Genomic DNA, 124,049 nt, shown 5'->3' with positions numbered 1-124,049 from the left:
CAGTTACTAATTTATTTGAAATATATCTCTAGCAAAACAACTGTGAAATTTCTTCAACAACAGTTACACAAAGCTAATTATTGAAAGGAAAATTCTGACAGATTAAAGTAATACTTTCTGAGTTTTGTCAAGAGAGGCTTGTGTTGCTGATTTTAAAACATGTACAAACAACTACAGTTACTAATTTAACACATCAGACTACAGAACAATTAAGGAAAGTAACAAAAATGTATTGCTGCACATTCTAGCAAGTTTAAAATATAAATACCTCCAACATCATGGATGCATCCTATCTAAAGTATCTGTGCATCTCTAATGATGCAGTCTGTTACACAACAGTCTATTGACATGTTGCTAGGTCGATGTATCTATTTACCACTCAGTTTTATCTCGTTTGATCTTTCCAAATTTTTCACAATGTAAAGAGAGAGGAAAACATAAAGCTAACATAAACTAGGTTTTGTAGAATAAGGAAGGCCATATGAACCACCACCACAAGCTCAGCCTGTTAAAAGGAACACATTATCCATGACCCCCATGCTCGACTTTTTTCGACATGGTTGTCAGTATGGTGAACTGGTTCAATTTAGGAAGAAAATTTGGACAGGATCAGATGCATTACAAAAGTGCGAGTAATCATCAATTCCAACCTCACCCTAAATACTATACAAACAACTGACCACCGGTACACTATAATGGTTTGGTTAGTTTTTTTGTCATCATTGAAAAAAAATCTCTGCGAGCACTATTACCTAAAGTACCTTTTGCCAAACCTCGCCATCATCTGAGCAATGTAAATTTTAAGTTCCTAGCTTGTAAACTTGGTTTAACCAACTCTTTAGGAAATTATACTGGTTGATTTTTCTAATTAAATGATTTATTTACAAATTCTGAATCCAGAGAGGATTAAAAAAACATTTAAATACCCCCTTTGGTGTAACAAGAGTATTTGTGTAATCAAGCGAACAGTACCAGGAGAAGGGCGGACCAGAATATTTTACTTTTCGTCAATATAAAGAGCAAACATTGACTCTTCTGTTTCTTGTGTCAACACCTGGTCTTCTTATTCTTCACCTTCGACCACGAGTTCGAATCAGTCAAAAAATCTGCACTAGCCGAGAAGGGAAGAGCATATGCTGACAAATAGCCAGGACTACGAAATTGAACAAGTCACAAGTCACGAGGCTCAACTAAAATGCATTTGAAAGCTTAAGACTTCAGAAACACACAAGCTGACAGAACCCAACTAAACGGGTAAATTTGACAGCTGAAAGGTAAACTTTTCAATTCCTTATTTACCACCAACCTCGTTTTTCCAAGTTAAAGTTCAAGAGTTTAAGAATTCAGATATCACTTCTAATGTTATTGTAAAGACTTTACTCTTGTCAACGATTGACCAAGTATTCACATACTTAATTAAACTGTTTACATTCAAGCAAAAGATACCTGTGTATTAAAGAAATCCAAGAAGCATTGATTCTGTGTTTTAGGAAGTGTGTAAATAAACTTTTATGCTAGTAACTAAAATTTATATTTATTATATGCTGATAAGTATATTATGCCTGTTTAAAATAGGATTTTTAAACTTATGCCTAAAATTTATATTTATTAATGCTGATAGTAGTATTTATGCCTCCTACTATTTTTTTAACACTTATTGAGACAGCACAATAGCTTCATTGAATGACTTATTTGAATTCCATGTGTTTTACCAAGTTGAACCACTCTTGAGTGGTACCCTAAGCAATGTATAGAAACAAGTTAAATCTAAATAGAGAAGTGTTAAAAAGCAGCAAGACACAATTTCCAACAGACTTACTGAATCAGCGTCAGAAGAATAACAAACAAAGAATCAAGTAGTTGGTGATGAAGCCAAAGCTAAGCTTTTAAAATACCCAGAGCAATTCACAATTTATCAGAAATCCTTTGTGACTGAAAAGCCGCTGTTTAAACAGGAAGTGCTTGAAGCAATGACATCAGTAGTAACAAAAATGACCGATGTTTTGAGTTTGCAAAAGTACACAGGCTAGAGAAATTGTCAGTTCCCACGTGGGGGTGGTGTTAGAAAATCTTACACAACTTAGGAGCACGAATTTCAGTATTGAATAAATAAGTGCAAACAAGACAAAGATTACGATTGCAAAGGCTTCAGAAAGCGCTACCTAAAAACTGTTTTGGTTGGATCAAGTAAGGCAAAATGATTGAGCAGGCGTGGAAAATTCTCAATACCAAATTTGGAGATCAAAGGAAATTAATAAATATGCCCTTAACTGAAATTACAAATCTCCAGCCAGTAAAGTGCAACTCGAAATTGCTTTCTCACAAAGTCAGTCGTTATCCGGCTTATAGCCCTTTGCACACAGGTTAAAAGTCAGCGGTTTTGTTGCCCCTGTTAATGTTCTTGCAGAAAAAGTCCCCCCATGACACAGCTTGGTAGTGACCGGGTGTGCTTCTCACATTTTGCAAGCTTCATTTTTGGTACAGCTTGTAAAGAAGCACTTTCGAACTTCATCGTGAGATCAGCAACTTGCACAGAAAGTGATGTTTGGATGCTACTCACACCTGATGTATTGTCAGTACCGTTTGTTCACGGACATTACCTCTTGATTAGGGACTGTATGTTTGGCTACATGAGCTATCTATCTTATCGAATATCCAGTAAAGTACACCAAAGGTTTGCTGATCGTCGTTCGTAAACACAACCCTACATCAGTGATTGACCTGTAATGAATCATGACCCTGAGACCCTGCTAATCTCATCTAGCGCGAAAGTCATAGAGGACCTGGAGTATGAAAGACCGCTGTATCTGATCCGAATCACGTCAAGTTTCCCATGAGAATTCCACGGACGATGTAGAGTGACATATATGTCCAAGGGAAATAGAAGACGCTACAAGCAACTCCCTGAACAAAACGTTCACAGTACCTTCAAAAAGTAGCTCTGCTCAGTGTAACATCTCGTGGAGAAACAACGCAAGGTATACTAACCGTAACTAGATTTCACGTCTGTATTGTGATGACATCCGGCCTGTTTGACGTTCGTTGGCGAGGTTAACGTTTCTTGCCTATGCTCCGTTTCTCCTACTGGTTTTGAATCGTACTTAAAACTCAACGAGACACCAATTCCACGTCCTTTTGAGAGAATCTTCACACTGTGAAGCCCTTGCCTTCCCTTAACCTTGGACCCTACGTACTCCCACTGTATGGCTACTGGGACAAGTTCTGATTCCAAGTAGTCCGAACTCAAAAAATTGTGTCTCTTCCGTGACTATGGCGTTATGGCCCTTCTCGACTCATAACAGCACGATTGACATCAATCCGCACTTCTGTTGCATTAACACAGCTCCAGCAATTACCCAATTAGAAAAGCTTTGACCTGTTGGGTTTACAAGTCTCTACTCGTGACATTCCCACCATAGTCGTTTTCACAACTCCACGTTTGGAGAGGTTTATGCAAAATCTCAAACCGCGTAACTGACTAAATGTCTTACCTCCAGTAGACAGTCTTTCCTTACGTACAACTTGATTGAGTCTTCTTCGACTGAATCCTATCCTGGTTCCTAGCAACACGAGCTCTTGACGATCCAGGTTATAAGCCTAATTGTTTAAGAATCTCGTCAGAAAAAACGGCTGTCCGGAGTTTCACAAGTTCCGGCCCTCAATACTCCTGTCTAGAGTCCCATGTGTCAAGGGACCTTTGTCACGGTCATAATGAATTCCTGTGACTCTGATGCTTTTCTGGTCCGTTGATTGACTGTGCACCCTACTCCTATCGCAAAGTTCCAACATGTCAATACGTGCCTCGTGAGTTTCTGCACATCTCGGGATACCATGCTGCAATGTTCGTCTTCAGAATCGGATCATCATTCCTAGACTATGTGGCAACTTTCTCCTACCCTGGACTATGGTCTTTCATCCAACACCTTCTTCCCTGTGTGTTGACCTATTCTGTTGCACGACCCATGAGGCGTAGAAACGCGTGCAAGAGACGCTCCACATTTCAGACTTTGCTAGGCGCCACTGCTTAGCTTCCCGTAGAGTTGCCCCTTCAACTTGTTGTGATTAATTGGAAGCACCTCGACTAATTGGCCACATGGCTGTGATTGGACGTCTCGGCCTGGTCTTGCTACCAAGCCCGTCTCCTTGAGTTGCTCTGTTCCTGAGTCCATGTCAAGCGATCGGTAAACCACATCCATGAACCTTCATAGCTGGAATCAGCTTTGTGAGAATAGCGTTCTCTTCTCTCGTTGCACTTGTCTTGGGAGTGGACTTCACATTTGCTACCAACCCACCGTTTACGGGGCTCTCTTTATTACTGAGTGGGTTCTTGATCTTCAACTTTCTGTAGTTCTGAATTCGTCCTCAGTACTGCTCAGGGTATGCCACCCAGTCATTCCTTGACTTGGGATCGAACGTCAAACAAGTTTTAGTCCGGTATTTATTCCAAGCCTCGTGCAATCGTTAATCCTTGTTGGAAATCTTGTGCGGTGTAGCTGAGCAAATACTGACTTCGTTTGCGTCTCCTTAGCCCCGCCGGGGGCTGTAACAGCTTGAAGTTGTTGAGCGGCTTCCCCTGTGACACGCACCCCGATTTTGACCGGTATCCATTGACTTCTCTTTACAGCTCTAGGGCCCCACTGATTCGGTGACTCACACGGAGTCCTTTTGCATACGACGTCGTCAAATTATAGCAGTCCATTTGTGTTTGTTATCAGTCAGGATTATCGTATCAGTTGCATCATTGTATTATCACGCTTCAGTCTTCCATGATTTACCGCGGCCTTATTCACTGTACTCTGCAAAAACTGGATTGTGGAAACGTTGGAATGTCCCCGCTTGGCAACGTTTGTCCCTCCCTGGAATGTCCGAATCAAGATCCAGACACGTTGGCTTTATGCCATATTCTTGATCCCGCAAATTCTATTTGTTATTCTTTACGGCGTGGACTTGAGATAATCTGTTGCAACTTCTTGCCAAGCCCCCGACGGGGGGGGTGCATAGGCATGGCGTCTGTCTTTTACACTTTGAATGGCCCCTCCTTCCCCTGAACCATTGCCTTAGCGTCTTTATTAGGGTCTTCTCATAAAGTGGGTGTCCAGCCTGTGAGTTCCCTTACATTTGCAGGAGATTCCGCTAACAGGTCCTAGTGCGGTTCCCCATGGGTAGATTGCATCCATGTTTCGTTAGCACTGTCCCTCTTGTGCACCTTGCAACTTCAGTGTTTCCTGAGAAATACGTCCCTGTTTTGTTGGCCTCTGTAAAAATGCCATTTCATTTCGCTCCGATTCTCATTTGATCAAACCGCTGAGATATGTTACGCAACTTTTCGTCTGTTCACGGCTTGGCATGCCCAGGTCGTAAGCATCTCTTGGTTACACCACTCTTCGGCTAGCGATACGATTGCAGTGGACTGACACTTAACTTCAATAATTTCAAGGAGTCTTAAACTACACTCCTTTTTAAGGTTGCTGAATTAAAGGTTTGATACGATTAACAAAAAAGGCCTATTGATGACTTGTTTTTGGCACCTCGCACCCTTGAAATCCAGCCGCTTTTGCCAGAAAAAGATGTTTTGTTTGATTTTCAGCATGGACGTTCTTGTGAAATAAAGCCAAAGCTTTTCGAACAACATAAATTTAAGCATGAAATCAAATACTTAGTTACAGCCATCTTCATGTTCAATTCAAAAATTAAAAACAATACATCAAGTCAAATCATGAGCATCGTGTTGGGTTTATGCTCAAAAATGAAGCAAATTCCGTTTCATCGTTTTCTTTGGCACAATTATGTAGAAACAATAAAAAAATGGGAGGAGGGAACCATAGAAGCAAAAGCAAAGGCAACAACAACAACAGCATATTTGCATACAAATGGGAGATTGTGAGTGTAAACCCTGTCAAAAAATTTCTACATCAAAACGACATGTTCACAATCCTCAAGTTACGGACAGGATATTTCCCTTTTCTATGCTTAATATATCGAGGCAAGCGTTTTTGAACAAAGATATCAAGAGTTATTTTTAGACGCAGGGCAAAACGATCATCAGAAAATTATGTCTTAGGAGCATATCCTCAGATTATTTGTGGCATGAACTAAAAAATAGCACTTTTTATCAATGTTTCATCTCTTCTAGGAACAACGGCAGGACGTTCAAAACGTCATGCGGCTCAGACATCCATTTCCAAACTGCGAAGTCATTGTAGTCTGTATTAAACTCTCTTAGCGGTTCCATGAGAGAAGCGGCGAGGCTCCACTTTCTTATGAGTTGTCTTTGCCGGCGGGCACTGTAGAACAACATTTCTTCAGTCTTACTTATTTACCTTTTGTCCTTTTGAATGATAGTCGATAAAAGAAAAGTAAGGGTTGAAAAAAAAAGAAATAAAAGATCTCCTTTCGGCTCCTAGCGACACTCAACCGATTACGAAGGGCTCGGTGGAGGGAGGAAATCTTTCATCCATTACTGGTCATTGGACTCTAATATACTACTCCGCCCAATCGCATCTTGATTTGTGTCCATAATTTGATGAACTATAAACTGGACAGATTTTTGCGAAATAGTTGATGATACCAGAATAAGTTCGAAACGTTTGGCCTCTCGGTACAGGTAAGTCTGCGAAAAATAAAACTTCCCCATGGCCTAGTTTGTCCAAGATCTTGAGGCTCCTAGTTTTAGGACTAAATCACGGCGAAACCAAAAGGATGATACTTCAGAGTTTAGAACAAAGACCACATCAGAAACAAACTTTAATACAAATAAACATTGACTACAATATTCCTATCTTACATCTTAGCCGATGGTAAGGCGACACTACTGCGTTGAATCAATCTACACGGAGAGAGATACCACAACATTTTAAATTGTAGGAGTAGTTTGAATTTTAAACATTTCAGCAAATTACGCAAACAACAGGCACTACATGTATTAAAACATCAACTGTAACCCGATAACTTTCGAAATAGAGTCTATTTTCATTTTCCTCCACTATTTTACCAAGCGCCAAAAGGACACAAGGATGAATCAGTTCAGGCATTTACGAAAACGTGGCATTTAAATGTACCATTGCTCTGATTGACAAGGGACTGTAACAGCTAGAAAATTCTGATTTCGATGATCGATTAATAATGCCGATAATTGTTCGAATCTTTTTAGTCATTTCAAGTCTAAAGCAATGAAGTTCTAGGGAGGGACCGGCCAGGAATGATGGCGTTCGAGTGACCTAACACCTTGCTGTATCTATTGCATAAAAGCCAAGTGGCAATAAGCAAAATTCAGTGACAAATATGACTTTTTTGGGCAAATATTTTACAAATTTGATTAATGAAGCTGGGGACGTGACTAACATTTTAGGAGAAAAACCGTTTTAAATATGCCTGTATGCTGAAGTCTAAGAAATTAAGGATTTGGAGATCCTACATTTCTCTTAAGTAATGTAAAGGCGTTAGTTACTGTATATTGAGCGCTTTTTTTTTTGGCGGAACTGTTTGTCTGACTTTTTTTTCGGACTGAATAGGATGTCATCAAGGTAAACCAAACGTGATGTACGGACTTTATTAGTACGTCAAAATTTGGTTTTATTGCACCAATATGTACCCCATGGCTTTGATACTCTTTTGTCCATTATCTAAACCAATATGGCGTGCCTCGTTTCCGCAAGATCTACGTTTTTATGTTGACTTCCTGTACCAAATCCAATCAAAGAGTTACACGAATAGCAGTCGTTCTGGTCATTGCTAATGATACCAATTCTGACTTTAGAACGATCTCTCCGACCACTAAAGACATTGAATCCTTCCCTGTTACAATTGTGCTGTAAAGAGGCGTTGCTGCCAATCAACGCTTTCCACTCGTCACGACCCAGTGAGGTGTTGCGGTATTGGTCATCAGCGATTAGTGAGTGCAGAGAGTCAGCCAGCCTATGATGACAATGAACTTGTGGTGTTGTTGATCTTCATTCCAAGACAGATCTTAGAGAAGGAGGTGTTCCAGTAGGTAGGTAGCTTTGATTCTTGTTCGTCAAACCCAGTCTCTCCGCCGAAGAGGTTGACTTTATCGTGATTTTTCCAATAATGAGCGTCATAATGGAAGGTGGTCTGAAATAGAGGAGCAAAATTTTTTGTATTTCCTCCAAATTGATGGATATTTGCTGTCGACATCCTGTCGTATATCTGTATTTATTGATTTCGTACTGATTTGTTTTACCGTTGAATTGCCCTCAGCGTTTACGACACCGTGTCGTGAAGACTAACGTCAATCTTTTTTCCAACTCGGACTCAGTGCACGAATATTTGCGAGGAGTCTTGTGTGTTTTCATTCGCACACAATCAAAACTCGTTGAAACAATAATCGTTTGTGAAGTGAATGAAGGATGATAGACTGGTAGGAGGATAAATTCTTAAAAGAATTTCGGATCTCTTTGTGTATGTATGTATGTATATATATATATGTATATATATATATATATATATATATATATATGTATTATATATATATATATATATATTATATATATATAAAGAAACTGTAAACTTCCGTGTCGAATGAAGATACTAAAACCAATGATAAGCATTGATGCATGTGCTGCGGGATTGAACCCTCAGTTCACATCTCTCCGTTTTACATGAGAAATGTTATGGTCATGAGAAAGAACAACGAGCGATTTTTTATTTCGAAATATAAACCAGTTCTTAATGACTTGAAATTACGCTAATTGCTCGCGCGCGCTTCGAATTATAATAGCCATTATATTGTTAATGTGATTACAATTAGATCAGTGACGTAACAAGTCAATAAACACATTTTGCTATGCTTGAAGAGCCGCAACAGCGGTGAAACGCGTAGCGCAAAAGCAAAGTAAAAGTTAAAAGAAGACTTTTGTTTTTCATTGATTTTAGTATATATATATATATATATATATATATATGTATATATATATACACATATTGGTGTTTCATTGTGTCACGATAAAAATAACCTCCCTTAAGACTCTGTAATATCCCTATGATCCATAGTCCCTCCTCATTAGCAAGTTTATGGCACTAAATGTTCTATAGTCTTCCAAGAATCCTCATTTACTATCCACCTCCTCCTCGCTGTTCAGGGGGATGAGCAATGACAACTCTTTAAATCATGTTGATATCTACAAATTCCTTAAATAGTCTGAAACTTTAACTCAGATAAGATATGTTCTTTGTTCTAAACAGTTTGTAACCGAAATATGATCTCAATGGTTTGTAGTTCTAAACTAGCTATTATATGATACTAGAGACAAATATGTAAGGGTATATTTACACATTCTTTTTCATTCTTTTTCAATAGTCACTACGCAAAAAGTCTTGAAATTTACGTTGAACGAAGTCTTTTCTTCATGTATTACCTTCTCGATGAAAAACAAAAGGCATACATAAGTAACATGCACGTTTTTAACTCGCAACGTTTTGAAAGAGAGCGGGTTTATATACGAGATGAATTATTTAACAAAAGTATGCACCTTTCTGCCGTCAATCTTCATGACTGGCGTCCATCCTCCATCTCCACACCCAAAATTTCCCATGTGACAGAAAACGGACAATGGTTGGGAGTCAACAAGAAGGGTAACCACACCACTCACATTGGATCTTTTGGATCCAAATAAAAAAAAAAATAAATAAACTTTTAAAGAAAACAGTGATGGTGACGTAAAACTTGAGCTTATAAAAATGATTATCATAGCTACAATGGTGGCAATGATAATAATAATAAAGGGAAAGAAACTAGGGGATGATAATAATGAATCAACAAGTAAGTAATTGAAAAGTTGATCCTTCAGAAGTTAACAACTATGGAATATAAACAACAGCGTCATAGCAACTATTCTTGGTTTTGGCTAGAATTAAACAGGTGTCCGAGTGCAAAGGATATTTTTTCACTTCATCTGTGACGACAGTAATGAAATCCACTGAAATGAATCAAGGTTTGAAAGAGGACTTTCTTTGCCTATGGAATGTGGAAAATTTGGAAATTGGGTACATTTAATGCCGTGATGGGCTTTAAATAATTGCGGGCAAGCGGGATATTTGATGTACTATGAAAATAATATCGAGAATCAGTTGTACTTAAATGACATAAATTTATTTACACGAGGAAGCTCCTAGAAGAAGATAAAAAAAGCCTTTTATCAGAAGAAATTTTGAATTTGTGTTAGCTACATCTTAATCCATTAGTGGGATTAGTAGTAACTATATTGCCTGCAATCTAACTGATTGGCTGAAGACTTTTATTACATTCCAAGCTCTGTTTTTTGGCTAAAGAGTTCTCAGTTTTCATTTACTTTGTTTGGCAGCATGTATGTTTTCTTCAAATACATCATGATAACAAACAGCGCCGGAAGAGGATCGATTGTTGTTATCTTAAAAAGGTAATAGATATTTTTATCCAGTATTCAAAGTTTCTACCTTATTAAAGGCTTACCAAGTTTATTACCAGTTGTGTTTGAAAAATAATTCATTCGAAAAATATCAAAGACCCATGATTGGGCATTTAGTTTCAAATCTGGCTGATAATATTAACAGTATAAGCCGCAGCAAATGCCAGCTCGTATTTTGTGATTTTGGAAGAAGATAAATTTCAAACGCTTAAGAATCATCGATGGATTTGTTTCAGAGGCACTTGCCAATTAAAAAAAAGGAGATGAAGAAAAGCTTTAAGCTAATAAGCAATTACTAGATGAGGTTGAGTAAGATATCTTAAATTATCAAAACTGAGATCTGAGTTGTCTTCTGAAGCCAAAGGATGAGGGAAATCACACAGACACAAAGACAAGGTTTAATGAATAGCAATTTCATGCAAAATCGAATTCAATAATTTTCTCATTACATAGATTTTCAAAAACCTGAGTTAGCAAACGTTTTTAAACACTACACGGAAGAGGAAATTAGAAACTAAAAGAATTTTGAACTAGAAATGATAACTGCAATGTCTGCCGTGGATATTGGGTTATCGTGTCAAGTGCACACGCCATTGTATACCGACTGAATGCTCTCAACCAATCAGATTTTTCTTTGATTAAAGGGAAATGTTAATTTATTTTATCTATATTTAATTAATCATTTGGAAACTATATTGATTGCAGTGTGACTAATTGACCGAAGAATTTATCATTTGCCAAGCTTTTCCAAGCTCTGCTTTGTAGCTGAAAACAGTTCTCAGTTTCTTTCACTTTGTTTGGCAGCACGTATGTTTGCTTTATAGAACAATAAACAATGGGGCTTAGAGATTAAGTAGAATTTGACTCGAAATGATAACTGCAATATCCGCTGCGGACATTGTGTTATCATGTCAACTGTACACGCTGTTCTATATTGATTAAATGCCCCCAACCAATCAGATTTTTGATAATAAATTAATGTATAATATACTAATAGTGGTTTACTTGCACCTCTGGTAGCCTTAAATAATATTATAATGGTAAAAAGATTCTTAAAATTGCGTTGCAATGTTTGCTTTGTAATACCTATTAGTTTCCATCTAGTGTATAGGGGAACCAATGCTCAATAGAAGAACAGTGCTATCGCTAATGTATAAAGATTCTTTTTGGACTTTCATCAACCGATTTTTCTTCTATATTTGACCCCAACGTTTACCTTTACATTCTCGTCCATTTCAGTGAGTCCATGTTTACAGGTACAACTGTATGACCCTTTGGTGTTATTGCAAAAATGCATGAGGACTGCAGGTGTTGTAAAGTGCCAAGACACTCGTTGATATCTCCAAAATAAAACGATAAAAAGAATAGAAAAAAATAGACAGACAAATAGATGAACAATTTAAAAAATAGCAGCAGATATAATTGCAAGACGCTTTGTTGTTTGTTCTGTGCTATTTGGTTTTTCAATCAGAAGGCAGAGGTTTTTGTTTTTGTTTTTTTTATGTCTATGGATGTAGTACTGCTGTATTGGTATTTCACTCTTTATCAGAAAAGTTCGAAATTATAAAATACTCCTTTGCTCAATATTCTCAAAAATAACGCTCACCCTCGCATTCTCTTCCACTCCCAAGGAATCCAGGTTTACAGGTACAGTTGTAAGACCCCTTGGTATTGTTGCAATAGGCATCAGGGCTGCAAGCGTGTGACCCTCCGACACACTCATCGATGTCTATAGAATATAGCCAACAAACAATTGACGAAAATATATAAATGACTGGAAGGTCAGCAACATTACTTGATATTCATATTTGATTTGTACAGCTTTAATGTTTGTTGTTGAGACATCAAACAGGTTTCTGTAGCCATAGGACAGTCTGTACAACAACCAAGGATGAATGAAACTAAGAAAAAGTGATGAGTAGATTGATTTCATTTGGTGAAAAAACACTTTGATGATCAAGAAGAATGTCATTGTGATTTCGTCCATATATTTCCCTGTCGCGTTCACTTTCACTTTACATTTCGTGCTGAGAGAATCGAGATGTATGTTATCATCCCTTTTGTGGGTAATTTGCAAATGTAACTTTTTTTTTCCTCACATAAATGCTAATGAATGCAACGCCTACCTTTACATTCTCGTCCATTTCCCGTGAATCCATGTTTGCATGTGCAATTGCATGAACCTTTGGTATTGGTGCAGAACGAATCAGAGCTGAATTTTTGTAGCCCGCGAACACATTCGTTGACGTCTGAATTAAAAAAAAAACAACAAATAAATGAAAACAAAATTATCGTACCAAAAAAAACTAAAGCATCAACAACTTTAAAACAACAATCACTTGGGTAGGCCTCCTTCTCATATTGTTCTTAATGTGCTAAGCGTTGTTTCCGTTCTACTTATGACCACAACACGTCATTTTTGGTTTGCATCGAGTGAAAAAATGTAATGAAAATGAATCGACTAACAGCCACCTTGTCAGTCTCATGTAGTATTCTTTTAATCCGGCTATAATTGCTTGTGGTTTATGTATTTTTCTATTGTTCCTTTCCCCTTTCAGTGCAGCGCAGAAGATATGTGAACACGAATATGGAGAAAGGAGATGACGAGAAAAAATGAAGAAAAACAACTATTGCCATTGAGTTGTAGTGGTGAAGGAACCGCAATAAAGACCTCTTGTCCTTCGGTTTTTACTGACTAGTAAGAACGGTTTCAACCACATAAGGACAGAAAAAAGCTCTTTCATTCGTTGAGACCTAATTTACAAGTAGTGCGGTAAAGTTTTTCCTCGTTGTTGTTAAACTGAAGGTCTCAAAATATCAACGTAAAAGTTGTGTTTACCTCTTTCGCAAATCGGACCCTCAAATCCAGCCGGTACACAGACACCGATAACCTTTCTTAGTAAATCCGCTTTGACAAGTAGCATTGTTCTTACAAGGATTTTGAACACAGTTGCTCTGACAGAAGAAACAAACCGTTGTCAATTTCATTGTCATTATCATCCTTACAATCGTTTTCATCATCTAATAGTCAACTGCACCGCTACCATCATCAATATTTCCGTGGTATTCTTGTCATCATAGTTGTCCTCCTATTTCTATGTTTCTCCAATAACTTTAAAATGCTTTGTCTTTGAGGAGATCTTGGTAAAAAGCACAGACACAATATTACTGCTAATGTCTTGAAATAGTGAAAAACAACTCAAGTTCGTAACTGAAAGTGATATGATATAAGAGTTTAAAAAGAAAAAACAAAATACACCAATCTGACTTTCAAATTTAAAGTAATATTTACCTCAGCTGCGTGATAAGAATACATTGCTTGTTCTATCAACTTTTCTTCGTGTCCTTCATGAGTAGCATTGTTCAGTTCACATCTATAGTTTCCATTTCCATCTGCCTGTGTATAAAGATTAATGCTGGACGCAGTAGGGCTCCATGTAACACAAGTTTTCACAGAACCTAGAAACTGTTATTTCTACGGTGCGAATTGTTGTGGTTTACGAGGCGTTTCCCCTTAAATGCCTTCTCAGGTCCAAACTCCAAATTACGACATTGGTCCGCGATGCAGACACCTTTGAAATGGAAATAATAATACATCAAATGCAACGTATTGCTTATGCTGATATGTTGAGGAATTACGGAAAACTTGGTAGGTGATATTTCACTGTCAGTTGTGTTAGACTTGAATTTTTTCTTCGTCTATTTTATTTCTATCTTGCAGAAAGTGTTACAAGAAAAGGGATATTACAAACCCTCGGCCATGTTTCGGGTGTTATTATGAGAGTAGGTAAACACGTACACGGCAATTCTCTATTGTTCTTAATTAAATTGAAAATTATCTCATTCTGTTTCGCTTCTTTGAGGGCTTGTATTAAAGGCACGTATCTTCGGAAAGACGACAATCTCTGGACAGCTTGGGTCAGTGGAGGAATACGACTATGGGGGTTCAAATTCCTCGGCAGAAGTTCTGACATCGATTTTGTAATCGTCTGTGCTTCGCTTTGTAGAATTCTTACTTAATTACAGTATTGTGCAAAAGTAATGCAAACGGAATTCGGCGAATTTGGTTATTTGTTCTGACGATCTTTCGTCGAAAGTTCGAAGCCTATTAGGCGATGTTTCGTTTGAGCGGGAGGAAAGCTTTTTCGTTGAATTTTCGCCACGACGCGAAAATTCTGCGCCGGAAAAGTGTCTTTCGATCATTAGTGTTAGAAACTTCGCTTCAAACTGACAATAGCCTTCCACGAGTGATCAAGTTTGTATATTATGCAACAAAAAATATGTTTTAAACGTATTTCCAACCTTTTGGACAGACAGAGACATTTAATAATTGAGACTAAACACAGTAGACAAAAGGACTAAACATCAAAAAGTTATCACGTCCGACAGACTCTGGGCTCGATCTGTGGATGACAACGAAAATCGGGCAAATTGTACCGAGCGTTCGCGTCTTACGGTAATTCCGACCATGATACATGTACTTAGCTGAAATTATCTCCCTGACGAATCCAGATATTTTGCACATCAACTCCAGCTTCCTGATGTTTAAACAAGCCTAAGCCATGATGATTTTAGAGATATGAAATTCATATATTTGCACTGCGGTGAAGAAATGAACTTAGGAGATCCTCGCAGCTAGGAACACTACTGGAACGAGCAGTTGAAAATAGGAAGTAATTAGTGTTAACAACTGGGTTGAAAACGTAAATTAGCCACCATAAAGGGTAAAAAAGCCGACGTTTCGAGCGTTAGCCCTTCGTCAGAGCGATTAGAGGAATTGTGGGTTGTGTGTGGATTTATATGCAGAAAGTGAGGCTACGCCATTGGTGGGAATATGGTGACGAGAAAACAGGAATAAATTAGTTGAATGAAAAGCGCTCCTTGATTCCGTGGGGATTAAGGGTGCCGATTTGGAATGTAAATTTTTGTTCTAGTGTTTTACGGCTTTCCGAACTGCCTAGATGTAAGGAAAGGCCGCAAACTGCCATATGCTGTTTAGAATGATTAGGAAGATTAAAGTGTCTAGCAACTGGTTTGGATGCGTCCTTGTCATTTCTTTCCACATCGCGAAGGTGTTCTCGGAATCGGTCACCCAGTCGTCTTCCTGTTTCGCCGATTATAACTTATTGCAATAAGTGCAAGTTATGCAGTAAATAACATTGGCGGAGGTTCACGTAAAGTGATCAATGATCTTAATGGATCTTTTAGGTCCCGATATTTTCTCTACGTTGTGAATAAAAGGACAAGTTTTGCATCGTGAGCGAGCGCATTTAAAAGTTCCAGATTGGTCATTGGTTTGAAATGAACTCCTGACTAAAAAGTTGCTTATGTTTTTGTCACGTTTGAATGAAATAAGTGGGGGTTGCGAAAAGATAGTGCCAGTCTCTGAATCGTTTTGGAGTAATTTAAGATTTTTAAGAATGATAGATTTAACTGCGTGGTCGTGAGGGTGAAATGTAAGAGTAAATGGAATGCGGTCAGTGTTTTCCTTCTCGGCCGTTTGTAGTGCTGCCTGTCGATCGATTTGTTGGGCACGGTGGTAGCCCGCTTGAACGACAGAAACAGGATAGCCACGTTTATCGAAAAACTGGCACATTGCCTCTGATTTTTCGGAAAAATCAGAGTCGTCACTGCATAAACGACGAAGTCTGAGAAACTGTGAAAAAGCTATGGAGTTCTTGACGTGTGATGGATGTAAGGATGAATACAACAAGTAACTATGTGAATCTGTAGGTTTGTAGTAAACACTAGTACATAAGCCGTTGCCTTCAATTGAAATTTTGATGTCTAGAAAAGCCAAAGAAGTGTCGGAAATTTCCCAGGTATATTTAAGAGCCGGATGAGAGGAGTTGACGGCGGTTATAAATTGAGTGAGGTCCTCTTTGGTAGAGGAGGTAGCGCCGATGCAATCGTCAATGTAGCGGCCGTAGAGTTCAGGTTTTTGGCCGTGGTATTGGCTAAAAAATTGATGTTCGATAAAAACTACAAGTAGATTGGCGTAGCTGGGTCCCATCTTCTTTTTCTCATTCGAATCAATATCGTCACCAAATTCAGTGCGCCCAAAATTATTTTTTCACGTAATATTATGAGAATCACAATCAGAGCCATGTACCAAAAACGTAACAAACTCACCGAAGAAATTCTACATTGCCGCTCTGAACTTTCCAAAATCTGTCCAGCTGTTTTAGTACAATCCATTCGTGCCAAAATTTTACCCTTTATGGTGGCTAATTTATGTTTTCAACCCAGTTGTTAACACTAATTTCCTCCTATTTTCAACTGCTCGTTTCAGTAGTGTTCCTAGCTAGCCTTTACACTGCGGTGAAGAAATGAAATCAAGAGATACTCGCAGCTACGAACACTACTGAAACGAGTAGTTGAAAATAGGACCTGAAACAAATCAGGCCTATACGGGATTTGAACCCATGACCTCTGCGATACCGGTGCAGCGCTGTACCAACTGAGCTAACAAGCCAACTGGGAGCTGAAATCTAAAATCATCATTCATCGCCTGGATGGTTTATTTGGACCCAACACATTATCCAGCTTTCAGTTGGCTTGTTAGCTCAGTTGGTAGAGCGCTGCACCGGTATCGCAGAGGTCATGGGTTCAAATCCCGTTCGGGCCTGTATTTTTTCAGGTCCTATTTTAACAACTCGTTTCAGTAGTGTTCTTAGCTGCGAGGATCTCTTAATTTCAAGCCTAAACCACCATATCCGATTCAGTGTTCGATCAGTTTACAACAACAAAAGTAAATCGGGATGAAGAGCAATTCCGACCAAGAGACATGTATTTGGTGGAAATAAACTCTCAAATGATTGGAATAGTTTTTAACATTAACTTTAGTACTCCGCTTTTCACCAGAGAGAGCAGAGAACGTGTTTAGAGTGTTTTCAAACGAGAAATGGGTTCCTTGTTTATTCGTTCTCAATACCTGTGCAAATAAACAGTACCTATATCGCTGATTGCAGTATGCTTTCCAGATATCGCAACACCTATGTTTGTTTGGAAATATTTATTCTTCTCAATTTATATATTAAAAAAAACACTAGCTTCAGAGAGCTTACAGTGTTTTAGCATTTAAGCGTCCTTTGTTCGTTTTCATCCTACACAAGCAGACGTTAATGAAAGAGTGTGAAAAAAGGTGTGAAATACTTTACATTTCCCAACAAAACACTGAATACTATTGAGTGAAAGCTGAAACAACTAGTATTTTGGTCACGTTGCCCTATTTTTGCGTAAATTCTGGCACCTTTTGGCAATAATTCTTTTGCACTATTCCCACTTACACTGTTCGCTTCCATAGACAGCTTTTTAGGTCTTCCCGATTGAGGTAAATTTGCCACGGAACCGGTGAGACACAACTTTCTAATGATGCGCGAAACGCTTACTAGTAACCCTTAGCGATTCAACGCTTTTTAATGTTTCAGCTGGGTGGAGGCCTTGCTTGTGGAGGATACTGATTTTTTTTCTAGAATAATTCGAAACTTTTGCTACGATGACTACGAAAAGTAGAGTACGTAAATGATCCCAAATGCATCGACACAATTAATACCCTAAATGTTGCCATGGTTGTAAACGAAATGGGTCGCGCGGAGACTGAAATCGTAGCGGGAAATTCTATGGGAGTTTTACATGGATCAGTAACAAACCACAAATCCAACCAAATCTTTTTGAGAAGAATGAACAATAGCAACGAATTTTCTTTCCGAATATTCCCCACATAGAGCGAATTTTCGCCCGAAATTTCGAGTCGCATTAACACCATCAAGGAATATGTCGCCGAAAGTTCGAGCGGTTCAAAACAATACATGCCTCGGACACGAAAATATCATATTTCTTCAAAGTACTAGCTGTAGGTTGATGACTGAATATTTTAACGACAGCTCTTCAGTTAATATAGGTGGATAAAGCCTTTTTTTTTTTACTTCATGACGATTTCTTATAATTGAACGTTTCCTAAAAAAAACCAATACTCGAACCAAAGGTAAACATGAATTGGATGTAAGTCATACTGAAACTAACCTTGTGATCTGACAGCCCTTTGTATCATAAAGCAGACTTCCAATAAGAGAAGGGAGACAGAAACAGAACGCATGTTACAGAAAAGGATTAGAAAAGTTCTGGCCCATTAAACGTATGTTTAAGAAACAAATTCTTTACTTGATATTACTTATCATGACAGGGGAAGTTTGAAACAATGGAAATTAGGTTATCGGCGGTTAAACCAATGGCAGTCAAATTATTTCGTATGCCACCTGTTCTGCCTTAGGTACTGCCAGTACAAATGTATAATTTGCCCGTCAAGTGTCATAATTAAGTTTTGTCACATCTTTTTGTGGCCTGACATGCTATCATGAAAAATTAATAAATAACAGTTGTAATTATGCAGGCATGTCACACGTCAGTAAATTCACCCCCACGACACCTTTCAAATCCACACGGTCGTCTCATTTTAGAAATGATAAATAAAAATTTGTTAAACACTGATATTTAAACTGTTTGTGCTGAATTAAGATAAATTGGACCTGAAATCATTTTTTTAGGTCACGCAACTTTCCTACAATTTTATATTCATAACAAAATCGGGCAGACGTTTAGACCGGTAAAGCTCGCAAAATTTCTGTGTCATAATGTAATTGACTAAATTAGTTCGTCGTGGAAAATGTGTGCGTTAAAGAAATGGATAGATGTAAATCTAGTTTGTGAAAATGAAGAATTCATTTGATGGTTTCCTAGGTTATCGCTTTTCCATATGCACATCAGGTGGCATTGTGAAACTTTGCCAAATTATCATGCAACCACTGTTTATTTTGGTGGTGGTAAGAACTTCCTGTGTGTCATGATATTCGTGATGGATAAGTTCTGATTATCATGGAGCCTTGTTACAAGGTAAGTCAGCCAATTCACCTCCGCGACACCTTTCATATCCATATTTCTGTGAATATTTCCGTCTTCCCCTTTTTTTCGCTGAAAGATATGTAGAACAGCTGGGATTGTGATGCTTTGTTGAATTACCTTAACAATGTTTATTTTGGTTCTCTGGTAAGAACTTCCTGTGAATCATGTTCCTTCTCCATGATTTACTGCTCTCGTCTGGCAATAATGTCAATTAGAGGTAATGAATCAGCAGAAATTCATTTTCACAAGTTCAAATTAGCTTTGATATCTACACAAGTTTCAAACTTTTCACTTGATATACACTAATACACGGTCTGACTTCTTATCTTCATTATCAAAAACTGGAGTGATGTTGAGGTAGAAATTGCTGACTTTTTCTTGTAATTATTATTATTATTTTTATTATTATTGTGATCATTTTTAGTCTCAGGAGAGAGAAGTCCAACTTCGTAAGCCCTAAGCTTTTTTTATCAATTTAATTATCAAAACAAGCACCTCTTTCGGACTCTACAAGCAAACATTCACTTGTCGATAAGAAGCTCTAGCGAACGAATTTGATGAAGTAAGTCCATTATATTCCGATTTTGTAACGAGTAGGAAGATAAAAAAAAAGAAATAAAAAGTTGGGTTTTCAATTATCATAGAGTGCCATAGGAAATCAAATCTTTTTCCGTTTATGGGAAGTTACTTCAACATCGTGGTGGTGCACACGTTAAAAAATGACCGTATAAAAAATATTGAAGGAATATTTCTCTACAAATGAAATCTTTGAGGAGAATCAGTTGACTTTTCTTTCTATTAGTGGTAGTCTTTTGGCCTACCTTCAATGTATTTACAATACTTTTTTTTCCCTCTAAAAAATATAAATTTTGTCAAAATAATGTTCTCATGTTTCTTAATTTGTTTTGATCACTTTTATAATTAAAGAGGTTATTTATATTGCTTCTGAGTTAAAGGCAAATAGAGCGACAAACCTGTCTCCTTCAACCTGTATTGTTGTTGTTGTTAGAAAAACAAACACAGTTTGATTACAGTTCATTGGGCATTTTTGAACATCGATTTCAATGAAACAAACAGAAAAGTGTCGAAGCTATTATCTGTCGAAAAGAATAGATTTTTTCCAAATAAAGAAACCATTTGAACCTGAACAAAGTTTGAATCCAGAATCATTTGACCCCAACCTCTCGCAACCATCGATTCCCAGTAAAAGGACGATGTTTTTAAGTTCAGGGTAAAACTAATGTCCATAGTCTTTGAAATTCTGGTGCAAATCCTAATTGCCATCCTTGTCCCCAACTTTATTAATATTATTACCTGCTATGAACAAAATCAAGAAATGCGTCAACATTTTGCTAAATAATTTCATATCATAAAGAAACGAATATTTTAGCGATTCGTATATATGTTTTTACCACCAACGAACATTCTGAAATTTTCAAAAATAGTGCTTATCATAAATTTGTTTTACCGTTGTTTCATCATTGTTATTATTACTTTTTTCTATTTATTTATTTATTTATGGAACAATCAGCATTGTAAAATGAAAATATATCAAGTAGGAATCAATAGCATAAACCAGGTAAGAGAAGGGCCTTCACATAGTTTTAAGGGGTACTGTAGGAAGCAGGGAATTGAGGGAATTAAAAAAAATAAATAAATAACAACAAAACGGAAAATGAAGCTACGCTGACGAAGCAGTCCACTATAAGTGTGAAACAGGAGTTTTAAACAATACAGTTCACGAAAAAAATCATCTAAAAGATTCCATTTAGGTTCGATGGTCTGTAACTTTCGAACTTTGGTCGGCCATTTCATTTCACCGATCTGGCTGAAATTTGGCATGGTCTTGTTTTAGGGTCCTAATTAAGAAATTGATACAAAAAAGTTCCGATTATTTTTGCTTACCAAAAAAACTGCAAATCACACTTGGTCTGCCCATACTTTCCCACCAATATGACGGATCGAGGGTGATCTTTGACTTCAACTCGAGTTCTAACGTAAAGATTCCTCGACATTTCGTGATATTCATAAAAATATCTTCCCCTCCTTTTAATACTTATTACGAAAAATATGGCAAATATCTAGTGTTAACACAATTTTATCCTAACGTTGTAAGGTCGTTTCAAGCCGCCTTGAACAATGACAAAATTTACCCCAACTTAATAACTTAATATCTCCAGTGTTGCCTCAATTCAGACGTTACCATTAATTATGATCAATGTTTGTTCATAGGTGAACAGATTTCACTAATAAAAAAATGGAGATAAAGTCTTTGTCGAGGAAAAAATATATCAGCCCGTAATGACCTAGCTATGTTTGGGACCTTGTCCTAAGAGCTCCTAGATCAATTCGCCGATCAAAAGAAAACGGTTTAAATACACGTTTCGTTCAGATCGTTTCCTAGTAATTACAAAATACAAACTTAACGATGTTGAAGCGAAATTGTTGCAACGGGATGATTTTTACTCACTAATCGAATTTAAACAGGGGCTCCTGCTTTAACCAAGACATGCGCAATTACGCTTAGTAGAGTTTATTTTGCCCACCGTTTTGAGAACGAAGGATTTTGTCAAAGAAACATTCTCATCAACTCTGATATACTTTTGCTGATAGCAGGTAGTCATTTATTTGAATTAAATCCTTGCAAGCTTAAGATAAGTGGTACGGTAAATGCAAATTTATGACCTAAGGAATGACCTAAAATGACCCAAAAGAACCTTGAGTGATTTCTAAAATGACCTTAAAAAGCCTAGTATGACCTTCTGAGATGTGAACGATGCGGCGTCGACAAAATCTGGATCGGTCCGGCCGGAGCGGATTGGATTGTTCATTTCGGTTTGCGGATTTTACGTGGTTTAGCATTTGGTTTTCGGTTTTCGTCAAAAATTTAAACGCTTTTTTCCAAAATTTTTTCCGCTTTTTTTTTTTTTCGATCTGAGCGGCAATTAAGTGCCTCCACTGATCTCGATCAGCCGCGAAACGCAAATGTTATTGAGAGGAATACGTGACAAACCAAATGTCGCTTAAATATCAGGTGTGGTTTATTGAGGTTTGCTATATACCATCGCGTCGAGCGAGTGTATATCCTTTTCATGGTGTACTCGAGACATAAAGGCTCAATTACAAGGCTTTAACATAGTTGATGCGAAATTCAATTAATGCCTAGAGCAGGTACTGAGGCTTCTTTTATGCTTATGCGTCGATCAATTCGAAGCTTCAAATTTACTCTCCCCCCCCCCCCCCCCCCCCGGGCATTTGAACTTTTGAAAATTCTCGCCCCGAAAAATAGACAAAATATGGTTTCAACCAAAGTGTAATGGAATCCGATGTATATACCAGACACTGTTATGGTGTTTAAACTCGTGATTAAATCAGCGATCTGCACGGTCAATGGCATGTAACTTTTTTAGTCACGGTCTGGAATATTTTAAAAATTGATGTAATTTACATTTATTTTGTATTTCAAGCTATCTTCAGTTTGATACCGAAAAAGGACGAAATTACAATATGCCCACGTCACCGAGAGGCTTAAGGCACACATTGGGTGTGTAGGAGAAAAAGGTGGTCCATGCCCCCAAAGTGGCCATACAAACAGACTACCACCAAAATGAAACAGAAGGCTTTCTCTAAGGCAAGCCAAAGTTCTTTATCAAGAGTTGACTGTCATTATTTCTATTAGCATCCTTAAGTTTACTCTTGATCTGCCGAGAACTAAATAAATGAAGATTTCGTCGTAATTGGGAGTTAACATGTTTAGTTGATGCTTTTTTTATCGCTGTAGAGGATGCTGTCACGAGGCTAGCAAATATTCAGTTTTTTTCCTTCTGTCTCACCTTGAGAAAATGAGGATGTATATGATAATTTGACAGTGATTCTACAAACACATATTTCTCTTCCTTACTATACAGCTATTTGCAGAGAATGCAGGAAAAGAGTAGGATTGCTACCGAACAGAGGGCGAAGTGAAGAAGAATAATTTGAGAAAGGTGGTGGTCGTACTGATAACGATGACGATGAGATGTTGGTGATGTTAATATCAGTTTTAACGAGTATGATGGCCGTGGTGCTGATAACGACGACGATGGGAGGAGTGCCAAAGATGTTGGCGATCTCAATATCAGTTTTAACGAGGATGATGAGGGCCGTGTTGATAAAGAGGACGATGGGATGTGCCACAGATATTGACGATGTTGATGTCAGTAAAAACGAGAGTGATCGTGGAAATACTGCTAACGATAGGAGCGAAGACGACAAGAACAGTGACTGCGCTTTAGAACCTGACAAATCATAGCAAACAGGACATGTAAGTAAAAACTACCCCTTTGTTTGGTGTCCTTGTTATGATGATCCTTTAAACAAAAGTAATTACAAATCGGGTTAGGTTTTAATGCCAGTAAATCACGGTATACTTAGAGAAGAATTAATCGATCAACATGGTGTTACTTTTAATTTTAAACAAAAAAAAACATGAAGATAAAAGCCAAGAAAGTGTACTGTTCCTCAATCTATGCAATTGATTACTTCTATTCTCGGGTCCCACTTTCTCCTGAGATAGACAGAAGTACCACCGGATGGCATTCCTTTAAAGAACGACAAAGTCTTGCAGCAGATACAGAGAGACATTTTCTCGAGAGCTTCCGGAAACAGGAGTTGAACGAATTCCTCAGTATTTGCGGAGTACCCAGTTACAATGGTGGACACAGGCCTGCAGTCAGCAATGGAGTGAACCAAAAGAAGAAACATCACCGAAGCAAGCGGCGCTATGGTTGCAATTTTGCAGACTTTGTCTCCAAGTTATCACGGTGAGTTATGGGACGAGTTAGGAAGATCCGAAAATTTGTGTGAAGCATTCAACACCGCCAAGACAAACAAGTTTGGGTCATCACAGAGTGTTATTAAGTATCTTCCTTGCAGAAGCGCAGAGCAACGCCAGGTAAAACTGTCAGAAGACAAATTATTTCTATAATGGTGGATGTTTCCACTTATGAAGAAATACGACCTTTCATCCCTGGCCTAACAAAATACACGTTTTGCGAGGTAGGGAAGTACAGCTCAAATCATGGGTGAGGTAAGGTAATTTTCTGAGTTTTCTCACTAGCTCCTCCATCGCGCAAGACTTTCCCTTTAGTGAAAAGGTTCTGAAACTGTTATCCAGGGAAGTAGTGCAGACGCCAAATGTTATCAGGATGTCGGTCAACGAGCGCATTATTAAACAGTATCTACAAAACTGTGAGGAGAGCGGGACAGACTCCCTTAGTAGCAGCACACTTCCAAGAATTTTAACAGCGTGTAAAGCATCAACAACAACATCCCTTCAAGGCCTTGATTTAATTCGTAAGAGTCTCTTTTATATATTTTTTGTTCTCAAAACGGTAAGCAAAATCAATCCCTCCGAGTGTTAATGGCAAATCGATTGTTTACACTCTTCCAAGTAAATGGCAATTTCTTGATTGGGGCACTGGGTAACATTGGAGATATTAGGCTAACAAGTTGGGGTAAAATTTTCACTCTTCAAGACGGCGGAAAACGTCCTTCGAACTTTGAGATAACTTGTCATAAAAATATGTCATTTCCCACATTTTTCCAATAAATGTAAAGAAAAGGGGTAGATTTTTTATCAATTTCAAGAGATGTTAAAAAATCTTTACGACAGGACTCGAGTTGAAGTCGTAAGAACACCTTCGATACGCCATGTTGCCGACCAGGTATGGCAGACTAGGCCGGCTTTATCGATAATTTCCCAAGCAAAAAAAATTGCAACTTTTTAATACCCATTTCGTGGTTAGACGCTGAAATCACCCTTCCGGCCAAATTTCAGCTAAATCGGTGTTGTTGAGAGGTTGCGATTTTTTGAAAAAGCTCGTAATTTACAGACTATTGCTCTTAAAAATCTATTTTTTTTCGACAAAAACAGTTAAATTTTTCCTTTTCTTTGATACCATTTATCTTCAATGTAAATTTAACTCACGCTCTATTTCTTTCTTGTAGCTGGCGAGCTTAAGCGATTTGAAGGGTTTGCTGGAAGGCAAATCTTTTAATAGATACTAGAGCGCTTTCCAAACTATTTTGTGTTTTCCACAATAGCCTATATTTCAATAGATCAATAGTTTTCCTTTGTATGTTTAAGAAAACTAGTAAAATTAATCAAATTTTGCGGAAAAAATTTAAAAAGATTAAAAATATTTTCCTCTGCATCATTAACATTTTCGTAAAAAACTCTGTGTCGGAAATGAGAATAAAGAATCTGCTATGTTCCGAAACTTCACTTTTCATTTAAAGCCCTCTGTTGTGAAAGGCAGTCCGTCTATCTCCGATCGAACCCTTTGATCTACCAGCTCTTTTAGGTATGCAAACTTGGTCACAGATGCAAGGTTTGCTTTATCAATTTCAGCTTAAAATTTTTTTCCAGAACGGCAGCCATGCTTGATACGTCCCATTAAACTTTGTGATCTGTAGTTTCGGTAGCTTTGTTGTCCTGTGTTCACTCTGATCAGCTTTCTCAAAACGTTGCAGTTTTGCCTTGATCTCTTCCAGTTGGCGTTCGAATTCTATCTTCATCTCCATTTGCTCTCTTTCGAATTTGAACTCCACTTCGTGAGCACGGGCTTTCCTCTCTTCTTCGTCCTTTTGTTTTGATATTCGATTTATTCATTCGTCTCCACGAGTCAGTTTTCCAGTCGCGGAACTTCTTCGTCAGCTTCGGCGATCGGTTCTACAATGCTACTGCTCCAACTTCCAACGTCTTCTGCACTTTTTCCGGCCTCGAACATGGTCTGTTCAACCCTTAGTTTAGGCCCGTCGACTTCTTTTACTAATGCTTGTAGGTTGTCGAGATGTCGCACGACCGCCCCTCGGTTTCCCTTTTGCACAATTCCAAGTGTTTTTCCACTCGTGTACAGCAACATTTGCAATTTAGCCTCTGCTTCTTTGGTTAGCTCCTCCATGCTTCGCGAGTTCCGTAGGAGGTGCCACTGTGTCGGAAATGAGACTAAAGAATTTGCTATGTTCCGAAACTTCACGTTTTATTTATAAAATCAACTTGATCTCCTTCTCTCTCACCGTCTCTCGCTCTGGTCTCTCTCCTTTTAAATATATAATATGATCCTATTGTTCAATTATCGGTCACCTATCGCAAAAAATCAACCAAAAATCAATTAACGCTGAATAATCTCTCACGCAGTGTTAGGAGTCAAACATGACAAGATGCAGCGGTAATGTGCAACCACTTAGTCACAAGTTGTCGCAGAAATTCTACGACCACTCAAGCGTTGGATTTAGCAGAAAGTCTGCGATCACCCAGTCACAGGATGTCGCAGAAATCATCAAGGGATGAATACAGCAATTTAGCAATCTTACTAAAACCAGTCGATAACAAATTCCACAACATTTGGTCGGTGATCCTCAATCACTCTATGATATACAATAATATGGTAAAGCTGTCAATTGGCACAAAGCCACACAAATAAATAAGTGGAATCTTCTCAAATTTTGTAGTTACACTCATCTGTTAAGAAAGTAAGAAATACAATATACAGTTCAGGTCACGCCCTTTATTACATGATCAGATAAATGAAATGAAAAAATATAATAAATCAAATGAGTTTAAGTTTTGATATTTAGCAAACAAAAAATTTAGTTCTACTTTAAACGAAAAGTATATAAACTAATATACAGTCAGTCCTTTAAGAGGGTGTGAATGGGTTAACCGACTAGTGACAAAGGGCGTAAAAAATTACTGACTACCGACGAAACGGGGAAAAAATTACCGACTAGCGACAAATAAATTCTAACCGACAACCGACATGGTCAGACGTGATAGGGATGTTTGTATTCAGAAAGAACAGCATTTTGATGATTTCTAGCTCAGAAAATCCTTCTTCACCCGACGTAACCACATTAATTCCAAATTTAGCCGAATTATAGAATTTCTTGTCTTCAAATTACTTTAAATCCACGGGATCCTTCTTTTCGGTGAACAGCGTGGGCTCATTTCTAGAACAGTGGCTCGTAATCGTAAGAAAAATCTTTACAAAGAAGTAGCGAGTAAATCAGTTTATAAGCTTCTTTCTGATTAATTGGTGAATGAACAACAGTGTAGCTTAACATATTAAAGACCCCGTTTATTTATACACGCCCTTAAATTTATTCGTTTCTGAAAACCAGACGTTCAAATAATATTCAATTCTCTCCTCGAGGGAAGCTACGCACGAGAGATTTCGCTCGATGTGCACGTTTTATACATCTTGACGAGCATTTGCTGATAAGAACTGTGTACGTTTCTCAAAAGCCTAATAAAGAGAAAACTTAAAACACACGGTATTTAATATTTTAGTACACATTATCCAAGAGGTCACAAACTGGACCGGAAAGCCAGTAGTGTTGCTGAAGGCGCCGGCTACATCTGATAAAAGCAAGCAGAAGTCAATGAACGACACTGAGAAGAAAGGTGACGAGTCAAAAGTGAGAAGGAAACGGAAATCACGAGAAGAAGCAAAAGAAGATGAAAATCTGGCAAAGAGGATCATGACTGAAGGAGGTGACATCGAGAGAAACGAAAGGCAACAAGGAGACCTTCAAAATTTTCAGGATGGTAGGGCTGAATTAGCACTTGTAGTTCGTTTACTTGATTTTCAAAAGTCATAAATTTCGCTACTTTGGAAATTCTGCGGTATTCCTTGTTTATAAACACTGCCTTGTTTATACAACGAAAAACGCTCACTTGGTGCGTTCGCTATGTAAAGATAGTTTCTTTTAAATTCCAGCTAAAAACTGTATTATTATCACTTTGATGGGCATTGTGGCGCATTTTGCGTGCTAAAATAAAGAATTTGCCGAGCTAAAATGTATGTAGATGGGCAGCAAAGTACTACACGCATGACAATTCCTACTATCCGGTACCTCAATCCGCCATGCCCCTTTCTGCTAGCTACGATGACACCTTTGCCAAGTGAGGACATAACACCAGGGATGGAAGGACAGATCAAAGAGTGGCTAGAGAGTTACAGACCAGTACGCCAACGGACGGTTAGGAGTGAGACCACAAAAGATAAGGCTGGGGCCTTGCCGCCAGCTGTCTACGCCGTTCACCACACCGACGAGTCTGAAGAGAGGCTTCGATATCCTGAAGAAAACACTGTATCGTCAGCAAATGCACAACGCGTTGTCAGCATACAATTTGTGGACAAAGGGGATGTTACTGAGGTGTTTGAGGGTCACAGAGAAGTACAAATCGATGAGTATGAGACAGATTCGGATGATGAGGAATCAGATTTTGAAGAACATCCAGAGGTTGTCAACAGAGCGTGTTACCCGATCCGGCAGGGCTGTTCGTGCATTTGTGCGTCTCGACATGTAAGAGGCACTAACAGTTAAAAAATCCATTTAACGGTGCAGATTGATACGTATGACAACCAAATTTTTAGCAAAAAAAAAAAAGAAAAAAAAGAAACCTCGCAGAAAAGCCACGAGAGCCGTTGAATAATAAGTGTAGTGAGTTTTTGTGGACGTCTCGGAAAAAAGACTTCCGTAGCTTACAAATTAAAATTAGGTATCCCAGGGGCTAGAGTGGGTGTTTCATTCTTTGCAGAATTTACCTCTCTTGCTTTACTTCGATGCCCCGTAGTCGACAGGAAAAAAATTCACATCTATAATAAAAGCTTTGGTGAATTTTATCGGTATACTAGTTTTGCAAACAAAAGTGGGGTAGATGAGCACGTTGCTAAATTAAAAAACAGCGTTAACGAGGTTTAAGTGAAAACAAATACTGAATTATTACAACTATTACACTTCGTCTAGAGTTTAAAGTCTTAAAACTGGGCAAACTGCTTACAAAATGTGAATAATTAACGTGTATTTTTAATTATTAACTGAGATTTACCGACAACCGTCAAAGGTCAAAAATCTTAACCGACAACCGACAAAGTAATGAAATTTTAACCGACAACCGACATTTTGACCCCCCCATTCAGACCCTCCTTTAACTATCTCAAAAAATTATTTAAAAATTATTACTACTAAAAGATATCTCATTTGCATTTGCCCTACGCTGTAATGAAAGCCTATAAGTCCTAATGGATGGAGAGTGAAGTTACAAATGAATCCATCCTTTATTTCAATAGTTTCAATACACGATGGCTTAGGATATTCAACATCAAGGAAAAAAAAATGTTGGTTTCTTGTAAATAGTGTTATTAGAGAAATAATCATATTTCATTAAAAATATGATAAGAACAATTCAGAGGCAACAAAGGACTTAAACTTTCATCTTAAAATTAGCACGTTGTCTCTTCTCTTGTATAAGTAAGCTTTAAAGGGAACACTACCATCTCACTGCAAGCAAGGGAAAACGGTGACCAGCAACGGGAGATAAGGCTCTGAGAATCAGTGGGAGATTTGCAACGAAAGGGTAAACAAAGTGGGAGAGAGGAAAGAGCGTAGAATAGAGGGCATCTATGTAAAACGGGCGATGTGGTGGAGAAACAAGATTAGTTACGGAAGATTGTAACATCTAAGCAGTAAGTTCAAGGTAGTCCTCAGATAGGTGCTCCGCCCGAACTTAGCTGAGCTGATAAGTCCAGAACTGTGCAACTACATCTCACTGAAGGCAACGAAAGATAAAACTGCAACAAACTAGTCTATTTTATTGAAGTATCGTTTCAATTTCATTTAGGCCAGAAAGCATAGCTGTTCCTATACACATAAGAGATTTTGACTCGTCCACCACGTCCTCAAAGGATACACTTTCTGAAATTTCAGGATAATATTGGAAAACATTATTAGGCAATAATAATTTCTACGACAAAGTAAGCGAGTTGGAAACTTCTGTTATCAGAATATTTAAATGCTGTTTGATATGCCGTTTTACATGAAAAAAGTGTTTAACTCGGTATCTGAAATTTACCTATATAGAGTTAATAGAAATAATGGCTAGAGATTGATCCAGAGTAAAACCAAAGTTATACACGGACATAAGTCCCTATCCGGGGGTTGCGCTCGAAACTGGTAAAACTGTACATTGGAGATTAGACTTATTAGATTTTTTGCAAAACATAAGTCATTTTTATTGTACCAAGATGTATCCCATGGCTTTGATGTGACTGTCTCCATTATTTTTTTTAAAAAACGGCCTCATTACCACACGTGTTTGAATTGTTAGGGTAACCCCCTGTGCCAAATCCGATCCTTGAGTCGCACGAGTCACACTTATTCTCGTTGTTGCTAACAATACCAATTCTAGCTTTATAAGTTTGAATGTGACTACAAACGACATTGAACCCTTCTTTGTTGCAATCGTACTGTAATGAGCCTTGCGAACCAATCAACTCTTTCCACTTGTCACGACCCAGTGAGGTCTTGCGATATTGCCCATTAGCGATTAGTGAGTACAGAGAGTCAGCTTGCTTGTGGATGACAATGAACTTGAGCTGTTGGTCGATCTTCATACCGAGAAAGATCTTGGAGAAGGATGTGTTCCAGTAGGTGGGTAGTTTTGATTCCTGTCCGTCGAACCCTCTCTTCTCCTATGGCAAGGTTGAATTCTTTATAATTACTCCAGTAAAGTGGATAGTAGCAAAAAGTGGTCTGAAGAAGATTAAGATAATTCCGTCCTTGTTTCTTTAATATTCATCGCATAGACAAATTCAATAATCCCGAAGTTTTTTCTTACTTTTAAAATGACGTTTTTTCATAGAAGTATTGTCAGTTGATCTTTGATCAACATAATCATCATTATTGTCATCATTGTGTTTATTTAGTTTTGTAAGATTTACGGTGACGAAACGAAATGAACTGGTACTGTAGTTTCCGTCTTTAGAATCACCATCTGAACCTGTGTGTATCTAAAAGTTAGCAGCATCATTTTTTTTTCATTAACCGAATTATGATCTTAATGGTGTGTATTTCTTATCTAGCTGTTACATGATACTAGAGACAAATATGTTAGGATATATTTACACATTCTTTTCCATCCTTTCTCAACAGTCATTACACACAACAGGTCTTGAACGTAGTCTGTTCTTCATTTATTCCCTGCTCGATGAAAGACAACTGAAGAAATACCTATGTAACACGCACGCTTTTAACTTGCAACGTTTTGAAAGAGACCGTGTGTATACAGGAAATTAATTATTGAATAAATTATGCACCTCTCTGGCGTCCATCTACCATCTCCACACCCAAAATTTCCCATGTGACAGAAAACAGACAATGGTTGAGAGTCAACAAGAAGGGTAACCACACCACTCACATTGGATCTTTTGAATAATGAAAAAAAATACAACTAGTAATGAAAAAAATTGGTGAAATAAAAAAACTTGAAATGGTGAAATAAAACTTTTTTTTTTCCAAATAAAGGTCTGTTATGAGATGTGAAAAAAGAATCTGGTTGTTCCAAAAATTTGTTCGTCCAATGATTCATCCTGGCTTGGATCTGCTAAGTATGTCTTAGAATTATGGTGCTTCAAAAATAAAGAATTGAAAAGGAATTGAAAAGGATGGGGTAAATGATGTACAGTTTGTGCATTTAGGATTATTCCACACTTAATTCACAACAACAACAGTACTACCTAATGATTATCATCATTACAATTGTTATCATTGTTATTTCAAATTATTTATAATTAACAATTTGTTACGCGGGTAATCTTTTAGAGGACGGGTAGCTCGGAGACCAAACTGAACTCAGGGTTGTCGGAACAACAAGAAGAAGACTTATTCTAGAAAATGAACGTAGTTTCCACGAAGTAAAACTCCTACTTACTCGGCCTCCGCCAACTGCAGTTAGTCTGGATAAATTCACACGGCCTCTGCCAACTTGAATAAATACTGCTTCGCCACACTTGAATGAACACGCAAAAGTCAAACTCTCTTCGCTTGGGAAAACTGCTAAAAACTTCGCTTGGACTAGCCTACTTATACTCTCACACAATAAAATTCTAGAACTTTCTAAATAGTCTAATTTTAGAAAGATCATAAAATATATCGCTTTAAGAAACGCTTACGCAATACACTAAAATAAACAAACTATGATCTCTCGCGAAGCTTCAAGGACGTCATGTTGCCACGCACTACAATTTTTCGTAACACAATTATACACCAAAGTGGAGGTGATAAGAGGTGGTTATTTATCTTGCCCCTTTGCAACTCAATAAATATCCATCAGCTACAATGTGTAGTCTTTGATGAAAATTTACCATATACCATACAGATATCAAAAAATCAGTATATACTCTATATACTGAAAAAAAGTCATAACTTAGACTAAATAAATGAAAGTGGGGTAGAGTCTACCTTGGCATAAAGTGCTCAATGCTGTGGTAGCAGAGCTAAGTATACATAAGTGAAAGAATTAAAGAGGACGCATCGATTCTCTGTGACTCTGAGTTTCGCGTGAGTTTTAAAGATCGACCACTGACTAGAAATCCAGCCACTTTTTCCCAATAGTTCTTTGAAATCTGTGACATTGCTTGGAGAAACAGATTCTTGTGTTCCGTTTTAGCAATATACCACACTTTCTATTGGTTTAGCATCATAATAACCATGCAGTATTTTGGGAGAACGCATTAAAAATTTGTAAATCACGAGCTGGAGCGAGTTTTAAACTTTTCTGGTGTTCACAACATCCCAATAGGGGTATTAGGGCAGTAAAGCAATAAAAAGTGTGGTCTATTCTTTTTATAAAATAAAGTTAAAACAAACTTCAATTTTCTATGGGTTTTTAACTAGACAGGTGAAATAAATGAAAAGTTTTTGACCAACAAGCTTCGGCTGTTTTTGTATTTAGCAAGTGTTTGCTAACCTGGGTGGTGGCCATGCCGCCAGACGGTTTTTGGATTATATCATCTATGTTACTGATGCAGTTAGCAGTCTTAGTACTCCTTCCAGTCAGGCAGTGACCAACTAGATCACAGACAGAGTGGCCCCAGATTATTGGGTCCCAAATTCTGAAATAACAGTAAGTGAGAAAAAATTTGGCTCAGTTCGCAGTGAACTGTCTCTACACTGCAGTCATACACGATGAAGTCTAGGGCTCAACATGACAGCTTGTGGCTGCCATGGGCACCTTTCAGCAATAAATACAGACAGTTTTTAACGCGACTTAATGATGTATCCTATTTCAACAATCTCTGATACCAGCTGGTAGGATGAGTTAAAACTAAATACATGTAGGAAAATTACAACGAAAATAGCGATGAAGCCAACAAAATACCAAAACTTACAATTGTTGCGATGCTGAAGAAATAGTGCTGAATTACTGCCGAACGGCGAAGAGGCTGCACGTAGTGCGATACGATGAAATATAATTGCAAGAAATATAATATGAAATATGATCGCATGCGGAATTACTGAGTAAAACTAACAACCTCGATGAATAACACCTTAAATACTTGCAACGTTACGTAACGTTACATTGCACAGCGCATGCATAAGTATTTACTGTAATCAGTGTCGTTTGTATAAAAAAAACAATAGACAAAAGAAAAGGACGTTTGTGATCTACACAGCTTATGAAACCCTTTACAGTGGCCAATTTACATTATCAATTCAGGTGATTAAACTAGGTTATCTTGTAATAACCTCCATTGACGCAGTGCCACAGCTTCATTCATTAGAAATTTACCCCCTCTATTCATACGTGCAAAACCTCTCAGTTGGCAGTATCACAGCAGGTTAAATGTCACCATCTGCACTGCATTGAAAATGCAGGATAGTATTACCTTCAGTTTCTTGTAAGCCTATTAGTTTTTTTAGCAGGAGTGTAGTTTTTCTCAACTGTGCTTTGTACTTGCAGACTCCAAATAATTATTTTTGTTATCAACCAAAACCAGGAAATATAACAGCTATTAAATAGTTTCAAGCTTTCCTGAGATTGTCACGCAATAGTAAGCGAGCAAAATTTAAATAGAAAATATTTTTTTGCAAAGTTTACTGTTAAAGTTTACTGAAAAAGATTAGTGACAAACTTTACTCGTGATCCATGACCTAAGAACATAGCAATTTGGTGACTCATTTCCTCGAGAGAGTCCCTTATGTATTACTTCCTGTTTTTCAATGTCACCACCGCGAGATCAGAGTGTCAATTTCTTTGAAACAAAACTGTCTTTCATTTCTCGGAATTCTTTCTCTTTCATAATGTAGAAAGTAGTATAGAGTTGGCGTGTTTGAGCTCATTTTGATGACATGACACCTTTATTATTGACTTAACAAGGAAACTTAAAGCGCAGGCAAAGTTAAACTTCGCCAATTGCCTCAGCCATCCGTCATGTCTGCTGATTTCAAGCGCCATTTCATTTTCTTTATCTTGCCTTCTATTTTCACTGCAGCTAACTGTTCTCCAGGTAAATGTTTTATTATATCCTTTGTCTCATTCAAGCTTTTCTTAGATTTTTTCTTTGTTCCTTTATTACTCCTAGATCCCCTCCGCCCTAGATGAGGGCTTTTCTGCAAATAGAAACGTAAAACCAAAAACGCGCACAACGTTTTTCCATTTGCAGTTTTCCCCTAAACGTTATTACGAAGAGTTATGATATCCATGCTATATCTCAATTTATTCCAAAACAATTACATCTCCAAGCGATTAGATATCTTGTATATAAAACCCATTTTTGTCTTCGCGCAATCACCTATACCGTTTGAATGTAAAGTAAATTTCAATCAGTTTCTGTAATCTTATATAAGTCATATCGCACAAAAATTACACCGAAAAATCTTCGTAGCATTGTGTTTTGGGAAAAACATATTTATAAGTCGTCAAGTCATTTCCGCACACTTTCACGGGTCACCTGTTTTGTACCAAACTTTGTTTGCACTGTTTGCTGAATGTTATTTTTCATCATCATTCTCGTCTTTGTTTCAATTTGTTCAATCCTTTGTTATTCTCGTGATCTCTTTCAATGAGCTATAACTTTTTAGCATAATTATCACTGTCTTCATTCGATCCTTCTCAATTAAGACAAAAAAATGAAACCTTATTAATCTGCGAGCTTATTACAACCAAGAGAAGGCTAGTATAAACCAAACAGAAAAGGAATTTAGAAATAATTAATTTGAGAATTTTTGCATCCAACCATTTTTTTAGCTTGTTTAACTAGGGGTGATGACTCTTTACGGTGAACGTTTGAATTTTTGATAATTTTATGGCTATCAGTCAATTTTGTTCGGCTGCGATTAGAAAAATATTTACGGTTTATCCCTAACGATGAAAGTTTGTTTGTATTTTCGTCTAACGGCTGATTTATTTGGCCTTTTTTTTGTAACGGTTAGCCTCTTTGAGCCCCTCTTACGGAGAACTCTTTCAATTTTCCCTAATGTGCCTCAGAATAAAAGCTATTTAGTGTACCATGTTTATTGATTGTACTGTACAGTCCGCGGAAGCTGAAAAAAAATCGCCTCTCAATATGCAAATACCTAAGCGGTCTTTAAAAGCGTTCATTTCTTGTTTACCTTCAAACACAGAGATGCTGGTTAACAAGCAGAGCGAGTAGGTTCATGCTTTAGATTAAAGCCGCCGCTTGTTAGAGTTGTTTTCCTCAAAATTACATTAATATTTTCTGCGCAGTAGCATAGTTGAAGTGGTGATGAAGTGGACGTGAGGCGATTCTCCTCTTCATCCAAAAGCTGCTGAACTGATTTCAGGCGCCCTTCCAGATAATTCTTACAGTCGGACAGTCGACTTGTTCCCAAATACAGCATCGAGAAAAAAAGTTTTTGATCCTCCCTTTCCCAGATTTCTTAAGTGTTTAATTTGTCTTTACAATTGCGTCGGAAGTGGCTGAAACAACGTAAGCTTGTGGTTTTTCGCACTGCATCATGAAGTGCTTTCTCCCAGTCGGTTATGAAACCTTGTCCTTTTGTACTTAGTACTTACTTACTCAGTGGATAGACGGGAAGCATTAAATTTGTTAATAAACTTAAATTCTTCTGATTAGTTTATAACGTCTGCTATAACGTCACATGAACTGTAGTCGACTTTAATTTTTATCCTGAAAAGATGCACGCACCTCGTCAGGCATCTTGCGCTTTTGCACTTGCTGAGAACTTGACGGGATTCTAATATCTGCAATAAAAACAAGGAACACCTCGCTAAATCATTTTCAAGACTTTCAAAGGAACAACTCGATCCGTGAATGTACTAAAATAGATGACACCCGCAGTTAACTTCAAGCTCTTAAGTTTCTCCGCTTGCACTGGATCGGCGCGGCCGAATGGTTTTTCGACAGCAGCATCATGAACTGCAATAAAAATTTAAAAAATACCCGACCCCGGTGGCTAGTTTCTAAAATTTACATGCGGTTTCCTGTTATACCCTTCTAGACAAAAATTGTCGGTCACCAGGATTATTAAAGTTAACATTAATTACACAACTTTACACACAGGAAATTCACTTACTTGATCGCTGGAAGTGCTCGTCCCATCGTCTGTCACTTTGATGATGAGGTCATCCTTTTTGGAGTCAAAAAAAGTGTCAATGTCAGCGCAAAACAAAATTCATTTATTTTAGCAATTAAATTTGCATATCTAACATAGCGCCTTAGATAATAATTAACCTGTTCAAATATTTTGCGTTGCTAGTTTCTGACATAAACATGCGGTTTCCTCTTATGTCCTTCTAGACAAAAATTGTCGGTGACCAAAATTCTCAGGTTAACCATAATGATACAACTTTACACACAGGATATTCACTTACTTGATCGGTGGAAGTGCTTGTCCCATCATCTGTCACTTCGATGATGAGGTCATCCTTTTTGGAGTCAAAAAAAGTGTCAATGTCAGCGCAAAACAAAATTAATTTAATTTAGCAATTAAGATACATATCTAACATGGCGCCTTAAGTAATAGTTGACCTGTTCCAATATTTTTCGCCGTTTCTCCTCACGAGAAGCAGTTGGAGTACTCAAGATCTACAGCTGGTTTTACAAATTATATGAAATGTTTCATTTTCCATCTTATTATCAACAAGTTGGCGACGCTTCTTGGGCATTTTGAAACACAGATGTACACACCTTTTTGGAAAAACGTCAACCGAATTGGAAAAAGCGCCCTTTTTACGACAAAGCTAAAGTTTAAAAAATAAATTTAAAAAATAAAATTATTTTCTCTCAATTTTTCAAAAAGAAACTGTCGCTCGTCCTGGTCAGTGGCCTTAAGTTGTGGACAAGGATTGAATTAAAGAGCGACGGACTTTTCAAGGACGAGGATAAACTTTGGCACTTCTTACTGGTTTTCGAGTGTTTTCCTGGCCTGACCTGACAAACGACTCGTCTTTTACTCCGTGTGAACGTGTACACGACGTAGATGCATTACCCGGGGTCATGCTCCAGGAGAATAACATCTTGAAGGGACTTAATAATTCATCTGATTTTGGGGTTTTAGGGGGGAAGGGGGGAGGGGTTATGAAGAGTAGCCTTTTTCTCGAGTAAAAATTTAAAAGGGATGCCACTAAAAAAATAATTTTGTTTCAAACAGGGATTGTAGCGAAATAAAACCCCTAAATAACAACGTAACCTTCAAAAATTTTCAAAAACCCGACAGAGTTTGCTATGGTGAAAAGACAGAAAAATATTTTTGATGATAGCTATCAAATAGGTAAAGGTAAGAAAATGATAAATCAACAAAAAATTGCCCCTTTTCTTATCACCAAATTATAAGACATTTCCGAAAAGTGGCGATATTATCAGAGAACATTTCCCCAATTCTAGGGATATACTCAGTAGTAAAAAGCAATAAAACTCCTTTACCACTTCCCAAACATTGGGAAGTGGTGACGAGACACTTCGAACAGTGTTATGAATAGCGTGATAACATTTACCTGATTATCACTGCAAAAGACTGGGCCTCAGATGCTTTAACTCCACTAACTGTCGAACGGTTCCACAATCACTGACACAAAGCGCGGTAGCATTCAAGGGAAATGGATTCATAAACTTTGAGCAGTCCATTTCCATCTCCTACACAAGGTTCCAGACCCGGGTGAGTATCCAGTATGACAATTAACGTGACAGAGATCCAATTAGAAATCAAAAGGGCTCGTAAGTGTAAATCGACAAGAGTGTTTGGCCATTTGCGAGCTCCTGCATTTTCTATTGAAGTTGATCTGTGCTCACCTCAGCCAAAACTCCATCAGCGTATGGCAGCTCTTCTGTAAACTCGAACTCATTCTTTAGATGGTTGAGATCTCTCGTAAGTTTGTTGGCATCCAAGACGGTATACAAGCATGACAAGTCACGAATTTTTTTAATTCTAAGGGATAACTAATGATCATCTCCGTTGCAATCTGAGGTATGTCATTCAAACATGTTCCTAGACTGCTCTTGTTACCAGAGGCACCTAAAATAGCGTCGCATATTTACAATGCAGGGAAAACAAATGCGTTGGTTGCATCGATGGGCACTCCTACGCCAGAAAGGGGGCATGAAGGACTTTCAAGGGATATCCTCGTTACGATTTCATGGTCAATGACATCAATTGTAGTGACTTGGCTTACAGGCAGGTGAGTATTCACACAAAAAGAAGGCACAGTATTTTCCAGCCTGTCAAGAACATCTTCCATGGAACATCTTCCTGTTTGCGTCAAAATCGTTACATTCTTGATGTAGATACAAGATATTTATCCATACTGTAGCATGTTGCATTTAAAGAGCTTGCAGTGCTGCGGACTCTGTCGACGTCGAAATATTTCTCGCAGATTGTCCACAGGTTCTTTCAAAGGGTGCGTGGACATTTCTTGCCTCAACTCCCCTTGGTATGGATATCCCACAGAAGGATTAACGAGGACGAAAAGAATCATTCCATAAGCCCAGCTGTCGGCGGCCTTAAGGGTAGCTTCGTTTGGTCTTAATTCCGGCAGCAAAATTTCAGGTGACATGTATGCGGGAGGGCCTCGATGGAGTTCCTGCGCCCCCGATGAAAAAATGGTTTGATTTTGAATGATGTTTGAACGGCCTTCCCCAAAATCTGCAAGTTTGCATACGACAGGACTGTTTTCCCACATGTACATAAATTTTAATTCATCACCCCACACTGACATGAATGTTATGGTCGTTACTCAAAAGAATGTTCGCCGGTTTCAAGTCCCTGTGTGCTATTTCATTTTCGTGTGGAAAATTCAAGCCAACTGCAACTTCTTTTGCGACATGCTCGAATCCTTTAAATTCGAATTGCAAATCGGCGTGAGAAAAGAAATCTAAGAGGGAGCTAAGAACTCTGTCGTCTTCAAATGGCCGAAAGGAGAATTTGACATACTCAATCATTAGTCAAAATGGACTAACTGATATCGCTATAAACGACACAATGTTTGGATGGCCATTTATGCAGTTCAAATGCCTTGCCTCCTTTGCGAACTCCCTTTTATTACCTCTGATGTCTCGAGGAACTTTAACCACGACCTGTTGACTTTGACCGTCTTGTTGATTGTAATGCCCAACCTTCACTACACCATAGCTGCCATAACCTATTTCCTTTTGATCTTTGAAATATTCCATTTAAATTGCGACATTCGGCCATGCTTTGGTTTCGGCCGCGCTGAGCATACCACAGGACAGGAAATTCAACAAAAAGCGATTGCATTTGTTTGGGGATACTCCATATGTTAATTTACTGAGACACGCCCCATGGACTTACTTGGAATAAAATCGCCATCGCTCATGGGTTTTCAAAGAAATGAGTGGGTTTCGAATAACTGATTCATGGCCGATTGTATTTATAAGGGATAATAAGACCCAAGAATCAATCGTGGTCATACATGCCGCATGTCATTAATATGCAAATATGATTATCTAATCAAAGTTCATGTAACTTAACCCCGTTGACCTTAAGTTTTGTGCGCCACAACAAATGATCTATGACAAGGCGAGAACCGACCTCCATAAAAAGGTATAACTGGACAAACCACAACATATCCAACGTCCCAAAGGTATTGTGGAAAGTTACAAAAGCTTTACCATGCGAAAGAAGATGAACTGAGCTGGTCATGAATTGTTGCCCTTTTAAATTATTACTCCTTGAAAAAAACTACCGGAGGTCACGCACGATAGCCGCGATCGAAAAACTGACCTTAAAAGTTGCGTTTAAAGTTTCCCGAAAATTGAAAACAGGCAACTTGTTCTAGCAGAATGTATCAAAACGGCCTTTCGCTCGAAACGCGCACATCGAAAGCATTATCTGCTGCGCTGACGTAAGTCACTGTTTATTACGCACTCGGTAACTCGACCCCGTCCTCACTAATGAGAAACAGAAAGCTCACTTTTTCTTTCTGAATTAAATAGACGGTGTAAATTTAGAAGTGAAAAGTTTACTTATCTATATTCAACGTTTAATTTTGCAGCTCAATAGCCTGCACGTAAACACGTCAAGTAAAATTTGCGATCTCCCTAGCTGTAGCTCCTCTAGATTGTAAAGATCACTTTGGCCTCTTTTTTCCTTTTAAAATATCCCGTACCCAAAAGTTTTTCGAGGAGTCTTAGGTCTTAGGTCTTAGCTTTTGTGACACCCTTCACCACATGGGTATTGTGACGAAATCTTCGTTCTTTTAGGACGACGATTGGACGATATATCCCCACATACCATCAAATTTCTCTGCGAGTTTAAGCTGCTTGTCCCTTTGACCGTGTATTGCACTCTGAGCGCCAGAAAGTGCCTGGCATGAGATTTAAACCTGCCATTCGGTCGAAGAGTTGAGTGGGAGGCAAGCCCCAGCAGCTCGAGTGATGTTGAAACCGTCTGTGGGACGCTAAGGGCTTGTTTCTTGAATGTGATGATATTATCCAGAATTATAAATACAACTGTGAACAGAAAGACTAAAGGTTTTAGGTAGCATCACTAAACACGTTCGGCCGCAGTTGCATCATATGCCATTCCTTTGCCGACGCAAGCTGTCCACAAAATGCCTCGGCTAAGCCGGTCAAATTGTACTTTTAAAAGATTCTCTTAAGAAGGTCCACAGTTTATATCAGTTAGTAGGCGAAAGAGGAAAGCCAAACTGTCAAATTCAAGCTCGTCCTCTTTCACTTACTTAGTGAGGTGTTAATTTAAAATTATTTTTAGCTGTCTCAAAAACACAACCGTTAGACAGAAGAAAAAAGCGGAACTGTCAAATTCAAGCTCGCCTATTAAATGACATAGTGAGATGTTAATTTAGAATTATAATTAGCTGTCAGAAAAACACATTAGAGGAATGAAATATCTTCCAATCATTATAGTGTTGGTTAATTAACACCTTTTTCAATTGGACTCCCATCTTTTAAGCTGGGTTAACAACACTAGGATAGACTCTCACACAAGTGTTAGTTCGACTGTTATCCTCTTGTAACAGTAGAAAGAGTTAGAAAGAGTTTAGTTGAAGATCGTTTGGTTTAGAGAAAGAAAAATCTTACCATCTCTCATATTTCAATCTACAGTTAGGTTTGTTTATTACACGCGACGTGATCACATGGCATCCTGACCGAGAGAATTTCTAAAACTATAAGATTTCCATACTCTGTTATGAAACACCCTTTAGGATAGTCAACGTAACAATCTTGATAGTCTGTAATTGCTTGCAATCTATTAAAATATTTGCAACCATCTCCCGCGGCCACTACAATATTTTCCTTCCATGAAACAGGCAAACATCTCGAGAGATAAAATATTAGTTAAATGTAAAATTCTTCAAATCATGTTATAACTTTAAATTCTAATTCGTTGCATTAGCTGGTGTTTGGCTTCACTTTTTATACCAACAAACTGATGGAAACAAATTAACATAATCATGTCACGCCATATATCAAGCCGGATATTTTTTTATTAGGTTTTGATGGTCCACGGAAATGTTTAGTATGTAACTGAAGGATGTCGTGGTCCATAACAGTATAAAATAATTAATGATGGAAACAAATTTCCAGAAAGGAGGGCCAGTTCATTGCGTTCCGTGTGCAAATTATCAAAAGAAACTTTAAGAATTCTTTCAGAGTGTATGCGTCTTGTTTTGAAAATAACACCGAAACATAGTTTTGCTTGTTGGTGTGTCCTTGTAAGTAACGTGGAATGTCTGTAAGGACCAGAGTGTCAATTTTTAATTTTTGATCTTCTCCACACTGTGCGTGGCTCATGGCCTGATTCAACGATAATTATTGAGGAGTCGCCATCTAGTCACTTTTGTTTACTTTGTAAGTCAAGGAGCGTTACCACACGGATCATGTTTATGCGACGTTTTAGGACAGCTTGGGATCCATTAGGAAAACCTAAAATCTTCAACATAGAAGATAAACAAACAAATTTTAGATGGTCAAAGTGATATCTTGAACGCAATTAAGCAAACACGCGGATTTGCGTTGTTTTAAAGATGTTATTAGATGAAAGTTAGAGAGATACCTTCGGTTTTGAGGCAATCGGTGACCTCATTGGTGTAAGTACTGTGCACTGATATGCCTTTTTGGCCCGATTTACGCCTGTATTTTTAGAATTCTTTCTTGAAAACAGGGTGGTCTAACCAAAAATAAACTTTGGCTTGTGGCGACACAGCTATTTTTGAAATATGCCTTGAATCCTTTTCATGGGCGAAAAAAAAAAAGAAAAAGATAAAAGAAAAAGAAAACTTTCGACGGGAAGTCAAGAGGACTGCTCTTAGCGAGAGCGGCACTCAATGTATGGTTGTGACTTATATAGCATTCAGTGCGAAAAAATACTAAATCCTATCTACTTAATTAGTTATTTAGTTTTTTTTTCGTCTCTTTCTTTGCGTGTTATCCGCCCTTTGCGCTGCCTCATGCTTGCCTCCGATCGACTAAAAAACGCAAGGAAATACTTCTTTTCTGCAGGTTATAATAGTTGAGACTGGAGCTGGACTCGTGGTGTTAAAGTTTACTAAGTCTCATTAACATAAAAGTGTAGTAGTTTAACTTTCCAAATTTTGAAAGAAAAATGATATTAATTGTGCATCGTTAAAGAGAGAGCGCTTTTTAGGGAAGCGTTTGCAGGAAAGACTGAAAAGATATAATAACATTTATGTACACCCCTGAGATCAAATTCGCATTTAAGAAAAGATGAGGTATTTACTAACTTCTTTAATACGCATTACCCTAGCAGTTTTTGGGAAGAGTTGTGATTGAATAAATAACGGAACAAATTATTTGCTAAATTATAAAAAGGGTACCTTATTAAAAAATTGTAACAGATGTATTTAGCTATTCGCTGAAAATGCTCCATTGACCCGATTATCAGAAAAGAACACTGCGGACCACCGAGTAACAGACGTTAGACGAGGTCTGTTTTCTATAGATGAGTTCCGTTATTTGAATGTGCCTCGAGTTGGAATTTTCTCGGTGCGCGACGACTTGGAATGTACCATGAGATGCCTACAACATCCTTCTTGTATTTCTGTGAACCTGGCCCTCGAAATAAGACTGTGGTGTGAGTTATTGTCATCTGATAAGTACAGCAACCCCAAGGAATTCAGACAAAACGAAAGCTCATATCACTATCACATCGTGGTAAGGACTCTCCTCTGAGTTTTTTCATATTTCAAAGCAGCCTGTCCCGGGAAACACTCTATAATATATTAATTGCAGCCTTAATTAAGGAAACGTCATCAGAAATGAATGATCACTAACTTCTCTTGGGATTAAAACAATCACCCAATTACCTTCTTCCGGAGTGAACGTTTGTCTTCCCCCAAGACTAAATGAGATGTGCTTTTTCCGATTATCATTTCACTCGTTCTCATTTCATTTGTTCATCCCCTCATATTCTTAGATATACCAACCACGACCGAACTCCACAGAAAAAACGATCTTTGAATCGAATGGCCATTGTATAAGTTTCTCTTGAAATATGAATATTGTGAATAATGCAAAAGCAGTTCATGTGTGACTTTTCAACACACTTGCATAGTACGTTGTTTAAGCTAAGTCGTGTCATATTGAGCGTGAAAGTTCTTTTTTTATCTCTCTCTTTCTTTCGCAAGAACATGTGTGCTGACAATCCTTGCGCGAACAACGCCACTTGTCGAAGCAGTTTTACAGACAATCTTTATCAGTGTCTATGTCCTGCTGGATACAAAGGTTCGAGGTGCCAATCAGGTAAACAAAAAAAATTCCTCTATATCGTTCAAGTGAGATCTTCAATTCAGTTATTAAGAACTATTCAAGTCGTAGACTAGCTAAATGAACATGTGAGAGAGAGTGAAAGCGAGAGACACACAGAGGAAAGTAAACTGACATGATATTTTCTTAAATCTGAAACTGGCGTCTAAGATTTGAAAACTCATTCTAATTGTGGGCAATTAAATTAAAATATAACTACAATGAACTTTCATACGAATAAATTTGATTTAGTATTAACGAGATTAAAAAGAATGGCAAATGATTACCAGCGATTCCACGTGACCCACTAATTAATTTGTTTGTTTCTTCGCTTGCTGTTTCTTTTTTTGTCTTCAGACATCGATGAGTGTGCCGAAGGGATTCACAATTGCAGTCCCCATGCCTTTTGCAACAATACCAAAGGGTCTTATTACTGCGCATGCAGGCCCGGATTCACTGGGAATGGCCGAAAATGTAAAGGTACATGCAAGCGTTAACTTTTGTACACATTAAGCTGAGAGGGGTTCCTATGAAATAACTTTCTGATGAAAATGTCAACGCACTGCAGTAAACATAACGCGTAACGCAAAGCACATAGCAAACAGCGCATGAATTCACAAGTACATGAAATCAGACAACTCTTATGATAAGAGAGAAGAGTACTTCGTGGGTTGATACCTTGAAATCTGGGAATGAAAAAGAGTAGAATGATCAGTAATTCTTTAAACACAAATGAATTAGTTACTTGGAGAGCCATCAGTTAATTAGCAACTGTTAAGACTGAATGAAAATGATTGTTATCAATTATCAGTGACACGCTCCTCTTTTAAAGGATTTAAAGTAACATGCATGCATGCTACCCAAGAAAGTCTTTTAGAAAAGAAGATGTTTCAGTTCAACCAGGATGCTGAAATATAATAATAATAATAATAATAATAATAATAATAAAACCACTACAACATTAGAGAGACAATATAATTTTATAATTCTAATCAAAGGCACTTTTAAACTAATTCCAGGATCTACTTCTTGTAAAGAAATTCATGAAAAGGACACGTAAGTAGAATTGATATTCGGATATTATTTATTCAGTACATCAAATATTCCGCTTGCCCGCAATTACTTTAAGCTCATCACGTCACCGAATATATTCCAATTTTCAGGCCACATTCCATACGCGAAGAAAGTCCGTTTAAATTCGATTCACTTTGGTGTTCGATTCACCTTTGCCTCCCCACGCCTGTTCAATTCCAGGTTAAATAACAGAGCATTGTTGCTACGAAGGCTGTTGTTTATATTCTGCAGTTGTTGACGTCGTCTTTTGCTGAGGGATAAATTTTTTACTTGCTTATTTATTGAATCATCATCATTACCACTTATTATCTTTGCCATTATCATTTTCATTGCCACCGATGTAGCTATGATAATTATCTTTAAAAGCTCAAGTTCTATTTCACCATCATTGTTTTCATCGGTCGTTGTATTTCTTTTTTTTTTTATTCAAAAGATCCAATATGAGTGGTGTGGTTACCCTTCTTGTTGACTCCCAACCATTGTCCGTTTTCTGTCACATGGGAAATTTTGGGTGTGGAGATGGTGGATGGACACCAGTCATGAAGATTGACGGCAGAGAGGTGCATAATTTATTAAATAATTCATTTCCAGAGTAAACCCGCTCTCTTTCAAAACGTTGCAAGTTAAAAACGTGCTTGTTAGATATGAATGCCTTCAGTTGTCTTTCATCGAGAAGGTAATACATGAAGAAAAGACTTCGTTCAAGACTTGTTGTGTGTAGTGACTGATGAAAAAGGATGAAAAAGAATGTGTAAATATATCCTAACATATTTGTCTCTAGTATCATGTAACAGCTAGATAAGAAATACGCATCACTAAGATCATAATTCGGTTAATGGGAAAAAAATGATGCTACTAACTTTTAGATAAACACAGGGTCAGATGATTATTCTAAAGACGGGAACGACAGTACCAGTTCATTTCGTTTCGTTACCGTAAATCTTACAAAACTTAATAAACACAATGATAACAAAAATGATGATTATGTTGATCAAAGATCAACTGACAATACTTCTCCTTTGAAAAAACGTCATTTTAAAAGTGAGAAAAAATTTCGGGATTACTGAATTTGTCTATGTGATGAATATTAAAGAAACAATGACGGAAGTATCTTAATCTTCTTTAGACCACTTTTCACTATAATGCACCTTACTGGAGTAATTATAAAGAATTCAACCTTGCCGGAGGAGAAACTGGGTTCGACGGACAGGAATCAAAGCTACCCACCTACTGGAACACATCCTTCTCCAAGATCTGTCTCGGTATGAAGATCGACCAACAGCTCAAGTTCATTGTCATCCACAAGCAAGCTGACTCTCTGTTCTCACTGATCGCTGATGGGCAATACCGCAACACCTCACTGGGTCGTGACAAGTGGAAAGAGTTGATAGGTTTGCAAGGCTCATTACAGGACGACTGCAACAAAGAAGGGTTCAATATCGTTTGTAGTAACATTCAAACTTCTAAAGCCAGAATTGGTATTGTTAGCAACAACGAGAATAAGTGTGACTCGTGCGACTCAAGGATCGGATTTGGCACAGGGGGTTCCCCTAACAATTCAAACACGTGTGGTAACGAGGCCGTTTTTGTAAAAAATAATGGAGACAGTCACATCAATGCCATGGGATACATCTTGGTACAATAAGTACGACTAATGTTTTGCAAAAAATCTAATAAGTCTAATCGCCAATATACAGTTTTCCCTGTTTCAAGCGCAACCCCTCGGATAGGGACTTATGTCCGTGTATAACTTTGGTTTTACTCTGGCTCAATCTTTAGCCACTTATTAACTCTATATAGGTAAATTTCAGATACCAAGTTAAACACTTTTTTTATGTAAAACGGCATATAAAACAGCATTTAAATATTCTGATAACAGAGGTGTCAAACTCGCTTACATTGTCGCAGAAATTATTATTGCCTAATAATGTTTTCCAATATTATCCGGAAATTTCAGAAGGTGTAACCTTTGAGGAAGAGGTGGACGGGTCCAAGTCTCTCCCACTGCGTTTGGGTTGTTATGTGTATCACTATAATCCGTAAAGTAAATGAACAGCTATGCTTTCTGGCATAGCTGAAATTGAAACGATACTTCAATAAATTTCATTGCCTTCAGTGAGACGTAGTTGCACAGTTCTGGACTTATCAGCTAAGTTCGGGTGGGGCACTTATCTGAGAACTACCTTGGACTTACTGCTTAGATGCTACGATTTTCCCTAAGCAATCTTGTTTCTCCATTACATCTCCCGTTTTACACAGATGCCCTCTATTCTACGCTCTTACCTCTTCCACTTTGTTTACCCTTTCGTTGCAAATCTCTCACCTCCCTTTCTTCGTGACAATAAACGAAGCAAAATAAATTTCAAACCCGCAATAATACTTTTTTTAGGAAATGTTTCGGCATGCCTTCATTGGTTCTTTATGTCGTATACGTTTAAAATTAAGCCCAGCTAGAAATATTTTTTAAAACCCAATTAATATCTCAGCAGACGCCGAAAAGTTCAGAGTCTGGTGTACCACCTCACACACACACACACACACACACGCACACACACACATATATATATGTATATATATATATATATATATATATATATGTATATGTATATGTATATGTATATATATATGTATGTATATATATATATGTATGTATATATATATATATATATATATATATATATATGTATGTATGTATGTATGTATGTATGTATGTATATATATATATATATAAGCCAATCCTCCACACCCTTACTCGCTGCCCTTTAGTGTTTCTTGAAAGCATTGGACTGAGTCATTCGCCCGTTTTTTTGTTGTTTTGTTTTTTTTGCTTTCTTGTTGCTGCAGTCTGTATCTAATCTCTGTAGTATCGTCAGACTGTTTCGCTTTGATTGGTTCCAAAACTCGAGGAGCCTCGCGCTTTAGACCAAGAACGTCACCGCAAGTTTTATTTTTCGCCGACTCTTATGGGCATCGAGACTGTCCAAACGTCCCAACCTTTGTGGTATTATTTGTAATTTACCAACAGCATCTGAACACACGTCAATAGCCATTGCTTTTTTTTTTCCTTTAACATAACCCCACGCTAAAAAAATGATGATGAATAATTATGGCTCGGTGAAACATGAACTCGAATAAGGTTACAATAGGTAGAATATTGCATTACAGTCAATTTATATATGATGGTATAGTCTAGATGTGTAAAATCATTGTATTTGAAAACGACTGGATTGGAATAGGCCATTTTACAGTTGTGTACTCAGTTACTAAGCCTTTGATTTGGAGTGAGGGTGAAAGTGACCTTGTTGTCATCGAGACCAGTATCTAGCTAGCATGAGTTACATTTGAAAAGCAGGAAGGTTTGTATCATAACAAGGTCAACCTTAGTCTCACCCGCCTTCAAAGGTTTGGCAACCAAGCACACAGCTGTGAAATGGACTATTGTGAATTTTGCATCTGTGCGTTCCTCGCTGGCTTCTGCCTACGTTGAGTTTACAACTAATTTACCTAAAGTCACAGAGTAGAGTTAAGTTCAGAGTTCTTTTTGCTTTGAGACTTTTCAAAATTCTTCGTCATGAATGCGAACGTTCACATTTTGTTAGAGCCTGTACTAGAGCATATTCGCGACTCAACAAGTTGTGATACACGAATCCAGCCATCTACATTGATTAAATCTTTTATAGATCGAGTCGTATCCACTTACCAATGTCTGTGCGGAAGAGATATTTATTTATGGATCTTTATTTAGCAGTCCTAAAAAGCGATCGGAACGGGGTTGGATCTCAGCAACACGTTCTTAACGCAGACCTCAGCGATCGATCACAAATAATTGTGCAAGTTAGATGTCTTGGGGCCAAAGGACAATCCAAGTGGAGAACAGGAAACCGTTCACGAAGAGTTCAAAGAGAAACTAACCAGGAGTTCAAAAGGCTGGTACGATACGAGCCTGCCTTGGAAAGGGAATCATCCTCCCCTACCGAACAATCACACAGGAAGTTTAAAACGTCTCAAAAATCTTGTGCGGAAGTTAGAGATGCAAGGCGAGCTGGAGAGGTACAACGACATTATCCAGACTCAATTAAGTCAAGGGATCGTAGAACGCGCTGACGAAGTGGTCAAGGACGGAAGAGAGTTCTACATTTCTCATAAAGCGGTCGTGCGCGAGAACGCAGAATCTACAAAGATTCGTATTGTTTATGATGCTTCTGCAAGAGCAAATGCAAGTGTCCCCTCACTTAACGAGTGTCTCGAAATCGGCCCTCCACTACAGAGCCAGCTTTGGAACGTGCTGATACGAAATAGGTTCTATCTCGTTGCAATAGCTGGCGACTTAAACCAAACATTCTTGCAAATTCGCGTCCGAAAAGAAGACCGAGATGCCTTACGCTTTCATTAAATAAAGGATCTGGCAAGCAAACAGGTAGAAACCTTGCGATTCACTCGAGTACTCTTTGGTTTGGCACCGTCTCCATTGCTCTTGGCCGCAGTTATCAAAGAACATCTACATCGATACAAAATGGTGAACCCAGAACTAGTGGAGGAGATAGAGCGCAGTATGTACGTAGATGATTTAATCAGTGGCGGGGAGACAACAAAACAAGCGTTAGAAATAAAGATGACAGCCACAGCAATCCTTGGTGTGGCGACTTTCAAGCTGCACAAGTGGCATTCCAACAATCAGAAGTTAGAAGTTGAAACTTCGACTTCAGATGAAGAAAGTCAGCGTTACGCCAAACAGCAACTGGGAACCAGAAAGGGCGAATCAAAACTGCTAGGAGTACCCTGGGACAAGGAAAAGGACGAAATTCGAGTCAGCTTCCCGATTTCAACCGCTGAGCCGACAAAAAGGGGCATCCTTAGAAAAGTCGCAAAAATCTACGATCCACTCGTTCTGGCTTCACCCGTGACCCTCTCTGGGACTCACGATTCCTCGTTTAAAACTAGTGGCTGGACATATGGCTGCAAACCTAGTACAAAATATGAAAGAAGTCCTGAAGGGTTTTCCCGCAAAAAGTGTTTATGGTTGACTGGATAGCACAGTAGCACTGCATTGGATCCGTGGGAATGGCGACCCAGACAGTTCGTGGGAAATCGAGTGAGGACGATCCAAGAAAAACAAACGTGCGAGAAAGAAAACAGAGAACAACGACGTCTTCGATGAGCTGCTGGAGAAGCACAAGCTGTGGCGTGTGTTGCGAGTGGGTGCCTGAATCGGGAGATTCCTCCACAACATAAGAACCGTCCGTAAACAGAGAGTCGTTGGTCCCCTTATAACTGAAGAAATACAGAAACAGACACTTTATGGATCAAGCGAGGCCAACAACAAGCAAATTCGAGCGAGAAATTTGAAGAAGACCGTTTACAGTTGAATGTGCATGGAAACCAAGAGGGAATTTGAATAGGGGAAGAATTCAAGGCCATCACCCCATCTTTTTGCCAGACTCGTCGCCCTTCACTCGCAAATTAGTTCACCGATCACATGTCGACACCACACGGAGGAGTGGCCCTTACCATGACCAAAGTGCAAGAGCTATTCTGGGTACCGCGTTTAAGAGCACTCGTAGAAAACGTTCTCAAGGCGTGTTCAGGCTGCAAGCGGTTTCAGGCTATGGCACTGGCAAAACTGCCTCCTGGACTCCTATCCACTGACTGCACAGAGGGGAGCACCCCATTTGAGGTTATCGGGATTGATTTTGCAGGGCCCATCAAGTACCGTATCAGAGCCAAAACAGAAGGAAAGGCCTATCTTGCATTGTGTGCATGCAGTCTTACACATGGAATATTCCTGGAAGTACTACCAAACCTGGCGACCAGTGAATTCCTAAATAATAAGTTTACAATGGCTCATCACGCGCCGTGGGCGTCCGGGAAGATATATTCCGACAATGACAAAACCTTTGTTAGCGCCGAGAAGAAGCTCAAACAAGTTATGCATGACGAGAATACACGAGAATACTTAGCACATGAGAACATCAAGTGGCAATTCAAGCTCAGCCGCGCCGCGCCGCACCGCTTTGTTCATCGGACTGGTCAAAACAGCTTTAAACAAGACTATCGGATGCGGAATGTTGACCTGGACAGAGCTGTGTGAAGCGGTACTGGATGTGGAGATTGCTTTGAATAATCACCCTTTATGTTACGTCGAAGACGACATACAGTTACCCGTGCTTACTCCTAACTCACTGCTATTTCTTCGATCAAACCAGCAACCAGAACTGAAACCATACCATCTAAGAGAATTTGATCCGCGCAGAGGAGCTAAATATCTGCAAAGGTGCAAGCAGGCTTTTTGGACCATGTGAACTACCGAATATTTAAAAAGGTTAAAAGAACGACACCGGATGAAACACAAGGGTCAAACCACGCCCTTGGCCAAAGGAGAGGTGGTCATCATCAAGGAGGAGGAACGAAATCGCAATAAATGGACAATTGGATTCGTGGAAGATCTGATTTCGGGACGAAACGGAATCGTTTGAGCTGCCAAACCTCGATCGGGGAAAGGAACACTCGAACGGGCAGTACAACATCTTTACCCACTGGAGCTGTCCTGCGATCGGGAGATTGTATAGACTCCTCCGCAACTCAACCCGAAGCCCCGACATTCAGGCCCAGGAGGGATGCAGCAGTAGCCGCTCCTCATCGCATTCACACATAGATGCTGATTAGAGATATTTAGGAACATTGAACTGATATACTGGACTAACTTTCTATCCCGTTCATTGAATTTCAATTTTTATCGAGTGTGCCATCCGAGTGTTTTTTCTCCGTGAAAAAACAAAAAAACAAAAAAAACAGGGGAGTGTGTGAGAGTGTGAGAGATTATTCAGCGTTAATTGATTTCCGGTTGATTTTTTGCGATAAGTGTCAGATAATTGAGCAACAGGATTATATTGTATCTTTAAAATGAGAGAGACCAGAGCATGAGCCGAGATAGAGGACAGATCAAGTTGATTTTATGAATGAAACGTGAAGTTTCGGCACATAGCAGATTCTTTAGTCTCATTTCCGACACAGAGTTTTTACGAACATGCTTAATTATGAAGAGGAAAATAATATTTTAAATCTTTTTAAATTTTTTCTAATAATTTTTTTTAATAATTTCATTAATTTTGCTAGTTTTCCTAAACATACAAAGTAAAACTATTGATCTATCGAAATATAGGCTATTGTGGAAAACACAAAATAGTTTGGAAAGCGCTCTAGTATCTATTAAAAGATTTGCCTTCCAGCAAACCCTTCAAATCGCTTAAGCTCGCCAGCTACAAGAAAGATGAGAAAGAAATAGAGCGTGAGTTAAATCTACATTGAAGATGAATGGTATCAAAAAAAGGTAAAAATTAAACTGTTTTTCTCGAAAAAAAATAAATTTTTAAGAGCAATAGTCTGTAAATTATGAACTTTTTCGAAAAATCACAGCCACTCAACAACACCAATTTAGCCGAAATTTGGCAGGAAGGGTGATTTTAGCGTCTAACCACGAAATGGGTATCAAAAACTTGCAATTGTTTTTGTTTGGGAAATTATCGATAAAACCGGCCTAGTCTGCCCATAATTGCTCGGCAACATGGCGTATCGAAGGTGTTCTTACGACTTCAACTCGAGTCCTGTCGTAAAGATTTTTTAAAATCTCTTGGGATTAATAAAAAATCTACCCTTTTTCTTTACATCTATTGGAAAAAATGTGGGAAATGACATATTTTGTTGACAAGTTCGAAGGACGTTTTGCGCCGTCTTGAAGAGTGAAAATTTTACCCCAACTTGTTAGCCTGATATCTCCAATGTTACCCAGTGCTGCAATCCAGAAATTGCCATTTACTTGGAAGAGTGTTTGTTCATGTACGAATTGATCTCATTGTTAAAGAAATGTAAAGGTCAAACGAAAAAAGTTATCAATCTATGATGACTTAGCTATATTTGGGACCACCTCCTAATTCAGCTTACCGGTCAGAAATAAAGGTCTAAATACTCATTTTGGCCTATAATAAGATCAATTCTGGAAGTCTTCCTAAAATTATGGAAGTATCTGTTGACTTTTGGCGACAGCAAATATCTCTGAGAGAAATCGTCGCAATGAGATAAATATTTGGTTACCTATTGAATGTAAACAATCTATCTGCCATTAACACTCGGAGGGATTGACTTTGCTTACCGTTTTGAGAACGAAAAATATATAAAAAAAAATTTAAGAATTCAATCAAGGCCTTGAAGGGATTTTGTTGTTGATGCTTTACACGCTGTTAAAATTATTCGAAGTGTGCTCCTACTAAGGGAGTCTGTCCTGCTCTCCTCATAGTATTGCAGATACTGGTTAATAATGCGCTCATTGACCGACATCCTGATAACATTTGGCGTCTGCAGTACTTCCCCGGATGATAGTTTTAGAACCTTTTGACCAAAGGGAAAGTCTTGCGCGTTGTAGAGGCTAGTGAGAAAACTCAGAAAATTATCTGGCTGCCTGAGATCAATTTTACAACGAGGAACGATTTTAGTGCCACGAGTGTCCCACACCTAGGATTTGAGCTGTACTTCCTTACCTCGCAAAACATGTATTTAGTGAGGCCAGGGATGAAAGGTCGTATTTTTTCATAGGTGGAAACATTCGCCATTATAGAAATAATTTGTTTTCTCACGGTTTTACTTGGCGTTGCTGTACGTTTCTGCAAGGAAGATACTTTATAACACTCTGCGATGACCCAAACTTGTTTGTCTTGGTGGTTTTGAATGCTTCACACAATTTTTCGGATCTTCCTAGCTCGTCCCATAACTCACCATGATCCCTTGGAGACAAAGTCTGCAAAATTGCAACCATAGCGTCGCCTGCCTCGGTGATGTTTCTTCTTTTGATTCTCTCCATTGCTGACTGTAGGCCTATGTCCATCATTGTAACTGGGGTTACTCCGAGTTCAACTCCTGTTTCCGGAAGCTCACAACATAATGCCTCTCTGTATCTGCTGCAAGACTTTGTCGTTCCTTAAAGGAATGCCATCCGGTAGTACTTCTGTCGACCTCAGGAGAAAGTGGGACTCGTGAATTGAAGTAATCAATCGCATAGATTGACGAACAGTACACTTTATTGGCTTTTATCTTCATGTTTGTGTTTGTTTAAAATTAAAAGTAACACCATGTCGATTGATTAGTTCTTCTTTAAGTATACCGTGCTTTACTAGCATTAAAACCTAACCTGATTTGTAATTACTTTTGTTTAAAGGATCATCATAACGAGGACATCAAACAAAGGGGTAGTTTTTACTTACATGTCCTGTTTGCTATGATTTGTCAGGTTCCACAGCGCTATCACTGTTCTTGTCGTCATCGCTCCTATTGTCATCGTTAGCAGTATTTCCACCATTATTCTCGTTTTTACTGACATCAATATCGCCAATATCTTTGGGACCTCCCATCGTCATCGTTATCAGCACGGTTCCCATCATCCTCGTTAAAACTAATATTGACATCGCCAACATCTTTGGCACTCCTCCCATCGTCATCGTTATCAGTACGACCACCACCTTTCTCAAGTTAGTCTCCTTCACTTCGCCCTCTGTTCGCTAGCAATCTTTTTCTTTTCCTGCATTCTCTGCAAATAGCTGGAATCATTGTCAAAGTATCATATACATCCTCATTTTCTCTAGTTGAGAAAGAAATAAAAAACTGAATATCTGCTAGCCTCGTGACAGCAACCTCTACAGCAATAGAAAAAGCATCAATTAAACATGTTAACTCCCAATTACAATGAAATCTTCATTTGGTTAGTTTTGGGCAGATCAAGAGTAAACTTACGGATGCTAATAGAAATAATGGCAGCCAACTCTTGATAAAGAACTTTGGTTTGCCCTAGAGAAAGCCCTCTGTTTCCTTTTGGTGGTAGTTTGTTTGTGTGGCCACTAAATTTTGGGGGCATGGAACATCTTTTACTCCTTCATACCCAACGTGTGCCTTAAGCCTCTCGGTGAGGTGGGCATATCGTGATTTCGTCCTTTTCCAACATCAAACTGAAGATAGCTTGAAATACAAAATAAATATAAATTACATCAATTTTTAAAATATTCCAGCCGGTGACTAGAAAAGCTACATGCCATTGACCGCGCAGATCGCTGATTTAATCACGAGTTTAACACCATAACAGTGTCTGGTATATACATCGGATTCCATTACACTTTGGTTGAAACCATATTTTGTCTATTTTTCGGGGCGAGAATTTTCAAAAGTTCGAATGCCCCAGGGGGGGGGGGGTGGAAGGGAAAGTAAGCTTGCTTCGAATTGATCGACGCATTAGCACAAAAGACGCCTCAGTACCTGCTCTAGCCCACAGCAATTGAATTTCGCATCAACGATGTTAAAGCCTCGTAATTGAGCCTTCATGTCTCGAGTACACCATGAAAGGAATATGCACTCGCTCGACGCGATGTAATATGGCAAAGCTCGAGAAACCACACCTGAGTAACATCATTCTATTGGAAATAAAAAGGGAAAATAATCACCGTAATAAGAAGTCTGACTTTTTGTTAGAAACGATAACTTTTCTAATGTTGCAGCTCAAAGAAACCAACATATTTTATCAAACATGATAAATATGGTAGTTACTTAAACAAGGAATGACCTAAAATGATCTCAAATGACTTAAAATGACCTTGAGTTTGCGGCACCGGCAAAATTAGAAATTTTGGGCAAGCCAAAATAAAGTTCTGTGACTAAATAGAGCGTTGGCTCCTCTAGAGTTTTTTTTTGTTTTTTTTGGCTTAAATACCCCATGTAGTCACTTTCACGGCCGTTTCAAGGAGCGTTGTGTAGTGCCACCATGAACAAAGGCAAGCGAGAGGTATGTATGATTTCATCAGTCAATTAAGAAAAACGCCAGACAATCCACTGTTGCTTCTTAATTAAGGTCCTTGAGTTTCTTCCGTTGCTGGCGTGCAAGGCACGTTGGAAGAAATAGTTCGCAAAGTGATCGACCTTAGTGCTCAACATAGCAAGATCAGAGTCTCGGATGTGATTCGAGACGCATGACCTTCTACGGATTCCTACGATATTTAACCAACGAGAGGTTATTTTAGCGACATTTGGTTTGTCACGCATTCCTCTCATAACATTTGCGTTTCGCGGCTGTCCGAGATCAGTGGAGGCACTTAGATCGAAAAAAAGATTGAAAAAAAGCAGAAAATTTTTGGAAAAACCGTTTCAATTTTTGACGAAAACCGAAAACCAAATGCTAAACCACGTAAAATCCGCAAAACGAAATGAACAATCCGATCTGCTCCGGCCGGTCATCCCATAAGGTCATACAAGATTATCTAAGGTCATTTTAGGAATCACTCAAGGTCATTGTAGGTCATTTAGGTCGCTTTGTGTCATTTTAGGTCATTCCTTAGGTCATAAATTTGCATTTACTGTATGACTAGCTGCTGTCAGCAAAAGTATATCAGAGTTGATGAGAATGTTTCTTTAACAAAATCCTTCGTTCTCAAAACGGTGGGCAAAATAAACTATACTAAGCGTAATTGCGCGTGTCTTGGTACAAGCAGGAGTGCCTGTTTAAATTCAATTAGTGATTAAAAAATCATCCCGTTGTGATAATTTCGCTTCAACATTGTTACGTTTGTATTAAGAAGAAAGATGGTTCCAAATTACTAGGAAACGATCTGAACGAAAGGTGTATTTAAACCGTTTTCTTCTGATCGGTGAATTGATCTAAGAGCTTTTAGGACCTAGGTCCTACACATAGCGAGGTAATTACGGGTTGATATATTTTTTCCTCGACAGAGACATTTTCTCCATTTTTTTATTCGTGAAATCTGTTCACCTATGAACAAACATTGGTCATAATTAATGGTAACGTCTGAATCGAGGCAATACTGGAGATATTAGGTTATTAAGTTGGGGTAAATTTTGTCATTGTTCAAAGCGGCCTGAAACGACCTTACAACGTTGGGATAAAATTTTGTTAACACCAGATATTTGCCATTTTTTTTGTAATAAGTATTAAAAGGAGGGAACGATATTTTTATGACTATCACGAAATGTTGAGGAATCTTTTCGATAGAACTCGAGTTGAAGTCAAAAGATCACCCTCGATCCGCCATTTTGGCAAGTATGGGCAGACCAAGTGCGATTTCCAGTTCTTTTCGTAAGCAAAAACAGTTGGAACATTCTTATATCAATTTCGTAATTAGAACCCTAAAACAAGACTTCATGCTAAATCTCAGCCATATCGGTGAAATGAAATGGCCGACGAAAGTTCGAAAGTTACAGACTATCGAACCTAAATGGAATCTTTTAGATGATTTTTTCGTGAACTGTATTGTTTAAAACTGCTGTTTCACACTTATAGTGAACTGCTTCGTCACCGTATTTTCAGCTTCCGTTTTGTTGTTATTTATTGTTATTTTTTTAATTCCCTCAATTCCCCACTTCCTACAGTACCCCTTAAAACTATGTGAAGGCCCCTTCTCTTACCTCGTTTATGCTATTGATTCCTGCTTGATATCTTTTCATTCTACAATGATGATTGTTCCATAAATAAAGAAATAAATTGAAAAAAGTAATAATACTAATAATAACAAATTTATGATATGCACTATTTTTGAAAATTTCAGAATGTTAGTTGCTGGTAAAAACATTTCTACGAATAGCTAAAAATATTCGTTTCTTCAAAATGTTGATACATTTCTTGATTTTGTTCATTGCAGGTAATGATATTAATAAAGGGTAGTGACTAGGATGGCAACTAGGATTTGTACCAGAATTTCAAAGACTATCTACATCAATTTTACCCTGACCTTAAAAAAATCGTCCTTTTAACGTGCGCGCCACCACGATGTTGAAGTAACTTCCCATAAACGGAAACACATTTTAATTTTCTATGGCACTCTATGATAATTGAAAACCCACCTTTTTATTTCTTTTTTTGTCTTCCTACTCGTTACAAAATCGGAATATGATGGACTTACTTAAAGCTTCTTATCGATAAGTGATATTGCCAGACGGAAGCAGTAAATCATGGAGAAGGAACATGATTCACAGAAACTTCTTACCAGAGAACCAAAATAAACATCGCTATGGTAACTCAACAAAGCATCACAATCTCAGCTGTTGTACATATCTTTCAGCAAACAAAAGAGGAAGACGGAAATATTCACAGAAATATGGATATGAAAGGTGTCGCAGAGGTGAATTGGCTGAATTAGCTTGTAACAAGGCCGCATGATAATCAAAACTTATCCATCACGAATATCATGATACACAGGAAGTTCTTACCACCACCAAAATAAACAGTGGTTGCATGATAATTTGGCAAAGTTTCACAATGCCAGCTGTTGTGCATGTGTAAAAACGATAACCCAGCAAACCATCAAATGAATTCTTCATTTTCACAAATTAGGTTTACATCTATCCATTTATTTAACGCACGCATTTTTAACGACGAACCAATTTAGTCAATTACATTATGACACAGAACTTTTGCGAGCTTTACCGGTCTAAACATCTTACAGATTTTGTTATGAATATAAAGTTGTAGAAAGGTTCATGACCTAAGACATTTCTTTCTTTCTTTTTGTGCTTATCATTTAACAAATTTCATTTATCATTCCTGAAATGGGACGACAGTATGGACATGAAAGGTTTCTTGAAGGTGAATTTGCTGACGATTTACACTGCTGCATAATTATAACTGTTATATATGAATTTTTCATGATAGCATGTCAAGTCACAGAAGGATGTGACAAAACTTAATTATGGCAATTGACAGGCAAATTATTGCTGAACCGAGCAGCATTCTAAACAAACATTTTTACTGGTAGAAACTAAGGCACAAAAGCTGACATGCGAAATAATTTGACTGCTATTGGTTAAACCAGCGCTAGCCTAATTTCCATTGTTTCAAACTTCCCGTGTCATGATAAGTAATATTAAGTAAAGAATTCGTTTCTTGACCAGAACTTTTCTAATCGTTATCCGTATCATGTATTCTGTTTCTGTCTCCCTTCTCTTATTGGAGCTTTGCTTTATGATGCAAAGGGCTGTCAGATCACAAGGTTAGTTTCAGTATGACTTATATCCAATTCAGATTTACCTTTGGTTCGAGTATTGGTGTTTTTTTTCTTTTTTTTTTAGGAAACGTTTTATTCAATAATAAGAATTCGTCATCAAGTCAGAAAATTAGCTTTATCCACCTATATTAACTTAAGAATTGTCGTTAAAATATTCAGTTATCAACGCACAGATAGTACTTTGAAGAAGTATGACATTTTCGTGTGCGAATGTGCATTAATTAGGTAAGAATTCTACAAAACGAAACACGATGACAAAACTTCTGCCGATGAATTTGAACCCCCTTAGTCGTCTTCCTCCACTGACCCTAGCTGTTCAGTGATTGCCTGAGTTGACATACTCTCATAATAACACCCGTGACACTTTCGAGGGTTTGTATATCCCTCTTCGTGTAGAAATAAAATAGACGAAGAAAAAAATTCAAGTCAAATACAAATGATAATGAATTGTCACCTACCAAGTTTTCCGAAATTCTTAACATTTCATCATAAGCAATAACGTTACGTTTAATATATTATCATTTCCATTTCAAAGACGTCTGTATCGCAGACCAGTGTGGTAATTTGGAGTTTGGGCCTGAGAAAGCATTTCAAGGGAAACGCCTCATAAACCACACAATTCGCACCGTAGAAATAACAGTTTCCAAGTTCTGTGAAAACTTGTGTTATATGGAGCCCGACTGTGTCAGCATTAATCTTTATACATGGGGAGATGGAAATGGAAACCATGAATGTGAACTGAACAATGCTACTCATGAAGGACACGAAAAAAAGTTGATAGACCAAGAGATGTATTCTTATCACGCAGCTGAGGTAAACGTATCTTTCGATTTAAGAGTACGAGTGGTTTATTTTGTTTTTTTTTTTAAACTCTGAGTCTCGTGTTCACCTTTAATTACGAACTTGAGTTTCCTTCCCTCTTTCAAGACATTAGCGGTAATACTGTGTCTGTGCTCTTAACCAGAATCTCCTCAAAGAGAAAGCATTTCAAAGTTATTGGAGAAATATAGAAATAGCAGAAGAACTATGATGACAAGGATAACGATGACGATGTTGATGATGGTAGCGGTGCAGTTGACTATTAGATGTTGAAAATGATTTTAATGATGATAATGATAATGACAATGACAACGGTTTGTTTTTTCTGTTAGAGCAATTGTGTTCAAAATTCTTGTAAGAACAATGCCACTTGTCAAAGTGGATTTGCTAAGAAAGGTTATCGGTGTCTTTGTACCGCTGGATTTGAGGGTCTGATTTGCGAAAGAGGTATACACAACTTCAATGTTGATGGCTTGAAGCCTTCAGTTTAACAACAAGGAAAAACTTTACCGCGTTGCTTGTTAATTGGGTCCCGAAGAATAAAAAGCTTCTACTATCCTCATGTAGCTTAGAGCTCTCTTACTAGTCAGTAAGAACCGAAGGGCAACAGGCCTTTGTCGCAGTTTCTTCACCAACACAACTAAATGGCGAATTTTTTATTTTTGGTCTTTTTTTTTTTCTCGTCATCTCCCTTCTCCTTATTCGTCTTCACATATCTTTTTCTGAGCTGCACTGAAAGTGGACAGAGATAATAGTAAAATCATGAGCCAAAAGCAAAAAGTAGAACTTTCCGGATCAAAAACAGAGGGAATATATGACTGTTTCGCCGCTCATCTGTACTGCTTGTGACTTACGAGGTGGCTGTTGATCGATTCATTTTGAATACATTTTTTTTAAGTCTGTAAAAGGGAAATTGATGTGTAGTGGTCATGAGAAAACAAAAACTACGTTTACCCAATTATTGTTGATTTTACAGTTGCTGGTCCTTTTTTTTTTTTGTACGATAATTTTGTTTTTATATATTTGTGAATTGTTTTTTGTTCAGACATCAACGAATGTGTTCGTGGGCTACACCAATGCAGCTCTGATGCGTTTTGCAACAATACTCAAGGTTCGTACAATTGTACATGCAAACATGGATTTACCGGAAGTGGACGAGAATGTAAAGGTAGGCGTTGGATTCATTAGCAATAATGTGATGAAAAAATAAAGCTTATATTTGCAAATTATCCACAAAGGGATGATAACTTACATGTTGATCCCCTCAACAGGAGAATGTATGTTAAAATTAGACGCGCGCAGAGACATATATAGCCGAAATTACATTGAAAAAGATTATTCTTGATCACCAAAGTATTTTTGCACCAAATGGAATCAATCTACTGATCACTGTTTCTTAGTTTCACTCATCCTTTGTTGGACAGACTGTCGTATGGCTACAGAAACCTATATGATGTTCTCAACAACAAATATTAATGCTGTTCAAATCAAATACGAATATCAAGTAATGCTGCTGACCTTTTAAAACTTTCTATATGTTTTCGTCAATTCTTCGTTGGCTTTATATTTATAGACATCGATGAGTGTGTCGCAAGGTCACACTCTTGCAGCCCTGATGCCTATTGCAACAATACCAAGGGGTCTTACAACTGTACATGTAAACCTGGATTCACTGGGAGTGGAACAGAATGCGAGGGTAAGCGTTACTTTTGAGAATATTGTGCTAAGGAGGCTGATTTTTTTTAATTTTGAACTTTCTTTTAAAACAAGGAGGCCTACCCATTTATTGTTGTTTTTACAGTTGTTGGTGTTTCTAATGACAAAATTACTGAAAATCACGATTCATGAAACCTTGAGTCTGTGTCTGCGTGATCTCCCCCGTTTTTGGCTTCAGAAGACAACTCAGATCTCGGTTTTGATAATTCAAGATATCATACTCAACCTCATCAAGTAATTGCTTACTAGTTTAGCGGTAAGTGCTTCTGAAACACATCCATCGATGATTCATAATCGTTTGAATGTTTTCTTCAAGTGAAATCACAAATTACAAGGTGGCATCTGTCGCAGCCTATACTGTTAATATTATCAGCCAGAGTTGAAACTAAATGCCCAATTATGGTTCTTTGCAACAATTAATTATTTTTCAAACACAACCGGTAATAAACTTGGTAAGCCTTCAATAAGGTAGAGACTTTAAATACTGGATGAAAGTATCCATGATTGTTTTATTAAGATAGCAACAATCGATCCTCTCCCGACGCTGTTTCTTATCAATGATGTATTTAAAGAAAACATATCGCCCCATATAAGGTAATCCAGGACAGAATTAGATTGTGGATTTCACGCTGTGGATTCCGGTTTCTACTTCAGCAGATTTCGGATTCCAAAACACTAAAGATAACAGATTTTAGTTTCTGGTTTGCTCCTAATTTTCGCATGTCGTTTTCTAGGAATGACTTCAATGGCGGATTTCGTTATTGAAGGATATGTTTGTGAATGCATATTTGTTTATTCATATTTCTATAACAAGATTTGATAATAGCAATAAATATTACACCAAATTGAGCGGTAAATTATTTTCCTATATGTAGCTGGCGATGATGTTCGACTTTATGAGATTGTGTGCAGACCGCGCAGACCGTGCAGACAGAGTAATATTCTTGTTTGTTTGTTTTTTCAAATTGTGATTTACATATGATTAAAGTATCAACACTTTTTTCCTACTCTTTTGGTACTATTTCCAATTTTTGGACTCCAAATGACGAAATTGTACGAATTTATGTCGAGCTCACGTTACCTAGCAAACAAAATTCCAGGCTCAAGTTTTTCGAATTCATGGAGATTAGCCCCACCTGGCAAGATGTATTGCAGATGTAATTAGTGAGGAAAGTGACGCTGATTTAGAGGTGAGGAATGCGCTGTATGAAGGAAGCAAATGATTAGCAGGATCTTCACAAAACAGCCCAAAGAACTTTACCACACTGAAAGTGTTGCAAGCTAAAATCGAACTTTATTAGGAAATATGGTTTTTTAATAGGAGTAGGAGACTGATAATGGGCTAGTAGGGAACCTTAGTCATGTCAGTATCGAAGTCAGTTTGGTGATAGGTCATAAATGAGTTCGTAATTGTCTCGCGAGCTATAGCAGTCGGAAATTTTTGGCATGACCGTGGTTGCAAGGATGCGCGTGAGAGCCGCTAGTACGATTTGAAATGGATTTTCAGCAAATGGATACTAGATTCATTTTTTAGCGGGATTTGGGACTCCAAAAGCTGGATTCTGGATTCCATTGGCCAATATACTGGATTACACAAGAAAAAATGTCCTGAACTCCAAAATTCGGGTTACCTTACATAGGGAGATGCATAAATGCCGCCAAATAAAGTAAATGAAAACTTAGAACTCTTTCCAGCCAAAAAGCAGAGCTTGGAACATGATAAAATTCTTCTGCCAAGCCAGATTGCAGTCAAATTATTTTGCCAATGATATCGATGTAGCTTAAACAAGTTTACAATTTCTTCTAATCAAAGGTATTTTTGAACTTCTTGCAGGAGCTTCTTCGTGTAAAGAAATTCATGCCATGCAAGTAGAACTGATTTTCGATATTGTTTTCATAGTACATCAAATATGGCACTTGCCCGCACATAGTTTAAGCCCATTACCTCACGGGATGTACCCCAATTATCAAACCACACTCCATATGCGGGGAAAGTCCTCCTTTAAACCTTGATTCATTTCAGTTGAGTGCATTACTGTCATCATAGAAGAAGTGAAAAATGACCTTTGCCCTCGGACACCTGTTTGATTCCAGTACAAATAACCGAGCATTGTTGTTACGAAGGCTGGTGGTTATATTCTGAAGATATTGACGTCTGAAGGATCAACTTTTCCTTTGCTTATTTGTTGAATCATAACTACTATTATCACTCTGTATCTTTCCCATTCTCATTTTTATTGCCACCGTTGTAGCTATGATAGTTATTTTTATGAGCTCAGGTTTTATTTCACCATCATTGTTTTCATTATTAGTTGTATATATATATATATATATATATATATTTTTTTTTTTTTTCCATTTTGATTCAAAAGATCCAATGTGAGTGGTGTGGTTACCCTTCTTGTTGACTCCCAACCATTGTCCGTTTTCTGTCACATGGGAAATTTTGGGTGTGGAGACAGAGGATGGACGCCGGTCATGAAGATTGCCGACAATGAGGTGCATACTTTAATTAACTAATTATCTCGTGTAAAAACCTGCTCTCTTTCAAAACGTTGCAAGTTAAAAAAGTGCATGTTACTTATGTATGCCATTTGTTTTGCATCGAGAAGGTAATACATGAAGAACAGACTTCGTTTAGGACTTATTGTGTGTAGTGACTGTTGAAAAAGGATGAAAAAGAATTTATAAATATATGCTAACATATTTGTCTCTAATATCATGTAACAGCTAGATAGGAAATAGACACCATTACGGTCATAGTTTGGTTAAAAGCTGTACGGAACAAAGAACGTATCTTATCGTAGTTAAAGTTCCACACTAGTTAATTGATGTGTAGATATCACGCTGATTAAAAGGGTTGTCATTGCTCATCCCCTAAACGGCGGGGAGGGTGGGGGATAGGTAGAGAAGGATTCTTGGAGGACTATAGAACATTTAATGCCATTTGACTTGCCAATGATTTTATCGTGACACAACCACACTCAAATTTTTTTCTATATACAAAGAGATCAGAATTTCTTTAAAGAATAGCAACGTCTATCATCCTTCATTCACTTCACAAATGATTATATTTTCAATGAATCTTGATTGACGTGCAAATGAAAACACAGAAAAACTCCTTATAACTAGATACATATATCATGCACTGATCTACGGCGCCGGGTATTATTGGGTATAATTGACGTTGGTAATTACGACACCATGTCGTAACTACCAAGGTCAATTCATCGGTAAAACAAATGAGTAATTGATCGATAAATTCAGATACACAACAGGACTTCGACAGAAAATATCCATTAATTCGGAGTAAATAAAAAAAAAGGAAATTAATTGCTCATTTATTTCAGACAACCTTCCATTATAAGGCGGATTACTGGATAAATTACCAAGTATATAATCTTCCCGGAGGAGAAACTGGGTTCGACGGACAAGAATCAAAGCTACCCACCTGGAACACATCCTTCTCCAGGATCTCTCTCGGTATGAAGATCCACCAACAGCTCAGGTTGATTGTCATCCACAAGCAAGCTGACTCTCTGTACTCACTGATCGCTGATGGCCAATACCGCGCCACCTCACTGGGTCGTGACGAGTGGAAAGAGTTGATTGGTTCCCGAGGCTCGTTACAGGTAAACTGCAACAAAGAAGGGTTCAATGCCGTTTGTACTAGGGAAGGACATTCTAAAGCCAGAATTGGTATTGTTAGCAACAACGAGAATGACTTTGTCACGCGCGACTCAAGGATTGGACTTGGCACAGGAGGTTACCATGACGATTCAAACACGTGTGGTAACGAGGCCGTGGTTTATTCAGATAATGGAGACAAACACATCAAAATCATGGGATACATCTTGGTCCAATAAATATGCCTAAAAAACTAATAATAAGTCAAATTTTTTCTTTACAGATTTTCCTGTTTCAAGCACAACCCCTCGGATAGGGACTTATATGCGCGTGTAACTTTAGTTTTACCCTGGATCAATCTCTAGCCATGCTTTCTATTAAGTTTACAAAGGTAAATTTGAGAGTTCAAACATTATTATAGAAGGGTTTATTAAAAGTATTCAAAAATAGCACCCCAGTGGTGAAATACATGTGAATTTACAAGTATACTTTAAATATTTAAAAAATACGAAAATCTTACATTTGACTTTAAAATTAAGAGTCTAAGGGGACTGGGAATTACAAGAGTCAGTAGTTATATACCAATGAAAAACGCTTAGGTTTGCTTGACTACAAGAACTGGGCGTTAGACGCCATTGTTGGAAAGAAAGATTTTTTAAATCTTTCGGTCCGGCATTTAAAGAGTGATACATGGTTTTTGTTGCGCAACTCATAAACGTGGCAATCGGCGCGCTTTGGTGGAATAAGGTGGTACAGCCGTGACCCAGGCACACAGATACCGTCCCAAACTTTCTTGCAGAGTTCGTCTCTTCTCACATTTAAGCGAGTGGAGTTTGCAGCCACAATGGCGTCTTTGTAGCTCAGCGCCGGAAATAATATACGCAGAGCTCTTTTCTGAACTCTTTCGATCATGTCCTTGAGGTAAATTGGTAGGCTAGTAGACCAAGTGACGCAGGCGTATTCGAGGACCGATCGTACCAAGGCATAAAATATGTTAATAAGGTCTTCGGGTGGAATTCCGGACCGCTTGAGCACTCTTAAGATGTAAAGACGTTTTGAGGCTTTGGAGACAATCTCACGCACGTGCTCATTCCACCCAAGAGTGTCGCTGATAGTGACTCCAAGGACCTTGTGTGAGGAGACCCGTTCTAAGGGACGTCCATTGACGCACAAAGGGCCAAGATCTGGCCGTGTTCTAAGCGAACAAATCACAAGTTCCTTGCACTTCTTTGGGTTGAGGTTCATATTATTGCGCGACGACCACTGTGCAATGGCGTCAAGATCTTTCTGAAGGGACGATGTACCGCCTGATGGGATGACCTCGGATATTGTTAGGTCATCTACATATTTCCAGTGGCTCGATAGTAATGGAGTTTCAATCGCGAGATCGTTAATCATCAGGAGGAACAGGATGGGGCCAAGCTTAGTGCCCTGCGGGACTCCAGCGTGCACGGGCAACCAAGGGGATACAATGTTCTTAATCTTAACAGCTTGGCGACGGCCATAAAGAAAACTGCAAATCCAACGGATAATAAAACCACGGACCCCAAGGTGGATGAGTTTATTGACTAAGATAGTGTGGTCAATATGGTCAAAAGCCTTACTAAAATCCAGGAAGCAGGCCCTTAAGAACATACCTGGTTTGTCAATAGAGGACAACCAGTTGTGCATCATATCCAACAGGCAATAGATGGTTGAAGTTCCTTTGAGGCAGCCGAATTGGCTGAAATCGATGAGGTGCACAACATCCTCAATTAGCCATTCAACTACGAAATCCTCCAGGACTTTAGAGACGATTGCAGTTAGGGAGATAGGTCTTAAATCTTCCCTACCGGTTATGGGCGTAACCTTGGGTACCGGTGTGACATTAGAGTCTTTCCATGCAGTAGGGAAGGAGCCTGATGCAATAGAGGTGTTGAATATTCGCGTGATCGGCTCAGCGAGCTCAGCAGCATATTCTTTCCAAACACGAGTCGGAATCCCATCAGGCCCAGGGGCTTTAAAGGCGCTGATGGCAAGTAGCTTTTTGTAGACCCTTTGTGTCTCGATTACGGGCGGTTGAGGGGATGGTAAGTGGCAGGGCAGTGCACTTGTATCAAGTGGCTTAATGTCAGATATTACAGATACAAAAAACTCATTAAGGCGTGTTGCGAGAGTCGCGCCAGAGATAATTCTGCCTTCCTCGTCAGTATAACTGAGTTCGTTAGGGCTGCTAGCCTTCCCTGCAAGCTTATTCACCATACTCCACCATTTCCTCGGGTCAGTGCTCTTGAGGTTATTAACTTTGTTTTTATAGAACTCGCATTTCCGGCGGGTGATAACCTCTCTGACCTTATTTCTAAGGCGACGCCATTTCTCCTCCGGGCCATTTAGATAGGCGCGTTGGCGCTCTAATATGAGAGCCTTAATCTCAGGTGACATCCAAGGCTTGTCCATTGGATGAATCTTCACGTATTTGGACGGAAAGTAGATATCGCTGGCTGATGAAAGATCCTTAGTAAATGAGTCAGTGAGAGAGTCAACTGATGGTGAGTCACCGTCTACTTCTAAATCACTGAACCAACGGTGAGAACACGCCCACCTCCCAAAAGCGTTTATTGCCGACTGAGGAAAGCGACGCATCGGGATCCTTTTCTTTTCAACGCACAGCGGGTTTAGTTGGTTCATTGAAAGCGGATTCCAGTGAACAGAGCTATGGTCCGAAGACCCTAATTGTGCGCTGACAATTGGTTCGCTATAGTATTCACTAAAATCCGTTAAAATAAGGTCTAGTATGCTATTGCCCCGAGTGGGTCTGATAACTACTTGTTTTAGGTTATGATTGGCTAACATGTCTGAGATGTCCTGGGTGTTAAAATCGCCTAATAACACTACACCACAGTCTGGATAAGAAGTCTTTACGGAGTCTAGTGTTTCTATGATGTACATCGTGCGGTCTCGCTGCACTTGCGCAGAGGCCACAGGAAAATACACCACCCCACATATAATACCAGATAGTGGGCGTGGTAGACGATGAGGGCGTAACCATAGCCACAAACACTCGTGTTCTGGAGACTCCAAGTCAGATCTACGCTTGAAAGGTATCTCTGAAGACACGAACGCGCACACGCCACCCCCTATTCGGTTGTGGCGGTCACGTCTCGCGATGTTGTAACCTGGAATGGTAAGGATGTTATTATCGATGTAGTCATGCAGCCAAGTCTCCGTAATAATTGCAATATCCATGTGAAACATTCTTTCATGTAAAACGACATATCAAATAGCATTCAAATAGTCTGATAACAGAGTTGTCCAACTCGCTTACTGAGTCGTAGAAAATATTATTAGCCAATAACTTTTTTTCTAATATTATCCTACAATTTCAGAAGGTGTAGCATAAGAGGAAGAGGTGGACGGGTCAAAATCTCTCCCCCCTGCGTTTCGATTGTCATTTGTATCGTTAATATCCTTAAAAGGATCGATTTGGAAAGGAACAGTTATGCTTTGCGGCCTAAATGAAAATTGAAATGATACTTTATAATTAATAAAGTGGACTAGTTTGTTGGTGTATTGTCTTTAGTTGCTTTCGGTGAGATGTAGATGCACAGTTCTGGACTTATCAATAACTGCCTTGGACTTGCTGTTTAGATATAACAATCTTCCGTAACTAATATAATCCTGTCTCTCCACCAAATCGCCCGTTTGCATAGATGCCCTCTTTTCTACGCTCTTTCTACTCTACAACTTTATTTACCCTTTCGGATATCACATAGAGAACAGTGTGGAGAATATCCATACTGATTTTAGGGCGCAAAGGGCTAACCTTGCAATAGATTGGCATACCACCCAATGGGGGCTGGAGGCAGAGTACGGAAAAACTCTTTGAGGCCCTGGTGAAAATAACAGGCCCTTAGTTGCTCTACAACAATAAAAGCCGGATAAGCTCTGGCAGGAACAGCCCTTTGACTTATGATCTAATATTACCTTTCACATGATTTCCATTTCTCAGCCAGTTTATTTTGTGAGAGCAGTCACAATGGTCCTAAATACTGTTTCGTCAGTTACTTAATGCGTATAAATAAGTAGCCTGGAAACTAGGGAAAAATCTCAAAGAAAGTTTAGCACAGAACAGCCTGAAAAATGTTATATCATCAATTTTAGCTAAAAAAATTTAGAAACAAACCTATTGAAGAAAATGTTCACAAGAAATAGAAACATGGATATATACATGGAAAACATTTCACCCAAACTTTTTACAAGGAGATAAATATTGGATTTAGTTATTTTGACTTATAATATCTCACACACCTGTAGTTTTAATTCTTAAAAGTATAATAACTATTTTACAGTGAAATTAGCAGAAAGCCTCTTCCAGCATTCAGGCATAGCATTTTCAAAACGTTCTGAAAACCTACTACTGTAGGTCCCATATACCCTTTTCACACCCTGGATCGTAGTGTAAGTTCTCCTTACCATCTGCTATACATTTCTTTCAATGTTAGTTCTGAGAAGGAGGTATTACATTAAAGATCCCTTCATCAAAAGGTAGATAATTTTCTTTACTCTCATCACCTTTTGCTTTATGGATTTATTGTTTCTGTTAAGATAAATTACTCATTTGATCTCTCCTAAGAGAACAACGGTAAAGAGGATGATGTAGGATTTTCTGGCATCCAAATTAAACCAGTATTGCACCGGTTTTACCTAATACTTCACCCAATGAATGGTAAATAATACTATGGACACCCTCTCAATCAATCAAATGCAGTAGCTTATATTAAAACTAATCAAGACTAGGTGGTGAGCATTTTCCAGCATAGCAGACAGTTTGCATGTGTTCAATTTGAGAGTCCATTGCCTCTTTGGGTTTTTATTATTTGGTCTGACAGGTCCTTGTGATAACCTTGTTGTTGGTTTTTATTGCTTTCAAGTAAAAAGCCTTCTGGTTTTGGTTTAAAATACCTCAAGCAAAGGATGCCATGGACTTAAATCACACTTGATCTCACAGCCATTGATGATGCTCTCCATCTCCATGCAAGATAATGTATGGATATCATAGAGAGAAGTTACGTGTTAAGAGGACATCCGTGCAAAAATCAAACAAAAATGAAATTTTTATGGCAAGGGTCAAAAATTGAAATTGTCTCAACTTTTGCACACAAGTTGACCCCAGTAAGACAAGAAAGACTGTGTATTTTTTTCCTCAAATATGTTTTTATTTTCGAGAAAAACGAACTTTTCGCTCTCACCCTCTAGAATCGATGGATCGGGTCATAACAGGTCGAAAATTGAACACTTTCGCTCGCTTTGCATTTCAAAGATATTACGTCTAGTGAAATCTTATCAACGTTTGCTCTTTCACAGACTCCTCGTCTTCTGTAAAATGCAAGTTGTGTAGGAATTGGTTGCTTAGAAGCTTTTAGCCATGCGAAAAAGCAATGTGCTCTCTTCCGTTACAAAAAAATGTCGGTGAAGAAAACCTCTTTTTTCACCATGTGCCATTATTCAGAATTCCTCTAAATTACGTATGTAAATTGCCGAAGGTATGATTTTTAAAATGACGTAAAGTTTTCTTTGGGCAAATGTTTTCTCGCGACGCAGGAAACTCTTCAAAATAGCACACGGAAGAAATAAAATCACGCAATATGTAGATTGCGTGACCAAAGAGTTAAGGAGCACTCCTGCCTTTGAAATTACTCAAAATCGTATAGGAGAACTTTTATCAAAAACAAATAACAAATTTATACCCAGTTTTGTTAAATTAATCTGTCTTTTATCATTTTAAGTTTGTTTCTGCAGAGATACTCTGCCATCGTTCTGTCTAGTACAATTATGCACCAGTGCTAGTAACGGTATACGATTAAAAACTTTGCTGGTCTCTCGCATACGAATCTTACGTTTCTGCCCCTTGTTTGACTTGCAAACCCGTGCCTTTTAACTAGCCTACGGTAAACGAAAATCCACAAAATGTTACCTTACAAAGGCCCCTGCAGGAGTTAAGTGAGGGCTTGCGTGACCTAATTTGCATAATTGTGGTACGAGTCGTCGTGCTCGTGTGACAGAATAATTTACACCTACGAGTGGGGTCGGTCGACGTCATATAAATAAGCACGAATACGAGGAAAAGAAATAATAAGTCTAGGTATCCATTTAGCTCTGTGTTTTCCTCAATTTTGTACTCGTGTTATTTTTTTTTCGCGTGAGTTAAACTATGATGTTTGTTGACTTTTCTATTTAAAAGCGAGACAATTAATTAAACTAAGAAAAATAATTATTTCCCGCCCCTTCTTAATCGGAAGTCTCGCTTGTGAATGAAATGGAAGCTTCTTGCTCATTTAAGTTTAGATTTGGAAGTGCTTGCTCGTACTACCGACGAGACAGGGGTAAATCATTTGAGGTGGTTCCCTTGGTGTCGTGCAATAAGGGTCATAAAAGTGCTTGGTTTTTTGCCGGAGTTGAGAACGAGAGTGAACTTATCCTTGCCCGAGCAGGTATTATTTACATGAGTGCAAAGGAAATAAATGCGTTAACGATTTGTCCATTCCACCGTTTTGAGCTTGGCACTGGATGGCGAAGGAGCCAAAATACCTGCAGAATTCCAGATGAGATCGCTTCCCACGGCAAAGGAAAATGTGTCAAGGGAGACAGAGGCGTTAATAGAGCGATATCAAAAGTTATATTTCAGAGAATCGACGTCCTTGTGCCTCTAGGTTCAGGTATGGCTTTCATGAACCCTATTGCAAAAAGATAATTGTTGTGTAATATATGTGCTCTATTTATTCAGATATTGGTGCTTTTTAAGAAATGCAATTTTTCAGTAGACATAAATTATTGGCTGCGCGAGTCTTAAAATTGGCTCAGGTCCAGATTAGAGATGATAAGAACTCATACCTTGAATTAAGTACCTCGAAGGTTTGACGGCTACGGGCTGGGCCAAGTTTGTTCTTTCTGTATTACTTGCTTAAGATTTGTAGTCATTTTTTCGATCATGGGAAGGAAGAGCTCCATGTCAAAGTTAACTTTCACTGAAAGTCATTTTACTCGTAATCATTGTTGTCGTCATCGTCTTCATCATAAATGTCGTTATTATCATCATAAACATCATCAGCATCATTATTATTATCATCGGAATTATCATTACTGTTATCGTTTTCATAACGGTTTGTTCTATTACCATTGCACAGGTATCTGTAGAAAATGCAGAGAGAGTTTTGAAAGCAAGTTACAGATTGATGAACTAACGCTTGCAGTCAAGGATCTAAAGATGGTGAGCAATCTAATCGATAGGTTCAATAGAATTGCACCGCCTTTTTCTGAAGAAGTAAATAAAGTTAAACATAAATTTATATTTGTTGTTGTAAGTAATGTAGGAGGGCTTAATTAAGCAAGAGCACTGACGAGCCCGCTGCAGTGCAAAAAAATTCCGTAAATAGAGTGCCAAGCCATACAGCCGCTACTCAAACTTGTGCTTTGAATATATCCTTAGGCCAACAGTAGTGACATACCGATGAATCCTACGGTTACTCCAGAAAAACATTGGCATTGGCTATGGAAACAACGGAGAGCCTTTACCACCCATCTGAGAGCTCAGAAGATTTGAAAGAGCAAAATAGGTAAAAGGTACTTGTAGTAGTTCTGAAATGCCACCGGGACTGACCGCGGAAACACCTGGGAGCTTTTACCACCCATCTGGGAGCTCTGAACATTCCGATGGCGCAAAAGAGGTAAGAGATAGTTCTAGAAAAGCACTCAATGCATTCCTAGTATGTAGGGATGTCAGCCCTGTACGTCATCAGTTGTTAACATCAGGGATTCAATAGCCCCCAGAACACAACACTACCACATTCGTAAAGCAGGACAAGTCGTGATAGCAGCCCTAGAAGAAACTGCACCTGGGAACACTGAAATCCTCCTGAATAAACTAGTGATATCAAACGACGTCGCACAGACAGAGGACGAAGTTGACTTAACGCTGGTTGACGCCTTAGCAGAATGCTACAAGAATGCGAGCCACTGGAGCACACGAAGGCAAATCCTATCCATTATTGCTGACAAAGTTAACCATCGAACGTTACAGAGTTGGATTCCTGGTAATACGATATAGATTTAATGTCGCTAGGCAACACGCTCACATGTATAGAGGAGGTGCTGAAGTTGAAACTCGTAATGTGCCGAGAATGTATGTCTCAGCCTCACAGCTCGACCACTTCCTTGACTTCATCACAAGTGAACACATTATCCAAGAACTTCTATTTGGTGAAAGGAAATTGAAATTATCATCCGAAAAGAAAATAACAGTACTCAGTGTGGTAAGAAAGGTCATCCCAGAGCGAGTTATTCAACAGTATAACCTGTTTAGCACCGAGACGGGTTTTGCTCCGATCGGACGCAGCACCCTTCATAACATTCTGGATGTGTGCTCTGCTAGTGTGAGGAACTCATTACAGGGACTCGATAACTTCACAGCGCAAGGCACACAGGCTTTTGATTATTTAGAGAGTGTTGTCGATAAGCTCGGAGAAGACTGTGGGATGGGCTCAGTCTGGGTGAAAGAAAAGAATGAACAGCTGAAGGAAAGAAAGAGATATCTGTAGAGTGATTACAAGGTACCATTATTATCCCTATTATCATTATTATTATCATTATTACTATGCTAATTATCATAACACTAAAAATAATCGAGTATGCCTCATCAGTTCTTATCACAATTCAGACATATGAATTATTAATGAAGACATGCAGATAGACAGGGACCATGGTCGTTATCATACGTTCTAATTCGAGATTTTTCTTTTCAATTAATAGGTTCACATTTCAACGAACTCAGGTGTACCAGATCATTGTCGAGCCTACGCGCTTGAAATTTGCCATCACAACCACAGAAACGCATGCGACTGATGTACTCGTCTTTTGTTGTAGCTGAAATCGAGAGAGCTGTACAAGAAGTGGGAGGCGCAACCGATACGAAAGGAGATTTGGCCTTTGTGACTACAGTCCAAACAATGCATAAATTCCTAGAAATCGCACTTGTTGCGTTCAACAAACCGGGACGAGTCCAGACTAGACGTCATCGATGAGCTGGATGAAACTTCTGTCTTACTGGTCTTAAACTGGGCCATGAAATATCTTCCAAAGAAATTCAGGGAGAGCCAAACAGACTGGTTTGGTAAGAGAGGTCTGCCATGGCATATCACGGTTGCGACGAGAAAGGGAAATGATGGCAAGATTGAGATGATGACATTTGTACAGTTATTTGAGGCCTGTAACCAGGACAGTTCTGCAGTTCTTGTCATACTTAACGACGTCCTTCGTCGACGGAAGGATGTCATGCCTTATTTACAATCCATTTATCCTAGACAATACAAAGCCGGGTGTTACCACTGCGCTTTAACCCGGTTACAGCCATCAAAGTAGCAGAGCTAAACAATCTCTTCCTACGCAGAATGGATTTTCAGATCCCCAAGGAGGGAAGGGATCTTGCGATCGGAAAGCTGCAACGATCAAATCCCATATGGCCACCCATTTGAATTCAGGCCACCATATAAAGTCGGCATCTCAAATGCAGGAGGCAATAGAATCATTTGGAGGTGTCCCTGGAGTAAAAGCAGTGTTGTGAAGGCCTTCTTTGTCTTCCATCAAAAAACCAGTGAAATGAGATGGTGTGAGCTTTGTCAACAACGTTCAGTATGGTGAGGAAGGTGTGAAAGTATGGAGATCCTACAAAATTGGAAGAGGCAAATTCATTCCTTGGAGCAAGTTTCATGTTCCTGACCAGGATGAAGTTCCAACGCTAGAATGCAGTGATTCAAGCGAAAATATAAAAGCTAATTTTGTTTTGCTAAAACATCACAAGAGCACCAAGACAGCACTGATGAAGGTACCGATGATTCAAGTGAAGAATCGCGCGATTTCACAGCTAAAAATATTTTTTCTTCTCGGAAGAGGGTTGCATTAAGTTCTATCAACGCCATTCGTCATTACAGAAGTATCTCGAATGTGGGAGACACAATTATGTTCTTGAATATGAAACTCTTTATGACCGTGCCGTGCTGGGGTATGCCTCTAGACTGGAGAAGGGACCGAGTGCTGTGCTGAAACTGCGGGACACGGAATCCACACCGTCATCGTCTATAGCTTTTCTTGAAATGGGATGGGCCCTAAGGCAGAGTCGTTCTCGCAATACTCGTTTCACTGATAAGCAAAAGGACTACTTGATAGCCAAGTTTCAAACTGGAGAAACTGGAGAAACGGGACAAAAGGCAGATGATGCAAGTGTTAATGAGGCCTGAGAAAGACGAAAACGGCGAGCAGCTATTTGACTACTCTGAGTTTCTTACAAGCAGGCAAAATTCTAGTTTCTTCTCTCGTCTGGCCTGAAAGCGAAGTCTCGACCACCAAGAGGTCCACCAGAGCGATGACGATGAGCAAATCAGAGCAGAAGAGGAGAGCCAGCTGCAAGCAATGAGGAAAAGAGTGGTGTCTGAAATTTCTATTCAGCACGCACATCCAATCTTGTACAACGATTACAGCATTTGTGAACTAGTTAAGAATTCTAAGCTTTCAAACTTTTCCATTAAAGTGTTAAATGACATTTGTACATCTTTCGGACTCGATACTTCCCAGGTCAACGTTAAGAGGAAGGAGCTGTATGTCGATATTCTAACAAGCCTTGTCATGGGCTGCCAGTGTCAGGCAAATGGGGATTGAATGACAATGTTTGATGGTCCCTGCAGCTGCTGTTAGTTGTGAATTCTTTGGTGTACAGTCCTGCTGACACGGTCTCGCAACTTTGTTTTTACCGAACAAAGAAGCTGAAGTTTGTTAGAAGCGCCGAAAAGGTTATTTGCAGTTAAGAGCAGTGACAGTTAAGACACGCGATATTGACTCTTTCGCGGTTAATTAAGTTTTGTAAATTTAATTGTCTTGCCTGTACGTTACAAAGCGAACAGACATTGCGGTAATTAAAAAGTATTTTCACTCCAGCAGAAAAAATCAGCTCGGGTGGAAATAAAGGCAAAATCGGAGCCAAATGGATATTTAGACTTACTTTTTCTTTTTCTAATTGTGCTTATCTTAAAAAATGACCGTCGAGTGACCATACCTGCAATTAAGCTAATTAGGTCATGCAAGCCCTCAGTTAGTCTACTTAACTCCTGAAAAAACCTCCCTTTGAAAACTCTGTTAGTTTTTATTGACTTCTAGTTAAAAGGCACGGGTAAGCACATATAGAAACGTAAACAATGGACAAAAACTTAAACAAAAACTTAAGATTCGATTACTGGCACTAGTGAATAATCGTACTGGACAGAACGAAGGCAGAATATCTCTGCAGAAACAAACTTAAAATGATAAAAGACAAAGTAATTTAACAAAACTGGGTATAACAATGTCATTTGTTTCTGAAAAAGTTCTGCTGTTCGATCCGAAGTCATTTCGAAGGCAGGAATGCTCCTTAACTCTTTGGTCAGACAATCTACATATTGTGTGATTTTATTACTTCCGTGTGCTATTTTGAAGAGTTTCCTGCGTCGCGAGAAAACATTTGCCCAAAGAAAACTTTACGTCATTTTGAAGATCATTCCTCCGGCAATTTATATACGTAATTTAGTGGAATTCTGAATAATGGCACGTGGTAAAAAAAAGAGGTTTTCTTTACCTACATTTTTTAAAACGGAAGAGAGCACATTGCTTTTTCGCATGGCTAAAAGCTTTTAGCAACCAATTCATACACAACTTACATTTCACAGAAGACGAAGAGTCTATGAAAGAGCACACGTTGGTAAGATTTCCTTAGACGTAATATCTTTGAAATGCGAAGCGAGCGAAAGTGTTCAATTTTCGACCTGTTATGACCCGATCCATCGATTCCAGAGGGTGAGAGCGAAAAGTTCGTTTTTCTCGAAAAGAAAAACATATTTGAGGAAAAAAAATACACAGTCATTCTTGTCTTACTAGGGTCTACTTGTGTGCAAAACTTGAGACAATTTGAATTTTTGATCCTTGCCATAAAAAGAAATTAGATGCTTGTCACTCTTTGGAGTCAAAGGTTTAATTAGTGTTTGTTTAGCAATTTTTAATTGTTTAATTCTTGCAGAGGACAATGGATTCTGAAAATAGAGAGGGAAAGGCTTTGAGCTTTTCAGTGGATGGGAGGGATGTCAAAAACCGAAACAAAAGAAATTACAACAGCCTATTGGAATATAAGAAAACATTATATGGTGCCAATTGAGATTTCAAAGCTACCACAAGCAAACTGCGTGGGGGCTGAAATAGATGAGACATGCAGTTGGTTCAGAGAGCAGTGCCGGTTTTTTAGCCTAGAGAAGAATCAGGGCAGGAGAAAAGTCACCCGTCTATGTGAAAACTGGCATATGTGTGCTGACCTCGTACTGAGGCTGGGTATCAGCAAAACAAAATAAAATGAGAATTTGCAGCGATTTTTTCTTTCATTTTAGTGATTCCGAAGCACCATTTATTAGTCAGACAGGCGCAGTATCATAAATTTAGTTTGAAATGTTTGTCTCCGGGAGAGAACTAAAGTGAAAAAAATGAAAAGCGATAAAAAAAGAATTGTATGTGGCTTTCATTTCGAAGAACATCATTTTAAGAGAGAGTTTGACCGTGAGGAAAGGGAAAATGGTGACCAGCAACGGGAGATAAGGCTCTGAGAATCAGTGGGAGATTTGCAACGAAAGGGTAAAGAAAGTGGGAGAGAGGAAAGAGCGTAGAAAAGAGCGTAGAAAAGAGCATAGAAAAGAGGGCACCTATGTAAAACGGGGGATGTAGTGGAGAGGCAAGATTAGCTAGGGAAGATTGTTACGTCCAAGCAGCAAGTCCAAGGTAGTTATCAGATATCAGATAGGTGCCCCGCCCGAACTTAGATGAGCTGATAAGTCCAGAACTGTGCAACTACATCTCACTGAAGGCAATGAAAGATAAAACTGCATTGCGCTTGAAACAGGAAAAATCTGTATAATGACTATTAAACTTATTAAAAGTTTTTTTTTAGCGAAAACTGAGTCATATCTATTGTACCAGGATGTATCCCATGGCCTTGATGTGTTTGTATCTATTATCTGGAGAAAAAGCAGCCTCCTTACCGGACGTGTTTGAATTGTCAGGGCTCCCTCCTGTGCCAAATTTGATCTTTGAGTCGCACGAGCCACACTCATTCTTGCCCTCGCCAACAATACCAATTCTGGCCCTAGAATGTCCACTCCAGCTACAGACGACATTAAACCCTTCTTTGGTGCAGTTGTACCGTAATGAGCCGTAGGAACCAATCAACTCTTTCCACTTCTCACAACCCAGTGAGGTGGCGCGGTATTGCTCATCAGCGATCAGTGAGTACAGAGCGTCAGCTTGCTAGTGGATGACAGTGAATCTGAGCTGTCGATCTTCATACCGAGACAGATCTTGAAGGATGTGTTCCAGTAGGTGGGTAGCTTTGATTCCTGTCCGTCAAACCCAGTCTCTCCTCCAGAAGATTGTATCCTTGGTAATTTATCCAGTAATGCTTTTTATAATGGAAGGTGGTCTGAAATATAGGAGCAATTCATTTTTTTTATTTAGTCCGAATTAATGGATATTTGCTGTCGAACTTCTGTCGTGTATCTGCATTTATTGGTCCATTATTCATTTGTTTTACCGTTGAATTGACCTTGATTATTACGCCATCGTGTAGTGAAGACGAAGGTCATTTTTTTCCAACACGGACCCCACGCCGTAGTTCAGTGCATAACACATCTATCTACTTAAAGGGAGTTTTTCTGTGTCTTCATTTGCACGCCAGTCAAGAGTCATTGAAATGATAATCACTTGTGGCGTGAATGAAGAATGATAGACGTCGTTGTTCTATAAAGGAATTCTGATCTCGTTTTATATATAACAAAAAAAAATTGGAGTTCGGTTGTGTCAAGATAAAAGTAACCTGATCCGCCTCTCCCCACGCATAAAACTCTATAATAATCCTATGATCCACGACCCCTCCTCATTAGCAAGTTAATTGGTACTAAATGTCCTTAAGTCCTCCAAGAATCTTCCCCTACCTATCCCCCTCCCCCGCTGTGTAGGCGATGAGCAATGACAGCTCTTTAAATTAGGGTGATACCTACATACCCATTAACAAATGTGGAATTTTAACTCAGATAAGTTGTGTTTTTTGTTCCCGACAGCTTTTAACCAAATTATGATCTTAATAGTGTGTATTTCTTAAAGATGCTACATGATACTAGAGACAAATATGTGAGGACACATACTTTACATACTTTACATACTTTTTCAACAGTCACTGCAAACAAAAAGTCGTGAAATTTACGTTGAACAAAGTCTGTTCTTCATGGAGTACCTTCTCGATGAATGACAACTAAAGGCATACATGTAACACGCACGTTTTTAACTTGCAACGTTTTGAAAGAGAGCGGGTTTAAACAGGAGATGAATTATTCAATAAAATTATGCACCTCTCTGCCGTCAATCTTCATGACTGACGTCCATCTTCCATCTCCGCACCCAAAATTTCCCATGTGAGAGAAAACAGACAATAGTTGGGATGTAAGGATATATTTACACATTCTTTTTCATTCATTCAGTCACTACACACTATAAGTCTTGAAATTTACGTTCAACGAAGTCTGTTCTTCGTGCATTACCTTTTCGATGAAAAACAAAAGGCATGCATATGTAACATGCAAGTTTTCAGCTTGCAACACTTTGAAAGAGAGCGCGTTTATACACGAGATGAATTATTTATCAAAAGTGTGCACCTTTCTGCCGTCAATCTTCATGACTGGTGTCCACCCTCCAGCTACGCACCCAAAATTTCCCATGTGACAGAAAACGGACAATGGTTGGGAGTCAACAAGAAGGGTAACCACACCTCTCATATTGGATCTTTTGAATCAAAATGAAAAGAAAAAAAAAATTCATATTCACTTAAGAGAAACTTATACAATGACCATTCGATTCAAAGATCGTTTTTCTGTGGAGTTAGGTCGTGGTTGGTACACTTAAGAATATGAGGGTATGAACAAATGAAATGAGTGAGTGAAATTCCATTCCATACCTTACTAACACTTGTTAGTTTGGTGCTAGCAACTTCTCGTAGGACACAAATATATTCTTCCTAATTTACAGCAACATTCTGTGAAACTTCAAGTTCTATACAGGAGGCGAAAAATTATTTTAAAAAAAAATTGTTAAATTCGGTTGCATATCGTCCTTATTACGTATGGAAATATAATTCCCAAAACATTTCTTGCAAGAAAACAAAAAGGAAAGTGATCATGAGAAGGAAATGGAATCCACTTTCGAAACTTTGACGAGTCGCGCTTGGTTAACTAACGTTGTAGAGCGCCGGACTGGCGTGGAGGAGGTCGCGGGTTCAAGCTCCAGACCGGGCCAACACTAAGGGTCGTAAAATATTGAGGAGAATGTGCTGCCTCTGCTTTGACAACGGTTCTTTTCGGGTAAGTACAATAAGCCATAGGCCCCATCTCCTTTCTCTTCGCTGAAATGGTTAACAGGGACGTTAAAGAACCAACGCACTTCTCGCAAAGAGTAGAGAACGAAGCTCCCGGTGTTGTGGTGTGGCCATGTCATTCTATACACAGACCTCCACTTAAACCAGTTCTCGTTTCAACTACCGACACGGTTTTTTAAGCAAGACCACATTCATCTAGAATTCCATCTATCTCTAAAAGAGGCCTGATTAAGGAATTCTATAAATTTCTTAAAATGGCGGGAATTTTTTCTATATTGGAAACTAATTTAAAAATTGCAAAAATTAACATTTACGCTTGATTAATCACAGGGGCTGTCAGACCAAAGATTAATAACCCAAAGACCGAAGCATTGGACTCTCAAATTGAACACATGCAAACTGTCTGCTATGCAGGAAAATGCTCACTACCAGTTCTTGATTGATTTTAAGCTACTACATTTGATTGAGAAAGTGTCCAGAGTTTTATAGACCATTCATGAAGTGAAGTAAAGTAAAACCGGTGCAATTCTGGTTTATTTGGAGGCAAGAAAAATCCTACATTACCATCTTCACCTTTGCTCTCTTAGAGATCAAATAAATAATTTCGCCTCACAGAAGCAATAAATCCATAAAGCAAGAGGTAACGAGAATTAAGGAAATTATCAGCCTCATGATAAAGCAGACTTTAATTTATTACCACCTTCTCAGAGCTAACATTAAAAGAAATGTATAGCAGGTGGCAAGGAAAACTTACGCTGCGATCCAGGGAGTATAAGGGTATATGGGACCTACAGAAGTAGGTTCTTAGAACGTTTTGAAAATGTTATGCCTGAATGTTGGAAGAGGCTATCTGCCAATTTCACTGTACCATAGTTATTAAACTTTAAGAAATAATACTATAGGTGTGTGAGATATTATAAGTCGACATAACAAAATCCAACATTTCTCTTCTTGTCAATAGTTTGGGTTAAATTTTTTCCATGCGTATTTCCATGCTTGTATTTCTTGTGAGCATTTTACTTAATAAGTTCATTTCTAATTTTTGTGAGCTATAATTGATGATAAATATTTTTGAGGCTGTTCTGTGCTAAACGTTCTTTGGGATTTTGCCCTAGTTTCCAGGCTACTTTAATTTATTCACATCAACCAACCGACAAAAACAGTGTTTAGGATGATTATTGTGACTGCTCTCACAAAATAAACCAGCCGAAAAATAGAAATCACGTGAAAGGGAAGATCAGCTCATAACTCAATGGGCTGTTCCCGCCACAGCTCCAGCTTTTATTGATGTCGAACAACTAAGGGCCTGTTATTTGTATAAGTGCCATAAGAGTTTCCCCGTACTCTGCCACCAACCCCCATCGGGTGGGATGCCAATCTATTACAAAGTTAACCCTTTCCGCCCAAAAATCAGTATGCATATTCTCCACACTGTTCTCCATGTTTCCCAAGGAGCCGTGGAGGAGAATTAGTTTAACAATCTAGAGCTTTAGTCTGTGTTCAATTCCTGGATTTGGGTGACCTTAATGTTGGATCCAGGGGTGATATTGTAAGAGAAATTATATGCTTGTCACTCCTAGGGGTCAAAAGTTTAATGGGTGTTTGTTTATCCGTTTTCTTGATTGTTTAATTCCTGTGGAGGACAATTGATTCTGAGAATAGTAAAGGAAAGGCTTTGAGCTTTTCATTTGATGGGAGTGATGTTGAAAAGCAAAACAAAAGAATAAAAAGGTAAGTTTTTCGTGTGTTTTTTTCCGGTGTTTGTTGGTGTTGTTGTTGGTGTTTTGTTCGTGCACGATCGAGACATTCGACTCGCCCGTACCGAGACCTCCGCCGTTTCAGAACATGCCCACAACACCGGACACAAGCCACTCTGGAACGAAGTAAAGTTTATTGATCGTTACCCTTATTACTACACGCGCAGGGTCAAAGAGGCTATTCATACAAGACTTCACCCCAACAACATCAACAGGGATACTGGAATAGAAATTCCAGAAGCGTGGATCCCCACGATCAAGAAATACAACAACAGGAGAGCCGTGCGACAGCGGACCGCCGAGGGAGCAAATCACTGAGTGAACAGCAAGGATCAAAATGCACCAATCAGAGCTGCTGAAAAACAACCAATCACAGCAGAGCATCATGCTTTATAGAATCACGCATGACCAGTCGACCTCATCCTGAAGAAGACTAGCAGTATGCAGTTGAAACGTCGCGATCTACATCACACGTGACTACATCGTGAGACAAACGAAAACTTACTTTTTTATTGTTATTCACCACGATGAATAACCACAACCTTTTCCACGAAAACAAAAGAAATTACAACCACCAACTGTAATACAGAAAACCATCGCTCGGAACCAATGATATTTCAAAGCTACCTAAAGCAAACTGTCTGGGGGCTAAAATAGATGAGACATGTCGTTGGTTCAGAGAGCAGTGCGGTTTTTTGGCTAGAAATCTCAGGCTAGGAGAAAAGTCACCCGTCTATGTCAAAAGTCGAATATGTGTGCTGATCTCTGAGGCTGGGCGTTAAAAAAAGTTCTAAACCCTAAGCAATTTTCTCTTTCATTTTAGTGATTCCGAAGCACCATTTATTAGCCAGACAGGTGTGCTATCATACATTGAGTTTGAAATATTTTATGTTTCCGGGAAAGAACTTAACAACGAACATGTCAATAAGTTTGTTTTTTCTAAATGAAAAGCTATAAAAAGGGAATTGTAAGTGGCTTTCGTCTCGAGGAAAATCATTTCAAAAGAGAGTCTGACCAAAAGGGAAGGCAAAAGCAAAGCAAAGGGAGATGAGGTTCTGGGAATCAGTAGGAGATTTGTAACGAAATGGTAAAATAAGTAGTAGGGTGGAAAGAGCGTAGAAAAGAGGGCACCTATGTAAAACGGGCGATGTGGTGGAGAGGCAAGATTAGTTACGGAAGATTGTTACATCTAAGCAGCAAGGAAGTTATCAGATAGGTGCCCCGCCCGAACTTAGATGAGCTGATAAGTTCAATACTGTGCATTTACATCTCTCTGAAGGCAACGAAAGATAAAACTGGAGCAAACAAGTCTATTTTATTGAAGTATCGTTTCAATTTCATTAAGGCCACGAAGCATAACTGTTCCTTTCCAATTCGATCCTTAAAGGATTGCATTGATGCACAAAACAATCCAAACGCAGAGGGAGAGATTTTGACCCGTGCACCTCGTCCTCATAGGTCAAACCTTCTGAAATTCTAGGATAATATAAGCAAAAACTATTAGCTTATAATTATTTCTACGACACAGTAAGCGAGTTGGACATCTCTGTTATCAGAATATTTGAATGCTGTTTAACATGCCGTTTTAAATTATAGAATTTTCAACGTGGTTTCTCAAATTTATCTATGTATAGATGTAGAGTTAATATAAAGAATGGCTAGAGATTGATCCAGGGTAAAGCCAAAGTTATACACGGACATAAGTCCCTATCCGAGGGGTTACGCTTGAAACTAATCGACAATTAGACTTATTATTAGGTTTATTTTGCGAAACCCGGGTCATATTTATTGTACCAGGATGTATCCCATGGCTTTGAGGTGTTTGTTTCCATTATCTGGATTATTAACGGCCTCGTTACCACACGTGTTTGAATCGTCAGGTTGCCCTTTTGTGCCAAATCCGATCCTTGAGTCGCACGAGCCACACTCATTCTTGTTTTCGCTAACAATACCAATTCTGGCTTTAGAATATCTTCTCCAACTACAAACGACATTAAACCCTTCTTTGTTGCAGTTGGCCTGTAACGAGCCTTGGAAACCAATCAACTCTTTCCACTTGTCACGACCAAGTGAGGTGGCGCGGTATTGGCCATCAGCGATCAGTGAGTGCAGAGAGTCAGCCTGCTTGTGGATGACAATGAACCTGAGCTGTTGGTTGATCTTCATACCGAGACAGATCTTGGAGAAGGATGTGTTCCAGTAGGTGGGTAGCTTTGACTCTTGTCCGTCGAACCCAGTCTCTCCTCCGGGAAGATTGTATCCTTGATCATTTATCCAGTAATGCTCATCATAATGGAAGGTGGTCTGAAATATAGGAGCAATACATTTTTTTCTTATTTAATCCGAATTAATGGATATTTTCTGTCAAAGTCCTGTCGTATATCTGCATTTATTGATCCATTACTCATTTGTTTTACCGTTAAATTGACCTTGGTAATTACGCCATCGTGTCGTGAAGACTAAGGTCATTTTTTTTCCAACACGGACCCCGCGCCGTAAATCAGTGCATAACATATCTTTCTAGTTATAAGGAGTTTTTCTGTGTTTTCATTTGGACGCCAATCAAGAGACATTGAAATGACAATCATTTGTGAAGTGAATGAAGGATGATACACGATGCTATTATATAAAGAAATTCCAATCTCTTTTCATATATAACAAAAACAAATTGGATTTTGGTTATGTCACCATAAAAGTAACCTGATCTCCCCATAAGACTGTCAGTAATATTCCTATGACCAACGATTTCTCCTCATTGGCAAGTTAATTGGCCCCAAATGTTATATAGTCCTCCAGGAATCCTCCTCTACCTATCCTCCCTCCCGCTGCTCGGGGAATGAGCAGTGACAGCTCTTTAAATCAGGGTTATATCTACATACCCATTAACCAGTGTGGAACTTTAACTGAGATAAAATATGTTGTTTGTTCCGGACGGCTTTTAACCGCATTATGATCTTAATGGTGTGTATTTCTTAAATAGCCGTTACATGCTATTAGAGACAAATATGTTAGGATATATTTATACATTCTTTTTCATCCTTTTTCAACAGTCACTACACACAACGAGTCTTCAAATTTACGTTGAACGAGGTCTGTTCTTCATGTATTACCTTCTCAATGAAAGACGACTGAAGGCATACATATGTAAAACGCACGTTTTTAACTTGCAACGTTTTGAAAGAGAGCGGGTTTATACAGGAAATGAATTATTCAATAAAAGTATGCACCTCTCTGCCGTCAATCTTCATGACTGGCGTCCATCCACCATCTCCACACCCAAAATTTCCCATGTGACAGAAAACGGACAATGGTTGGGAGTCAACAAGAAGGGTAACCACACCACTCACATTGGATCTTTTGAATAAAAAAAAAAGAAATACAACTAGTAATGAAAACAATGATGGTGAAATAAAACCTTGAGCTTATGAAAATAATTATCATAGCTACAACGGTGGCAATGAAACTGATAATGGGAAAGATACTGATTGACAATAATAATAATAATAATAATAATGATTCAACTAATAAGCAAATGGAAAGCTGATCCTTTAGACGTCAATATCTGCGGAATATAAACAATGCTCGGTTATTTGTTCTTGAATCAAACAGGTGTCCGAGTTCAAAAGATATTTTTTCACTTCTTCTCTGAGGACAGTAATGCATTCCACTGAAATGAATAAAGGTTTAAAGGAGGACTTTCTCCGCATATGGAATGTGGTTTGAAAATTGGGGTATATTCGGTGCCGTGGTGGGCCTAAACTATATGCGGGAAAGCGCGATATTTGATGTACTATGAAAATAATATCGAAAATCAGTTCTACTTGCATGTCATGAATTTCTTTACACGAGGAAGCTCCTGCAAGAAGTTTAAAAATATCTTTGATTAGAGGAAATTGTAAACTTTTTTTTAGCTACATCTCAATCCATCATTGGGAAACTAGATTGACTGCGATCTGACTGAATGACAGAAGAAATTCATCATGTTCCAAGCTCTGCTTTTTGACTGGAAAGAGTCAGTTTTCATTCACTTCATTTGGCAGCATGTATGTTTTCTTTAAATAGATCATTGATAAGAAACAGCGTCGGGAGAGGATCAGTTGTTATTATCTTAATAAAGCAATAGATGTTTTCATCCAGTTTTTAAAGTTTCTACGTTACTGAACGCTTACCAAGTTTATTACTGGTCGTGTTTGAAAAATAATCAATTATTTCCAAAAATATCTATAAACTATGATTGGGTATTAAGTTTAAACTCCGGATGATTAGATTTACAGTATAAGCTGCAACAGATGCCACTTCATAATTTGTGATTTTACTCGAAGAGAACATATAAACGATCAAGAATCATCGATGGATGTGTTTCAAAGGGACTTACCGATTGAAAAAAAATAAATAAAAAAAAGGAGACGAAGAAAAGTTTTAAGCTAATAAGCAATTACTGGACGAGGTTGACTATGATATCTTGAATTACCAAAACCGAGATCTGACTTGTCTTCTGAAACCAAAGAACGAGGGAGATCACGCAGACACAGACAAGTTTTATGAATCGTGATTTCATGCGAAAAACGAAATCAGTAATTTTCCCATTGCAAACGTTTTAAAACACTACACGGAAGAGGGACTTAGAAACTCATAAGGGTTGCAAGGCTCAGTAGAAGAGCAGTGCTATCGCCAGTGTATCAAAATTCTTACTTAGACTTTCATCAGCTGATTTTCCTCTACATTTCGACCTCAACGTTTACCTTTACATTCGCGTCCATTTCCAGTGAATCCAGGTTTACATGTACAGTTGTAAGACCCTTTGGTATTGTTGCAAAATGCATCAGAGCTGCATTTGTCTAGCCCACGAACACATTCGTTGATGTCTGAGCAAAAGAAATACACCGATAACTAAATACAAGTTATCGTTTAAAAAAAAGAAAAAAACATAGACGCACCAACAACTGTAAAAACAACAATACATGGGTAGGCCTCCGACTGTTCTTGATATGATAAACGTAGTTTTTGTTTTATCAGAAAGTTCCAAATTAGAAAAATCCGCCTCTTTTACTCAATATTCTCAAAATTAACGCTCACCCCCACATTCTCTTTCACTCCCAGTGAAACAGGTTTACATGTACAGAGCCTTTGGTATTGTTGCAATAGGCATCAGGGCTGCAAGAGTGTGACCTTGCGACACACTCATTGATGTCTACAGATATAAAGCCGACCAATAATTGACAAAAATATATAAAAGATTTAAAAGGTCAGCAGTATTACTTGATATTCGTACATGATTTGAACATCATTAATATTTGTTGTTGAGAACATCAAATAGGTTTCTGTAGCCATGCGACAGTCTCTTCAACAAAAGATGAACGAAACCAACAAACAGTGATGAGTACATTGATTCCGATTGATGCAAAAACACTTTGGAGATTAAGAATACATTGTTTCAATGTGGTTTCGTCTATATGTATCTCCTCTCGCGTTCAGTTTCTCTCCACATTTCCTGATCACCCCTTTGTGGATAATTTGCAAATGCAAGCTTTATTTTTTTCATCACATAATTGGTAATAAATCCAACGCCTACCTTTACATTCTCGTCCATTTCCCGTGAATCCATGTTTGCAAGTGCAATTGTAGGAACCTTTAGTATTGCTGCAAAACGCATCAGAGCTGCATTTGTGTAGCCCACGAACACATTCGTTGATGTCTGAACAAAAAATAAATAAATAAATAAATAAATAAAAACAAAATTATCGTACTGAAAAAAAAAATAGAAGCACTAACAACTGTACAAGAATAATCAGGTAGGCCTCCTACACATACTGTTCTTAATATGGTAAACGTAGTTTTTCTTTTCTCGTGATCACTACACTTCATTTACTTTGTACAGAGTGAAAAAAATGTATTCAAAATGAGTCGACCCACAACCAACTTGTAAGTCACAAACAGTGCTGATGAGCTGCGAAACAGTCACATATTCCCTCTTTTTTAATCCCGAAAGTTCTACAGGTGGCTAATTATCTTTTTGCTTGTGGTTCATCTATTTTACTTTTGTCTCTTTTCACTTTCAGTGCAGCTCAGGAGAAAATATGTCAAGACGAATAAGGAGATAGGAGATGACGAGAAGAAATGACAAAAAACGAAAACTTCGCCATCGAGTGGTGTTGGTGAAGTAACCGCAACAAAGGCCCTTTGTCCTAGCGACTAGTAAGAGCGGTTTGAGCTACATGAGTACAGAGAAAGCTATTTTATTATTTGAGACACAATTAACAAGCAGCGATAAAGTTTTTGCTTGTTGTTGTTAAACTGAAAGTCTAAAGATATCATCATAAAAGTTGTGTTTACCTCTTTCGCAAATCGGACCCTCAAATCCAGCGATACACAGACACCGAAAACCTTTCTTAGTAAATCCGCTTTGACAAGTAGCATTGTTCTTACAAGGATTTTCAACACAATTGCTCTAACAGAAGAAACAAACAGTTGTCATTGTCATCGTTACTATCAACCTTAAAATTATTTTCAACATTTAATAGTCCGCACCGCTACCATCATCAATATCGCCATCGTTATCCTTGTCATCATAGTTGTCCTTGTATTTCTATATTTCTCCAATAACTTTAAAATGCTTTGTCTTTGAGGAGATTTTGGTGAAGAGCACAGACACAATATTATTGCTAGTGTCATGAAAGAGTTCGTAGTTCAAGGTAAACGTGAGACTATGAATTTACAAAAGAAAAACAAAGTACACCAATCTGAATCTTAAATTGAAAGTAATATTTACCTCAGCTGCGTGATAAACATACATTTCTTGTTCTATCAACTTTCCTTCGTGTCCTTCATGAGTAGCATTGTTCAGTTCACATTTATAGTTTCCATTTCCATCTGCCCGTGTATAAAGATTAATGCTGACACAGTCGGGCTCCATATAACACATGTTTTCACAGAAGTTGGAAACTGGAATTTCTACGGTGCGAATTGTGTGGTTTATAAGGCGTTTCCCGCCAAATGCTTTCTCAGGTCCGAACTCCAAATTACGACACTGGTCTGCGATGCACACGTCTTTGACATGGAAATAATAAATATATGAAACGTAACATTATTGCTTATTATGATTTGTTAAGAATTACGGAAAATGTGATAAGTGATATTCCATTACCTATTGTTTCAGACTTGAACTTTTTTTTATCTTCGTCTACTTTATTTCTATCTTGCAAAAAGTATTTACAAGAAAAGAGATATACAAACCCTCGACAGTGTCGAGGGTGTTAAGGAGACTCCACAGGGTTTTTTTATAGGGCAAGATCTGGGTCTGCGAACATAGCACGGCGGCTTGATCGCACGATTATTATCTGAAAAGGTGTGTTAAAAACAGTTTAACAGGATACAATTTTATGTGATAGAATCAAGGGTTTCCAGCAACTTCACCTATAATATTCATAGGCCTTCTGCGCCTGAGAAAGAACTCAATGAAAAAGAAAACACCGTGGGAAAGGTTGCCAAAAGGCAACAGATGACGCGACAGATGGAAAATTTAAGCATACTTAGATACCGATGTTAGCGAAGTTCTATTGTTACCTGATGTTTTGCGACAAAGAAAATAAGGACGTTTCGAGTAAGTTTAGAGCGTTTTCTACAGTAGAATTTCTTAGGATTTGCTGGACCGTTAAACATATTTGTACCCTTCCTAGTCCCTGTTTCCTTGAGAACAAATTTGAGATAGAGGAAAGAAACACGAAATTGCAAATAGCGAGGATACTACCTTTGTAACCGCTATTTTTTTCGGCTTTTAAATGATCGGCAAGACAATTTTCAAAAATTGTGTAAATTTTGAGAGATTTCACCGAAGCAAATTGAATAAAGTCAAAGACAAAGCCAAATTATCATTGGCGAGCGCGTCCCTTGATAGAGCCTTAGCTTAATAACAGAAATCATTTTTATAATATTTACTACAGGAAACGATAATCCAAACCTTGCTCATTGCCTTTTGATGACTCATATTGACCTTGAAAAGCGGAAAAATAAAAAAACTTCCAGGAAAACATTACGCTGGCGCGTGCGCGCCATCATCGACCAAAAAACTAATGGAGCCTCTTTAAGATCAGAGTATGTAAACACGACAAAAATTATCTTTTGCTCGTGAATTTAGAATTATTTCATTTCTGTTTTGCTTTCACCTGACTTTCATCCTAAGTCTAAAAGTAACATCTCCACTGGGCCGATCGAAAGGACCTTAAATGTGTCTCCTTGACTGTTGGGCTTTCCTTTTTCCCATTATTAACACTGGGCACTTTCATTTCGTCCTCAATCTAAAAACTTTAAGTCCTTATTTTGAAGGCTAGTATCTTCGGAAAGACGAGGAGCAATTTCTGGACAGCTTGGGTCAATGGAAGAAGACGTCTAAGGGGGTTCAAGTTCCCCGGCAGAAGTTCTGACATCGATTTTGTAATCGTCTGTGCTTCGTTCTGTAAAATTCTAATTTAATGCATATACGCACACGAAAATGTCGTACTTCTTCAAAGTACTGGTTGTAGGTTGATAAATGAAAATTTTAAAATTTGTTCAGTAAATATATGTGGATAAAGCTAATTTTTTGACTCAATGACGAATTCTTATGATTGAATAAATCGTTTCCCAAAAAATAAAGATAACTCAAAACAAAGGTAAGATAAATTGAACATGAGTCATATTAAAACTAACCTTGTGATCTGACAGCCCGTTGTATCATAGAGCAGAGCTCCAATAAGAGAAGGGAGACAAAAACAGAATACATGATACAGAACGCGATTAGAAAAGTTCTGACCCATTTAACATATGCTTAAGAAACAAATTCTTTTCTTAATAGTATTTATTTAAATAAGGCTGTCGCCGGTTAAACCAATGGCAGTCAAACTATTTCGTATGTCAGCTGTTTGTTCTGTCTTAGTTTATACAAGTACAAATGTTTGTTTAGAATGCTGCTCGGTTCAGAAACAATTTGCCTCTTAATTTCCATAAAAAAGTATTGTCACATCATTCTGTGGTCTGACATCATGAAAAATTAATAAAAAACAGTTGTAATTATGCAGGCGTGTTACACCTCGGCTAATTCACTTCCACGACGTATTTCATATCCGTATTGTCGTCCCTTTTTAGGAATGATAAATGAAATTTCCGAAATGATACGCACACTGATATTCAAATCGTTTCTGCTTAAGATAAATTGGACTTGAAAGAATTGCTTTAAACAAAGTGGTCTAAGAAAAAAAGGTATGTAGCTATAGGTCACGCAACTTTCCTACAGTTTTATATTCAATACAAAATCGAGCGTTAAATAAATGAATAGATGTAAACCTAGCTTGTGAAAATGAAGAATTAATTTGATGGCTTCTTGATTTTCGCTTTTATACATGCACAACAGCTGGCATCATGAAACTTTGTTACATTACCCTACAGCCATTGTTTATTCTAAGAACTTCCCGTGTGTCGTGATAATCGTGATGGATAATTTTTGATTACCATGCAGCCTTGTTATAGGCTAAATGCAGCCTTGTTAGAAAGTGGCATAATGATGTTTTCTGAAATTACCACAACGATGTTTATTTTTGTTCGTTGGTAAGAACTTCCTGAATTGTGTTCCTTCTCCATGATTTAGTGCTTCCGTCTGGGAATAACGGCTTCGTATTGGAGGCAATGAATCAGTAGAAATTAATTATCACAATTTTAAATTAGCTTTAAAATCTACACAAACTGATACACAGTACAAGGGGGGTAAGTTTCTGAAGAATCTGTGGCGCTGCGTCGGTGGGTTTCAATTATCATAGTATCATAGAAAATCTAAATGTGTTATCGTTTATGGAAATTTAATTCAGCATCATGGTGGCGCAAAAGTTAAAAAAATGACCGTAAAAAAAGTATTAAAGGAATATTTCTGTGCAAATGAAATCTTTGAGGAGGATTAGTTTATTTTTTTGTTTAAGTGAAAGTCTATCAGCATACCTTAAATGGATTTACATTACTTCGTGTATTCCATCGAAAATGTTGTCAAAACAATGTAGGTGCTCATGTTTCTCAATTTGTTTTGATCATTTTTTATAATTAAAGAGGTTACCTATATTACTTTCGAGTTAAAGGCAGATAGAGCAAGAAAATGTTTCTTTGTAGCTGCATTGTTGCTATGTAAGCTTTATAATTTATTTGGCATTTTTGAACATCGACAGTAACAGTTTGATTTTTCCTCTTAGTCGATCCAACTCATCTTCATTGTGAATTTAACTCAAAAAAACTTTCTTTCTCATCTTTCTTGCAGCTGGCAATTCAATCAGCTGAATTAATACTACACTATACCATTCAAAATTGTTTCTAACATAATTCTCTACCTATGGGAAAAAAACACCGCTTAAACATATTAAGGGTTAAATCAAAGACTTTATCGTTCCATTCTCAAACGTGCAGAGTATTATATGCACTTTTTTACCAGAGTTAACAACCAACGCGGTTAAAAATTGAATATTTTTTTTAGTAAAACGCACCTACATTTAACTTTCCGTTGAATTATACAAAATGTTGCTCTTTTGAAGCAACGCATTTTCTTAATCCGTGAAAACTGAGGCATTTTACTTTTATTACAAAAGGGAAATTTCCGCATTTTTTGCCTAAATAGTGATACTTTAAAGCCAACATTACACCGTCTCTGGGAAAAAGCACGATGTTTTGCGGAATCTATATGAAAAATATGCCTAAAAGGTCCGTTTTTCACAGAAAACGCTATTTTGGTAAACACAAAATAGTTTGGAAAGCGTTTAAGAGAGTGTCTCTGTAAGAGTGGTCCGGTCGATTTTGCTTGAGACACGGATTTTGCTCGTTTCTTGAGTGTTGTAAGACATTCATGTACCTATACTAAAACAAACAATCAGTTTGATCGGATCTCTTTACTTTACGGAGTTTTACGGAAATTAAATTTCACTAGAGCGAAGGCTTGTCGTGACACTTCTGAAGACTTTAATTTCATACAACTTTGGAGGACAACTTACAAAACTACGAAACTCAGCAAAAAACAAATACCATAGCCATGTATGTTGACTTTATCTTATCTATCGAGGCGACTTTCGTAAACATCACGTTTCAATTAAGGAAACAGGAAGACTTGAATGACACTTATCGGTTCGCCTAAATCACAGACGCCAAAACCGATCAAATTCAAGGTAAATTTTGGAAAAAGTGAGGCGTTCTTAACTAATCCAACTTACATAGCTAGGAAGTAGGTGCCATAGAAAAAGTAACTACGGGAAAAAAAAACTTTGCGGCCCGACCTTTACGAGAACTTTATAACTCCGTGAACTTACCTAATTTTTGGCAATCTAGAAGTTTGGCCGCCATTTTGAGGGACTTGTCAACATGAAGCGTAATAAATCAAGCAGGTAGATCTAAAACCGTCAGAAATACATACGAAAGCAATTCAAATGAACTTTACTTTCAATTCAAGCTGCAAAATTTGAAATTGTTCGCTAAACTTACCATCGCGACCATTTCTTCAAACTCTACTACTAGTGTTCGAATTCCCCTCGTCGATTCCACCGTAAGAAACAACCTGTGCCACCCAAGCTTCGACTCAAATGTGAAGTACAAATCAAATTACATAACTGCTTCATCTTCGCGGCAATATCACGCTGGTATTTTGACATTCGGATCGACAAGAACGGTGATCAGGTAGCGATCGCCATGTTTACTTCATAAACGTGATGGCTGACCAGCCGCTGAGTAAAAACAGTACGGTTCAGTGGTGAGGGCGGGGTGAGGGGTGGGTGCGGGCAGATTATCAGAAGATTTTTGGGAACATTCGAACATATGCATTAATGTATCATGATAAACATTAGGACTGTCAGTCTTGATGTGAAGGCATGCTTCGTGTTGCAGGCAACTTTTGTTTTACATAGTGTTCTTGTTTTCTTTCAAATACATTTCGTTCCAAAAAGGACTAGCATTAATTTATAGATTTACAAACAAATCTTTACCACGTAAATAAATATGTTTAGATAATCGAGATAACCATTGAACCTCTTGTATCGCACCAGAAATAACGTGTCTTGTCTTCGCCCAACTCTGAGAGCATGGAGCGGCAAAGACGCGAGACACGAGTCTCGCGTCTCGCGGCTTCTCCATGCTCACAGGATACGCGTGACCTCACTATCTTTAAGGAAAATAAGAGGCTGCTCGAAGTCTGTATTCTGTTCAACCATTTCATAAGAGTGACGCGAGTCTTTCAATTGAGTGAGAAAGTCACAAACCCATTCTTTACCTCACGAGCGTAACCACTGACCACAGTAGGCTTTTCCTTTGACGCGGAAATTGAAATCGTATCGAGTATATAAAGTTATAGTGAGTTCCTTTAGATCTCCCGAACTTGTATCGCGTTGGAAACAATTAAAAGTACAGGAAGAAGTCGTTCGTTAGCGAGACGTTCATTATGTCTCAGGACTGCTTTTTGAATAGCAAAGATGGAAAAAACTTTAGTTCGTCCCGTGGCTTAAGTGGTTTGGTACGACTGTCTGAATGCAATGATGAAGTAAAACATCCTTTGATAAGCTGCCACCTGTCTAAAGAGGTCTTAGGGGAAAATGAGCTAATCTTGGCAAGGATTGGCCTATTTCACCTCACTCAGGAAGATAAACAAAAAAAATGTGGATTTGCTATAGGTATCGCCACACTTTGGGGAAGTTTTGGAGAAGTGCAAAGGTAACATGTCAGTATCCTGATCATGATGGTGTCAGGAAGCGTATCCAAGGCAGAGATGTAATTACCTTGCATATGTCTCAGGACATTCAAAAGCTGTTTGGAGTTATTATTCCAGTTGAATCAGGTAGTCTTCAGTAACAGTTTTGTTATATATTTTTGTCACGTGACATATCTGCCCGAAAAGAGAAGAAATTCTTTATTAGATGAAGGGTACTTAAGTACACATCACTTTGAAAAAACATAGATCTACGTGTAAGTGCTTTTAATTGCATATGGAAATATGTACAATGTTGCTTGGTTGATAATCAATAATGTTTTTGTAGAAGGTTAAATCACCTGACAACGCATTACACTTATTCATGCGTACGGTTCACAATTATTTACGGTCAGTTTTCCTCAGTTTGTATGATTCTCATTAACCAGTATGTTTAAATTTGCATAAAACACCCTAAGACTAAAACACCCCTTATTTGATTAAGAATAATAAAAGTAAATAGTGCATTACGGCTTTCAATTCCTGATGTATGCTAATGAGCTTTACTTTAACTGAGAAATTTGCAATCGCTTACCTCAGCTCTCTGTGTCCTATGCCGTGAGAGGCACAAGAAAAAAGTTGATGATAGTGAGTCTTGGCTGAGACAAGAAGAATCAGAGAAGAATCTACGGTCCCCAGAAACGCCACTTTTAAACACAAGACAACTAAGGTAAATTGAAATAAGGGGTATTTGTTTTACTGAAAACTATCGTTTAGGTTATAAGATACGCGAAGAACTCTCCCCACCGATTTTTTCTTACATTCTGTTAATCAAAAGTTTCAATAATTATAAAGGCTTTCTTGTTGATCGTCTTAATAGTAACAGTTTCCAGGAACCAAGGGGAGCAAAAGAGAGAACAATTTTCTCTGTAGTTAGGTGAGGCGACATGCCGGCTGTATACTTCTTCCGGCGTGATAACGATAATGATGACAACAATGGGTAAAAAGCACCGTCCGCTATTGATGACGATTATCGTAGTTATAAACAAATCTCAGTTATAGTCTTGAAAAAAATCTCAGGGGGTCCTTTGAACCATCCACTTCATCTCACCATAAGTCAAAGTTGCCTACACTCATTTTAAGGTTCGTGCAATTCTACGACGAATTTTCAATTCCGGTGTGTTGCACGCGCGACTTTTGCTGGGAAAAACCTGCACGCGCCATAACTTAAAAGAACGTGTCAGTGGAATGAATCAAATCTCTATCATTTTGCATAAATTCTTGGGAACAGCAAAAATTACTCAGTATAAACATTCTAAGTATAGTGTTCATTCCGTGCAATGGGGCATAAATAAAAGGTTCTGGTGGAAAATACACCTTATTTTATACCACTGATGACAGGCAAAAAGGTTATATGGGTACCCCGGTTAAAAATATATTGATAACTCTATTAATTAATATCAGCTCTAATTTAGAGGAGAAAGTTATGAGAATAAAATAAAAGTTGTCTGTACCACGAAGCATGCCTTCATTGTTTAGACTGATAGCCCTAAAGCTTTTTAAGAATGGCTGCCTGTCAGGATCGAGAATTGTCCGTCAACGACCATTTTGGTGAATTGCTCATATTTTGCTCAAAGATACCCTTTGATAAACTATTTTCAAAAATCATGTTTTTAAGTTTCAGCGATTATTAAATTTTCATAAATTTGCGAAAATCTGAAAACGCGGTTTTCAGGCTTCCGGAGCTCAGGCTCCGCATGACGCACAGTCAAAAATTAACTGCAAAAACCAAGCCCCGTTTAAGGATGAAAATGGAATCAATCAACACCAAACTTCACAAGATATTAGGACAGCTATTCTCATTCAATTCTAGTGAGTAATTTTTTTGGGGCACATCGATTTTGGGATTACTTAAGCCCTTGAAAGAACATCCTCACAGACCGCGTAAAATGGCAGCGAAAAACGGGTGATATTTCACGCGAAAAAAATGTACCTGGTACCACATATTTTAGATTTTCAACAACATATTCGTGAAATATGGCTATTTTCCATTCATTGTGGAAAGTGTGATGCTCGGATGCATTGCTTCCCTTCGAAAATGGCAGAAGTGTTTGTGACTTGAGCGAGCAAAATGATGCAAAGTGTGTAAACAAACAACAAGGTAATTTAATCATATCGAGTTGTTAAATCTCCAAATTAAATCCGGCCTCTGCTGTGTCGGTTTGTAGCTCGGAAAATGTAAAGTGACAAGTAAATTATCCCGTAAGATATTTGAAAAGGTTCTACAAAATATTTTTTGGCTAAAAATCTGCAAGTGAAGTACATATTACATTAGCACCAACTCACATTCAAGTAATGCAAAAGATACATTCGAGAGAAGCTACTTAGTAGATTAGTACTTGATTCCATGCTGATAAATTAGATTTTTTTTTATCTTTTACTTTGAGAACTCATTTTCTGTAGGTTTAAATACATGGAAAGGCGACTTTTGACCTTCAAAGTAATTAAATGCAAGGCGACAGTTCTTGTTATCCTAGTGGTTATCAATGTCACGCAACGTAACGCCATTGGAAACGTGTCGGGGGTGCTGAAACATACCCGCGTAGAAACCGCAAATGAAATAATTATGTCGTTAAATTATAGAAAGAAATCCCGCACCTCAAAATGGGCGGAAAGAAATGTAGGTTGAATACTCTCACGTCTGTCAGTTTGCATGTGTCAGCTACCACATGAGTAAACTTCATTACCGATGTGAAGACCAGAAAAGGAAAGTGAGGGTCAATATTGGCATGATTAAAAGAAAAACAGAACAAAACGAAAGAACTTCTAATTACTCTACGAGCTTTAAAAATGAGATAACTTGTAACTGACGATTAGGAACGAGTCACCGTTAATTCGTTTCTTCCTCACTTTTCTATTCTGCTAAACTAAAGAGAAAGTCAGCATCACGATGACTTTTGGCAAGTACATTTGCTGACAATCACTTTCAGTAGAGCCAAGTACTAGAGCCAGGGCCTTTTTACGCATGGGCTTTGATGGTATATCGAGGCCAAGGTCTTCACACATGTGCTGCAGCATGGGTAGCTTCAAGATCTTCAAAGAGTCATTTAGCGCCATTTCACAAAGATCGTACTGATCGTAGATCAGGGGATGGTCAAGTTGTATTGACGCGACAGTCTCCTTTGCTTCGCTAAAATTACTCTCCTCTTGAGCTGCTCGGATATCAGCCTCATCAGGATCTCTCTGGCGTACCAAGGCACTCTGTCTTGAGAAGAAGGAGGTGATCTGGGTGGTTGTGAGGAATTCCGATGACTGGAATAGTCGTGCACCATCGGTGCCCCGGGCACGCCGCATTTCTCGAGCAACTACATCTGCGTCAAGCTTGTGGCCTGTCGTCTGCCCTATTCGAAATTTAGATAAAAGGTACGACTTTTGCTTTTCACTGAACCTGTAAGCCTTCCTTACTACTCTAAGAGCCCATCCTTCTTTCAGAGAAACACGAGAATCTTCCTGTCGTACAGGGGCTTGAAGCGATGGCAGTTTTCCCACACCTTCTTCCAAATACGATTTGTAGCCAATTTTTGCCAAGTTCATTAAAGAATTTTTTTCTGGTACCCTGGTACATTTTTCAAGTGACAAGTGCTTTTCTAAGGCTGAAAGCCTTTGAAAAACACGAGTGCAGCCGTCTTGAGGACATGAATACACCCCTGCTGCTTGGCCACGTTCTATGGAAGCTGTCTCTTCAGCCACATTTTCTTCCCCTGACGATTTGTGGGGGGTACTTTTATAAGAACGGAAATCTCCTGCAGAAAATGATGGCTGCAGAATCCCTTGTCTAGGACCTTCAAAAGATATAAGAGAAATATAAATATGACAGCCACACAGCTAAGAAATAATTATCTTGCATCAACGCGTAGCCCTCAAAGGCAGCCCACGACAGAATACCGTGTAAGAGGGGGTTTAAAATACTCACCCCTTTTTCTTGTGTTTTGTTTGTTTGAGCAGCGTTTTGTAAACATTTAATCTTTTATGGAAAGTCTTTTATGATGCATTACGGATAAATTTTTCCCTTATTAATAGAAACCTTACAGAACAGACTGTCATAAACTAGCAGAAAGGCCTGGGCTCGTTCAAGAACCATTAACTCACCAGAAGAGGAATTTTCAATTTTGATCACTTTCCCTTGGCCGACGGAATATGCGCGCCAACAGGAAATAGAGCCCACTGAACTAAACTCAAAGTTGTTCAACTTGGTGATTCCTGTAATGGTTTGCACATCGTCTGGCGTTTCTTCGATGGTATCCAGAGAAACCACTCGTACACCTTCCAAACCGCCATGGGATAGCAGAGCTTCCTTCAGGTCGCTGGCGGTGCAGACATCATGGCCTTCATTAATAAATGCCCTAATGTGGCTTTTACAGCTCGCAGCTAGTCGATCTCCAGCCCCTTTCCGGCCTTGCGGGTCGCTGAAATCAACGCGGACTATCTTCACTCCGGTGTTCGCTGAAATTTCTTGGCACTTCGTTAACGTGCGGGAGGAGTGGTAGCAGCCGGCGTTATCTTGCCTGAAGTAGGCCTTGTTGATTTCAGGATACTCTTGCTTCAATGTGGCTAGAACATGTTGCATAATCGCGGTAACAGCAGAACTTCCTTGGGTACAGGACTGAATCACATGGATAAAGGCTTGCCACTGTAGCACACCCTCTATTCGTCTGTATACCACAGATATGTGCCAAGAAATACCCCGCTTACCAAACCAGTCTGTCTGTGACTCGCGGTATCTCTGAGGCAAGAACTTCATGGCCCAGTCACTTACAATGAATACTGTTCCAGAATTAAGGGCATCGATGACGTCCAAACGAGCCTGATCTTGATGGGTCGACCTCAGCAAATGGCACTTCCATGACTGGATGGCAAGCGTAGCAGAGCTAACGAGAAACAAAGCTTCGTCTTTGTCTTCTTCTGTGGTAAAAGATGCTTCATCGACCGCAGTAGATATGTCGTTCAGGGTCGAATGCAAGCTTTCACATTGGTCACAGAGCTCGTCATGGTTGTGTTTGCATTGCTGCCGCAGGTCAGAATCTTCGGTGTCACTCAGAGCAAATACACTGCAATGACTTGCAACGGGAGAAGAAGAGCTCACGTGAACCTGAGTGAAAATAGGAAACACAGCTTGACACAAAGCATGGATTACCATGTTACTGCAACATTAACGACAAAAAATATTTGCAATATGTATGCTTCATGTTATCTAAATCGAATAACCTCAATAATCTGAGAAGATAAAATCTATTACAAGCATAATTTATACTGATAAAAGACGAATACCAAGAGCAAAAACCGACGTACATTTCCCAGTCAGGGTGGACCTGTCATCGGAACGTTTTTTTCGTGCCATACTTCCATCCATTTGTGAAATAAGAAGCATAATCCAATTTTCTTGGAACTCTTCACACTTTCGGTTGCTTACCTTGAAATCACCCTTCAGGTAGAATTTGGCCACCTTTAATGATTTCACGTATCGCACTTGCCACTCCTTTCCACGACCAAGCTCCCCCAATTGAAGAACCAAGCCTTCTAGTTCATCGAACGCACGCGCCCCGTCTGCTGCAAAATAGTCAAGGCCTTGGAGAGACTTTCTGGTCGAGGCCTTTCATTCATTTAGAACACGCAGCATCGTCCGCTCGCTGAACGCCTCAAATCCAGTCTCTTTGCAGTACTGGGTATACTGACGCACTATCCTTTGCGGTATCATGGTGCGAATAACATTGGGTACTTCAACCAGTTGTCCAGAGGAGAGCTTCAGTGTTTTTTGTCCAAATGGCAGATCTTGCACCAAATGGGGGCTTGTTATATAAGATAAAAAGTGATCCAGTTGTCTTGGGTCGATTCTTATCTTTGATGAAGGCTGGGGGGTCACTGAAGCGCCGCTTCCGTGCTGAAGACGATGCAGATTAGCTATGGTAAAACGATATCTACTTAAGCCAGGTATGAATCTCGAGATATCATTATAATTGGAAACACCACTCATCATCGAAAGAATTTGCCGTCTTGTGTCCCACCCATGGGCTTTGTCATATGCCTCAGCTAAGACCTGGAGGTAGCATTTGGAGGTTTCGGAGAGTTCGTCCAGCCCGAGTGCTTCGTTCATGGCAGGATAAGAGACGACTGCTTGCCAAAGAGAACCTGCACAACTGGGTGTTAGGTCGTGGAGCACAGAAGAAAAAATCTCTGCGGTTCGTCTAGTATACCGAAGCTTAGTGCTGTCACTAGCCTTTTCCCACTCAACCCAAGGTTGAGAGACAGGTTCAATGTTTTTGGACACCAGATACTCCTTCAACTTTTCACGGGAATTTGGCTTTGAGGTGATGCTCTCTTCACTCATTGAGGAGACGAGGCTTGCAGTATCGGGACTGAGAAACGTCTCGTCATCCTTCAACCCCTGGGATGATATTTCCAGAAACATCAAGTCCGTCTCTAGACCATCAGAAGATGACTCACTGCCAGCACTTGATTCCTCTCCTGGACGGTCTGTTTCCATCTCATGAACCTACGAAAAGGTTTGCTCTATAAGCATCAAATCTCTAAAACCGATTTCTTTGTATATGTTTGTAGGGAATCAGTTTCGTGTAATAAAAAATCTCAGCAGCACCAGGTACTGTTTCGGGACATCCAGAAAACAAACAAATGTGGGACAGGAATTAGCCTACCAAAGTGCGGCATAGCACCGCTCCCCTTCTCCACCCCTCATATAAAAAAAAGTGACCGAAAAGCAGTGAGTTTTACTGGTAAACGAAGGAGCCTTGTCCCAGATTAACAACTGTGTTTGTCACGCTGTGTTTGTGTTTGTCACGTGTTTTTTCTTCCTCGATTTTTTTTCCAATTTCTATGCTCTTCTAAAAATGACTCTTTTCCTTTTAAAAAACAAGATTGAGATCATCAATTCATATTTGAAGCTTACCATTGTCTGTTGTTCAGGTATCTGCACCACTCGAGGCTCTTTAGGGGTAGACACAGTACTTGCTCCAGCGCCCTCCGCCGGCGTCTGTTCATCTGCAACTTGCCTGCAGATAAACTCGTCGCATCGCCTACAAATTGCTTTTATTAAAAAAAAGCAAAGTAAATAACTCATATCAATTACTATTTCTAGGTATAAAGTAATCAATCTGTCATCAATCAATGGATTATCAGCTACTCAGACGAGAAAAAAACGTTGGCAATATAAATTGCAGTTTCCTCACAAATATAAAATTTACTAGCTTGAGAAAGTTGAAACTTATAGTGCTTTTTTTTTGTGTAAGGTATTACAAATAAACGTGAGAAAAAGCAATTTCATGAGAACATTTATCAACAGAAGCAATTCAACTTACGCGACCCAACTGGAACTAAGGTGTTGGTGTTGCAAAAAATATACATCGATTTTCGGCTATCCACACGGTTGCTTCCTTTGGCACTTGAGGACTTATGTGTCGCTAGATCCTTGGGAATTGCACAAAGGGTTTTCCTAGTCCTCCAACGTACGCCAAAGTCTGCCCTATGGCGTGGGCAAATAGTCAGGGTAAGATGTTTTTGCTCAAATGAGAAAACACCTGTAAAAAATATAACACCAATTAAATCTGTTGCAGCACTCATTCATAAGCACAATAAAGTTACCTGAAAACACACAAAATCAATATTTACCGGCTCTGGCTAATAGCAGCTTCATTTCAGTTCTAGAACCTTCATCTGCACTCAGTCCAAGAGTCGATAGATGTCCAGTTACATCTTTCGTGCAATCCTCGAGTGTAATGCATTCCACCTGACCAGGATAATCAGGAGATCGCCCGCAAGGGGTCACCTTACCAACTAGCGTTATATAGCTACAGAGAGCCATAAAATGACAAGAAATAATAACTTCTGATGAGAGCACGTATGAAAGCTCAAGACTCGTCCGTGAAATAACTTTCCTTAGATCTGTTACGAAATTTCAACCATTTGCGCAAGAGCTTCGTGGGCAGTGATGACGTGACAGGCTTTACCACGAGAGAAAATTGTGTTTGAATTACAGCATCTTGGTCAAGATGGTGCGAGATGTTGGAAGCTCAATGAAAATACATCTGAGATTGAAGTATAATAGTGTTATCGTGTAGTTATCAGACCTTGAGTAAAGTTTTTGTTTTCAGTCTTTGGTTTATTTCATGATGACAGCCCATTTAGGGTCTCATGTGGTGCGGCCAGTGTTTGTTGGGACCGGATGTCGGTTAATTATGATAAATAGGAACAATTCGCGTTAATACACTGAACTGCTTGTAAAGAATGCTGTTCTCCTTCTGTATTCGCTGGAATTCTTGATTTATATATACATATATATCTAAAACAAACTAAAACAAAGCCCTTGCAGATGAAATGTTTAAAAGTCATTCAACAGACTGATCAATTGTCACAATTTTCGTAATCGTAATACTTGTAATGGTGATCGATGAAATGACTGTAAGAACATTTTCGACGGTGATTTTATTTTCTCTCAGCTCTCACACAACTCTGAATGTACGACTTCACTATAACTCAATATTTTGTGGAATACAAGTCAAACATTTCCAGAATTAAAGTTTATTTTAAAACCTTTTTCCACCAGGGAAGGAATGATAAGATTAGCGTTTGTTTACACAACACACATCATTTTGCTCGCTCTGGACACAAACATTTGTGGTATTTTCGAAGGGAAGCGGTCCGATTCAAAGCATCAAAGTTTACTCAGGAAATAAATAGTATCATTATATTACGAATATTAAGTTAAAAAATTGAAAAATGAGGTACCAGGTACACTTTTATCGCGTTAAATTTAACCTATTTTTTGCTGTCATATTAAGCGCACTTTGAGGGTGTTGCTAAGAAGACTTAAAAATTCTCAGTATCAATGTGTACAGAAAAATTAACATAGTGAAAATGGATGGGAAGGCTTTTTCTTATATCATGTGAAGTTTGGTGTCAATTGAATTCATTTTAAGCCTTCAACGGAGCTTGGTTTTTGCAGTGAATTTTGGACAATTTGATAGGCGGAAAACCGCACTTAAACCGCGTTTTCAAATTTTCGCCAATTTGTAAAAATTTAATAATCGTCGGAACTTTTAAACTTGATTTTTGAAAATAGTTTACCAAAGGGTATCGTTGGGCAAAATATGAGCAATTCATCAAAATGGTCGTTGACGGACGATTCTCGATCCTAACAGGCAGCCATTCTTAAGCATGTATTCGAATATCTTATGACGATAAGCCGCCACCCACCCCACCCTGCGCTATCCTGTTTTCACTCAGCGGCTGGTCAGCGGTCACGTTTATGAGGTAAACACACCGATCGATTCCTGATCCATCGCCAGAAATCAAGGACATTTCGAGCCCGCTAACAATTATCAGCGGTATATCGTATTACACTCCGGAACAATAGAATATCAAGAGAATTCAATATGCCGGCGATCACGGCTCGATCTGCAAAGAAGAGTGTTACGTACCATGACTTATACAATTTGAGCACCGCAGATCTTCTATTTGATGAAAAGAAAAAGAAAAGAAGACCTGCAAGTAAATCTTTGGGATTTTTCGAGGCAGAGAAATGACATGTTGTCACAATTTTGATTTGCTTTAATTTAATTTTCGCGCTAAGACTACTGAATTTGCATTCAATGCCTGGCATATTTTTATTCCGAAAAGGACCGAGAACTGATTTATTTCCCTGCAAGAACATAAACAAATATGGCCGACGATTCGAAGATCAGCGTTTGCTCGTGTTTAACTATTTCAGTCATAGTTTTCAACATGGCGTCTCGTCACTTACTTAACATGGAAAATAAGGGATATTCTGGCGCGTTGGGAACTTTTTTGATGGGAGGAAATGGCAATTTTACAGGATATTTGGACGCTTCGAACTCTGTAGCAGTCAATTCGATCGAGAGCAGTTGACTTCATTGATGCACCTTCCTGTCATAGGCGAGTGTTTGGGATGGAGAACGACGGATTTTGAAGAACTGTGTGGCGACCTAGGTCAATAATCAATGACAAAAGAACTGGCTCGCCGGGAAGTGGTTTTTATTTATCGAGTCCCTGTGAAGTTTGATGAATAGCAGAATCAGTACTGAATATGTCTCGATCGAGAGCAGACGGGACTAAGAGCTCCTGATTGTTATATTTTAGAAATTTTACAAATTTCCATACAGTTTCTTATATTATTTGGACGCCATTATGGACGAAATGCGCAAGCGCGGCCGCCATCTTGTCCAATATTTCTGCCGATGCACCGTGCTTGTCGATCGGAAAATTAAAATACTAGCGTGACATTGCCGCGAAGATGAAGCAGTTGTGTTATTTGATTCGTACTTCACATTCGAGTCGAAGCTTGGGTGGCACAGGTTATTTCTTACGGTGGAATCGACGAGGGGAATTCGAACACTAGTCGTAGTGTTTGAATTGTTGGAAGAAATGGTCGCGTGGGGATGGTAAGTTTAACGAACAGTTTCAAATTTTACCGCTTGAATTGAAAGTAAAGTTCATTTGAATTGCTTTCATATGTATTTCTGACGGTTTTAGATCTACCTGCTTGATTTATATCGGTTACGCTTCATGTTGATAAGTCCCTTAAAATGGCAGCCAAACTTGTAGATTACCGAAAATTAGGTAAGTTCACGGAGTTATAAAGTTCTCGTAAGGGTCGGGCCGCAAAGTTTTTTTCTGTAGTTACCTTTTCTATGACAAGTACTTCCTGGCTATGTTAGTTGGATCAGTTAAGAACGCCTCACTTTTTCCAAAATTTACCTTGAATTTGATCGGTTTTGGCGTCTGTGATTTAGGCGAACCGATAAGGTGTCATTCAAGTCTTCCTGTTTCCTTGATTGAAACGTGATGTTTGCGAAAGTCGCCTTGATAGATCAGATAAAGTGAATATACATGGCTATGGTATTTGTTTTTTGCTGAGTTTCGCAGTTTTTTGTAATTGTCCTCCAAAGTTGTATGAAACTAAAGTCTTGAAAAGTGTCACGACAAGCCTTCGCTCTAGTGAAATTTAATTTCCGTAAAACTCCGAAAAGTAAAGAGATCCGATCAAACTGATTGCTTGTTTTAGTATAGGTACATGAATGCCTTACAACACATAAGAAACGAGCGAAATCCATGTCCCAAGCAAAATCGACCGAACCGCTCTTACAGAGACACTCTCTTAATATCCCATTTAAAGATTTTTTTTCCACAAGAATAGTTTGATTTTTCCTCTTAGTCGATACAATTCATCTTGAATGTGAATTCAACCCACGTTCCATTTCTTTCTCATCTTTCTTGCAACTGGCGAGCTTGAGCGATTTGAAGGGTTTGCTGGAAGGTAAATCTTGAATTAATACTAGATTATACCATTCTAAATTGACTGTAACGTAATACTCTACCTATTGTGACCTTATTTGAGTCCTTTATTTACTGAGCCACATATTATTTATCATTTTTGAGTATCGGGGTATGTTAAAAAAAAAACAACAACAACAATGGCTATGGAATGTTTTTTAATGCTGTTTGTAAATTGAAAATAATACCACAAAGGTTGGGACGTTTGGACAGTCTCAATACCGATAGAGGTCGGCGAAAAATAAAACTTGCGGAGCCAAAACTTAGCCTAAAGCGCCAGACTCCCCGAGTTTTGGGACCAATGAAAAAACAGTCTGACGATGCTTTATTGATTGGACACAGACTGCAGCAACATTAAAGTTTAATGAAACAGGACTTAACTACAATATTCTGCAATACAAAACAGCCCTTAATAAGCCGAAACTAGTGTGTTGAAACAATTTAATTCAAGCAAAGAGAGTGAAAGAATATATATTGAATAGAACGATTAGTAAAAAAGAAAATTGGCAGCTGTTAGGTGTTTTATTATTGTAGGCGGATGGTTGGAGCACAGTACGAAACTATCAAAGCAAATCTGGACACTAAAAGACAACAATACCAATTTAACAATTAACTGGAGTATTTTAGCGACCGCCCCAGCCTACAGCAACAAAAGCAAGCGGTGCCACTTGTGCCTCAAAGAAAAAATTTATTTAGTTAGGGCTAAGAAACATTCTTTATTAAACAAAAGAACAGAACTCATTTCTAAATGCCGCCACGAGAATAAGTTTTCCTTAGCAAATTTCACAAACCGCCAACAATAGCTCTATAGAATCTTTATTTCATACGTAGATCAGATCATCACACTAGTGAATTAATTAGCTACTCATCTAATTTGTATATAAGGAGGTATGTTCTTCATTGAATAAAGTTCTGTCTGACGAGCGCTTAGGCGCGAAACTCAGAGTAACAGAGAATCGATACGTCCTCTTTGATTCTTTTACTTATATATATATACTCAGCTCTGCTACCGCAGCATTGAGCACTTTATGCCAAGGTAGACGCTACCCCCACATTTATTTATTTATATATATATCCTACCTACGGCCTCGAGATGAGAAATTCGGGTTGAGATCGATTGCTAAATAAACATCCATAAATAAATATATTTTCCCCACAGATAGTGGCAACTGGATATGACTCGATCTATACAAGACTTCAACAATGTAGGCGGATTCATGTACCACATCTTACTGAACAGTGTCAAAGTAAAAAGAATACCTAGCTTTGAACTTAACTCGACTCTGTAACTTATAGAGAATTAATTGTAAACTCCACGTCGGCAGAGGTCAGTAAGCAACACACAAGTCATTAATCCGCAATTCCAGTGCATGCGTGTTCTAAAGCAACGTTACTACGCATGTGCTACGACACTCTATGTAACTTTACACAAAAAGCTAAGGCCAATTTCAGAGAGGAAGGGAGTAAAGGAAAAAACTCAAGATTAATTTATCCTTAAAGCAACATATCTTTCCTTGAAAATTTTTCTTGTTAATGGCATTAGCTTGTTGTCTTCCGTAAGCTCAAATGAACTGCACACTATACAGCTCTTAGGAAGGATCTCCACCTATGGTCTAGATTTTTGTCGGGGAATATGCTGAGGAGTCCATTTTCCCTAGTATGTACCTTTCCAATAATGCACCCTAAAATTGTCCTCCTAGACGGCCAGGACCTTGCCAATGCAGGGTAGTTTATCGTAATTGGCGAAGTTCATAGCCACAAAGCAACTGACTTGAAAAGTAGCGAGTAAATCGTCTAACATTTCAATAGGCGCTTCCCTTTCACTCGGGGTCCTGTAACGACCTGTGTAAATCTGAAATATTCAACAGACATGCCATTAGAATTTGCTTGTTTAGGTGCGTATTTCGACTGAGATGTATCAATTATGAATTGTTCTTATCATTTTATTCTTTGATTAATTATAAGTAATGGATTATGTAACCGTGTCATATTCTATCAGTGCAGTTTGGTGTGAATAAGCACAAATAAGTTTTCCAGAGACAACAAAATTTTTGCACAAGCCTGAAGGGCAAGTGCAATTTTTCGGTATTTGAAAAATTCGCAAGTACTTAGTAGACCAAATTGCAAAAAAAATTCGTGTTATTACTTGTTAATAATGTACAGACAAAATTTTGAAAGTGTGTTTGCACTATTTATAATTCGCTCTCATGTTACAACTTTGAATTTGTGCTACATGAGAAGTAACTTGTTTTCAGCCAATCAGAAGCATGTAATTTTATCGTGTACATTATTATATATCTAAAATTGGACTTGTATAATCTATAACTGGATGAAGAAGGGGTTAGAGTAATGGACCCCTGTAATTATTTCTCTTTTATATCTGTAGGACCATTTGAAGGCTTGGCTTTTTTGTGCCCACTGCTGCATTTTAATTATTATTCACCACTGTGATAGGCTGGATCTATTTCATTCTGGGCTCTAAAAGTTCATGCGGAAGTTCAGCATTTGAGGCTAAAACAGCTGTATTCTTCAATTTATCCACTGGCCAAGTGTAGTTGTCAGGTACTGATAATAGATTAAACTCTGTATTTGCTAACCAGGATTCCCACTCTTCATATGCTTTTAAGGGCATATTCTTGGGATATTTTGTGGGAATATCTCTCTTCAATCCCACCATGTCCAGTTTAATTAGGGAAGGAGTCACATAATTTGGCTTTCCTCAGGGTAAACTCGAGTATAGCAAAAAAAGACAAACAATGAATTTAATATATTAAAGCTCACAAGGCAGCCAGGTGGACAATCAAACATGGTTTGATACTACTCTGGTTTAAACATTTAACAATTGCAACTTCTCTGTTAAATTCAACAAAATTAATCTTTAAACCAGAGTAGCATCACACCATGTCTAACAATGTATTTGTTGGCTCAAATTTCCTTGATAGACATTAATAAGGGCTTTCTCTTTTCATTTCATTCTTCTTTGACTTGTACACATTATGATCCCAATCTTAAAGACAGGGAAAAGCAGTGAGATACATTATAAATTGAGGATCAATTTAAACCCAGCATATTCTTAAAATCTAATGTCAGCAAACATTCAGTTATTTGGAGCATCAATGTTATTTTTCAGGCCTATAAATTGTCAGTACCAATGCTACTTCAGAAAACATCAGGTAAGCTTTTAAGTTACTATTTGAACTATGACTTGGGAACCACAAATTAAGAATTTCATGTGCTAACCTTCAGCATTACCATGGGCTCTTTCCATGGCCCGTGGCTCCAATTTCTGTAGTGCATTACTGCCTTTCCGTCCTCATTCAATGTATATTTGAAGCACTTTGGAACTGTGTGTTCATGTAACTCCTCACAATAATCACTAATCCATGATTTTATGTCATAAACCATCTTGAGCATATAGGGCTTGGGTGTTGAATTCTTCATGCATTTTTCAAGTGGCTCAGTAATTCTAAGTGACAGTGAAGTGTAAAATAAACTAAGATCTTACATGTACGCTGTAAATAAACATTTACACCAAATTTATAACATGTCAGTGTCACAGTTGATCTGATAATTCAAGTGGAAGAGTTCATACTTTCTATGGACTAAATTTTGAACCATGCTCTTGCCTCATGCAGAACTTTTTTTCCATCACAGTGCTAGTTGCTATGTATTTATATTGATAGATAACTTATATGAATATTTGCCACACAAGATTACCACATTGCACAGGCAGTTTTGATTGTTGGACCTCTCAGTTACTCCAACTGTACCTTGAAATAATTACTTTATGTTAATTACAAAAACTTACCTGTAACTGTGTAAACGTCCAGTTTGTCAAAGTACTTTGAATAAACCCCAAAAAGGACATCTATGTCCACATGGGTATGCCCCACTGGGAAAAAAATTCACTCTTATCTGAAATACAAGAAGGGAAAGTAGTGTTTTTTTTATTTCAACTTCAGGTTACGTTCATTCAGTTGTTGCAAAAATTGAGATTGAATGGAAACCAACTTCCCACCCAAATGGACCTTGAAAACATTGCAATGGGACATTTTGATGCTTGAAAAAAGTGCCTTGTGGGAAATGTGAATGAGGCAAATTCATTTCTTTTTAAAATTAACCAAGATAACATACTTTCTCAAAACTTTTCTCTTCGACCAGAAGTGCCAACAGAGCAAACATGTAGCGGTTCATGTTTTCACCAACACAGTTGTCAAACTGCAGATAGAGAATGGGTGGTAGGTCAAAATTTTCCGACCATCTTATAAGGACTTCCAACAGAACTGTCATAGTGAGATAAGAGTCATGAGGATACTGGTAGTAGTCAAATGACCCATAAATCTCCTTTCCATTTTGTGCTTGTCTATTGTGAATAATAGAACCAACAAGGTGTGTTCCCACGGTTGTAAGTGCAGACATTGCCTTGGTAATTCGACGCACACTTGGGATATTTGTGAAGTGTTGGTCTATACCATCAGCAATATTTGCCACATACTTTGATGGGTACCTCCTGGCTTTATATCTGTGAAGATAGTACACCCTCCTTTCCTGCCAAAGGATATAAGAAAAATATGTTGAGTTGACAAGAAACGTCATTTTTGTTAATGTAGGTCTGATTTGTAAGTTGAACTACCCACTCATTAAAGCTATGGGTCCCGTTGGGTGCCCTTAGATTCCAACCGTGAGGTTCATTTTACTTGTTTTATTTAAAAGCATGCAAAAAGCGTCAGAATGAAGAGTATTGTTTATTTAATCTCGTATATAGAAAAACATTAAAAAACTAGAGTTTAAAATGATGGTATAGATAAGGACCCTTAAAATTTCCTATCTGAAACTACCGCAGAAAACATTAGATCGTGCAGAATTTCTGCAGCACTTGACGGTATATGGTGCAGAATTTCTGCAGCACGTTACGTTACATCGTGCAGAATTTCTGCAGCACTTGACATTACATCGTGCAGAATTTCTTCAGCACTTGACGTTACATTGTGCAGAGTTTCTGCTGCACTTGACGTTAAATCGTGCAGAATTTCTGCGGCACTTGACGTTACATCGTCCTTAATTTCGCAGCACTTGACGTTACGTCGTGCAGAATTTCTGCAGCACTTGACGGTACATCGTGCAGAGTTTCTGCAACACGACGTTACATCGTGCAGAATTTCTGCAACACGACGTTACATCGTGCAAAATTTCTGCAGCACTTGGCGTTACATCGTGCAGAATTTCTGCAGCACTTGACGTTACATCGTGCAGAATTTCTGCAGTGCTTGACGTTACATCGCGAAGAATTTCTGCAGCCCTTGACGTTATCCAATGCAGAATTTTAAATAAACCGGGTTATCAGATTTTTCAAATATTGTGTTAAAATCATTGATTTATTGTTCATATAATAAACGTTCAGAGAATTTTGGGCGCTTTCATCATGTTTAACAAACCATGCAGTGGAAAATGGAATATTTGTATGGGTAAAATGCTTTGACATTAAACTGTCCGTTGAATTAAACAAAGTTTTGCCCTTTGGAAAAGACTCTTTTCCTTTCTCCGTGAAGATCGAAGTATTTCTGGTGCTATCATTTATGAGACATTTCCGAGCTCTCTGCCCAGTTTGCGCCACTTTGAGGTCACCCTTCCTCTAGGTATATATAAAAAAAGGTGTTATTCGACGTATTTTTGCGGAATTGACACTAAATTTACTCCTAAATAAGCCATTTTTGGCGGAAAACACTATTTTGGAAAACACAAAATAGTTTGGAAAGCGTTCTAACTGTAGATAGAAATGTGAGAGATGGTAAGATTTTTCTTTCTGTAAACCAAACTGTCTTCAACAAAACTCCTTCTAACTCTTTCTACTGTTACAAGAGGATAACAATCGAACTAACGCTCATGTGAAAGTCTATCCTGGTGTTGTTTACCCGTCTTAAAAGATGAGAGTCTAATTGAAAAAGGTGTTTTAAAATTAACCAACATTATAACGATTGGAAGATATTTCATTCCTCTGTTGTGTTTCTCTGACAGCTAATTACAATTCTAAATCAACATCTTACTATGTCATGTAAATAAGCGAGCTTGAATTTGACAGTTCCGCTTTCCTCTTTCGTCTAACAGTTGTGTTTTTGAGACAGCTAATAATAATTCTAAATTAACACCTCACTATGTTAGTGAAATAGGACGAGCTTGAATTTGACAGTTCAGCTTTCCTCTTTCGCCTAACTGATGTAAACTGTAGACTTTCTTGAGAGAATATTTTCAAAGTACAATTTGACCGGCTAAGACGAGAGCCGGAATCTCCGAGCAAAAAAACCAGTTGAAAGTGGCAATTTGTGGACAGCTTGCGTCGGCAAAGGAACGAGCATATGATGCAATGGCGGCTGAAAGTGTTTTGGGAAGCTCTCTAAAACTTTTAGCCTTTCTGTTCATAGTTGTATTTACAATTCAGGATAATATCATCACATTCAAGAAACAATACCCCTCGCGTCCCACAGACGGTTTGAACATCACTCGAGGTGCTGGGTTTTGGCTCCCACTCAACTCTTCGACCGAATGGCAGGTTTAAATCTCGCGTCAGACTCCTAGGACCTAGGACCTAGGACCTAGGACCTAGGACTTAGGACCTAGGACCTAGGACCTAGGACCTAGGACCTAGGACCTAGGACCTAGGACCCAGGACCTAGGACCTAGGACCTAGGACCTAGGACCTAGGACCTAAGACCTAAGACTTAAGACCTAAGACCAAAGACTGCTCGAAAACTAAGACCCCTCAGAAACTAAGACCCCTCCAAAAACTTTTGGGTACGGGATATTTTAAAAGAAAGAAGAGGCCAAGGTGATCTTTACAATCTAGAGGAGCTACAGCCAGGGAGATCGTGAATTTTACTTGACCTGTTTACACGCAGGCTACTGAGCTGCAAAATTAAACGTTGAATATAGATAAATAAACTTTTCACTTCTAAATTTACACCGTTATTTAATTCAGAAAGAAAATGTGAGCTTTCTGTTTCTCTTCTCTCGTTGAATACAATTCACCAATCATTAGTGAGAACGGGACCTGAGTTACCGAGTGCGTAATTAACAGTGACTTACGTCAGCGAAGCAGAGAATGCTTTCGATGTACGAAGCAGTAAGCAGCTCAGTTCATCTTCCTTTGCGTGGTAGAGCTTTTGTAACTTTCCACAATACGTTTGGGATGTTGGATATGTTGTGATTTGTCCAGTTATACCTTTTTCTGGAGGTCGATTCTCGCCCTGTCATGGATCATTTGTTGTGGCGCACAAAATTTAAGGTCAACGGGGTTATGTTACATGAACTTTGGTTAGATCATCATGTTTGTATATTTATAACATGTGGCATGTATGACCAACCATGATTGATTCTTGGGTCTTATCATCCCTTATAAATACAATCGGCCATGAATCAGTTATTCGAAACCCACTCATTTCTTTGAAAACCCATGAACGATGGCGATTTTATTTCTCTTAAGTCCATGGGGCGTATCTCAGTCAATCAAAATTTTTATCTATTCCCAAACAAAGTCAATGGCTTTTTGTTGAATTTCTTGTCCTGTAGTATGCTCAGCGCGTGATGCGCTAAGCTTGTGCTCAAAACATGTCGTTTAAATTTCCACGGCCGAAACCAAAGCATCCTCTAAGAAGTGTTTTTGATGACCTGCCGCAATTTAAATGGAAGATTTCAAAGATCAAAAGGAAATAGGTTATGGCAGCTATGGTGTGGTGAGAGTAACAAGTCGTGGTTTAAGTTCCTCGAGACATCAGAGGTAATGAAAGGGAATTCGCAAAGGGGGCGAGGCATTTGAACAGCGTAAATGGCCATCCAAACATTGTGTCGTTTATAGCGATATCAATTAGTCCATTTGGACTAATGACTGAGTATGTCAAATTCTCCTTTCGGCCGTTTGAAGACTACAGAGTTGTTAGCTCCCTCTTAGAATTCTTGTCTCACGCCGATCTGCAGTACGAATTTAAAGGATTCGAGCATGTCGTCCCTGTAATAGCAAAAGAAGTTGCCGTTGGCTTGAAGTTTCTACACGTAGGTGGAATAGCACACGGGGACTTGAAACCGGCGAACATTCTTTTGAGTGACGACCATTACATTCATGTGTGCGGTGATGAATTAGAATTTATATGGGAAAACAGTCCTGTCGTATGCAAGCTTTCAGATTTTGGGGAGGGTCGTTCTAGCATCATTCAAACCCAAACCATTTTTTCATCGAGGGTGCAGGAACTCGATCGAGGCACTCCCACATACATGTCGCCTGAAATTTTGCTGCCGGAATTAAGAACAAACTAAGCTACCCTCGAACAACTTAAGGCCACTGATAGCTGCGCTTATGGAATGATTCTTTTCGTACTCGTTAATCCTTCTGTGAGATATTCATACCAAGGGGAGTTGAGGCAAGAAATGTCCACGCACCATTTGAAAGAACCTGTGGATAATCTTCGAGAAATAATTCGACGTCGACAGAGCCCGTAGTGCTGCAAGTCCTTAAAATGCAACATGCTAAAGTATGGAATAATATCCTGTATCTTCATCAAGAATGTACCGATTTTGACGCAAACAGGAGAAAATGTTCCATGGAAGATGTTTTGTGCCTTCTTTTTGTGTAAATACTCACCTGCCTGTAAGTCACGTCACTGCAATTGATGTCATTGACCATGAAATCGCAACGAGGATATCCCTTGAAAGTCCTTCACGCCCCCTTTATGGCGTGGGAGTGCCCAACGATGCAACCAACGCGTGTGTTTCCCTTGATTGCAAATATGCGACGCTATTCTAGGTGCCTCTAGTAACAAGAACAGTTTGGAAACATGTTGGGATAACATACCCCAGATTACAACGGAGATGATAATTAGTTATCCCTTGGAATTAAATAAAATTCGTGACTTGTCATCCTTGTATACCGTCTTGGATGCCAACAAACTTATGAGAGATCACAACCGCGTAAAGAATGAGTTCGAGTTTACAGAAGAACTGTCTTACGCTGATGGAGTTTTGGCTGAGGTGAGGAGAGATCGACTTCAACGGAAAAAGTAGGAGCTAGCAAATGGCCAAAAATTCTTATAGATTTATACTTGCGAGCCCTTTTCATTTCTAATTAGATCTCTGTCACGATAATTGTTCATATTGGATACTCACCCGGTTCCGGAACCTTGTGGAGGAGATGGAAACGGACTGCTCAAAGTTTATGAATCCACTTCCCTTGAATGCTGCCGCGCTTTGTGTCAGTGGTTGTGGAACCGTTTCGCAGTTAGTGGAGTTAAAGCATCTGAGGCCCATCCTGCCAGTCTTTAGCAGTGATAATCAGGTGAATGTTATCACCCTATTCATAACACTATTCTAAGTGTCTCGTTAGGGAATTAGTAGTCTTGAGATATCCAGACCTGGTTTCAGGAAAGCCAATATTTGGGAAGTGGTAAAGGAGTGTCATTGCTTTTTAGTACTGAGTATATCCCCTAGAATCGAAGAAATGTTCTCAGATAGCATCACCAATTTTCGGAAATGTCTTATTATTTGGTGATAAGAGAAGGAGCAATTTTTTTGTTGATTTACCATTTCCTTACCTTTACCTATTTGATAACTATCGTCAAAAATATTTTTCTGTGTTTTCACTATAGCAAACTCTGTTGGGTTTTTGAAAAATTTTGAAGGTTACGTTATTATTAAGGGGTTTTATTTCGCACCAATCCCTGTTTGGAACAAAATTATTTTTTTAGTGGCACCCCTTTTAAATTGTTACACGAGAAAATGGCTGCTCTTCAATCCCCCCTCCACCCGCCGCCTTTCAACTACTTCTGACGCAGTTGTAAAGACAAATTGAACACTTTAGAAATCTGGAAAAGGGAGGATCAAAAACTATTTCTTGATGCTGTTTTTGGGATTGACGAAAAGGCAGTCCTCGAGTCCGACTGTAAGAATTATCTGGAAGAGCGCCTGAAATCAGTTCAGCCGCTTTTGGATGAAGCGGAGAAGCGTCTCACGTCCACTTCATCACCACTTCATCTATTCTACTGCACAGAAAATATTAATGCAATTTCGAGCAAAACAACTCTAACAAGCGGCGGCTTTAATTTTCGCATGAATCTACTCGCTTTGTTTGTTAACCAGCATTTCTATGTTCGAAGGTGAACAAGAAATTGAACGCTTTTAAAGACCGTTTAGGTTTTTGCATATTGAGAGGCGATTTTTTTTCAGCTTCCGCGGACTGTACAGTACAATCGATAAACATGGTATTCTAAATAGCTTTTATTCTGAGGCACATTACGGAAAAATGACAGAAGAGGCTAACCGTTAAACAAAAAAGGCAAAATAAATCAGCCGTTAGACAAAAATACAAACAAATTTTAACCGTTAGTGATGAAAAAAGTTAACCGTGAATATTTTTGAATCGCAACCGAATAAAATTGACTGATAGCCGTAAAATAACCAAAAATTCAAACGTTCATCGTAGATTCATCACCCCAAGTTAAAATAGCTAAAAGAAAAAAATGGTTGGATGCAAAAACTCTCAATAAAACTATTTCCAAATTCCTTTTCTGTTTGGTTTATACTAGCCTTCCCTTGGTTGTGATAAGCTCGCAGATTAATAAGGTTTTATATTGATTGAGGTTTTATATTGAAGGATCGAATGAAGACAATGATAATAATGCTAAAACATTATAGTTTATTTAAAAAGATTACGAGAATAACAAAGGATAGAACAAATTGAAACAAGGACGAGAATGGTGATGAAAAATAATATTCAGCGGACAGTGCAAACAAAGTTTGATACAAAACAGATGCCCTATGAAAGTGCGTGGAAATGTGAGTTATAAATATCTTTTTCCCAAAACACAATGCCACGAAGATTTTTCGGTGAAATTTTTGTACAATATGACTTCTATGAGATTACAGAAAATGATTGAAATTTACTTTACATTCAAACGGTATAGATGATTGCGAGAAGATAAAAAATGGGCTTTATATACAAGATATCTAATCGCTTGGCGACGTAATTGTTTTGGAATAAATCGAGATATAGCGTGGATATCATAAATCTTCGTAATAACGTTTGGGGGAAAACTGCAAATGGAAAAACGTTGTGCACGTTTCTGGTTTTCGTTTCTACTTGTAGAAAGCCCGCCTCATCTAGGGCGGAGAGGATCTAGGAGTAATTGGAACAAGGAAAAAGTCTAAGAAAAACTTGAATGAAACAAAGGATATGATGAAACATTTACCTGGAGAACAGTTAGCTGCAGTGAAAATAGAAAGCAAGAGAAAGAAAATGAGATGGCGCTTGAAATCAGCAGACATGGTGGGTGGCTGAGGCACTTGGTGAAGTTTAACTTTGTTTGCGCTTTAACTTTCCTTGTTAAGTCAATAGTAAAGGTGTCATGTAATCAAAATGAGCTCAAACACACCAACTCTATACTACTTTCAATATTATGAAAGAGAAAGAATCACGAGAAATGAAAGACAGTTTTTTTTCAAAGAAATTGACACACTGATCATGTGGTGGTGGCATTGAAAAACAGGAAGTTGATGATGTAATACATAACGGACTCCCCCGAGCAAATGAGTCATCAAATTGCTATTGTTCTTAGGTCATGGATCACCAGTAAAGTTTGTCAGTAAAGTGTGTCAGTAAACTTTGTTAGTAAATAAATATTTTCTATTTAAATTTTGCTCGCTTACCATTGCGTGACAATCTCAAAAAAACAGGAACGAATGATGCATCAGGAACTTTCTCCGAAGAAACGAGTCACAGCGTTTTATTTCATACGACAATGTTTATACGACTCTTGGAGTTCTTGTCACAAGGCTTTTTTTTACAATTTTTATCCCTTTAACTCCCATGAGTGACCAAGACAGAATTTCTCCTTACAATACCATTAATCAAGCAGACAAGTGATGAGAATAAAAGCAAAATGTCAACAAGGAGATTATTAGTAGATCCAATACCAAGTTCTCCAAACGAATATAATAAGAACTGTATGGTGGACTCAAAGAAGAATTGCTAAATGGAGATCTTGGTTGTGAAAAGGTTAATGAAGTGCATAAGTTGCTGTTGATGATTTCTAGTTTCAATTACTAGACAATTGTGCTTACTTGTTAACTTTACCAATACTGTGAGCTATTAAATAATGAACTTAAATTACTCTATGCTTTATTTTTGGTATTCCTTCTATGACAGTTATTTAAATCAATGGACACATTGGAGATTAACAGCATATGTGAAATGCATAATTTTTATATGCTTCCTTTCTTTTTTCAAATGAAGGTCTGTTATGAGATGGAAAAACAGAATCTGGTTGTTCCAAAAATGTGTTCCTCTAATGATTCATCCTGGCTTAGATTTGCTAAGTATGCCTTAGAATCATGGTGCTTCAAAAATATACTCAGCAAGGAATTGAAAAGGATGGGGTTAACGATGTACAGTTTGTGCATAAAGGATTATTCCACACTTAATTCACAACAACAACAGTAGTATGTAATGATTATGGTTATTACTGTTATTTTATATTATCTATAATTAACAATTATTCATCAAATTGGAGGTGATTAGAAGTGGATTTGCTTTGCTAGTGTTGTTGGTGAATATTTACCACATACCATACAGATACCAAAAAAATCAGTATATGCTCTTAAATAAACTGAAAAATAGTCAGAAATTAAACTCTTCACGGGTAACTTGGTATCATTGCCTGCAGAGGTGAATAGTAGTTGCTTTTCACTTTCGCACTAGCTAATTGTGCGCGCACACAAAGCACTTTCCATATGTGTGGTATATATGTATATATACTATATACTACACACTAACAGTTACTTTAAAAATATATTTAGTTACAGTGGTGTATTAATAATAATTACCATCATTTGTACCAATATTGAACTATTATCATTAAACTCTAAAACTTGCAATATGTGGTTGGTAGGGCACCCAAAAATTTGCATATACATGTAACTCTGCATTTATAGGAAGCCAAATTAGTCTGGCTACCACAGAAAAATGTGCCATCATTAAATTTCTTAGGTCAACAGATGTACAAGTCTTAAACCTTCTGACCCCTAAGAGCGACTAGCAGCTAATTGCTTCAAGGTCATGCAATGACACGAAATGACTCCCAATAAGGGAGCTCTGTTAAACAAATTCACCCTACCAGTACCATTTAATTTACGGGGAACAGCATGAAGAATAAGTACACCGATGTTAGGGTGTAAAGGGTTAAATTTCATCAAGTTTTCACTGTAACCTCAGAGTCACTAAATCTGTTATCCGCAGGTATGTTCTGGAGTGCCCAGGATGTGGGGTAATCTATCATACTGTCGTCACTTTTAGGGAGAGGTAAGTAAAATTTCCTAAATGATACGCACACTGATATCCAAACCGTTTTTGCTCAATTAAGATAAATTAGACCTGAAAGAATTGTTTTAAACAAGGTGGTCTAAAAAAAAGTTATGAAGCTACGGGTCACTCGACTTTCCGGCAATTTTATATTCAAAACAAAATCGAGCAGACTTTTAGATCGGAAAAGCTCGTAAAATTTCTGTATCACAATGTAATTAACTAAATTGGTTCTTCGTTGAAAATCCACGCGTTAAAAGAATGGATAGATGTAAACCTAGTTTGTGAAAATGAAGATTTTATTTGATGACTTCCTAATTTTTCGCTTCTACACATGCACCATAGCTCAAATTTTGAACTTTTGTTAAATTATGATACAACCATTGTTTATTTTGGTACTGGTAAGAACTTCCTGTGTCATGATATTCATTCTCAATAATTTTCAGCTACTGCTTATCAAATAGAGAAGCCTTGACTGTGCTCTGTTTTATTATCTAACCCGCAGGAAGCGGCTAGAGCAAAGAAAAAAGTGTAGAGTGAAACACTTGACTACGTCTAGTGTTTCTCCCTACTTCTTGAGTACTTAGGCCGCTTCCTAAGTGCTTCACAACAGAACAGAGCACAGTTAAGGCTGCTCGGTATCACAGCGCCGTAGAACTCGTCCGCTGTGACGGATGCGGCATTCTACACAACGAATCGGAAAGGAAGTCATAGGAAGCTCTTAGTTGTTCACTTGAAAGGCGGCCGATTACGAGCCGTGACATGTGTGTGTGTGTTATATTTTTTAAGTTATAGGGAAGGGGAGGGAATAGTACTTGCAAAACTAAAAGCTAAGATAGTAATAGTGACCAATAATTCAAAAAAATATGTATATCAGGTGGCAATTGAGAGCTTGCCTCTATCGCCGGTGGTGGTAATGCCGGTCAGCTCTTCCTCCTGTGTCAAAAATCTTATTAGGTATCAAGTGCTATTCACGAATTGGCTTGGGAAAGAAATTCTATAACTCTACTCCATTGCACAATCATGAACCTCTATGGGCGGCCGTCACCATCAAAAATACAAGAATCTCAAATAGATCAGCAAATACGAAGCTGGTCTAAAGATCAGCTGCAGGAAAGAATAGCTAATAAAGGAATGGCACGGCCAAATTCTAGACGGTTTAGTTTTCCTTCGTGAAACAGAACACCCTAAACATGGATAGTTTAGCCAAATGATAAACGGTCTAGTTGCCCATGTCGAGTTGGAACATGAAATTGTGAAATGGACTTGCTCAATTGTGAATAGCCTAGCACTCATTTGCAATACAGTACACAAACGGTGTAGCGTTGCTTCAAATGGCTCAGGGTAATGTCGAGTAGCACAGCGTACGCACAAACGGTGTGGCGTTGCGTCAAATGGTACAGCGTAATGTAGAATGGTACAGCGTACACACATATGGTGTAGCGTTGTGTGAAATGACTCAGCGTAATGTCGAAAGGTACAGCGTACATACAAACAGTGTAGCGTTGCGTGAAATGGCACAGCGTAATGTCGAATGGTACAGCGTGCACACAAATGGTGTAGAGTTGCGTGAATTGGCTCAGCGAAATGTCGAATGGTACCGCGTACATACAAACAGTGTAGCGTTGCGTGAAATGGCTCAGCGTAATATCGAATGGTACAGCGTAAACACAAATGGTATAGCGTTAGGTCGAATAGCTATGCGGAACATCAGACGCTCTAATTAAATTAAACTTAGTATTACTTAAAATATTTCGATGTTGTGGCGAATCGTCGAGCTTCCTTGTGGCGTGACGTGAAGGGAATCTCGCCGAAACCACCAAAAATACAAACCGCAAATGGAACAGCGATCTGTTCTGACGTCTGACGTCATCGAATCCGAATCCGCGAAACTATCACATGCTGTAGACGATTTGTCGAAGAGTCTTCACTTCGCCTTGCCGTAAAGCAGAGCCAATTCAGTGAGTTTCTCCCTTTTTTCCCCCGCCGATACTGCATTTATTCGTTGTCGTTCATGGAAGCGTTAATTAAAATAGCAACGAGACTGGATCCTACCACATTTTTCAATCAAACATGTGGTTTGCCAAAGCAACCTTTTTTCCGAGTTGGTTTTATTAAAGTACCAATTAAAGTATTCCGATATCACTTTGATTGAAAAATGTCAAAACAGATCAAGGATATCAGTATTCTTACCATGGCGTCCAGGGCACACACAAAATTCAACTTCTCACGTACTCCTGCAATGTTCAAAGAGCCGTTGAAGTTGAACTATCATTGAAAAGTAAGCGTGAGTCAGAGAAAGAAAAGAGAGCTCGACAATCGACATTTAATGTACGTCATAACACTACTTAATATTATAAACATATTCAGGCCCACCAACGCGCGCAAACTTTGGTAAACCTGGAGTCCAGTGTCACAGCGGATATGGACCCCCCCTTTGCAGATTTGGACCCCCCCCCTACCAAACTTTCCTTTTAAATATCGTCGGTATCATATTTGGTAACTAATTCTATTTACAAGCTCTTTGTCGATGTTCTTTTCAATCACAACACAACATTCCTCAATAAAGGTAAAGAAAAACAGCCATTTCTTTCCAATCCTGCCGCATTTATTATAGCGAGTCGTACAATATACGCAAGAATTAGATGCGAACAAACTACTGCATTCGAACGATTGAAATTGTAGCAATAGATCTTTGCTTCTTCTGATGCGAATCAACATTGATACGAAACGTCATAGCAATAGTGGAGACTATTGCGTCCAGTCATAAAAATAACTCAGTCTGATTCTATAATTAAATAACATTAAACAGTTTCTGAACAAGAACGAAGTAACAACTCCTACTACAAGTCGTTCGTAAAGCCTATCATAAGAAAAAATGTTTCTATTCTGAACTGTTGGAGCTCTTAGCTTATTTTCAGATGCAAATCGACATTAATGTCTACGTCTGAACAAAAGTAGAGACTATTTCATGGATCTCAATCTTATTTTCTAATTTTAACGATTATTAACTGTTGAGGGATCTGAAATAACATACTCGCACTGTACCATGTCGTCCCAACACTTGGGCATTGAACAATAACAAAATAAATTAGTGTCATAAGTTTGTCTCGTGCTGAATCTAGCGGTGTTTGACTATCGCGGAAACGGTTCAAAAACGACCTTTCTCCGAACACTGAACTAAATGCTTGTACATTTTCCCTTGGTCAAAAGAAACATCCGACGGGTCATTTCTAGCTGCCAGTTCGTATGCATCGGCGATACGCATATTTTGAATTGAAAACATGCTCTAGTACGCACTGAAATGTAAAGTATTATCTATTTCTACGAGAACGTTAAGGATGGTGTTTTCACTTAGTTCTATTGGGGGTTCCATATCCGCTAGCGGATTTGGACCGGGAGTTCCAAATCTAGGGGGGTCCAATTCCGCTAGGACACCGGCAACCGTGGTAGAATTCAGTCTCCTTGCTATTTTAATTGACGCTTTCATGAACGACAACGAATAAATGCAATATCGGTAGGGAAAAAAAAGGGGAAACTTACCGAATTGGCTATGCTTTACGGCAAAGCGAAATGAAGACTATTCGATACAGCGACTACACGATGCGATGGTTTCGCGGCAGTCTTCGCATTCGATGATGTCATGTCCCCAGCAGATCGTTGTTCCATTTGCGGTTTGTATTTTTGGTGGTTTCGACGAGATAGCCTTGGCGGCCGTCACCACCAAAAAATACAAGGATGTCAAATAGATGAGCAAATAAAAAAGATGGTTTAGGGATCAGCTGCAGGATAGCATAGCTAATAAAGGAATGACTCAACGATTCG

At 38.5% G+C, this 124,049-nt stretch overlaps 7 protein-coding genes and 3 pseudogenes across 7 annotated transcripts; 5 read left to right on the top strand and 5 right to left on the bottom strand.

Moving 5' to 3' along the window:
* Positions 1–7,572: 7,572 nt before the first annotated feature.
* On the bottom strand, positions 7,573–13,327 carry LOC136282527 (uncharacterized; annotated as a pseudogene).
* A 21,241-nt stretch (positions 13,328–34,568) lies between these two features.
* On the top strand, positions 34,569–47,075 carry LOC136282380 (uncharacterized). The gene is made up of 7 exons (XM_066169960.1): positions 34,569–34,639; positions 43,497–43,765; positions 44,239–44,353; positions 44,714–44,836; positions 45,376–45,412; positions 45,864–45,990; positions 46,557–47,075. The coding sequence occupies exons 2-7, from the start codon at positions 43,622–43,624 to the stop codon at positions 47,073–47,075; spliced, it is 1,065 nt and encodes a 354-aa protein (XP_066026057.1). The 5' UTR covers positions 34,569–34,639; positions 43,497–43,621.
* A 2,385-nt stretch (positions 47,076–49,460) lies between these two features.
* On the top strand, positions 49,461–49,823 carry LOC136282526 (uncharacterized). The gene has a single exon (XM_066170177.1). The coding sequence runs from the start codon at positions 49,461–49,463 to the stop codon at positions 49,821–49,823; it is 363 nt and encodes a 120-aa protein (XP_066026274.1).
* Positions 49,824–49,943: 120 nt separating this feature from the next.
* On the top strand, positions 49,944–50,462 carry LOC131793558 (uncharacterized). Its single transcript, XM_059110968.2, has one exon. The coding sequence runs from the start codon at positions 49,944–49,946 to the stop codon at positions 50,460–50,462; it is 519 nt and encodes a 172-aa protein (XP_058966951.2).
* Positions 50,463–50,906: 444 nt separating this feature from the next.
* Positions 50,907–51,518, top strand: LOC131793559 (uncharacterized). Its single transcript, XM_059110969.2, has one exon. The coding sequence runs from the start codon at positions 50,907–50,909 to the stop codon at positions 51,516–51,518; it is 612 nt and encodes a 203-aa protein (XP_058966952.2).
* A 7,869-nt stretch (positions 51,519–59,387) lies between these two features.
* On the top strand, positions 59,388–65,876 carry LOC136282525 (uncharacterized). Its single transcript, XM_066170176.1, has 8 exons — positions 59,388–59,460; positions 60,011–60,288; positions 60,627–60,741; positions 61,340–61,462; positions 61,868–61,990; positions 63,845–63,875; positions 64,383–64,509; positions 65,361–65,876. Exons 1-8 carry the CDS (start codon positions 59,388–59,390, stop codon positions 65,874–65,876), a joined length of 1,386 nt encoding a protein of 461 aa, XP_066026273.1.
* A 12,766-nt stretch (positions 65,877–78,642) lies between these two features.
* On the bottom strand, positions 78,643–80,501 carry LOC131773626 (uncharacterized skeletal organic matrix protein 5-like). The gene is made up of 2 exons (XM_066170174.1): positions 80,382–80,501; positions 78,643–78,981 (listed from the first exon to the last, which is right to left on the bottom strand). The coding sequence occupies exons 1-2, from the start codon at positions 80,499–80,501 to the stop codon at positions 78,643–78,645; spliced, it is 459 nt and encodes a 152-aa protein (XP_066026271.1).
* A 3,742-nt stretch (positions 80,502–84,243) lies between these two features.
* Positions 84,244–91,634, bottom strand: LOC131778585 (uncharacterized). The gene is made up of 8 exons (XM_066169967.1): positions 91,540–91,634; positions 89,624–89,901; positions 89,188–89,302; positions 88,427–88,549; positions 87,597–87,719; positions 86,683–86,710; positions 86,082–86,217; positions 84,244–85,158 (listed from the first exon to the last, which is right to left on the bottom strand). Exons 1-8 carry the CDS (start codon positions 91,610–91,612, stop codon positions 84,640–84,642), a joined length of 1,395 nt encoding a protein of 464 aa, XP_066026064.1. The 5' UTR covers positions 91,613–91,634; the 3' UTR covers positions 84,244–84,639.
* A 6,815-nt stretch (positions 91,635–98,449) lies between these two features.
* Positions 98,450–101,558, bottom strand: LOC136282524 (uncharacterized; annotated as a pseudogene).
* Positions 101,559–101,614: 56 nt separating this feature from the next.
* On the bottom strand, positions 101,615–111,484 carry LOC131799320 (uncharacterized; annotated as a pseudogene).
* Between the last annotated feature and the right edge of the window lie 12,565 nt (positions 111,485–124,049).

The sequence above is a fragment of the Pocillopora verrucosa genome, chromosome 7, assembly GCF_036669915.1.
Source record: "Pocillopora verrucosa isolate sample1 chromosome 7, ASM3666991v2, whole genome shotgun sequence".
In the NCBI taxonomy this organism is placed as follows: domain Eukaryota; kingdom Metazoa; phylum Cnidaria; class Anthozoa; order Scleractinia; family Pocilloporidae; genus Pocillopora; species Pocillopora verrucosa.
Note: the sequence above shows the minus strand (reverse complement) of the source record. Positions and strands in the feature narration are given on the sequence as shown.

Excerpts from the sequence above, each read along its gene's own strand:
- LOC136282380 (XM_066169960.1), top strand. The coding sequence starts at position 43,622 with ATGAGATGCCTACAACATCCTTCTTGTATTTCTGTGAACCTGGCCCTC. Across the intron at positions 44,354-44,713 it reads AGGTTCGAGGTGCCAATCAG|ACATCGATGAGTGTGCCGAA; the intron begins GTAAACAAAAAA and ends TTTTGTCTTCAG. Across the intron at positions 44,837-45,375 it reads GAATGGCCGAAAATGTAAAG|GATCTACTTCTTGTAAAGAA; the intron begins GTACATGCAAGC and ends AACTAATTCCAG.
- LOC136282526 (XM_066170177.1), top strand. The coding sequence starts at position 49,461 with ATGCAAGGCGAGCTGGAGAGGTACAACGACATTATCCAGACTCAATTA.
- LOC131793558 (XM_059110968.2), top strand. The coding sequence starts at position 49,944 with ATGGTGAACCCAGAACTAGTGGAGGAGATAGAGCGCAGTATGTACGTA.
- LOC131793559 (XM_059110969.2), top strand. The coding sequence starts at position 50,907 with ATGTCGACACCACACGGAGGAGTGGCCCTTACCATGACCAAAGTGCAA.
- LOC136282525 (XM_066170176.1), top strand. The coding sequence starts at position 59,388 with ATGTATTCTGTTTCTGTCTCCCTTCTCTTATTGGAGCTTTGCTTTATG. Across the intron at positions 59,461-60,010 it reads AAGGGCTGTCAGATCACAAG|ACGTCTGTATCGCAGACCAG; the intron begins GTTAGTTTCAGT and ends TCCATTTCAAAG. Across the intron at positions 64,510-65,360 it reads TGAAGATTGCCGACAATGAG|ACAACCTTCCATTATAAGGC; the intron begins GTGCATACTTTA and ends CATTTATTTCAG.
- LOC131773626 (XM_066170174.1), bottom strand. The coding sequence starts at position 80,501 with ATGAGAGGTGTGGTTACCCTTCTTGTTGACTCCCAACCATTGTCCGTT. Across the intron at positions 78,982-80,381 it reads TGAAGATTGACGGCAGAAAG|CAAGCTGACGCTCTGTACTC; the intron begins GTGCACACTTTT and ends GTCATCCACTAG.
- LOC131778585 (XM_066169967.1), bottom strand. The coding sequence starts at position 91,612 with ATGTATTCTGTTTTTGTCTCCCTTCTCTTATTGGAGCTCTGCTCTATG. Across the intron at positions 86,711-87,596 it reads AAATGGACGCGAATGTAAAG|GAGCTTCCTCGTGTAAAGAA; the intron begins GTAAACGTTGAG and ends AACTTCTTGCAG. Across the intron at positions 86,218-86,682 it reads TCGTGTAAAGAAATTCATGA|ATTCAAAAGATCCAATGTGA; the intron begins CATGCAAGTAGA and ends TCTTTTTTTTTT.